The sequence below is a fragment of the Mobula hypostoma genome, chromosome 8 (genome assembly GCF_963921235.1).
Source record: "Mobula hypostoma chromosome 8, sMobHyp1.1, whole genome shotgun sequence".
Lineage (NCBI taxonomy): Eukaryota > Metazoa > Chordata > Chondrichthyes > Myliobatiformes > Myliobatidae > Mobula > Mobula hypostoma.
The window spans coordinates 3,968,960-4,113,138 of record NC_086104.1 but is presented as its reverse complement, the minus strand read 5'-3'; the positions used below and the strand labels follow the sequence as shown (position 1 = coordinate 4,113,138).

Sequence of the window (144,179 nt, the reverse complement as noted above, 5' to 3'; positions counted from 1 at the left end):
TTTTGGGAACGCTACTTTTCACATTGTGTGTTAATGATTTTGGATAATGGGATTGAAGACTTGCCGATGATACAAAGATAGGTGGAGGGGTAGGTAATGCTGAGGACACAATGCGATTGCAGCAGGACTTCGACAAGTTGGAAGAATGAACAAAAAAGTGACAGATGGCACAGTGTTGGGAAATGTTGGGAATGCATTTTGGTAAAAGGAACAATAGTGCGGAATATTATCTAAATGGGGAGAAGGTTCAAACATCAGAGGTGCAGAGGGACTTGGGAGTCCTCATGCAAGACTCCCAGAAGTTTGTGTTAAAAAAGGTAAGTGTAATGTTGGCATTTATTTCAAGGGGATAGAATATAAAAGCAAAGAAATAATGCTGAGGCTTTATAAGACACTAGTCAGGACACACTTGGAGTATTGTCAACAGTTTTGGGCCCCACATCTCAGAAAGGATGTGTTGTCACTGGCCAGAGTCCAGAGGAGGTTCATTGGAATGATTTTGGGAATGAGAGTGTTAAGAAATGAGGAGCATTTGGCAGCTTTGGACCTGTACTCACTAGAACTTATATGAATGTATGGGGATCTCATTGAAACAGACTGAACATTGAAAGGACTAGATAAGGTGGATGTGAAGAAGATGTTTCCTTTGGTGAGGGTATCCAGAACTAGAGGGCACAACCTCAAAATTGAGTGATGACCTTTCAGAACACAGATAAGGAAGAATATTTTTAGCCAGAGAGCAGTGAATCTATCACAGACTGCAGTGGAGTCCAAGTCCGTGGGTATATTTAAGACGGAAGTGTCATGGTCCAGTCCGTGAAGTCCGCATTCCGGTTCACAGTCCGGTCTGTTGTCTCAGGACTCCGGGTCTTCCAACTGTCCCTTGTTTGAATTAATCATAGGCACCTGATTCCCATCTTTGGGCTTGCAATATAAGTAGCCTTGGGAGTGAGTGTGGGCTGCTGGATTGTCTTGTCAGTCCCCCTTGGAGCAACCTGCTGATGGAAGGCTAGTGAAACCATTCATGATCTCTAGACCTGGTTGGAGAACCATTGCTTCATGGAGCCTTGTTGCCTCTCGTTGGAGTGGTCTTTGCGGTATGGATTCGGCTGTTTCCCGGGCCAGCTGAGTGTCTGCCAGCCACTCTGAGCTAGGTAGGGATCTGGCTGTTTCTGTAGCCAGCTGAGGTTGCTGGCCGAACTGAGACTTGGAGCTTCCCCGGAGCAGAAGTGGAACTGTCTGTTGTTCTTTGGTGTTTGTCGCTTGTCCTTGCCTCTGTGAGATAAGCCAGGCCATTTTTCCGTTGCCCTGCAGGGGGATCTGTCTTGTCCTCACCTCTGTGGGGTAAGCCAGGCTGTTTTGCCGTTGCCCTGTGGGAGGATCTGTCTTGTCTTGTCCTCACCTCCATGGGGTAAGCCAGGCCGTTTCTCCGTTGCCTTGTGGGGGGACATGTCGTGTCTTGTCCTTGCCTCTGTTGGGTAAGTCCGGCTGTTCTGCCGTTACCTGACGGAGAGACCTGTCCCATCTTGGTGTGGAGAAGTTGAGTCCCGGATTGTCTAAGTATAAGTCCCGGCTTGTCTAAGTATAAGTCCCGGCTTGTCTCAGTATAAGTCCCGGCTTGTCTCAGTATGAGTCCCGGCTTGTCTCAGTGTAAGTCCCGGCTTGTCTCAGTATGAGTCCCGGCTTGTCTCAGTATGAGTCCCGGCTTGTCTCAGTATGAGTCCCGGCTTGTCTCAGTGTAAGTCCCGGCTTGTCTCAGTATGAGTCCCGGCTTGTCTCAGTATGAGTCCCGGATTGTCTCAGTATGAGTCCCGGCTTGTCTCAGTATGAGTCCCGGATTGTCTCTCTACTGTTCTGTCTCATGTTGGTGTCGTGTTAACGATGAGTCCCGGCTTTTCAAAGGACAAGTCCCGGCTCCGTGTTAATGTTCAGTTCCCAGTCGGTCTCCAGCTCCAGCCTCCAACTCGCATTTCAAGACGACAATCCCACAGCCAAGCTCCAAGAGTCCAAGCCTCGACGATCCCAAGCCAATCTCAAGACCCAAGACCCCAAGCCTCGAGGATCCCAAACCAATCTCAAGACCCAGGACACCAAGCCTCAAGGATCCTAAGCCAAGCTCAAGACCCAAGACCTCAGCCTCAAGCCTCAAGAGCAAAGATCCCAGCCTGTCTCCAAGCTCAGGCCTCTAGACCCCAGCCACATCCTGTCCTGAAGCCATCTCATGTCCTTGCCTGGTTCCGGGGTCCGAGCCCAAGGCAAGACCCAGGTTTTGGGTCCTCGTCCAGTCTCGGGCTCAGAGTACAAGCCTTGTCTCCTAGTCCATGGTTCCTAGTCCTGGTCCCGCTCTCCCTAGCCCAACTCTGCGTCCTTGTCCCTGCTCTTTGCCTGAATCCTGTCCCTACTCTAGTCAAGTCCTGGTCCTTGTACTTCAGTGTCTGTGTCCCACATTTGGGTCCGTTCCCAGCACCCCATTGTGACAGGAAGTTCCGAGTGTATGCAATCTGAATTGAATTGAATTGGCTTTATTACTTACATCCTTCATATCAGTTCAGTTCAGTTTTTGTTTATTGTCATTTAGAAAAGCATGCATTAAAAAATGAGACAACGTTCCTCCAGAATGATATCACAAGAAAACAAAGGACAAACCAAGACTAAAACTGACAAAACCACATAATTATAACATATAGTTACAATAATGCGAAGCAATACCGTAATTTGATAAAGAGCAGACCATGGGCACGGTAAAAAAAAGTCTCAAAGTCCCGATAGACTCATTATCTCACACAGGCAGCAGAAGGGAGGAACTCTCCCTGCCATGAACCCCCAAGCGCCACCAACTCGCCAATACAGCACCATTGGAAGCACCCGACCGCAGCGGACAGAGTCCGTCCGAAAACTCCGAGCCTCTCCAAGCAGCATCCTCTGCCGAGCGCTTCGACCCCGCCCTGGCCGCCGAGCAACAAACAAAGCCGAGGACTCAGGGCCTTCCCCTCTGGAGATTCCAGACCACACAGTAGCAGCAGCAGCGAAACAGGCATTTCAGGAGTTTCACCAGATGTTCCTCCGTGCTCTCATGTCTGTCTCCATCAAATCAGGATTGTGCACGGCACCCTGCTTGACAGATAACAGACATCACCACCGGAGTGGCCGCTGCGAGCTGCGTCACGCCGTCATCTTTCATAGTTCATATACATGAGAAGTAAAAATCTTTGCATTACATCTCTGTCCAAATGTGAAAAGTGCATTTTATAGTAATTTGGAATAAATAGTCTGCATAACAGGACGGTCAATATGACAGAAGTACAATTGTATCAGCGTGAATTTATCAATCTGATGGCCTGGTGCGAGAAGCTGTCCCGGAGCCTGATAGTTCTGGCTGTTACGCTGTGGTACCATTTCCTGGAAGGTAGCAGCTGGAACAGTTTGTGGTTGTGGTGACTTGGGTCCCCAATGATCCTTGGCCTTTTTTACACACCTGTCTTTGTAAATATCCTGAATAGTAGGAAGTTTACAACTACAGATGTGTGGGGGTGTCCACACCACTCTCTGCAGAGTCCGGCAATTGAGGGAAGTACAGTTCCCAATCTATCCTTATGACACAGACCCCCAGGACCAGACAACATCCTGGTGGATCGTTTCTGCTCTCTTTCTAGTTTAATAATATCCTTCCTATAACAGGATGACCAGAACTGTACACAGTACCACGGCCCACAAATGGTCAATTAAACTCAAAGGCAGATGAAACCAATCTCAGACTGGGTGACCCCACTCTGGGAATTTACTTACCCACTGCACAGACGGACAGAGTCAAGGTTGTGATTATCGCTGCAAACATTTCTTCTCACTTGTTTTTTAAAAACTGAATTTCTGCTCATTCAGACCCGATGTTCCCTGTTGGTATTTCACAAGTGACTGATCCCCTTCAATTTCCCCACAAGTTTATTCCAGCACAAAGGCACGGGGTGTGAAGAGGAAGTGATGGGGGAGAGTGGACAGTCCTGCAGAAACTGCTGAAAAAATAGTAACAAACTGCAGAGTAGCTGAATGTTTCATCCACATTTACATATCTGTCACTGAAACTCACTCCTTATGTCCATACACCATGATCAGATTGAAACGTCAGAAACAAGCCAAGTACACTGTTTCCCCTTCCTGACACATTTCTTTGAGTTCATCAGATGCTTGGAGAGGGGGAGCTTGCTACATGGGCAACAGCTTGCTCTCCATATCGTACTGCCCAGGCTTGTGTATCTAGACAGCTAGGACACAATATCCATGGTTGACACTGACCAACAGAGGCCTCATAGAATAGTACAGCATAGTACAGGCCCTTCGGCCCATAGTGTTGTGCCAAATTTTTAATCTACTCCAAGTTCAATGTAACCCTTCCCTCAAACACAGACCTTAAAGCTCCATTTTCCTTTCATCCATGAGTTTATCTAACGTATCAGTTTCTAAAATGTCCCCAATGTATTAGCCTCTACCACCACCCCTGGAAGCACAGTTCAGGCACTTTCTGTGTGGGAAAGAGGTACCTCTGATACGTATCTCCCCTTACATTCCTACACCCACCTTCAGAGCATGTCTTCCCCTATTAACTATTGCTGCCCTGAGAAAAGTCTTTAGCTGTCTGCTCTGTCTGTGCTTGTTATAACCTTATACACCTCTATCAAGTCACCTCTCATCCTTCAAAGTTCAAAGTAAATTTATTATCAAAGTAAATATATTTCACAAAATCCAACCATGAGATTTGTTTCCTTGCGAGCAGACTTAGTAATTCCAAGAGACGTAATGGAATTAATGAAAGACCACGCCCAACAGGACAAACAAACAACCAATGTGCAAAAGATAACAAACTGTAAAGCAAACAGAATTGAAAAAAAAAATTAATGATAAAAAAAAATAATAAATATTGAGAACATGAGATGAAGAGACTTTGAAAGTGAGTCCATTGGTTGTGGAAACATTCCAATGACACGTTAAGGGAAGTTAGCCCCTCTGGTTCAGGAGCCTGATGGTTGAGGGGTAATAACTGTTCCTGATCCTGGTGGTGTGGGACCCAAAACTCCTGTACCTTCTCTCTGATTGCAGCAGTGAGAAGAGAGCCTGTCCTGGGTGGTGGTGGTCCCTGATGATGGATGCTGCTTTCCTGTGAAAGCGCTCTGTGCAGATGTTCTGAATGGTGGGGAGGGCTTTACCTGTGATGGACTGGGTGGAATCCATTACTTTTTGTAGAAGTTTTGCAGGTGATGCAACACCTGTCCTTTCACCCCTTTGCTTCGCACTATCCAGCACTCAGTCTTTCCGGATGAAGCAGTGAGTCACTTGTACTTCTTGAGGTACCTCCTTTTGAGGATGTTCTCGATGGAGTGACGGGTTGTGCCCATGATGGAGGAGCTTGGGACTGTAGCTCTCTGCAGCCTCTGTTGATCCTGTGCACTGGAGCCTCCATACCAGACCGTGATACAACCAGATGGAATGGTCTCCATGTACATCTGTGGAAATTTGCTGGAGTCTTTGATGACATACCGAACCTCCTCAAACTCTGGAAGAAGTAGAGCTGCAGAGGTGCCTTCTTTGTAATTGCATCAATGTGTTGCGAACAGGAAAGAACCTCTCAGATGTTAACACCCAGGGACTTAAAGTTCACCTTCCTGAAGGGTGTTCTGACATTGAGCGAGATGCTGTGGGCAGTCACACAGGTGAACTGTTATTCTCCCCGTCGAAGTGTGTAGAAAAGACGCTGAGCTCATTGACAAGTGAAACGTCACTGCCAATTGCAATGTTAGGACGTGAACCCCCTTTCTTCCTGGGTGTCTCTGGAAATGGCTCGTTAGTTGGCAGTCTCCCAATGTGGCGTCCGAGAGGCCTGCTTTTCTTCAGGTGCATATGTTTAAGGATTACACTCTCCAGTACCACCAAATCCGTGAGATTGGGATGTATCTCCCACACAAACCCCGGCTTGGGTAAATGCTGTCTGATTTGCTGCCCTGTTACAACTCTTTGCCAGAAAATAACAGACCACACACTGCATTTAATTAAAGGACGTATATTTATGAATATTAACTGAACTAAAGAGAGTAAAGAAAAGAACGAAAAAAAAAACCAGAAAGGGCTCTATTATAATTAAACAGTCAAATGTGACCAGGTTGGAGCTCAACTCTTCCAAAAGTCATTTTCACCAATACTTGGTAGACTCCTGCACCTTGTTCCATCAAATCACAGTCCCCACCAGATCGAATCCTACGACCGGTTCTCTCCAGTGTCTTCTCTCTTCATCCCCCACTGAACAATGACCTCGGTTCACACCAGTGCCAGGCGTAAAAAATACTGCTCACCCAGCCTTCTCTCCTGATCGGATGGTGCACATTGCTCAGCCTGTCATCACGAACAATAATCCAAATGCTACTTGGACAGAAAGACCGTTACGTGAATTAACTTACATTATCAGTGAAACCTTTACCAGGGCGTTCCAGAAGGAATGGCCTGCAAACTTTGTCACAGCTGTTGTGCATCTGATTGTATCTCTGATCACATGCAATTGCCTATTTTGCTCTCACAGTGATGAGTCGAACCTGGACTTGTTGTTTGGGTCCGGATTGCTGGTCATGAACACACTCAGCAGACTGTGAATCTCCTGGTTCATCCTGGGCTTCTGGTTTTGAAAGTTTCAGAATGTTCTCAAAGGCAAGCACTCATCCCACATGAGTTTTGATGGAGTCAGTGAGAGCCATGGCATATTCATTCAGATCCAAAGATAAATTCCTGAAGATGGTCAAAGCAGTCCTGTAAATGCTCCTCCATCTCCCATGACCATATCTTTGCGGTTCTCTCCACTGGTGCTGTGGTCTGTGGGAGTAAAGTACAGCCAGGAGATCGATCTTGCCAAAGTTATCCACAGGATGGCCCACGAATTTACATTTTGCCTGAGGGAATCTATACTGATTCCCGATATTGTGACGCTGTGGTCGACAGCCCACCCCTGCATTTCTAATGACCAGTACTGTTTATTGTTCTTATGTTAAAATGTTTTTGTGGGATTATGGTGGGAAATTCCAGCCCATTAATTGTTACATTTTAGCTTGGGTTACAAGACAACACTGGAGGACAGCGCCTTCAAGTGCAGTCGCTGCAGCCGAGACTGTTACTCCCGTGTGGGACTCTACAGCCACAACAGACGCTGCTCTAACGCAGACTGAAGCAAGACTTTCCAAGCGCAGATCCATGGTCTCGCGAGACTAATGGACCACCACCACTGTATACAGTTATTTATGGAAACATAGAAACATAGAAAACCTACAGCACAATACAAGCCCTTTGGCCCACAAAGTTCTGCTGAACATGTCCCTACCTTAGAAATTACTAGGCTTACCTATAGCCCTCTATTTTACTAAGCTCCATGAACCTATCGAAAAGTCTCTTAAAAGACCCTACCATATCCGCCTCCACCACCATTGCTGGCAGCCCATTCCACACACTCACCGCTCTCTGAGTAAAAAACTTACCCTTGACATCTCCTCTGTATCTCCTCCCCAGCACCTTAAACCTGTGTCCTCTTGTGGCAACCATTTCAACCCTGGGAAAAAGCCTCTGACTATCCACATGATCAAAGCCTCTCATCATCTTATACACCTCTATCAGGTCACCTCTCATCCGCCGTCGCTCCAAGGAGTAAAGGCTGAGTTCACTCAACCTATTCTCATAAGGCATGCTCCCCAATCCAGACAATATCCTTGTATATCTCCTCTGCACCCTTTCTATGGCTTCCACATCCTTCCTGTAGTGAGGCGACCAGAACTGAGCACAGTACTCTAAGTGGAGTCTGACCAGGGTCCTATATAGCTGCAACATTACCTCTCGGCTCCTGAATTCAATTCCACGATTAATGAAGGCCAATAGACCGTACGCCTTCTTAACCACAGAGTCAACCTGCGCAGCTGCTTTGAGCGTCCTGTGGACTTGGACCCCAAGATCCCTCTGATCCTCCACACTGCCAAGAGTCTTACCATTAATACTATATTCTGCCATCATATTTGACCTACCAAAATGAACCACCTCACACATACCTGGGGTAATCACCATCTTTGCATCATATCAATGTCCCGTTGTAACTTCTGACAGCCCTCCACACTATTCACAACACACCGAACCTTTGAGTCATCAGAAAATTGTCTAACCCATCCCTCCACTTCCTCATTCAGGTCATTTGTAAAAATCATAAAGAGTTGGGGACCCAAAACAGATCCCTAAGGCACACCATTGGTCACCGACCTCCAAGCAGAATATGACCTGTCTACAACGACGCTTTGCCTTCTGTGGGCAAGCCAGTTCTGGATCCACAAAGCAATGTCCCCTTGGATCTCAAGCCTCTTTACTTTCTCAGTAAGCCTTGCATGGGGTACCTTATCAAATGCTTTGTTGAAATCCATATACCCTACATCTACTGCTCTTCCTTCATCAATGTGTTAAGTCACATCCTCAAAAAATTCAGTCAGGCTCGTAAGGCATGACCTGCCCTTGACAAAGCCATGCTGACTATTCCTAATCATATTATGCCTCTCCAAATGTTCATAAATCCCACCTCTCAGGATCTTCTCCATCAACTTACCAACCACTGAGATAAGACTCACTGGACTATAATTTCCTGGGCTATCTCTACTCCTTTTCTTGATTAAAGGAACAACATTTGCAACCCTCCAATCCTCTGGAACCTCTCCCGTCCCCATTGATGATTCAAGAATCATTGCCAGAATCTCAGCAATCTCCTCCCTCACCTCCCACAGTAGCCTGGGATACATCTCAGTCGGTCCCATCAGACGGATGGGATGCGGCATGAACATTGATTTCTCAAACTTCCACTAATGCCCACCTCCCCCTCGTACCCCATCGATTATTTATTTATATACACACATTCTTTTTCTCTCTGTCCTTTTTCTCCCTCTGTCCCTCTCACTATACCCCTTGCCCATCCTCTGGGTTTCCCCCCCTTACCCCTTTTCTTTCTCCCTAGGCCTCCTGTCCCATGATCCTCTCATATCCCTTTTGCCAATCACCTGTCCAGCTCTTGGCTCCATCCCTCCCCCTCCTGTCTTCTCCTATAATTTTGGATCTCCCCCTCACCCTCCCACTTTCAAATCTCTTACTAGCTCTTTCTTCAGTTAGTCCTGACGAAGGGTCTCGGCCCGAAACTTCGACTGTACCTCTTCCTAGAGATGCTGCCTGGCCTGCTGCATTTACCAGCAACTTTTATGTGTGTTGCTTGCTTTATTTCTGTTATTTTTATACCTGTTTAGGAACACTGCTCAGCGCTCCGGGCCCTGCTGTCTACTCTGACTCAGTCGTATTAGTAAGGCTACATCTGTGGTGTTCTGTGGATTACTCGCTAATACAAAAGTAAATTTTTCTCACTAACAACCCTATGGCTTCTAAGCAAACAATGTTAACTTCTTTCTTTCACAAACAAGCTGAGCAGTGTAACAAGAATAACGTACAAGAGACTGGTAACGTGACAAAAGCTGTGTTTCATAGAACATAGAATACAGAACATAGAATAGTACAGCACAGGACAGGCCCTTCGACCCACAACGTTGTGCCAACCCTCAAACCCTGCCTCCCATATAAGCACCCACCTTAAATTCCGCCATATACCTGTCTAGTAGTCTCTTAAACTTCATTAGTGTATCTGCCTCCACCACTGACTCAGGCAGTGCATTCCACGCACCAACCACTCTCTGAGTAAAAACCCTTCCTCTAATATCCCCCTTGAACTTCCCACCCCTTACCATAAAGCCATGTCCTCTTGTATTGAGCAGTGGTGCCCTGGGGCAGAGGCGCTGGCTATCCACTCTATCTATTCCTCTTATTATCTTGTACACCTCTATCATGTCTCCTCTCATCCTCCTTCTCTCCAAAGAGTAAAGCCCTAGCTCCCTTAATCTCTGATCATAATGCATACTCTCTAAACCAGGCAGCATCCTGGTAAATCTCCTCTGTATCCTTTCCAATGCTTCCACATTCTTCCTATAGTGAGGCTACCAGAACTGGACACAGTACTCCGATTGTGGCCTAAACAGAGTTTTATAGAGCTGCATCATTACATCGCGACTCTTAAACTCTATCCCTCAACTTATGAAAGCTAATGCCCCATAAGCTTTCTTAACTACCCTATCCACCTGTGAGGCAACTTTCAGGGATCTGTGGACATGTACCCCCAGATACCTCTGCTCCTCCACACTACCAAGTATCCTGCCATTTACTTTGTACTCTGCCTTGGAGTTTGCCCTTCCAAAGTGTATCACCTCACACTTCTCCGGGTTGAACGCCATCTGCCACTTCTCAGCTCACTTCTGCATTCTTTCAATGTCCCTCTGCAATCTTTGAAAATCCTCGACACTATCTACAACACCACCAACCTTTGTGTCGTCTGCAAACTTGCCAACCCACCCTTCTACCCCCACATCCAGGTCGTTAATAAAAATTCCGAAAAGTAGAGGTCCCAGAACAAATCCTTGTGGGACACCACTAGTCACAATCCTCCAATCTGAATGTACTCCCTCCACCACCACCCTCTGCCTTCTGCAGGCAAGCCAATTCCGAATCCATCTGCCAAAGTTCCCTGGATAACATGCCTTCTGACTTTCTGAATAAGCCTACCATGTGGAACCTTGTCAAATGCCTTACTAAAATCCATATAGATCACATCCACTGCACTACCCTCATCTATATGCCTGGTCACCTCCTCAAAGAACTCTATCAGGCTTGTTAGACACGATCTGCCCTTCACAAAGCCAATGTTGACTGTCCCTGATCAGATCATGATTCTCTAAATGCCCCAAAATCCTATCTCTAAGAATCTTTTCCAAGAGCATTCCCACCACAGACGTAAGTCTCACTGGTGTATAATTACCCGGACTATCCCTACTACCTTTTTTGAATAAGGGGACAACATTTGCCTCCCTCCAATCCTCCGGTACCATTCCCGGGGACAATGAGGATATAAAGATCCTAGCCAGAGGCTCAGCAATCTCTTCCCTCGCCTCGTGGAGCAGCCAGGGGAATATTCCGTCAGGCCCCGGAGACTTATCTGTCCTAATGTATTTTAACAACTCCAACACCTCCTCTCCCTTAATATCAGCATGCTCCAGAACATCAACCTCACTCATATTGTCCTCACCATCAAGTTCCCTCTTATTGGTGAATACCGAAGAGAAGTATTCATTGAGGACCTCGCTCACTTCCACAGCCTCCAGGCACATCTTCCCACCTTTATCTCTAATCGGTCCTACCTTCACTCCTGTCATCCATTTTTTCTTCATATAATTGAAGAATGCCTTGAGGTTTTCCTTTACACTACTCGCCAAGGCCTTCTCATGCCCCCTTATTGCTCTTCTCAGCCCCTTCTTAAGCTCCTTTCTTGCTTCCCTATATTCCTCAATAGACCCATCTAATCCTTGCTTCCTAAACCTCATGTATGCTGCCTTCTTCCTCCTGACTAGATTTTCCACCTCACTTGTCACCCATGGTTCCTTCACCCTACCATTCTTTATCTTCCTCACCAGGACAAATTTATCCCTAACATCCTGCAAGAGATCCCTAAACATCGACCACATATCCATAGTACATTTCCCTGCAAAAACATCATCCCAATTCACACCCACAAGTTCTAGCCTTATAGCCTCATAATTTGCCCTTCCCCAATTTAAAATTTTCCTGTCCTCTCCAATTCTATCCTTTTCCATGATAATGCTAAAGGCCAGGGAGCGGTGGTCACTGTCCGCCAGATGCTCACCCACTGAGAGATCTGTGACCTGACCTGCTTCATTACCTAGTACTAGATCTAGTATGGCATTCCTCCTGGTTGGCCTGTCCACATACTGTGACAGGAATCCGTCCTGGACACACTTAACAAACTCTGCCCCATCTAAACCCTTGGAACTAATCAGGGGCCAATCAATTTTAGGGAAGTTAAAGTCACCCATGATAGCAACCCTGTTATTTTTGCACCTTTCCAAAATGCCTCCCAATCTGCTCCTCTGTATCTCTGCTGCTACCAGGGGGCCTTTAGAATACTCCCAATAGAGTAACTGCTCCCTTCCTGTTCCTGACTTCCACCCATAATGACTCAAAAGAATATCCTGCTACATTACCCACCCTTTCTGCAGCTGTAATAGTATCCCTGACCAGTAATGCCACCCCTCCTCCCCTTTTTCTACTCTCTCTATCCCTTTTAAAGCACTGAAATCCAGAAATATTGAGAATCCATTCCTGCCCTGGTGCCAGCCAAGTCTCTGTAATGGCCACCACATCATAATTCCATGTATGTATCAGCTCTCAGTTCATCACCTTTGTTCCTGATGCTTCTTGCATTGAGGTACACACATTTCAGCCCTTCTACCTTACTGTCTTTACACCGTTTATTCTGCTTCTCTTTCCTCAAAGCCTCTCTGTGTGTTAGATCTGGCTTTACTCCATGGACTTCTTTCGCCTGCTTCTAGTTCAAATTTTCTAACTGGGTCCAAATGCAGTTCTGATAGTAATGGTCCTTCAAAGACAGGCTTGTATCCCTGTTCAGATGTTTGGACTGAAGAAATGTGGAAGAAAAAGAAGGAAACTTATTCCTGTTTAGACTTCAAGGATGATAATAGAACATAGAACATAGAATAGTACAGCACAGTACAGGCCCTTCGGCCCACTATGTTGTGCTGACCCTTAAACCCTGCCTCCCATATAACCCCCAACTTAAGTTCCTCCATATACATAGAAACATAGAAAATAGGTGCAGGAGTAGGCCATTCAGCCCTTCGAGCCTGCACCGCCATTTATTATGATCATGGCTGATCATCCAACTCAGAACCCCGCCCCAGCCTTCCTTCCATACCCCCTGACCCCCGTAGCCACAAGGGCCATATCTAACTCCCTCTTAAATATAGCCAATGAACTGGCCTCAACTGTTTCCTGTGGCAGAGAATTCCACAGATTCACCACTCTCTGTGTGAAGAAGTTTTTCCTAATCTTGGTCCTAAAAGGCTTCCCCTCTATCCTCAAACTGTGACCCCTCGTTCTGGACTTCCCCAACATCGGGAACAATCTTCCTGCATCTAGCCTGTCCAATCCCTTTAGGATTTTATACCTTTCAATCAGATCCCCCCTCAATCTTCTAAATTCCAACGAGTACAAGCCCAGTTCATCCAGTCTTTCTTCATATGAAAGTCCTGCCATCCCAGGAATCAATCTGGTGAACCTTCTTTGTACTCCCTCTATGGCAAAGATGTCTTTCCTCAGATTAGGGGACCAAAACTGCACACAATACTCCAGGTGTGGTCTCACCAAGGCCTTGTACAATTGCAGTAGTACCACCCTGCTCCTGTACTCGAATCCTCTCGCTATAAATGCCAGCATACCATTCGCCTTTTTCACCGCCTGCTGTACCTGCATGCCCACTTTCAATGACTGGTGTATAATGACACCCAGGTCTCGTTGCACCTCCCTTTTCCTAATCGGCCACCATTCAGATAATAATCTGTTTTCCTATTTTTGCCACCAAAGTGGATAACTTCACATTTATCCACATTAAATTGCATCTGCCATGAATTTGCCCACTCACCCAACCTATCCAAGTCACCCTGCATCCTCTTAGCATCCTCTTCACTGCTAACACTGCCACCCAGCTTCGTGTCATCTGCAAACTTGGAGATGCTGCATTTAATTCCCTCATCCAAGTCATTAATATATATTGTAAACAACTGGGGTCCCAGCACTGAGCCTTGCGGTACCCCACTAGTCACCGCCTGCCATTCTGAAAAGATCCCATTTATTCCCACTCTTTGCTTCCTGTCTGCTAACCAATTCTCCACCCACACCAATACCTTACCCCCAATACCGTGTGCTTTAAGTTTGCACACTAATCTCCTGTGTGGGACCTTGTCAAAAGCCTTTTGAAAATCCAAATATACCACATCCACTGGTTCTCCCCTATCCACTCTACTAGTTACATCCTCAAAAAATTCTATGAGATTCGTCAGACATGATTTTCCTTTCACAAATCCATGCTGACTTTGTCCGATTATACCTGTTTAGTAGTCTCTTAAACTTCACGAGTGTATCTGCCTCCACCACTGACTCAGGTAGTGCATTCCACGCACCAACCACTCTCTGAGTAAAAAACCTTCCTCTAATATCCCCCTTGAACTTCCCATCCCTTACCTTAAAGCCATGTCCTCTTGTATTGAGCAGTGGTGCCCTGGGGAAGAGGTGCTGGCTATCCACTCTATCTATTCCTCTTAAAAACTTGTACACCTCTATTATGTCTCCTCTCATCCTCCTTCTCTCCAAAGAGTAAAGCCCTAGCTCCCTTAATCTCTACTCATAATCCATACTCTCTAAACCAGGAAGCATCCTGGTAAATCTCCTCTGTACCCTTTCCAATGCTTCCACATCTTTCTTATAGTGAGGTGACCAGAACTGGACACAGTACTCCAAGTACTCCAAACTTGGGTGTAAAGTATGTGCAACTGCAAACCAAAGCAATCTGACACTTTTCAGATTTAAGGGTCTCAGACTGTCAAATGAAGGGCAGATGTACCAAGTATCCTGTTATGGAGCTGATCGAAGTACACACTTGAAGTCTCTCAGAAAAAAAAAATTGTTGATCACGAACTATCAAAAGTTCACACTGCTGTTCTAAGTGTTGAAAATATAGCTAGTGAAGATGGTCTTGGAAAATTATGTGACACCATGAATGCTTCACATCTAAAGACAACTTGTTCAATTTTTCGTTCTGAATGACAGAATGACAGACTTTGACTTATTGGAACTTCAAAAAATTAATGTATTGACATTGGAATTGGAGTGCATACTTTACACTTTATAGTCGCCAAACAATTGGTACTAGAATGTACAATCATCACAACGATATTTGATTCTGTGCTTCATACTCCCTGGATTACAAATACTAAATTTTAAAAATATAAAAAATAGTAAAAATTAGTAAATATTAAAAATTTAAATTATAAATGAAAAACAGAAAATAGAAAAATGGGAAGTAAGGTAGTGCAAAAAAACCGAGAGGCAGGTCCGGATATTTGGAGGGTACGGCCCAGATCTGGGTCAGGATCCGTTCAGCAGTCTTATCAGAGTTGGAAAGAATCTGTTCCCAAATCTGGCCGTACGAGTCTTCAAGCTCCTGAACCTTCTCCCGGAGGGAAGAGGGACAAAAAGTGTGTTGGCTGGGTGGGTCGTGTCCTTGATTATCCTGGCAGCACTGCTCCGACAGCGTGCGGTGTAAAGTGAGTCCATGGACGGAAGATTGGTTTGTGTGATGTGCTGCGCCATGTTCATGATCTTCTGCAGCATCTTTCGGTCTTGGACAGGACAACCTCCATACCAGGTTGTGATGCACCCTAGAAGAATGCTTTCTACGGTGCACCTAGAAAAATTAGTGTGGGTTTTAGGGGACAGGCCAAATTTCTTTAGTTTTCTCAGGAAGTGAAGGTGCTGGTGGGCCTTCTTGGCAGTGGACTCTGCTTGGTTGGACCAAGTCAGGCCATTTGTGATATTGACCCCAAGGAACATAAAGCTTTTGACCTGTTCCACTTGCGCACCACCGATGTAAATTGGGTCGTGCGGTCCGCTACTCCTTCTGAAGTCAACAACCAATTCCCTCGTCTTGCCGACGTTGAAGGATAGGATATTGTCTTCGCACCATGCCACCAGGTTCTTAATTTCCTCTCTGTACTCAAACTCATCATTACCCGAGATACAGCCTACAATTGTTGTGTCATCAGCAAACTTATATATTGAGTTTGATGGAAACTTGGCTACACGATCATGGGTGTACAGTGAGTACAGCAGGGGGCTGAGTACACAGCCTTGTGGGGCACCGGTGCTCAGAGTGATTGTAGTGGAGAGCTTGTCCCCTATTTTTACAGCCTGGGTCCCGTCTATAAGGAAGTTGAAGATCCAGCTGCAGATCTGAGTGCTAAGGCGCAGGTTCCAGAGCTTAGGAATCAGTTTATTTGGAATGATGGTATTAAAGGCAGAGCTGTAGTCAATGAAAAGGAGCCTTACGTCTGCATCTTTATTCTCCAGATGTTCTAAGGAGGAATGTAAGGCCAGAGAGATGGCATCTGCCGTTGACCTGTTGCTCCGGTAAGCGAATTGCAAAGCGTCGAGGTTGACCAGTAGGCTGTGGTTGATGTGTGCCATAACCAATCTCTCGAAGCACTTCATAGCAATTGATGTCAGAGCCACAGGTCGATAGTCATTCAGGCATGCCACCTTGCTCTTATTCGACACTGGGATTATTGTTGCCTTCTTAAAACATGAGGGGATCTTAGACTGAAGCAAGGAGCAGTTGAAGATGTCAGCAAACACTCCAGCTAGCTCGCTTGCACAGGCCCGGAGAACCCGTTATCTGTTAGTAATACTGGACATGCTTTCTAAATGGATAGAGGCCTTTCCCATATGAAAAGATGACACTAGGACAGTAATTAAATTACTGATGAAGGAGATCATTCCCCAATTTGGGATTCCCAGTAAGGTTAATAGTGACCGAGGAGCCACTACAGGGAAATGATCTGACCTGAGGCATTGGGGTAAGCCCTGGGAGTGACATGTGATGTACCAACCACAATCATCAGGAATAGTAGAAAGAATGAATGGAGAACTGCAAGACACTCTGGCCAAGAGACAGGATTGAACTGACCTGAGGCATTGCTGATTGCTCTGTTCACTGCACCTTGAGAAATTATGTTAACAGGACTGCCAGATTGACCTCCTTTGAAATATTGATGGGAACTCCTATGCCCTTGGGTTCAAACCGTCTTTGACAAGTGCCCAAACAGTGCTGAAATGGACTGATAAGAAAACCCTCAAAATAATAAAATCTCCAGGTCAGGGTTTCTCAACCGGGATTCCACGAGAGGTCACTCAGGGTTCTACAAGAGATTTTAAAACTTTGAGCTTTGAGCGACCCACGTTGCTAGACCTTGCAGTGGTGGGCAGTGAACGAAGAGCCCCATTAGCAATCTCGCTAGAGGCCTCTCAGCCCAATAGGACTGTGTTTATTTGCTTGAATCCACTTTCCATTTTTGACGCGAGATAGGGGAGGCATTGATAATTGGTGAGTGCTGTATTGCCCGGATGGGAGGACGATAGGCTGATAATTGATGAGCACTATATCACAAGGAGGGAGAATGTTAGGCTGATAATTGATAAGCACTGTATTGCACAAAGGGGGGAGGGTATTCTGATAATTGGTGAATGCTGTATTGCACGGAGGGGGTACGGTATTCTGATCATTGATGAGTGCTGTATTACACGGAGGTGGGGATGGTAAGCTGATAATTGGAGAACGCTGTATTGCACTGAGGGAGGACGGTATTCTGATAATTGGTGAGTGCTGTATTACACAGAGGGGAAGATGGTAGGCTGATAATTGGTGAGTGATGTATTACACAGAGGGGAGGACGGTAGGCTGATAATTGGTGAGTGCTGTATTACACAGAGGGGAAGATGGTAGGCTGATAATTGGTGAGTGCTGTATTACACAGAGGGGAGGACGGTAGGCTGATAATTCGTGAGTGTTGTATTACACAGAGGGGAAGATGGTAGGCTGATAATTGGTGAGTGATGTATTACATGGAGGGGGGACAGTATTCTGATAATTGGTGACTGCTGTATTGCACAAAGGGTGTACGGTATTCTGATCATTGATGAGAGCTGTATTACGCAGAGGGGAAGATGGTAGGCTGATAATTGGTGAACGCTATATTGCACGGAGGTGGGGACAGTAGGCTGGCAGTGAGCGCCGTAATGTACGGAGGAAAGGACAGCAGGTTGATGAGCATGAAGTGCATTTTCTGTGCATTGAATGGTTTCACCCAACTTGGGCTGTGATGTCAGCCTCTCGCTCCAGAATTACCTCCCCCAACTTCCCTTACGCGCCACTGACTGAGTTATGGGAGTGAGCAAACTCTGCAGGTGCAGGAGAAAATTGGAGGGTAATGTTCACTCTATCGGAAATCTTACGCACTGAGATTCAGCAGTAGGCCTGCTGCTTTGCTGTTGTTGTAAATGTTGCAGAAGGTGGATTGCGTAGGTTAGAAGTGACTGCATCGTGAAGTTCTCGTAATTTTTAATGGAGTTTTTTATTATGCTGTTCTTTTTTTTATTTTATTAACCCCTGTGTTTTACAGACATGTCTGATGGTGCAATCTTCTGAGACACTTCACTGCACAAGTGCGACAATGGATCAAAAAGAGTCCATCTTTACAAAGAAAGCTACTTATCAATGGGTTTTACACGGGCTGGTGATCCGAGTTGTCCTACTCCGACAATCCGAGTCCGTGGCAAACAACTCACGGATGCAGCAATGGCTCCAGCAAAAATGAAAAGACACTCAACTGCAAATCACAGCCGTATGGCACTTAAAAGTCCTGATTATTTTAAATGGTCATTGGAATCTCAAAGCAAACAGAGTAAAGCTTTTGGTTGTGAAGTATAGTCAGTCAGTAGAAAGATTCATGAAGCAATTTGTTTAGTACTAGAGCTTATTACCCAGAAGAGGAAAAGTCACACAGTTGGTGATAACCTAATAATGCCAGCACGTAAAATTATAGTGAGTAAAATGCGCAGATAACATGCAACACAGGAAATTGAAAAGGTTTCACTCTCAAAGAGTATGACAAGTCGATATATTGATGATATGCCACATGATGCTGAAGAGGTTCTGTGTGATTAACTGAAAAACAACAGCTTGTCTATCCAGGTTGATGAGTCAGCAGATTTCACCAGTAAAAAGTCATGTTGTAGCATTTGTAAGATTTGTAAATGATGGTTAATTTCAAGAAAACTTTTTCTGTTGCAAAGAGCTTCCCGAATTAAGCAAAGGCCTAGATATTTTTAATGTTTTGCCTTCATACCTGGATAAAAAGGTCTGTCTTGGAGGAACTGGGCTACTTTGGCTTACAGTCTTCAGTAACTTTACGATTCAACATTGTCAATAAATTTTCATGTTGTAAATAGCATTAAAATCAATTTACAACCTTTATTTACATTACAACCAGTTATTAACAGAAAATTATTATGTCTGCTTTATGAGTTTTTAAAATTTATGAAAGAAAGATTAATTTTACGAAAGGTAAGCTAAGTTTAACTAGCTGTTGCTTTTTTCAAGACAAGTTGGCTAAAAATTCATTCTCTACTCAAAAGAGCATTGATAATTATTTTTGATGATTATATCTACAACTTACTGATCATTGAGAGCTGTAGATATAATGATTTTTGCTGAGGGACCTGAAAATAATTTCAAGGGCTCTTCCAGAGCAAAAACTGTTGAGAAAGGCTGCTCTAGGTGAAGCTAATAGAATGAATTAAGGAAACGTGACTGAGGCCTGACCCAAACCTGGGGAAGAAAATACACATCAATTTAAACCAGGTGATTATATACATATTAAGTCACTCTCCTACGTGGTAGGGGCCCTTTCAAGAGCTGCTAACCAGCTGTATGAGGGTCAAGGTACAAGGCAATGCCGACTGGGTGCATGGAACCAAGTGAAAGCTGTATTATCCCTCTCTTCCAGAGTCCGATAGTGTACTGGAAAAGATGGAAAACAGAAAAAAGAAAAGTGAAGTGGCTAACGATATATGGACTTAATTGCCTCATTACTTTAGTGTCCAGATTTGCCTGCACTTCTAATAAATGTTCAGGCTTAGCTTATGACTATGCTTCTCGGACCAATATGTCAAGTTACAGAGTATGTCCGGGGATTCCTGCAAATGCAGGTGGGTGTATGTCGCTACGGCCAATACCCTTCAACGTAATGGGACTGGAATGGTTCCAAGGTATAACCAATGCCTTAGCTGCATACTATTGGCCAGGTGAGGGGAACAATGGATATAATGAAGCAAGCAGATGAAGTACAAGTTAACAAATGGAAATGGCTATCAGTTTCTGGGAGTGATTGTTGCAAGGGATGGCATTTTCTGAACTATAGTAGCTGATAGTCACATCAGGATCGATAGGCTGACCCTTCTGAACATTGGAAAAATGGCATTTACCCACTATGTGCCACCTTTCTTACAATGGGACCCCTGCTTTCGCAATCCATAGGAGACTCGTCTCCTAGACCGCCACTACCTTGGAAGAAGTGCTGGAGGTGAGGGAGAAGGGTCGGCGTCCTGGTGAGGCTGAGATGGCCTGCTAATTGGCTGCCGCTCCTTAGCCTCCTCCTGGCTAATGTTCAGTCCCTGGACAACAAGCTGAGCGAACTGAGAGCCAGAATCTCCTGTCAGTGGGAAACAAAGGAATGTAACGTTTTGTGTTTCATGGAGACCTGGCTGATGGAGGAGATACCAGACCATGCTATCGAGCCCTCTGGGTTCTTCCTGTTCTGGGTGGACAGGTTGAAAAACCTCTCTGGGAAGAGTAAAGGAGGAGGGGTGTGCTTCATGGCCAACAATGCTTGGTACGAACCCCAGAATGTGCATGCCCTCAAATCATTTTGTTCCCCAGACCTGGAATATCTGGTGTTGCCTACTGGCTGCCTGGGGAGTTCATGGCTGTTATCATCACAGCGGTGTACATTCCGCTGCAGGCTAATACTGACTCAGCTCCCAAGGAACTGTACGAGACCAACAACATGCTAAAGACTGCACACCCAGAGGCTGCCTTCATCATTGCCGGTGGGTGACTTTAGTCGAGTGTCACTAACAAAAGTCTCTCCGAAGTTTTGTCGGCACATCCAGGTGAGCACTAGTGGAGATAAGACACTTGACCACTGCTACACTCCCTTCCGCAATGCTTACAAGACTCTCCTTTGCCCAGCTTTTGGAAAATCAGATCACTCTTCGATCCTGCTTTTGCCAACGTACAGGCAGAAGCTGAAACAAGAGGCGACCATCGTTAAAACCGTCCACTGTTGGTCCGACCAGTTGGCCTCCATGCTGCAGGACTGCTTCGATGACGTCAATTAGAATGTCTTTCATGATGAGGATGTCTCCGAGTTCACAAATGGAGTCAGGTGTTACATCTGGAGGGACATTGATGATGCTGTCCACCAGAAGTCAGTCAGGATCTTCCCAAACCAGAAACTATGGATCAATAGTTCCGTGCGAGCAGCACTTACCACGCGACATGGAGCTTACATCGCTGGATATCAACTAGAGCTCAAGAAAAGCAGCTACAATCTGCACAAAGCTATCAAGGCTGTGAAACAACAATACAGGGACAAGATTGAATCGAGATTCACAAGGAATAGCACACGTGACTGCATATCATCGCAGACTTCAAAACCAAACGTTGTGGTGCCAACATCGCGGCCTCTCTCCCAGATGAGCTCAGTCACTTTCACGCTCGGTTCGATGTCGCTAACTCTGAGTCTCCGAGGAAAGCCACTGCTACAACCTGCAACCTGGTCACCTCTGAGGCTGAGGTACGCAGATGTTTCCAACGAGTGGACAGTCGCAAGGCTGCGGGACCGACCAGTCGGCATCCCAGGACGAGTAGTCAGGATGTGCGCAGCACAACTGGCAGCTGTGTTTACAGACGTTTTTAATCCCTCCCTCTCCCAGTGTAGAGTGCCCTCCTGCTTCAAATTATCCACCATTGTCCCTGTACCAAAAAAGACCAAGGTAGCACATCTGAGCGACTGGCGTCCTGTCACACTCACCTCAATAATAAACAAATGCTTTGAGAGGCTGGTCAAGGATTACATCTGCAGCTTGTTACCACCCAGACTGGACCCCCTACAATTCACCTACCGATACAACTGATCGACAGATGACACAACAGCCCCTGCTCTACATACCGTCCTTACACATCTGGAGAAGAAGGATGCTTATATGAGGATGCAGTTCTTGGACTACAGTTCAGCATTCAACACCATAGTTCCATCCAGGCTTGACAAGAAGCTCAGAGACCTCGGATTTGACCCTGCCTTGTGCAACTGGATCCTGGACTTCATGGCAGATCACAGGTAGGTGATAAGAGTGGGCTCCACCTCCACCCCTCTGATTCTCAACACAGAAGCCCCTCAGGGCTGTGTACTAAGTCCCGTCCTTTACTCCCTGTATACCCACGACTGTGTCGCCATGCACAGCTCTAATCTTCTCATTAAATTTGCCAATGACACTACATTGATTGGCCTAATCTCATAGAACATAGAATAGTACAGCACAGAACAGGCCCTTCAGCCCACAATGTTGTGCTGACCCTCAAACCCTGCCTCCCATATAAGCCCACAACTTAAATTCCTCCATATACCTGTCTAGTAGTCTCTTAAACTTCACTAGTGTATCTGCCTCCACCACTGACTCAGGCAGTGCATTCCACACACCAACCACTCTCTGAGTAAAAAACCTTCCTCTAATATCCCCCTTGAAATTCCCACCCCTTACCTTAAAGCCATGTCCTCTTGTATTGAGCAGTGGTGCCCTGGGGAAGAGGCGCTAGCTATCCACTCTATCTATTCCTCTTATTATCTTGTACACCTCTATCATGTCTCCTCTCATCCTCCTTCTCTCCAAAGAGTAAAGCCCTAGCTCCCTTAATCTCTGATCATAATGCATACTCTCTAAACCAGGCAGCATCCTGGTAAATCTCCTCTGTACCCTTTCCAATGCTTCCACATCCTTCCTATAGTGAGGCGACCAGAACTGGACACAGTACTCCAAGTGTGGCCTAACCAGAGTTTTATGGAGCTGCATCATTACATCGCGACTCTTAAACTCTGTCCCTCAACTTATGAAAGCTAACACCCCATAAGCTTTCTTAACTACCCTATCCACCTGTGAGGCAACTTTCAGGGATCTGTGGACATGTACCCCAAGATCCCTCTGCTCATCCACACTACCAAGTATCCTGCCATTTACTTTGTACTCTGCCTTGGAGTTTGTCCTTCCAAAGTGTACCACCTCACACTTCTCCGGGTTGAACTCCATCTGCCATTTCTCAGCCCACTTCTGCATCCTATCAATGTCTCTCTGCAATCTTTGACAATCCTCTACACGATCTACAACAGCACCAACCTTTGTGTCATCTGCAAACTAGCCAACCTTCTACCCCCACATCCAGGTCGTTAATAAAAATCACGAAAAGTAGAGGTCCCAGAACAGATCCTTGTGGGACACCACTAGTCACAATCCTCCAATCTGAATGTACTCCCTCCACCACCACCCTCTGCCTTCTGCAGGCAATCCAATTCTGAATCCACCTGGCCAAACTTCCCTGGATCCCATGCCTTCTAACTTTCTGAGTAAGCCTACTGTGTGGAACCTTGTCAAATGCCTTACTAAAATCCATATAGATCACATCCACTGCACTACCCTCATCTATATGCCTGGTCACCTCCTCAAAGAACTCTATCAGGCTTGTTAGACACGATCTGCCCTTCACAAAGCCATGCTGACTGTCCCTGATCAGACCATGATTCTCTAAATGCCTATAGATCCTATCTCTAAGAATCTTTTCCAACAGCTTTCCCACCACAGATGTAAGGCTTACTGGTCTATAATTACCCGGACTATCCCTACTACCTTTTTTGAACAAGAGGACAACATTTGCTTCCCTCCAATCCTCCGGTACCATTCCCGTGGACAACGAGGACATAAAGATCCTAGCCAGAGGCTCAGCAATCTCTTCTCTCGCCTCGTGGAGCAGCCTGGGGAGTATTCCGTCAGGTCCCGGGGACTTATCTGTCCTAATGTATTCTAACAACTCCAACACCTCCTCTCCCTTAACATCAACATGCTCCAGAACATCAACCTCACTCATATTGTCCTCACCATCATCAAGTTCCCTCTCACTGGTGAATAATGAAGAAAATTATTCATTGAGAACCTCGCTCACTTCCACAGCCTCCAGGCACATCTTCCCACCTTTATCTCTAATCGGTCCTACCTTCACTCCTGTCATCCTTTTTTTCTTCACATAATTGAAGAATGCCTTGGGGTTTTCCTTTACCCTACTCACAAAGGCCTTCTCATGCCCCCTTCTTGCTCTTCTCAGCCCCTTCTTAAGCTCCTTTCTTGCTTCCCTATATTCCTGAATAGACCCATCTGATCCCTGCTTCCTAAACCTCATGTATGCTGCCTTCTTCCACCTGACTAGATTTTCCACCTCACTTGTCACCCATGGTTCCTTCACCCTACCATTCTTTATCTTCCTCACCGGGACAAATTTATCCCTAACATCCTGCAAGAGATCTCTAAACATCAACCACATGTCCATAGTACATTTCCCTGCAAAAACATCATCCCAATTCACACCCGCAAGTTCTAGCCTTATAGCCTCATAATTTGCCTTTCCCCAATTAAAAATTTTCCTGTCCTCTCTGATTCTATCCTTTTCCATGATAATGCTAAAGGCCAGGGAGCAGTGGTCACTGTCCCCCAGATGCTCACCCACTGAGAGATCTGTGATCTGACCCGGTTCATTACCTAGTACTAGATCTAGTATGGCATTCCTCCTGGTCGGCCTGTCCACATACTGTGACAGGAATCCGTCCTGGACACACTTAACAAACTCTGCCCCATCTAAACCCTTGGAACTAATCAGGTGCCAATCAATATTAGGGAAGTTAAAGTCACCCATGATAACAACCCTGTTATTTTTGCACCTTTCCAAAATCTGCCTCCCAATCTGCTCCTCTGTATCTCTGTTGCTACCAGGGGGCCTATAGAATACCCCCAATAGAGTAACTGCTCCCTTCCTGTTCCTGACTTCCACCCATATTGACTCAAAATAGGATCCTGCTACATTACCCACCCTTTCTGTAGCTGTAATAGTATCCCTGACCAGTAATGCCACCCCTCCTCCCCTTTTTCCCACTCTCTCTATCCCTTTTAAGCACTGAAATCCAGGAATATTGAGAATCCATTCCTGCCCTAGTGCCAGCCAAGTCTCTGTAATGGCCACTACATCATAATTCCATGTATGTATCCAAGCTCTCAGTGCATCACTTTCGTTCCTGATGCTTCTTGCATTGAGGTACACACAATTCAGCCCTTCTACCTTACTGTCTTTACACTGTTTATTCTGCTTCTCTTTCCTCAAAGCCTCTCTGTATGTTTGATCTGGCTTTACTCCATGCACTTCTTTCACTGCTCTATTGCTCTGGGTCCCATCCCCCTTGCAAATTAGTTTAAATCCCCCCGAACCATGCTAGCAAACCTACCTGCAAGGATATTGCTCCCCCTCGAGTTCAGGTGCAACCCATCCAATCTGTACAGGTCCCACCTTCCCCAGAAGAGATCCCGATGATCTAAAAATCTAAAACCCTGTTCCCTGCACCAACTCCTCAGCCACACATTCAACTGCCATCTCCTCCAATTCTTACCATCTCTGTCACGTAGCACTGGCAGCAATCCAGAGAACACCACCCTTGAGGTCCTGTTCTTCAGCCTTCTACCTAGTTCCCGAAACTCACACTTCAGGACCTCATCCCTCTTCCTGCTTACGTCTTTGGTCCCAACATGTATCACGACTTCTGGTTGCTTTCCCTCTTGTACCAGGATGTCGTGCACCCGGTCAGAGACATCCCGGACCCTGGCACCCGGGAGGCAACAAACCATGTGGGTGTCCTTCTCATGTCCACAAAATCTCCTGTCTGCTCTCCTGACTATAGAGTCTCCAATGACAACAGCTCTCCTCTTCTCCGTCCCACCCTTCACCACAGGGTCAGACTCAGTGCCGGAGGCCCTGCCACCGTGGCTCACACCTGGTCGGTCGTCCCCGCCAACAGTATCCAGGACGGTAAACTTATTATTCAGGGGAATGGCTACAGGGGTGCTCTCACTACCTGTCTGCTCACCTTCGCTTTCCCCCCTCTGACCGTCACCCAACGACCTGCTTCCGACAGCCTAGGTGTGACTACCTCCCTGTAGCTCTCATCTATGACTGCCTCACTCTCCCTTATCTCAAACAATAATGAGGTGGCCTACAGGGAAGAAGTCATCTCTCTGACACAGTGATGTCAAGAAAACAACCTTCCCCTCAATGTCGCAAAAACAAAGGAACTGGTTCTGGACTACAGGAGGAATGGAGGTGGGCTAACCCCTATTGACATCAATGAATCTGGGGTTGAGAGGTTAAACAGCTTTAAGTTCCTCGGCATCTACATCACTGAGGACCTCATGTGATCTGTCCACACCGGCTGTGTGGTGAAAAATGTACAACAGCTCCTCTTTCACTTCAGACAGTTGAGGAAGTTTGGTATGGGTCCCCAGATCCTAAGAACTTTCTTCAGGGGCACAATTGAGAGCATCCTGACTGGCTGCATCACTGCCTGGTATGGGAACTGTACTTTCCTCAATCTCAGGACTCTGCAGAGAGTGGTGCGGACAGCCCAGCGCATCCGTAGTTGTGAACTTCCCATGATTCAGGACATTTACAAAGACAGGTGTGTAAAAATGGGCCCATAGGATCATTGGGGACCCAAGTCATCCCAACCACAATCCATTCCAGTTGCTACCTTCCGGGAAGCAGTACCGCAGCATAAAAGCCAGGACCAACGGGCTCCGGGGCAGCTTCTTCCACCAGACCATCAGACTGATTAACTGATGCCGATCTGGATGTACTCTGCATTACATTGACTGTTCTATTTATTATAAAATATTATAAATTACTATGATTACACATTGAGGTGGAGATGTAATGTATTGATTTTTACTCCTCACGTATGTGAAAGATGTAAGTAATGAAGTCAATTCAATTCAATTTAACAGACTGTAATATGCCAAGATTGCATGGAGCTAACTGGACAGCTAAAAAGTGCTGGTGTTAGATGGCTAAGATGGGTCAATGTAAGGGAATGAGTATGTGCAGAGAAAATTCTAGTTTACAGTGTGGTGACCATATTACTTCTGAAAGATCTCTGTGGTCACATATTGGAAATGCGGGGATCGAACTTACTCCGGCTACATTTTAACTGGACAGGACACTGTCACCCTGGATTTGTGGTGCCTATGGTACATTATTCTCATGACCCAACCCCTCCTTACTCTCTCGCAGAAGAAAAAGGTGATTATGAGCACAGAGGAGTTCTGGATGATAGACTTCCCTTATTATGGGATAGGGAAAGCGGCACGGGAGCTGATTAATATGACCTCACCCTTGAAAAATTAGCTAAGGGCATTGCCTCAGCCTTGGAGGATACACAAAGGCAGATTAACTGCCTTTAACTTCTGAAGTAATAGCCATTCAGACTGTGGCCTTGCAAAACAGGATGGCTTCAGATTCTATTTTAGCTGTGAAAGGAGGAACGTGTGTCATTATAGGGCAAGAACATTGTGGCAATATTCCTGATGAAACTGAAAACAGAACCCACTGAGCCAACCAGTGCCAGAAAAGAGTGAAACAGATACATAAGATCAGATAAAACTTTATTTATCCTAAAGGCAATTATTGTTGCGAGATTGCTCAGTGAGAAACATATATATACCTTAAAATACAAAATGTAAGCATTGAAGTGTGAAAAAGAATACAAAACGTGCATTAAACAGTAATAGTGCAAAATACAGATGTGCAATGAAGCTATGTACTTATATCATATGGAGTTCAACCCGGAGAAGTGTGAGGTGGTACACTTTGGAAGGACAAACTCCAAGACAGAGTACAAAGTAAATGGCAGGATGCTTGGTAGTGTGGAGGAGCAGAGGGATCTCGGGGTACATGTCCACAGATCCCTGAAAGTTGCCTCACAGTTAGATAGGGTAGTTAAGAAAGCTTATGGGGTGTTAGCTTTCATAAGTCGAGGGATAGAGTTTAAGAGTCGCGATGTAATGATGCAGCTCTATAAAACTCTGGTTAGGCCACACCTGGAGTACTGTGTCCAGTTCTGGTCACCTCACTATAGGAAGGATGTGGAAGCTTTGGAAAGGGTACAGAGGAGATTTACCAGGATGCTGCCTGGTTTAGAGAGTATGCATTATGATCAGAGATTAAGGGAGCTAGGGCTTTACTCTTTGGAGAGAAGGAGGATGGGAGACATGATAGAGGTGTACAAGATAATAAGAGGAATAGATAGAGTGGATAGCCAGTGCCTCTTCCCCAGGGCACCACCGCTCAATACAAGAGGACATGGCTTTAAGGTAAAGGGTGGGAAGTTCATAGGAACATAGAAACATAGAAAATAGGTGCAGGAGTAGGCCATTCGGCCCTTCGAGCCTGCACCGCCATTTATTATGATCATGGCTGATCATCCAACTCAGAACCCAGCCTTCCCTCCATACCCCCTGACCCCTGTAGCCACAAGGGCCATATCTAACTTCCTTTTAAACATAGCTAATGAACTGGCCTCAACAGTTTGCTGTGGCAGAGAATTCCACAGATTCACCACTCTCTGTGTGAAGAAGTTTTTCCTAATCTCGGTCCTAAAAGGCTTCCCCTCTATCCTCAAACTGTGACCCCTCGTTCTGGACCTCCCCAACATCGGGAACAATCTTCCCGCATCTAGCCTGTCCAATCCCTTTAGGATCTTATACGTTTCAATCAGATCCCCCCTCAATCTTCTAAATTCCAACGAGTACAAGCCCAGTTCATCCAGTCTTTCTTCATATGAAAGACCTGCCATCCCAGGAATCAATCTGGTGAACCTTCTTTGTACTCCCTCTATGGCAAAGATGTCTTTCCTCAGATTAGGGGACCAAAACTGCACACAATACTCCAGGTGTGGTCTCACCAAGGCCTTGTACAACTGCAGTAGTACCTCCCTGCTCCTGTACTCGAATCCTCTCGCTATAAATGCCAGCATACCGTTCGCCTTTTTCACCGCCTGCTGTACCTGCATGCCCACTTTCAATGACTGGTGTATAATGACACCCAGGTCTCGTTGCACCTCCCCTTTTCCTAATCGGCCACCATTCAGATAATAATCTGTTTTCCTATTTTTGCCACCAAAGTGGATAAATTCACATTTATCCACATTAAATTGCATCTGCCATGAGTTTGCCCACTCACCCAACCTATCCAAGTCACCCTGCATCCTCTTAGCATCCTCCTCACTGCTAACACTGCCGCCCAGCTTCGTGTCATCCGCAAACTTGGAGATGCTGCATTTAATTCCCTCATCCAAGTCATTAATATATATTGTAAACAACTGGTCCCAGCACTGAGCCTTGCCGTACCCCACTAGTCACTAGTCAAGGGGGATATTAGAGGAAGGGTTTTTACTCAGAGAGTGGTTGGGGTGTGGAATGCACTGCCTGAGTCAGTGGTGGAGGCAGATACACTACTGAAGTTTAAGAATCTGCTAGACAGGTATATGGAGGAATCTAAGGTGGGGGGGAGGGGTTATATGGGAGGCAGGGTCTGAGGGTCGGCACAACATTGTGGGCTGAAGGGCCTGTAATGTGCTGTACTATTCTATGTTCTATCATTGTAGAGATAAGAGAATAATGCTTCTGAGGGCTGTGGGTCCCAGGGGAGCATCTTTGATAGTTGGTGCATTATGGAATTATTGTCACTATAATAATAATAATAATAATAATAATAATATGATTTGGCTATCTAATTCAATTGTGCAATCTAACCCTTTTCAACAAATCACCTCTTTTCTATGTACCGTCGAGTTAAGGGCAAAAGGTATGACCCAGAATACAATGAAGAAGACTGTTTAAAGATGTGGCGGCTACCCCCAGGTTATGAGGTCTCTTTTGCAGACACCGGTCTACGGTGGGGAGGGGGGTGTGGGAGAATTGTGGAAGAAAATTCTGAATAAAGGGTTAAAATGTCTGAGCTGTTAACCCCCTGCACCTTCCTTTAATTGGCAATATGCAGAATGCTGGCCAAAGTGCATAACACAGCACAGTAAACAAGATGGAGACAGGGAGGGTCACAGATTGTAGGAAGGACCCTGTCACCTGTTAATTTTCTGTCAATTAAAAAGTGTGCCTCGTTTTCCCTCACACAAAACAAATTACACTTTTGTATTTTAATGACTTACTGGATCTCAGGATTTCATGATCTTTCAATATATCATAAAAAATAGGGGAGGAGAAGATGGCGGCACGACGTAGCGGGCGCGGCCTCTCCGGTGAATGAAATCTGTAATCTGTCAAGTAAGGGACCGTGCACAATTCTGATTTGATGGAGACAGACGTGAGAATACGGAGGAACATCTGGAAAACTTCTGAAATACCCGCTTCGCTGTCGCTGCTACTGTGTGGTAACTGGAATCTCCAGAGCAGAAGGCCCCAAATCCTTGGCTTTGCTTGTTTTGGCGGCCGGGGATAAGTCGAAGGTGCTCGGTAGAGGATGGCGCTCAGGAGGCTGTATCGGAGGGGCTGGTCGGAGGCTCGAATTTTTCGGATGGACGGACTCCGTGTCGGCTGTGGTCGACTGCTTCCAAGGCATCGGCAGTTGTCGGTGCCTTGGAAACATAAAAACATAGAAACATAGAAAATAGGTGCAGGAGTAGGCTGTTCAGCCCTTCGAGCCTGCACCACCATTCAGTATGATCATGGCTGATCATCCAACTCAGAACCCTGTACCAGCCTTCCCTCCATACCCCCTGATCCCTTTAGCCACAAGGGCCATATCTAACTCCCTCTTAAATATAGCCAATGAACTGGCCTCAACTGTTTCCTGTGGCAGAGAATTCCACAGATTCACCACTCTCTGTGTGAAGAAGTTTTTCCTCATCTTGGTCCTAAAAGGCTTCCCCTTTATCCTCAAACTGTGACCCTTCGTTCTGGACTTCCCCAACATCGGGAACAATCTTCCTACATCCAGCCTGTCAAATCCCTTTAGGATTTTATACGTTTCACTCAGATCCCCCCTCAATCTTCTAAATTCCAGAGAGTATAAGCCTAGCCGCTCCAGTCTTTCATCATCTGAAAGTCCTGCCATCCCAGGAATCAATCTGGTGAACCTTCTTTGTACTCCCTCTTTGGCAAGAATGTCTTTCCTCAGATTAGGGGACCAAAACTTCACACAATACTCCAGGTATGGTCTCACCAAGGCCTTGTAGAACTGCAGTAGTACCTCCCTGCTCCTGTACTCGAATCCTCTTGCTATGAATGCCAGCATACCATTCGCCTTTTTCACCGCCTGCTGTACCTGCATGCCCATTTTCAATGACTGGTGTATAATGACACCCAGGTCTCGTTGCACCTCCCCTTTTCCTAATCGGCCACCATTCAGATAATAAAAACAACAGGAATTCAGCAGATGCTGGAAATTCAAGCAACATACATCAAAGTTGCTGGTGAACGCAGCAGGCCAAGCAGCATCTATAGGAAGAGGCGCAGTCGACGTTTCAGGCCGAGACCCTTCATCAGGACTAACTGAAGGAAGAGTGAGTAAGGGATTTGAAAGCTGGAGGGGGGGGAGGGGGAGATGCAAAATGATAGGAGAAGACAGGAGGGGGAGGGATAGAGCCGAGAGCTGGATAGGTGATAGGCAAAAGGGGATACGAGAGGATCATGGGACAGGAGGTCCAGGAAGAAAGACGGGGGGGGGGGTGACCCAGAGGATGGGCAAGAGGTATATTCAGAGGGACAGAGGGAGAAAAAGGAGAGTGAGAGAAAGAATCTGTGCATAAAAATGAGTAACAGATGGGGTACGAGGGGGAGGTGGGGCCTTAGCGGAAGTTAGAGAAGTCAATGTTCATGCCATCAGGTTGGAGGCTACCCAGACGGAATATAAGGTGTTGTTCCTCCAACCTGAGTGTGGCTTCATCTTTACAGTAGAGGAGGCCGTGGATAGACATGTCAGAATGGGAATGGGATGTGGAATTAAAATGTGTGGCCACTGGGAGATCCTGCTTTCTCTGGCGGACAGAGCGTAGATGTTCAGCAAAGCGGTCTCCCAGTCTGCGTCGAGTCTCACCAATATATAAAAGGCCACATCGGGAGCACCGGACGCAGTATATCACCCCAGTCGACTCACAGGTGAAGTGATGCCTCACCTGGAAGGACTGTTTGGGGCCCTGAATGGTGGTAAGGGAGGAAGTGTAAGGGCATGTGTAGCACTTGTTCCGCTTACACGGATAAGTGCCAGGAGGGAGATCAGTGGGGAGGGATGGGGGGGACGAATGGACAAGGGAGTTGCGTAGGGAGCGATCCCTGCGGAATGCAGAGGGGGGGGGAGGGAAAGATGTACTTAGTGGTGGGATCCCGTTGGAGGTGGCGGAAGTTACGGAGAATAATATGTTGGACCCGGAGGCTGGTGGGGTGGTAGGTGAGGACCAGGGGAACCCTATTCCTAGTGGGGTGGTGGGAGGATGGAGTGAGAGCAGATGTACGTGAAATGGGGGAGATGCGTTTAAGAGCAGAGTTGATAGTGGAGGAAGGGAAGCCCCTTTCTTTAAAAAATGAAGACATCTCCCTCGTCCTAGAATGAAAAGCCTCATCCTGAGAGCAGATGCGGCGGAGACGGAGGATGACAGCTTCGTGTCATCCGCAAACTTGGAGATGCTGCATTTAATTCCCTCATCCAAGTCATTAATATACATTGTAAACAACTGGGGTCCCAGTACTGAGCCTTGCGGTACCCCAGTTGTCACTGCCTGCCATTCTGAAAAGGTCCCGTTTATTCCCACTCTTTGCTTCCTGTCTGCTAACCAATTCCCTATCCACATCAATACCTTACCCCGAATACCGTGTGCTTTAAAGAGGTTTATGGCAGGGAGTTTCTCCATTTTGTCGCCTGCTATCGTGGACTCGGGAGTCGATTGGGACTTGAGATTTCTTTTTTACCGTGCCCATGGTCTGTTCTTTATCAAATTATGGTATTGTTTTGCATTGCTGTAACTGTATGTCATAATTATGTGGTTCTGTCAGTGTTAGTCTTTGCTTTGTCCTGTTTTCTGTGATATCTCTCCAGAGGAACATTGTATCATTTCTTTATGCATGTATGCATTTCTAAATGACAATAAAAGAGGACTGAGTGTTCTAATAAAGACTCATCATTTGGCCAGGGTTCTCAGCATGCTTACAATAGTCTATCTTAGTTTGAAGTATGTTCTGACAACCCATCTCTATGTGTTGTGGGCAGACAAGAGACCGTCTTTGGCATTTTCGTGGGAATGGATACAACGCACAGGAATGACTTTTTGAACTTTGATTGATGTAATTGACTTTCTGTGCGCAGATATAAAAAAGGCTGTGACTATTGTTCTTTGGAAGACTTGACAATCACACCGTTAGTGAGTCACTCTTCCTTGATTCATGAATGAGTTATTCTCTAGTCACTTCACAGTCCATGTCCAATTCATTAGTGACCAACTTTAATTGAAAATCCTCAGCAAATTAATTGCCCTAACAATCATGTTGTAGTTGATGGAAGTTGAGAAGGTGTGACGTTCTGGAGTCCCGTGTGCTGATAGTTACCAGCAAGAAGCACACACATATTTAATAACCTGCGGCTGCAGAACAATTACTTTTAGACACTAGTCACGTTTGATGACGGCATATTCGGTTGTTTCCTCGGTGACTTTTATTTTTGGAGCTGTCTTCTGCTGGAAGAACTGAATATCAGCGTAAAATATCTCTGATTCCTCTGACTGGAACAGAAAAACACAGACGTTTACAGTACTGAAACAAACCACTCACCCCCTGGTTTATATCTGACCCATCCCCACAGGACATTGACACCAGAGATACTGATGATGTAGTTAGTTTGAAGCAACACACACACACAATCCTGGAGGAATTCAGTAGATTAGGCAGCATCTAGAGAGGGGAATAAACTGGGAAGGAAGAGGGCAGAAGCCAGAATAAAAAGGGTAGAAGGGAGATGGAGGATCACAAGATGGCAGGTGACAGGTGAGTCCAGGTTAGGGGGGAGGGTGAGAGAGGTGGAGGTGGGGTTAAGGGATGATGTGAGAAGCTGGGAAGTGATAGGTGGAAGGGGAAAGGGCCTGAAGGTGAAGGAATCTGATAGGAAAGGACAGTAGACTGTGAATAAAGGCTGGGGAACCAGAGGGAGAAGGTGTAGGTGATGGGCAGATTATTATGCAATTCTACATTTCCAGGTCTCTTTGTTCTATTAGGACTTAATAAAGCAATCTCGAAGCAACAGGTTTTGGGCCTATTTCCTGGCTTCCAAAGGAACTTTGGGTTAAAACATTGGAATCCGACACCTCCCTTTCATCTCGTACAGTCGTCGAGTCGTACAGCAGGGAAATACGGCCATGCTGATCTTTTCCCGATCGACTGAATTCAATTGGTCCCCGTCTGTTCCACATCTCTCTCTACCTTATATATTTGAGTGCCTGTTTAAATGTCTCTAAAATTTATTGTATCTGACTCCAAAACTATCTCAGGCAGAGATTTATAGCTGTTAGCCAGATTTCTAAGTGTGCTAAATGCTCACATCTCATTTAAAGCCAGGTCCCAACCTGGGCAGCAGCATATCTGCGAAGAAGAAAGGCCTGGAAATCTACTTCCCTATCTTGCCACGAAAACTCTATGGACGAGTACACTATCCTTAGGGTTACCATGAGTCGTCGATGACAGCACTCAACAACGGCAACTTGCTGTAGAACATATATGTCATCATATACAACCCTGAGCTTCATTCTTTTGTGGGCATTCACAGAAAATACAAGGAAACAAAACAGAGTCAATGAAAGACCTCACCCGACAGGAGGGACAAGAACCAAGCTGCAGATTAGACCTTGAGGTGAAGAGTCCTCGAAAGTGAGTCCATAGCTTGTGGGAACAGTTCAGTGATGGGGCAAGTGAATTTATCCCCAGTGGTTCAAGTTCAGAAGTAGAAAGCCCAAAAGGTGAAGACCGAAGTCAATGACTACTGAGGTAGAGGCCCAAAGGTCGAGTCTGTGCATATGGCCCAGAGATGGGAAATTGAGAGTCCGGGACCAAGGACTGGAGGCCCACAGGCCGCCTTTCCTGGGGTTGTCAGCATGAGATTCCGGAGCCAATACTGGAGGCCCAGAGGTGGCCTATCCTGGGGTTGTTAGCCTGGGTATGTAAGGGGATGAGAGGGTGGAAAAGGGGCTTGTTTTGCTGTTGTCTTGTTGTTATTGTGTCATTCAGTGTCCTGTCTGACTGCATCACTATGTAGAACGGAAGCTGCCAGGCATCATGCCGCAAGGCCCTGCAGACGATAGTGAAAACTGCCAAGAGGATCACTGGGGTCTCCCTCCTCCCCTATTTGTGACATTTACCGGGCGTGTCGCAGACGAGGAGCCTGAAGCATTGTTGAGGATCCCCACCACCCATCCCACAATCTCTTTGACCCACTACAGTCAGGAAGGAGGGACAGGAGCATCAGGACTGGGACTGTCAGACTGGGTAACAGCTTCTTCCCTCAGGCTGTGAGACTAATGGATACCCTGTCACCACTGAGGTCTCATCACCAGGACAGTGTACTGTTTATTGTTTACCTGTGCTGTGCTCTACATGCATACAGAATGATATTTCATTAATGTATTGATGGTGATATTTGGTTTTATGTGCTGTGTGATACACGCATGTTCGAAGGAACATTGTTTCATTTGGTTGTATCCATGTACAGTCAGATGACAATGAACTTGAACTGAGTTCTGTTGAACGTTGTGGGCTGGTTGTGTTGGCGCCGAATACGTGGCGACACTTGCGAGCTGTCGCAGCACACCCTTGGGTGTGTTGGCTGTTAATGTACGTTTCGATGTATATTGATAAATAAATCTGAATGACATTTGCTGAATGTTTCCCTGCAAGGTTATACCTCAGAACAATTTACACGTGGAGTTTTTTTACAAAATTGAAATACGGTACAGAATAGGCCCCTCGACTGTGACACTCAGCAACCACCTATTTAACTCCAGCCCAATCACAGGACAATTTACAATGACCAATTAACCTATTAATTGGTACATCTTTGGACTGTGGGAGGAAACCAGAGCACCTGGGGAAACCCACAAGGTCATGGGGAGAACAGTCAAACTCCCACAGCGGTGGGAATTGAACCCAAGTCGCACGTACTGTAAAACGTTTTGCTAACCAGTACACTACCGTGCCGAGTTCAGTGTTCAAACCTGGTCTCTGTTTACAGAAGGATGGGAATAGTCCAGGAAAGGTTAACCAGGATAAAACTGGGAACGGGCATGCTGTCTCACCAGGAAAGGTGGGACTCACCAGGTGAGCTTCTGTTTTGAAGAGAGAAGGATTTTGACAGGCAAGATGTTCCTTTGAACATGACTCAAAATCTCACTGAACTGATCCCACAACATACAGACTCAAATTCAAGGACTCTCCAACTTATGTTCTGAATATTTCTTGCTTACTTATTATTAATATTATTATTATTATTTTATTTTTATCCCTCTCTTTTTGTATTTCCACTGTTTGTTGTCTTTTACACTTTGGTTGTTTGTCCAGCTTGTGAGCGGTTTGTCACTGATTCCACAGTGTTTCTTTGTATTTACTGTGAATGCCTGCAAGAAAATGAATCTCGGGATTGTTTTGGGGACTTGGATAATAAATTTACTTTAGCTTTGAAAGAGTATCCAGAATTAGCATCACTGGTTAAAAATAAGAGTCGTCCATTTTATTTGGAGAGAGGTGATTTTATTTTCTCTCTCTGATGGTTGAGTTTTTGGATCTCTCTTCCTGATAGGACACTGGAAGAAGAGCCTTTCGGTCTTTAAAAGAGAAAGAAATGGATTCCTGATAAGCAAAGGGAAGAAAAGTTACCGGAGGAGATGGGATTATGGAGCTGCAGTTACAATTGAACCACTGTGACCTTAATAAACAACAGGGCAGGTCTGAGGGTAAATTGTTAAACTGGTGTATTGTTGCCACATGTACTGAGGTAGAGTCAAGAACTTGAACACTGTTCATACAGATCAAATCATTACCACAGTGCACTGAGGTAAGACAAAATAAACCAATAACAGAGTGCAGAGTAAAGTGTGCCAGTCACAGAGAGAGTGCAGTGCAGGCTGACAATAGGGTACAAGGTCATAACGAGGTAGATTGTGGGTTAAGAGTCTATACTACAGGGGATCCTTTCAAGATTCAAAATTGTTCAATATCTTTTCCATTTCACTAGTGTGAAGCAGAACGAAATAATTGTTACTCTGGATCTGATGCAGCACGAAAACACAAGAAGATAAAGAACACACCAGTAAAAATATACAATAAATATAAATACTTATATAAATAGCTTATATACATAGATTGATTGTATGTCCATAAAGTGAGATCAGGCACAGGACTGTCTGCACATGAGGTGACTGACAGGAAATGATAAAGTAGTGGTGGTTGGGGATGTGCAGGGGTGGGTTAGTGGGTGGAGGTGTTGATCAGTCTTTCTGCTTGGGGAAAGTATCTGTTTTTGGATCTGGTGGTCTTGGTGTGGATGCTATACAGCCTCCTCCCTGACGGGTGTGGGACAAACAGTCCATGAGCAGGGTGGGTGGGATCCTTCATGATGTTACTGGCCCTGTTCCAGCACCTTTCTGTATCTATGTCCTTGATGGAGGGTAGCTGGTGCTGGTGACGTGTTGGACAGTTTGGACTGCCTGTTGTAGATTGTTCCTGTCCGCAGCAGAGCAGTTTCTGTACCGTGCAGTGATGCAGTTTGGTAGGACGCCCCTACTGTACATCTGTAGAATGACGTGAGTATGGATGTGCAAAGTCCAGCGCTCTTCAGCCCCCTCAGAAAGTAGAGGTGAAATAGGCGAGTAGAGGAGAGTAGAAATAGTCTTATAACAACGGGGTAGAAGCTAATTCAAATTAGTGTCAAAATAAAAGGTTAAAGAGGAAGTAATGGTGTTTATTTAACAGACTTTCAATACTTGATTTATTAGGAAGTAAAAGTGTTCATGGAAAACATTCCTCAATGTTATATTGAAGAACGTTACTTACCGCAGTAACATTTGTGGCTGCCTGTGTATTCACCTCGGTTTCAGCTGAAATAAAATGAGAATTTGTTTGAGAGTTGCAACACAAGAATGATAATTGAACTGAAATCACATTGTGATGAATGGTCTTCAATTCACCCTTATCAGGTGCATTCAGACAGGGACAGCAAACTGCAGAACATGCCCATGTGAAGCATTTCCCATCGGAGCCTCCACAGGGGCTTGGCAAGCAAGACTCACACGTGACTCAAAGGCCAGAGTTGATTACTTTTGTGTTATTCAGGCTGTATCAAGCCTTATTTGGGGAATTAACGCCAAAAGTGTAAACCATAAGACAGAGGAGCAGAATTAGGCCATTCAACTCATCAGGTCTACTTCACATTCCATCATGGCTGATTTATTATCCCTCTCAACCCCATTCTCTTTCCTTCTCCCCATAATCTTTAATGCCCTTACTGATCAAAATCGTCACAGCTCTGTATTAAATACACCCAATGACTTGTCCTCCACGAAGGTCTGTGGCAATAAATTCTCCAAATTCAGCACCTCAGACTTAAGAAATTCCTCCTCACGTCTGTTCTAAAGAGACATCCTCCTATCCTGAGATTATGCCTCTGGTCCAAGGCTCCCTCTGAAGTCTAGGGAGGAAGCATCGTCTCCACGTCTACTCTAGCGAGGCCTTTCAATATTTGATAGGTTTCATAAGAACATAAGAAATAGGAGCAGGAGGAGGCTATCTGGCCTGTCGAGCCTGTTCTGCAATTCAATAAGATCATGGTTGATATGACCATGGACTCATCTCCACCTACCTGCTTTGCCTTGTAACCCTTAATTCCCCCTACTATACAAAAATCTATCCACCCTTGTTTTAAATATATCTATTGAGGTAGCCTCTACTGTTTCATTGGGCAGAGAATTCCGCAGATTCACCACTGTCTGGGAAAAGCAGTTCCTCCTCATTTCTGTCCTAGATCTACTCCCCTGAATCTTGAAGCTTTTCCCCTAGTTCTAGTCTCACCTACCAGTGGAACCAACTTTCCTGCCTTTATCTTATCTAGCCCTTTCGTAAAGTTATATGTTTCTATAAGATCTCCTCTCATTCTTCTGAATTCCAGCATGTACACTCCCAGACGACTAAATCTCTCCTCATAGTCTAACACCCTCATCTCTGGAATCAACCTGTTGAACCTCCTCTGCAGCAGCACCAAAGCCAGTATCTCCTTCCTCAAGTAAGGAGACAAGAACTGCATACAGTACTCCTGGTGTGTCTCCAACAGTACCTTGTACAGTTCCAGCTTAACCTCCCTGCTCTTGAATTCAATCCCTCTAGCAATGAAGGCCAACATTGCATTTGCTTTCTTGATAGCCGGCTGCACCTGCAAACCAACGTTTTGTGAGTCATGTACGAGCACTCCCAAGTCCCTCCGCACAGCAGCGTGCTGCTATTTTTTTTACCATTTAAATAACAATCTGATCTTCCACTTTTCCTTCTCTGTAACACCTTGGAAAGGTTTCACTGCTCCGCTGTAATGTTTCACTGCTCAGGTAATGGTTTCTCTGCAGCAACAACATTTAGGTGATGACTGGAAACAATGGCACATGTTAGCCAACGAAGCAGGATGTTGTTCTTTCTTGTGTGTCTGGGAGAGGGATTTCACGGGCTTTTTGCCGGGGAGAGATGAGGAGAGAAGATGCGAATGGAGAGAGTTGGTAGACTGCCGGATGGATTGGACTTGAAGCGAGGGTCCGAAGGTCAGTGACAATCGGAGGTCGATGGTGGACGAACGGTTTATCAGTGAACTCCAACGTTAACGCAATAGACTGTTTCATGAGAATGAGCTGTTTTCTCTTTTCTGTATCTTTACTAACCATATAGTTGAATTAAGAATTATAAAACCCAACTGTTTAATCGCTTATTGTGTACCGTTTGTTATCTCGTGGTACTGATTTGTAACAGGGGACACATCACTCAGCATCCACTCAAACGAGATTTCTTAAGTTTGACTGGGCCGGGGGCTATCATCACCTAGATTAAGCCGGTAGCCGAACCGAGAGTTACAATTGTGGGATTTGAATCCAGGACCTCTCACGGTAACGGAGGCACCGATGCATGTTTTGTCTTCTCCAACTGATCCATGTCTCCCTTTCTGACGGCTGCCTGAATGGTACCAATGCCCAGATCATCTTGCTAAGCAGCTGCCTCTTCCCCAGAACTCAATTCCGGCAGCTGATTTGTCTTCAGAGCAGTCAGGTTACGGTAATCTTGGGGAATGGTGTCAACAGAAGCTCCCAATTGATCCACCGCTCGATCCTGCCTCTCCTTTCATTCTGCCTTCACGGTGATGGCAAACTGACACATGGCCTTCACCCCCGGGGCAGGAACGCTCTCCCACTCCTCATCCTGTCCAGTCCCTCGGGCGCCTGTCAGGACGAAGCATCAGCATCAATGTTCCTGCTTCCTGGCCAGTATTTCAGGCTGAAATCACAGGCAGACAACGCTGCCATCCACGCTGTCCTGTGGCATCCACTTCCACCGAAGACAAGATATAAGTTAGGGGTTGTTGTCCGTCCTCACCTCAAACTTGGCCCCGTAGAGGTAGTCACTCAGCTTATCTACCACTGGCCATTTGAACGCCAGATATTCCAGCTTGTGCTTGGGATAGTTTTTCTCAGAGGGCGACAGATTCTAGCTGATAAATGCAATGGGCCTCAACCTGGTTCCCTGGCCAACATTCCATTTGCCTTCTTGATAGCCTGCTGCACCTGCAAACCAACCTTTTACGATTCATGCACAAGCACTCCCAAGTCCCTCTGCACAACAGCATGCTGCAATTTATCACCATTTAAATAATAATCCTATCTTCCATTCTTTCTTCCAAAGTGGATGACCTCATATTTATCAACGTAGTACTCCATCTGCCAGACCCTTGCCCACTCACTTAACGTAGCTATAGCTCTCCACAGACTCTCTGTATGCTCTGCAAAATTTGCTTTTCCACTCAATTTAGTGTGATCAGAAAACCTAGATACACTACACTCGGTCCCCTCTTCCAGATTGTTAATGTATATCTTGAACAATTGCTTGCACAGCACCGAACCCTGAGGCACACCGTTCTCCACTGATTGCCAGCCAGAGTAGCATCCATGTGCCCCAACTCCCTACTTTCTATTGGTTAACCAATTCTCTATCCATGCTAATACATCACCACGACTCTATGCATTCTTATCTTATGGATAAGTCTTTTATGTGGCACCTTATTGAACACCTTCTAGAAATCCGAGTAAGTAATGTCTATCTGTTCCCCTCTATCCTCTGAACTCATTATGTCCTCAAAGAACTCCAGTAAGTTTGTCAAACAGGACCTGCCCTTGCTGAATCCATGCTGCATCTGCCTGATGGATCCATTTCATTCCAGATGCCTCGATATTTCATCTTTAATGATAGCTGCAATCATTTTCCCAACTACAGATATTAAACTAACTGGCCAATAGTTACCTGCCTTTTGCCTGCATCCGTTTTTGAAGAGTGGCATGACATTCACTGTTTTCCACTCTGCTGGGACCTGCCCATAGTCCAGAGAATTTTGGTAAATCATCACCAAAGCCTCTGCTATAACTTCTGCTATTTCTTTCAGTACCCTGGGACGCATTCCATCAGGACCAGGGGGTTTGTCTATCTTCAGGCCCACAAGTTTGCTCAGCACTACCTCTCCAGTGATAGCTATTGTGTTGAGGGCCTCACTTCCCATTGCTTCCATAACATCTTTCATTTTAGACATGTCCTCCTCCATGTAGACCAACACAAAATAGTCATTCAAAGCCTCAGCTATTTCTTAATACCCAATATTGATTCCTCCTTCTTGTCCTCCAAGGGACCTACATTCACTTTAGACACCGTTTTCCACTTTATATAATTATAAAAACTTTTACTATCTGTTTCTATATTTTGAGCGAGTTTATTTTCATAATTTAGCTTCCCTTTCTTTATTGCTCCCTTAGTGGTTCTTGGTTGCTTTTTAAAGTTTTCCCAATTGTCCAGTTTCCCACTACTCTTGGTGACTTTCTATGCACGTGCTTTTAGTCTGATGCCTTCTTTTATTTCCTCAGCTATCAAAGGCTGGCTCTTCCACCCTTACTGTGCTTGGTTTTAACTGGAATACACTTTTGCTGAGCTCCGTGTAAAACTCTGTTCCTCAGCTGTCTCACCATTTAGCCCAGTGTTCCCAGTCGACACTGGCCAAATCCCATTGTAGTCTCCATTGTTCAGGTATAATTCACTGGTTTTAGATCAAACTATTGCACCCTCCATTTGTATCAGAAACTCAGTCATACTGTGATCACTCATTCCAGGAGGGTCCCTAACTACTAGATCACTAATTTTACCTGTCTCATTGCACAGGGCCAGATCTAGGATAGCACGTTCCCCCTCAATGAGACCCCCCTTCATTTTTCTAAACTCTAGCAAGTACAAGCCCAAAGGAATCAAATGCTCCTCATTCAGTATCCCTTTCTTGTCTGGAATTGTTCTCATGAATCTCCTCTGGGCTCTCTCCCATGTCAGCACATCCTTTATTGGATAAAGGGTTCAAAACTGCTCACAGTACTCCAATTGTGATATGACCAATGCTTTATAAAGCTTCAGCATTGTATCCTTGTTTTTATATTCTGTTTCTCTTGAAATAAATTCTAACATCACATTTTCCTTCCTCACCACTGACTCAACCTGCAAATGAAGCTTTAGGGAATCCTGCACAAGGACTTCCAAGTCCTTTTGTGCCTCAGAATTCAGATTTTTCTCTCAGTTTAGAAAATAGTCTAAACTTTTATTCCATCTACCAAAGTTCATGACCATGCACTTCCTGACACTATTTCATCTGCCACTTCTTTGCCCGTTCTCCTTATCTGACTAGGTCCTTCTGCAGACTCCCTTCTTCTTCAACACTAACTGCCCCTCCACTTATCTTTGTATCGTTCTCAAAATTGGTCAGTAAGCCATCAATTCCTTCATTCAAATTGTTGACATATAATGTGGAAAGATGGGGTCCTAACACAGACCCTGCAGAACACCACTATTTACTGGCAACCAACCAGAAAAGGCTCCCTTTATTCCCACCCATTGCCTCCAGCCAGTCAGCCAATGCTCTACTCATGTCCGTATCTGTCCTGTAAGACCATGGGCTCTCATCTTGTTTGGTTCGTGTGCAACACCTTGCAGGCTAATGCTTCAATGCAAAGCTGCTTTCAGCTGGCTATTCCATAAACTTTTCAACTGGGAGTAAAGGATTAATCAAAGAACTTACTGTATGTTCTTTAGTTTACTCATGATCACAGGTCTGAGTTCAACCAAGGTCAAGTGGATGAAAATTTGAAAGTCCTTGCTCATGCGTTCTTTTAGAACGGAGATGAGGAGATATTTCTTTAGCCAGAGAGTGGTGAATCTGTGGAATCCGTTGCCACAGGTGGCTGTGGATGCCAAGTTTAATGTATATTTAAGGCAGAGGTCGAAAGATTATTGATTTCTCTTATATCTTATGATCTTATATTATTGTTCTTGGGAAATTTCTGCTATTAATTTTGCACTAATGGGAACTGACTTTAGAAAATGTGCATGAATTGAGAATTTTTTAAAAGTCAACTCAAGATTAATTGTATGCCAGTCAGTGACAGTGCCCTAGAGCAAGCTGTCCTCTGATTTGAAGCAGATATTGAGTGCTGAAGTTTGGATTGTTTCGATACAGGATCTGATTGGAATTGAAATCTTAAAAGAGTAGAGGTTTTCATTCCATTTCAATCTCTTGGTATGGTCTGACTGTCAGTAAGTTAGGATAAAGTTGCGAAGAATTTTCTTTAATGTGGCTTCTGAATCTTTATCCTTCTCTATTTCAGAGGATGAGGAATGTTTATTTGCATATATTGAAGATAAGTGAAAAGGCAGGACTGGAGTTGCCGTTGAGGATGATGAAACAATTGATTACTCCCTTGTCCTGCATTGCGCATCATTGTTGAACATAACTATCATGTGAAGTAATTCCCAATATGAGCACTGAAATTAACTTTTTACCTGTGACTGTGGCATACAATGTTTCCTGATATTCAGTAGAGCACCTGGGTAAACGGTGAAGATAATGTTAGTGAATTAGTCATATGATAGATGTTAATGTCTTAAAAACAATTTGACAACTTTACGAGAAGTTAAATTACTCAGATTATCTTTTCCAGTGTATTGAAGTTCTGTGAAAGTAGCAGTTGTCTGTTTCACGTAGGTTTTGATACTCCTGATGGAATTGGATTGGTCACTGTAAATTATCCCCTGACTAGGCTAGGATTAAATTTAGAGGTTTTGTTGGGTGGCGTGGCTCAAAGGGCTGGAAGGGCCAACTCCACACTTTATCTCAATAAATAAACACATTGATCCAAACGTGAAGTGGACATGCCAACAGTTCAACGAAAATAGGAGTTTGAGAAGATTTGGTATGTCACCAAAAGCTCTTGCAAATTTCTACAGAGGGACGGTGGAGAACATTGTGACTCGCTGTACAACAGCCTGAGAGAGAGGCTCCAACACACACATTGCAAGAGGGTTGTAGACTCAGCCAGCTGGGGATCAGAACCGTCCCCATCATCGAGGACTATTACAGAGGCAGTACCTCAAGAAGGCGGCATCCACCATTCAGGACCCTCACCACCCAGACATCCCCTTGCTTGTTACTCCCGTCAGGGAGAATCAGAATCGGGTTTAATATCACTGGCATATGTCAGCCAGACATCTTCCTGCTTGTTACTACCATCAGGGAGAATCAGCATCAGGTGTAATGTCACTGCCATATGTCATGAAATTTGTTGTTTTGTGGCAGCAATACATTGCAATGCATAATAATTATAAACTATAAATTACAATAAGAAGTATATATATAATTTTAAGTTAACTAAGTTGTGCAAAAACAGAGCAAGACAAAAATAAATAGAGGTACAATTCAAGGGTTCACTGTCCATTCAGAGATCTGAGGGCAGAGGTGAAGGTTCCTGAAATGTTGAGTGTGTGTCTTCAGGCTCTTGTCGCACCGTCTGTAATGGGTTCTTTGGCCTGTGTGGGGCACTGGAGAGCACTGGGCTCCCAGGTTTCTCAAGCACCTGAATTGGTTAATTGTTGTTTAATGAAACTTTATAATCACTTTGAGTTCCTTGTGTTTTACTTGAACGATCTGCTCTTTGTAAGACAGTCTCCTGGTGTTTCCTGTTTAAACTTGTTAAGGTTAGGGATTCAGAAATGGTTTCTAAAGTCTGCCATCAGATTTCTGAATGGTTTATTGAAAGTTTTGTTATTCATTGTTTCACACTTTTTATTTTGAATTTACAGTAATTTTACGTGTTTACGCTGCATGCCGACCAATACTGACTCTTCCATAGTAACCCCATCATCTGGCACCTTGTCCATCGCCCTCTCTGCCTAAGTGTTCATTGTTAGTGCTGTCAGTGACCCAGTTTCTGACATTCTGTCTGGCAGTGTGTTCTGGTATTCCTGCTCTGGTTGAAGAGGCCTGGCACATCCCCTCTGAATCTCCTCCCAATCACCTTAAGAGCATGTTCTCGAATTTTATCTACCCCTGATATGGGGATGAGTTTTCTGCAGTCTATACCTTACATATGTCCCTCATAACTTTGTACACCTCAATCGTCCCCCTTGAGCTCCCCTGCCCAATGGAGACCAGACCCAGCTTCTCCAGTCTCTCCTCATAACAGAACTGTTTCATCCCAGACAACATCCTGGTGGAGCTTCTGTCTTCTCCCACTGTTTCATTCAGATTCAATTCCTTTACCAACCATGTGTGATTCAATATTATTGAAAGAAGATACAAAATAAAATGTTATTTACCCTTCTGGCATCAATCTCTGTTGAAAACATGCCCATTTTTTCACATAGCATATTGTTGTTACTAAGATGCAGAATAAGAGGACGAGTACAAGGATACTGGCGAGAATACTGGCCAAGACTTTCCAAGACCAACCATAATCTGCTTCTGAAAAATAACACAGATTGAGGTAGAGTTTAACATTGGTAATGTGAATTGTCCTTTGAATGACAGGTTTAATATGTGAACACTAGAGGCCGACAGTTCTCCCTGAGACATCTCATTAACAGTCAGTAAGGGAGAGTGCCGTGTGAAGGATGGACTTACTGTGCTGCTATTGTACCGAAGGAAAGACATCGTGGTGATCAATAATAATAAAAATAATAGTAATAATTTATTTAAAGAGGACTTTTCATACAGAAAATGTTGACAATGGGATGAAGTACAAACATGAAAATAAAAAATAAATATAATCATGAAAATAGATTAGAAGCATGGTTAAGTAAATGGGTTTTGATCTGGTGTTTAAAGGCATCCGCTGAGTCTGCATTCTTATCGTTTTAGGAACTGAATTCCACAGTTTAAGAACATAGTTCAAAAAAGGTGATCTGCCAATTACCTTTTAAGGGAGATTGTTTAAATTTAAGAGACCAGCAGAAGACGACCAGAGAGCTTGAGCTGGATTACTAAACAAAAATGATTCTGTGAGGTACTCCGGTCTCAGACCATTAAGAACATTAAAAACAAGTAAGAGAACTTTAAAATCATTTCTAGTAGATACAGGAAGCCAATGCTGAGTAGCTAGGATTCAGTGATATGCTCTCCATCCTGGTTTTTGTTTAGAAGTCCAGCAGCGGTGATCTGAATGAGTCGAAGTTTGAACATCAGTAACACTGTCTAGTTTCTATCATGACCTCCTCTGCAACGTTAGTGAATTTTTCTTATTTTAACCAACAGGTGTAGGTTGTGAAACTCAAAGAAACATAGAAAACCTACAACACAATACAGGCCCTTTGGCCCACAATGCTGTGCTGAACATGTACTTACTTTAGAAATTACCTTAAGTTATCCACAGCCCTCTGTTTTTCTAAGCTCCGTGTACCTATCCAGGAACCTCTTGAAAGACCTGATTGTATCTGCTTCCACCATCGCTGCCAGCAGTGCATTCCATGCACCCTCCACTCTCTGCATAAAAACCTACCCCTGACATCTCCTCTGTACCTACTTCCAAGCACCTTAAACCTGTGCCCTCTCATGTTAGCCATCAGGAGGGATAAAAGAAGGCATGAGTTCATCCTAGTAGACAAGGTGAAGGAGAATCCTAAGGGATTCTACAGATATGTTAGGAGCAGAAGGATTGTAAGGGACAACCAGGACCTGACAAGGTGTTCCTCCAGACCTTGTGAGAGGCAAGTGCAGAAACCGCAACAGATAGCAGAGAGATTTAAATCATCCTTAGTGACCGGAGAAGTACTGGAGGATTGGAGGATAGCTAATGTTGTTCCACTGTTTCAGAAAGGCTCTGAAAATAAACCAGAAAATTATAGACAGGTGAGCCAGACATCAGAAGTGCGTAAGTTATTGGAAGGTACTCTAAGGGATCGGATATATGAATATTTGGATAGGTATGATCTGATTTGGGATAGCCAGCATGGTTTTGTGCATGTTAGGCTGTGTCTAATGAACTTTATAGAATCTTTCAAGGAAGTTACCAGGAATGTTGATGAAAGCAAGGCAGTGGATGTTGTCTACATGGACTTCAGCAAGACTTTTGAAAAGCTCCTGCATGGGTGGTTGGTCTGGAAGGTTCACTCACTCAGCATTCAAAATGAGGTAGTAAATTTGATTAGTCCAATTAGTGTAAGTTGGTCCTGATGAAGGGTCTCATCCTAAGAAGTTGACTTTCTCTTTTCCATAGATGTTGCCTGGCCTGCTGAGTTCCTCCAGCATTTTGTGTGTATTAACTTGATTTTCAGCATCTGCAGATTCTCCCTTGTTTGAAATTGGTTTAGATATTGGCTTTGTAGGAGAAGTTAGAGAGTGGTGGCAGATGGTTGCCTCTCTGACTGGAGGTCTGTGACTAATGAAGTGCCACAGAGATCGGTGCTGGGTCCATTGTCACTTTTCATCTGTATAAAAGATCTCAATGATAATGTGGTTAATTGGATCAGAAGGTTTACATATGGCACTAAGACTAGGGGTGTAGTGGACAACAGGGAAGTCTATCAAAGCTTGCAGTAGGATCTGGACCAGCTGGAAAAATGGGCTGAAAAGTGGCAGATAAAATTTAATGCAGACAAGTGCAAGGGCAGGGCACTGAGGAGTGTGGTGAAACAAAGGGATTTGGGAATACAGTTTGATAATTCATTGGAAGTGGCGTCACAGGTGTTTAGGATTATAAAGAAAGCTTTCAGCACATTGGTCTTTATAAATCAAAGTATTGAGTACAGGAGATGGGATGTTATGTTGAAGTGGTATAGGATGCCGGTGAGTACTAATTTCGAATATTGTGTGTAGTTTTCGTCAGGAAAGATATAAATAAGTTTGAAAGAGTACAGAGAAGATTTTCAAGGATGTCACCAGGACGAGAGGACCTGAACTCTGAGGAAAGATTTAATAGGTTAGGTTTTCATACCTTAGAATGTAGAAAATTGATGGGAGATTTGCTAGAGGTATACAGAATTGTGGGGTGTATAGATAGGGTAAATGCAAACAGACTTTTTCTGCTGAGGTTGGGTGGGACTACCACTGGATGACATGGATTGAGGGTAAAGATGAAACGTTTAAGGGGAACATGAGGGGAATCTTCTTCACGCAGAGGATCATGAGAGTGTGGAACGAGCTGCCAGCACAAGTGGTGCATGCAAGCTCGATTTCAATGTTCACGAGAAGTTTGAATAGGTACATGGATGATCAGGGTGCGGAAATCTCAGTGCAGGTCGATGGGAGTAAGCAGTTTAAATCGTTCAGCACAGGCTAGATGGGCTGAAGGACCTACTGTACTTTTCTATGAATTAATGACTCTAATGATGTTCCTTCTGTCATTAATTGTATTCTCTTACTTACTTTGAATTTAATGGCCGGTCTATTTCTTTTACACACATTGTGGTGACATCACGTGTCATGTGTCAGTACGTGATTGGACAGAGTCGGAGCATGTGCAGAACTGACAGAATGATCTAGAAGCTTGTATGGTTAAGACATGATTGCTGGTTGCTGTTAAATAAAAGTTTTAATTATGATCTTCTAGAATATGTGTCTTTATGAGTAACCCATGGCATGTCTAAAGAACATAACATGGTGTCAGAAGTCAGTCTGGAAAAATAACATGTTTCACGAACACGGGAGAAGCGAAGATAATTGGGGAAAAAAGTGCGCGAACATTTTCATTGTTTGCTAACAGCTTTAAAAAATGGAAGTCCTGCAACCTCCGAAATCGCCTCAGCTGACCGAAAACGTTGCTGAAAACTGGAAGAGATTTAAACAGCAATTTGAAATTTAATTATTGGTGATTGGAGCAGAAAATAAAATGGAAAAAATGAAAGCTGCGATCCTACTCCACATGATTGGGGATGACGCAGTTGAGGAATATGACCATTTTACTTTTGAAAATGGAGATAATTTGCATCTAAAAGCGATAATCAACAAATTTGACACATTTTGTATACTGAAGCATAATGTGACGTATGAACGGTACAATTTTTTCAAATGTCAGCAGAGACCTGATCAAATGATTGATCAATTTGTTAGGGAGTTGAAAAACCGCAGCAAAACATGCGAGTTTGCAGAGCTTACAGACTCTCTCACTAAAGACAGAATTGTTTGCGGAATTCGGGATAATGGTCTGGGAGAAAGACTGTTAGAACAAGATTTGAATTTGGAAAAAGCTGTGGTGCTCTGCAAAGCTTTGGCGATTGTGATTTTGCTGGCTGAAGAACTTTTTATCAAGAACGGCAGCGTAAAGGCTGTAAGGCGTGAACGTATTAGGAAAAATCATAAAATGGCAGTGGAACTGACAGTGAGCAAGGCGTCATCTGAAAGGAAAAAAATATGTGATTGCTATGTGTGGAAGCACCGACCTCAAAAAGTGCCTAGCATATCGGAAAATGTGCAACAACTGTGGTAAGAGTAATCATTTTTCACGCTGTTGCAGGAGTAGGGAGGGAACGTCGACTCAGACCATGAGAGGCCTGCGTCGGGCATTTTCGTGCCTTACGAGGTGCAGATCGGAAGTCTGTGTGGGGCGCCACTCCTCACACAGACACTAGAGCAATGTGTGGTTAAGTGCCTTTCTCAAGGGCACAAACACGCTGCCACAACTGAGGCTCGAACTAGTGACCTTCAAATCACTAGACAAACGCCTTAACCACTTGGCCACGTGCCCAACACAACATGCAGAAGTAGAAAGGAAATAAAACGCATAAATACTGTGCTTGAAAATGAACTTGAGGAGTTCTATATTGATGTGCTTTGTGAAAACAAACAAAGTAAGAATGACCGGACTATTCCATTGCAAGTGAACCAAAACATTATTCTGTTTAAACTGGATACTGGTGCACAAGTAAATGTTCTTGCAGAATCTGAGTTTAATGCATTAAAACCAAAACCAAAGTTACATCAGACAAATCTAAAAGTGACTGGGTATTCAGGTGCAGACATTCCAGTTAAAGGAACATGTGAGGCAAAAGTATGACACAAAAATATTGTGCACACGCTTTCATTTGTGGTCGTCCCTAAGAACGTACAGTCAATACTTGGTTTATCTGTCTGTGAGAGACTGAATTTGGTGAAAAGAGTATTAGTCCTGGACAGTGACATAGAATCAGAATACAGTGTCTTGATGAGAGAAAGAGAGAGAACAGATTTTTATTCCAATGCGGCAAAAGTAAAAGACGTCATAAAGAAAGCTCCCAGACCCATCCCTTTGTTACCAGCATCTGACAAAGCATTGCCACCAAAAACCAAACATTCCAGTACAGGACAATACTGATCTGAAGCCAAGGAGTGACAAGAATCAGGATCCAATTGAAGAAGTGAAAGCACAAGTGAAGGAATTGAGTTTTATTGAAATGAAGTCTCAGCATAAAAAAGAGATCACACAGTTAATAAATGAATTGCGATTTCTTCTCAAAGACCTCAAGAAAGAGCCAACTTCGGAGTTTCAGTTAACTGATGCAGACCAGACGAAACATGAAAATAACAACGAAACACAAGAACTGTGTGAGCCACTGAGAAGGTCTACTTGTGTTCATAAACCCCCAGAGAGACTGATAGAGACATGTTAAATATGCATTTGTTTTGATTAATGTTGCTAATTGTTTTTCTTTTTAAGGAAAGGAAGATGTGGTGATATCATGTGTCATGTGATAGAGTTTGGAGTTTGGAGCTTGCGCAGAAATGAGAGAATGATCTAGAAAGCATGGCTTTAAGAAACGTGTGGTTGCTGTTTACTGTGTTAAATAAAAGTTCTAGTTTTAATTCTTCCAGAATATGGTTTGTTCTTAGTAACCCACGGTATGTATAAAAAACAGAACATGGTGTCAGAAGTCAGTCTGGAAGAATAATATGTTTCGCTAACATGGGAGAAGAGAAGATAATCGAAAAAAAAGAGCACAAACTTTTTGGTTGTTTGCTAACAGCTTTAAAAATGGAAGTTTTGCAACCTCCATTGACATTTCAGCTGATTGGAAACGTAGCTGAAAACTGGAAAAGATTTAAACAGCGTTTTGAAATTTATTTATCGGCGATTGGAGCAGATAATAAAACGGAAAAAACGAAAGCTGCAATTCTACTCCACGTAATAGGGGACGATGCAATTGAGGTATATAACCATTTTGTTTTTGAAAATGGAGATAATTTGAATCTAAAAGCTACTATCGACAAATTTGATGCATTTTGTATACCAAAGCATATTGTGATGTATGAGCGCTATAAATTTTTCAAATGTCAGCAGAGACCTGGTCAAACGATTGATCAATTTGTTACGGAGTTGAGAAACCACAGTAAAAGATGTGAGTTTGCAGAGCTTACAGACTCTCTCATTAAAGACAGAATTGTTTGCGGCATTCTGGATAATGGTCTGAGATAAAGACTGTTAGAACAAGATTTGAATTTGGAAACAGCAGTGGCACTCTGCAAAGCTTATGAGACCGTGATGTCGCAGTCTAAATAGCTTTTTATCGAGAATGACTGCGTAGACACTGTAAAACACGAACATTTTAGAAAAAATAATTCAGCGACAATGAAACCGACAGAAAGCAAGACGTCATCTGAAAGAAAAAAACTTTGTGATCACTGTGGGCAGCAACATCATCTAAAAGTAGTGTCCAGCATATCGGAAATGCTTTGCGAAAACAAACAAAGTAAGAATGACTGGACTATGCCATTGCAAGTGAACCAAAACGTTATTCTGTTTAAATTGGATACTGGTGCACAAGTAAGTTTTCTTGCAGAATCTGAGTTTAATGCATTAAAGCCAAGACCAAAGTTACATCAGACAAATATAAAAGTGACTGGGCATTCAGGTGCAGACATTCCAGTTGAAGGAACATGTGTGGCAAAAAGTATCGCACAAAAATATTGAGCACACGCTTTCATTTGTCATCGTGCCAAAAAATGTACAGTCAATACTTGATTTATCTGCCTGTGAGAGACTGAATTTAGTGAAAAGAGTATTAGTCCTGGACAGTGACACAGAGTCAGAATACAGTGACTTGTTGGAAGAGCGAGAGAGAACAGAATTTGATTCTAATGCAGCAAAAGTAAAAGACGTCATAAAGAAAGCTCCCAGACCCATCCCTTTGTTACCAGCATCTGCAAAGCATTGCCACCAAAAACCAAACATTCCAGTACAGGACAATACTGATCTGAAGCCAAAGAGTGACAAGAATCAGGATCCAATTGAAGAAGTGAAAGCACAAGTGAAGGAATTGAGTTTTATTGAAATGATGAAGTCTCAATAAAAAAGAGATTATACAGTTAATGAATGAATTGTAATTTCCTCTCAAAGACCTCAAGAAAGAGCCAACTTTGGAGTTTCCATTAACTGGTACAGACCAAACGAAACATGAAAATAACAATGAAACACAGGAACTGCGTGAGCCACTTAGAAGGTCTATTTGTGTTCATAAACCCCCAGAGAGACTGATAGAGAGATGTTAAATATGCATTTGTTTTGATTAATGTTGCTAACTGTTTTTCTTTTTAAGGAGAGGAAGATGTGGTGACATCACGTGTAATGTATCAGTACGTATTTGGACAAAGTCGGACTATGGGCAGAACTCACAGAATGATCTAGAAGCTTGTATGGTTAAGACGTGGTTGCTGTTTGCTGTTAAATAAAAGTTCTAGTTATGTTCCTCCAGAATACATGTCTTTATGAGTAACCCACGGCATGCCTAAAGAATACAACCCACATCACTTTATCCTCTTCTCCCGTCCACTTGCTCTGACTGTTTTTCCGATTGGTAACATCGTCCAGTTCTGACAACTCACACCCACAGGGTGAGCTCTTAGTAAATTGGTTTATTATTGTCACACGTACTGAGGTATAGAGAAAAACTTGTTCATCCACACAATAATTTGCCAAGATTTTCTATATTATTCCAGAGTACTTGTCATTTCCCACTTTTCCATTTCCCAACTGTTCCCAGTTTACACTCCAGGGAAAACCATCCGACTCTCTGTTCTACTGGGGACATTACAGAACCCCCTGTGTCCGACAGTCATCGTGTGAGGGTTGAATACTGAGATGCTGTTATTGTCGGTGTGAACTGACGTTGACTTACCAGTTACATTGAGCTGTGTTCCTCCTCCGTAGATGTAACTCCACACACTGCAGTTGTACACTGCAGTGTCACTAATAGATGTGTTACTGATGGTCAGAATGTAACTGTTACTCACGACATTCCTGTAAGACTGAAAACGGTCAGAGATACACCCAGACCTGCTCACAGAGTCATTCACAAAGTGACTCAACGCCCACTCGCTCTTGTTCCCCGGCCGCTGGTGGTACCACTGGACATCGGTGACAGTCACACTGGCATTATACAAGGCACAGTGGAGCTGGACAGTTACACCCTCCGGCACCTTGCTGATTGGTGGATCCTGCACAAGGACGGGATCATCCGCGGGATCTGTGTGTTGGATATGTAGACATTAATGTATATTTATGGAGCTCAATACAAGGCAGTGTATTTCCCCAGCATTTAACAATTTCTAAAATTTAAAGAAATGTTAGCCACAAGAATAATTTACAGCCTCTTTACTGATATCTTGCTGGTTCTGATGGTTTGGCTGCCCTACAGTCATGGGGTCTGTTATAGTTTGGAGAGAATTCTGAAGACCATGTTCGGTTGATAATATTTCTTCCTTTATCCCTGATCGGTTCTACCCTCAGTCTATTCATTCTCCTGTTCCTCAGGTATGTGTAGAATGTCTTGGGGGTTTCCTTATTCCTACTGGACAAGGCTCCTTCCAGCTCTCCCAAGTCCCAACTGAAAACCGTTCCTGGTGACCTTATAATTCTCAAGAGCCCCGTCTGATTTTTTACTGCCTAAGCTTTAAGTACAGTTCCTTTTTCCTCTTGACCAGATGTTCCACTTCTCTTGTCAACCATGGTTCCTTCACCCTACCATCCTTTCCCTGACTCAATGGGGCAAAGTTATCCAGAACCCCATGGAAGTGGTTCCTAAACAACCTCCACATTTCTCTTCAGTGAGTGGTAGAATTATCAATGCTTGAATGAGGAGGGAGAGTTAACACAAAAACAGAAGAAAAAGGAGTAGGAGTCGGCAATCTGGCCCACCAAGCCCACTCCGCCATTCAATAAGATCATGGCTGATCTGGCCACCTGTGACGGAATTTTAAAGTTTTATTCATTATCGACTGTGCCTTTAAGAATCATGCCTGTAAGAGAGAGAGAGAGAGAGGGAGAGAGATGTACAGCGCAAGCAGCTTGCTGTGGAGAAAGAGAGAGAGGGGAGGAGCTACATGATGGACAGCTGGTGTTCAGCACAGCGGTATTTAAACAAGTGTAGCTGCTCTTTTGCGGGACATGCAGATGCCACTGAACTTTTAAGTGCCCTCAAGGGTGGGGCTGAGGATCGATTATGAGGAATTAGTGCATGTAAGGGCAACCCTGTGGAATCTACTAGCGTGTTTAACCTTTGCCTGGGTTGGTAGATTATCACTTGAAGACGGCGCTCTTAAGTTGGTCAAGTTTGGCTAACTTAGACGTTTCGGAGGACATCAAGGAAGATCGATAACACCTGTTTACTGGGATTACAAATCTCTCTCTCTCTGTCTTCAAACCCTTGGACTGAACTGAATTTCCTTATCACACCATCATAAGGCTATATCACTTACCACCCTTACTCTGAAGAAGTTTGTGGATTTATATATTTACAATTATATATGCATAACACCATTAACTCTTGATTTATCTGGTTTAAGTTACTATATGACCTAGTTACTAATAAAATAGTGTTTTGTTAACAACAAAACCAGACTTCAGGTTTGTTCTATTGCTGCTGCTACCTTTACAAGTTTGCATGTGCGTGACCTAAATTGGAGGTTCGTCCGGGATATGAACAAATTGTTTGGAGCCATTTTAAAATTGTTGGGTGCTTAATTGATTGATTAATGGTTGATCTGTTTGGGGAAAATCCCTTTTGATTTTCTTCAGTGAGAAATCAGCAGCAATGGAGGTTGAGGTTGGTAGGTTTCTGGCAGAACCAACATCTGAGGCATTAGATGATGCTAAGAGGGTTATGCTGGTGGAAATTGCTCACAAGTTAAAACTTAAGATGAACATGAGAATGAGGAAGGCTCAGATACAAATGTTAATAGTGCAGTATTATATATCCAAGGCAAAGTTTGAAGAGGATGTGTTGGAAATGTTTGCTGAAAGTAAAACTACTGAGGCTGAGCTTCAGCTTCAGTTAGAAAAATTAAAGAGGGAGGATGAGAAAGAGCGAAGACAACATCAGTTGCAACTAAAATAGCTCGAGGCTGAAGAAGTAGAAAAACGGAGACAGTTTGAGAGGGAGAGAATGCAGCAAAGAGGTCAAGTGCCAGACCTTGATGATAGGTTTAGTGTCAGCCGAGAAATTAAGCTAGTACCTCCATTTGATGAAGCAGAAGTTGATAAGTACTTACTGCATTTTGAAAAAGTAGCCCAGAATCAGCAGTGGCCGGTGGACCGGTGGGCTGTTTTGTTACAAAGTGTAATTAAAGAGAAAGCACAGCAAACGTATTCTGCTCTGACTGGCAGAGGCAACTGATTATTACACAGTGAAAGACGCTGTGCTTAAGGTTTATGAGTTTGTTCCGGAGACATACAGACAAAAGTTTAAAGGTTTGAGGAAGTCTGGGAATCAAACATATGTGGAGTTTGCCTATGAGAAATTGGTGTACCTCAAAAGGGGCGAATGAGGATATTGACAACTTGAGAGAGTTGGTTTTGACTGAAGAATTTAAAAACCACGTCTCTGTTGAAGTAAGGACGTATCTAGATGAAAAAGAGGCTGCGACCCTGTCAGATGAGTTAGCAGGTGAGTTTGCCTTAAGTCATAAGGTTAAGTTTTTCCCAAATAAGGGCGACCAAAGGAGTAGCAAGGATAACCCGCAGGCTAAATCAGAAAGTAAGCCGGGGACTAGTGACAAAAGTAGGGATGAAGGGAAGCAGTCGAAGGGAAAATTTTCCAGTATTACTTGTTACTTTTCTAAGAAGCCCGGTCATGTGGCATCTAAAGAAAGGAGGCAACCACAAATGCTTGTGTTCAGATAGTTGCGACACTGCCAGGGAAGGGAAGGCCTGACTGAGCTCAGGAGGGAGTCGATCAGTTTGTCTCAGATGGGTTTGTGTCCATAAAGGAGGGGTCAACCCCGGTCCCAGTCAGGATCTGGCGAGATATTGGGGCTGATATTGGACAGTGATTTGAAATTTGGTGATAAGACAAAAACTGACAAAGTAAATATTGTTAAAGGAATTGGAAAGGGGACTGTGCCCGTGCCTTTGAATAAGGTGTTTTTGAATTGTAGATTGTTATCAGGACCTGTTAAGATAGGGGTATAATCTGAATTTACCGATGAAGAATGTGGATGTGCTGTTGGGTAATGACTTTGCACGTGGTGATGTTTATCCAGCAGTACAGCTAACAAGCAAGCCTGCTACAGAGACAATCCACACATAGATACGGATATTTACCCTGGATGCGCAGTAGACCACAGCAAGACTAAAAGGTCTGCTGACGCAGGTAGTTCTGGGCAAGGGGATTTTGGTGCTCATAATAGCCAAAATAGGGGTTCAGATCAGGATGATTTGTCAGAAACTTTTCTGCTGACCATGTTTCAGCAGGATTTGAGTAGCCAGGCTGATGAGAAAGGTTTATCTTTATCCAGGAAAGAATTTATGGTGGAACAAAACCAAGATCCCTAGATTGTGGCTTTAAAAGAAACAGTTTTCTCCGATGATGAAGTTCAGAGGGAGTCAGTCGGCTATTTCCTAAAGGACGGGGTGTTAATGAAAGTGGAGACCACCTACTGTGCCTGTAAGTGAGGATTGGGCCATTGTGCACCAAGTTGTGGCCCCAAAAGTTTACAGGACTGAAATTTTAAACATGGCTCATGATATGCCTTTAGGTGGATATTTTGGGGTGAATAAGACCATGAAAAGGAATATGAGGGAATTTTACTGGCCTAATTTAAGGAAAGATGTTGTGACTTTTTGCAGGACCTATCACAGTTGCCAAGTTGTAGGGGTAACATGAGGGGGATCTTCTTTACTCAGAGAGTGGTAGCTGTGTGGAACGAGCTTCCAGCAGAAATGGTTGAGGCAGGTTCGATGTTGTCATTTAATGTTAAATTGGATAGATATATGGACAGGAAAGGAATGGAAGGTTATGGGCCGAGTGCAGGTCGGTGGGACTAGGTGAGAGTAAGAGTTCGGCACGGACTAGATGGGCCAAGATGGCCTGTTTCCGTGATGTAATTGGCTACAGGGGTCAGGGGGTATGGAGGGAAGGCTGGGTTCTGAGTTGGATGATCAGCCATGATCATAATAAATGGCGGTGCAGGCTCGAAGGGCCGAATGGCCTACTCCTGCACCTATTTTCTATGTTTCTATGTTTCTATATGGTTATATGGTTAAATTTCTGCGTTTATAACACCCTCTGGATTGTATGAGTACAATGTTTTACCCTTTGGAATGAAAAATGCTCCAGGGACATTCCAAAGAATAATTAGTTCTGTGATTGGAGAATTAGAAAATACAGAGGCTTATATTGATGATTTGGTTGTACGGAGTGACACGTGGGAAGAGCATATCTCGGCAGTAGAGCAGCTGTTTGACAGGCTTTCCAAGTCCAACCATACTGTTAACCTCGCTAAAAGTGACTTTGGCCATGCCACTGAAAATTATCTTGGCTACATAGTAGGCCAAGGCCAATTGGCTCCTGTTCAAGCCAAGGTTCAGGCTCCTGTTCTGACGAGCAAGAAAGCTATAAGAAGGTTTTTAGGTGTGGTTGGGTATTACTGTAAGTTTTGTAAAATCTTTGCTGATATCACTCTCCCCCTAATGACACTACTAAAAAAAGGTGAAAGGTTTGTTTGGAATGAGTCCTGTCAAGAGGCATTTGAATAACTAAAAACTATTCTATGTTATCAACCTGTGCTCAAAGCACCTGATTTTTCAAAACCATTTTCTATAGCTGTAGATGCCAGCGATGAAGCTGCTGGGGCAGTATTGTTACAAAAGGGTGACAATGATATTGAACATCCTGCAGCTTACTATTCAAAGAAATTTAATGAGTATGAGAAGAATTATTCCACTATTGAAAAAGAGTTGTTATCACTTATTTTGGCCTTACAAAATTTTGATGTCTGCATTAGTCCTGTGCAGAAACTACTTGTGATTTACACTGATCATAATCTATTAGTATTTCTGAGTAAGATGAAGGATAAGAATAGAAGGTTATTGAACTGGAGTCTGATCTTGCAGGAATATGACATGGAAATAAAACATGTTAAAGGTACTGACAACATTATAGCAGATTGTTTGTCCAGGTGTTAAGATAAGGTCTGTGTTCACTTCTGTAACGTGTTACCTGGTAATTACATATGTATTGCTTTATGCTTTGTAATCTATAGATGGAAAAAACTTTGCTTTTTGATCAAATTTTTTTCTCGAAAGGAGGGAGGTGTGACGTAATTTTAAATTTTATTCATTATGGACTGTGCCTTTAGGAATCATGCCAGTAAGAGAGAGAGAGAGACGTACAGTGCAAGCAGTTTGCTGCAGAGAGAGAGAAGGAGAGAGAGAGAGAGAGAGAGAGAGAGAGAGAGAGAGAGAGAGAGAGAGAGAGAGGAGGAGCTACATGATGGACAGCTGGTGTTCAGCACACCGGTATTTTAACAAGCATGGCTGTCTCTTTTGCAGGACACACAGACGCCACTGAACTTTTAAGTGCCCACAAGGGTGGGGCTGAGGATCAATTAAGTGGAATCGATCTGTGACTATCAGTGCATGTAAGGGAGACCCTGTGGAATCTACTGGTGTGTCTAACCCTTGCCTGGGTTGGTAGATTATCACTTGAAGACGGCGCATTTAAGTTGGTCAAGTTTGGCTAACTTGGAAGTTTAGGAGGACATCAAGGAAGATCATGACACCTGTTTATCGGGATTACAAAACTCTCTCTCTCTCTCTGTCTTCAAACCCTTGGACTGAACTGAATTTCCTTACCACACCATCATAAGGCTATATCACTTACCACCCTTACTCTGAAGAAGTTTGGGGATGTATATGTTTACAATTATATATGCATAACCCCGTTAACTCTTGATTTATCTGGTTTAAGTTACTAAATGACGTAGTAACTAATAAAATAGTGTTTTGTTAACAACAAAACCAGATTCCAGGTGTGTTCTATTGCTGCTGATACCTTTACAAGGTTGCGTATACCTGACACACCTACCTGCCTTTTCCCCATAACCCTTAATTGCCTTACTATGCAAAAATCTATTCAACCTTCTCTTAAATTGAGTTGGTTCATCTAAATCTATCACCAGCCAAGGCTTTTAGTCAGGCACCTTTGTACAGTGCTGAGCTGTAATAATAATAAGAATAACTTATTCATTGAGCACTCTTCATACAGATAGTGTATTTCAAAGAAACTTTAAAAAGAGTGAAAGGGCAAACATGAAAATAAAATGAAAAAATAAAACTAACCATGAAAGTTAAAGGCAACAAGATGCACGTAGCCCAGAAAATGTCACGGTGATTCGCCGACACCATCTTGCATCCAAGACCAAGTTAGTGTAGTCTTTCATTGATTCCACAATGGTGATTATTCTGTTGTGGATTTATGGAGTATGCCCACAAGAAAATGGATCGCAGGGTTGAATATGGTGACAAAAATGGACTTTGACAATAAATTTCCTTTGAACTTTGAAAAGATGTTCATTGTTAACTAAATAATTTTTTGAGCTGGCATTCAAAAGTGTTAACTGATGCTGCATCTCCACAGTTTCAGAACATTTGGAAGAGATGGTTTAGATTTAAGAGAGCCTGATCTATGACTCTGAACACTGAACAGCTTCTCCTTTTCTCTCCTGTGATAACACACTCCACATTGAAATTTATTTTCAAATATCCAACTGGACACACAGAGCAGACGGTCAGTCACCATGTTGGTGCTCCCCACCCATGAGTTAGGAGCCACAGTGCTCTGGAACGTGTCCCAGTGACGGGGCTCCAGTATTACACTGTGTGTTCTTCAGTACAATGTGCCCAGCCACGGAAAGTGAGTGGTGGTGGAATAACTCCCAATGCAGGAACACACTGCTGAATAAATAGAACTTGTACTCACTGGTTACGATGAGCTGGGTGCCGTTCCCGTTGATGTCTCCCCACACTCTGCAGTAATAGACGGCAGAATCACTGTGCACCACGTCTGTGACTGTCAGGGTGAAGCTGCTGTTCGACGTGTCTCTGTAGGACTGGAACCTCTCAGTGAAACCCTGTCCCCTCTCTGATCTGCCTCCTGCCCTGTGTGTTAAAACCCACTCCATGTCCTGCCCAGGTAGTTTCCGATACCAGTGGACGTCGGTGTCTTCCAGCCTGGCGTTTCTCATGGTACACCATAACCACGCCGTGTGACCCTCAGTGACACGCTGTATGCTCGGGGACTGGATAAGGACAGGAACGTCTGCACCTGTAAGGGAGAATATCGTCACTTCAACCCCAGCTTGAAGCAGACATCTTTTGTTACATGACCTCTAGTGAAAGTACAAACACTTTATTGCTTCTGATATTAATATTATGTTGCAGCTGTTCCTGAGTTTACAGAGTTCAGGCGAGACCAATGATGGGTGATAAATATGTGCTTCAAGTAATCATCACCCACTTCGAATTGAACGTGGAACAGTACAGAACTGGACAGGACATCTGGCCTTGATATTGTGCCAACCTTGATGGTCATTTATGTTAAATATCCTCCTCCTATGCATCATTCATATCCCTCCATTCCCTTTGTATTCACGTGTCTATCTAAAATCCTCTTAAAGTCAAACACACTTCCTGCTTCACTACTACCCCAGTAACCTGTTCCAGGCAGATACAGCAGATTCCGGTTCATTGGGCTGTTGGGAGCCGCTTATTTGGGACATCTCTCAAATAACAAAAACTAATTGAGAATATAGCCAGAATTCACTTTGTTTATTTGAGACACTATCTCACTTAATTGGGACAGGATGTTGTTGCTGAACAGTTTGTAAATAACGTTGGTCATGTATCTTTGCAAGGCCGTTGCAGACAACACCATGCTTCGAGCGAATAGATTTTAAATAGCCTCAGTGGCATCTGCTTGTGTTCGAAAGGGAGTGATTTTGTCGCTGATAGTTGGTGAGAAACAAGCAGTAAACTCACATCGCCTTTAAACATCGCCCTGCTCAAACCTTAAAACCATGTCTGCTGTTTGACATTTCTGCTACAACGGAGAACAACCCGAGATTGCCCACGCTTTCCTTCAATTTCATTGAATTTCTTGAATTTCATTCCCTCTAATCCAAGCAGCATCCCAGTGAACCTCGTCTGCAGTCTTTCCACAGTCTCCACATCCTTACTACAACAGGAACTCTATGAACTACATCATATGATCTAGCTAAAATTTTAAATATCTGTAACATGACTGGCCCTTCAGCCCCTCTACTTTGTGCCAACCTGTTTTTCTGCCAAGTCCCATCTATCTGCACCCAGACCACAGCCCTCCACACCTGTCATGTTGATGTACCTATCCAAACTTCTCTAAATGTTGCAATTGAACCCATATCCACCAGTTCATGGGCAGCTCATTCCACACTCACAGCATCCTCCGAGAGAAGAAGTTTCTTTTCAGTTTCCCTTTAAATACTTCACCTTTCACCTTGACCATGACCTCAAGTTCTCGTCTCACCTAACCTCAGTGGAAAAACACCTGCTTACACTTACCCTATCGATGCTCCTCATAATTTTGTGTACCTCTATCAAATCTCCCCTCAATCTTCTATGCTCCTAGCCTATTCAACGTTTCCCGATAACTCAGGTCCTGAAGTCCTGGCATGAACTATGTAAGTTTTCTCAGCACTGTTTCAAACTTTTGATCGGTGATTAGAACTGCACACCTTACTTGGTGAAGAGGTGCAATGCTGAGGCTGTACCGGACATGGATCAAACTGCTCTTGGGATATGGTGAGCAGTTTTCAACCCTCATCTTTGAAAGGATGTGTTGGAATTGGAGAGGTGGTTCAAGAGAATAATCCCAGGAGAAAAGATTAACGTATGTGGAGCATTTGATGGTTCTGGGCCTGAATTCACAGTATTATAGAAGAATGAAGGGGAATCTCATTGTAAACTACGGATACTAAAAGGCCTAGGTATGGTGGACGTTGCAATAATGTTTTCTATAATCGGGGAGTCAAGGACCAGGGTGCACAGCCTCAGAAAAGAAGGATGTTCCTTTAGAACAGAGATGAATAGGAACTTCTTTATCAAGGGAGTGATAACACTGTGGAATTCACTGCTAACTGACAGCTATGGAGCCAATTCCATAAGACCATAAGACATGGGAGCAGAATTAAGCCATTTGGTCCATCGAGTCTGTTCCACCATCTAATCATGGTTGATACTTTTTCCCCTCCTCAGCCCCATTCTCTACCTTCTCCTCATAACCTTTGATGCCGTGTCCAATCAAGAACTTATCAAGCTCTGCCCTAAATACACCCAACGACCTGGCATTCACAGCTGCTTGTGGTAATGAATTCGACAAGTATTCCACCTTCTGGTTAAAGAAATTTCTCCGCATCTCTGCTTTAAATGGATGCTCTTCAATCCTGAGTTTGTGCCCTCTTGTCCTAAAATCTCCAACCATGGGAAATATCTTATCCAAATTTACCATGTCTAGGCCTTGCAACATTCAAAATGTCTCAGTGAGCTGCCCCTTTATCTTTCTAAATTCAAGTGACTACAGACCTAGAGCTATCAAACGTTCCTCATATGATAACCCTTTCATTGCAGGTGATGCAGGTGGATGCTTCCCTGGTATCATGGATTCTTGATTACCTGACTGGCAGACCACAGTACGTGTGCTTGCAGCACTGTGTGTCTGACAGAGTGACCAGCAGCACTGGTGCTCCACAGGGGACTGTCTTGTCTCCCTTTCTCTTCACCATTTACACCTCGGACTTCAACTACCGCACAGAGTCCTGTCATCTTCAGAAGTTTTCTGATGACTCTGCCATAGTTGGATGCATCAGCAAGGGAGATGAGGCTGAGTACAGGGCTACGGTAGGAAACTTTGTCACATGGTGTGAGCAGAATTATCTGCATCTTAATGTGAAAAAGACTAAGGAGCTGGTGGTAGACCTGAGGAGAGCTAAGGTACCGGTGACCCCTGTTTCCATCCAGGGGGTCAGTATGGACATGGTGGAGGATTACAAATACCTGGGGATACGAATTGACAGTAAACTGGACTGGTCTAAGCACACTGAGGCTGTTCTCAAGAAGGGTCAGAGCCATCTCTATTTCCTGAGGAGACTGAAGTCCTTTAACATCTGCCGGATGATGCTGAGGATGTTCTACGAGTCTGTGATGGCCAGTGCTATCATGTTTGTTGTTGTGTGCTGGGGCAGCAGGCTGAGGGTAGCAGACACCAACAGAATCAACAAACTCATTCGTAAGGCTAGTGATGTTGTAGGGATGGAACTGGACTCTTTCACGGTGGTGTCTGAAAAGAGGATGCTGTCTAAGTTGCATGCCATCTTGGTCAATGTCTCCCATCCACTACATAATGTACTGGTTGGGCACAGGAGTACATTCAGCCAGAGACTCATTCCTCCAAGATGCAGCACAGAGCGTCATAGGAAGTCATTCCTGCCTGTGGCCATCAAACTTTACAACTCTTCCCTTGGAGGGTCAGACACCCTGAGCTGATAGGCTGGTCCTGGACTTATTTCATAATGTACTGGCATAATTTACACATTAATATTTAACTATTTATGGTTCTATTACTATTTATTATTTATGGTGCAACTATAATGAAAACCAGTTTCCCCCGGGATCAATAAAGTATGACTATGACTATGACTATGACTATGACTACTATTTCTGGAATCATCCTTATGAACCTCCTCTGAACTGTCTCCAATACCAGCACATCTTTTCATAGACAAGGAACCCAAAACTGTTAACAATACTCAAGGTGAGGTCTCACCATTGCCTTATAATGCCTCAGCATCACATCCTTGCTCTTGTATTCTCAACCTCTTGAAATGAATGCTAACACTGCATTTGCCTTCCTCACCACTGACTTTTAGGGTGTTCTGCACAAGGACTCCTAAGTCCCTTTGCCGTTCAGATTTTTGGATTTTCTCCCCATTTAGAAAATGGTCTGCATATATATTTCTACTATCGAAGTGCATGACCATATATTTCCAACATTGTATTTAACCTCCTACTTTCTTGTCCATTCTCCTAATCTGTCTAAGTCCTCCTGCAGTCTACCTCTTTCCTCAGCACTACCTGCCCTTCCACCAATCTTCGCATCATCTGTAAACATGACAACAAAACCATTTATTCCATCATCTAAGTCATTGATATACAGTATAAAAAGTAGCAGTCCCATCACCAACCCCTGCAGAACACTACTAGTTACTGGCAGCCAACCAGGAAAGGACCCTTTTATTCCCACTCGCTGTCTCCTACCAATCAGTCAATTCTCTAACTATGTTAGTAACTTTCCTGTAATACAATGGGCTCTTAACTTGGTAAGCAGCCTCATGTATGGCACCTTGTCAAAGGCCTTCTGACAGACCAAATATACAACAGCCACTGTATCCCCTTTATCTATCCTACTTGTAATCTCCTTCAAGAATTCCAACAGGCTTGTTGGGCAAAATTTTCCCTGAAAGAAACCATGCTGACTGAGTCCTATCTTGTCCTGTGTCACCAAGTAGTCCATAAGCTCATCCTTAAGAATTGATTCCAATATCTTCCCAACCACTGAGGTCAGGCTAACTGGTCTATAATTTCGTTTCTGCTGCTTTCCTCCTTTCTGAATGACTGGAGTGAGATTTGCAATTTTCCAGTCCTCTGAAACCATGCCAGAGTTCAATGATTTTTGAAAGATCATTATTAATGCCTCCATAATCTCCAATGCTACCGCTTTCAGTACCCTGGCCCAGGTTCAGAACCCTGGTTCATCTGGTTCAGATGACTTATGACTTTCATCTTTTTGAGCGTCTTCTCCCCTCTTATAGTAACTACACTGACTTCTCTTCTCTCACACCCTTCAGCACCTGGCACACTGCTAGTGTCTTTCACAGTGAAGACTGATGCAAAGTGAAGTGGATTCAGAATTGGCTCAACGATAGTTGGATACTGCACATGAACTGAAGCGTCCTCGGGATTGCACTGTTGCAAGAAACATAAGGTTGTTACAGTAACACACATCAAAGTTGCTGTGAACGCAGCAGGCCAGGCAGTATCTCTGGGAAGTGGTACAGTCGATGCTTCAGGCCAAGACCCTTCATCAGGACTAATTGAAGGAAGAAACTACTGACTGGTCAAGGACAGGGGAAGCAGACAAACCGGTTGTCTTTGTTTCCCCCATTTTTATGGACTCTGAACTGATCCTTGCTCTTGGATAATCTAATCAGAACAACTGAATGTGGACATGGGAAGTTTCAGGTAATGATCTTTTGAACCTGAGACTATTCTCAAACAAATAGCCATTTGTTCTGTAAAGGCTCTGAACCGATTCTTGATTCTGGACAATCTAATCAGAGCAATAAACCTGAGAACGTTCTCAGAGGAGTAGCTACTTGTTATGTAAAATGCCAGACCTACCAAAGAAGCAATCTGTAATCTCGTTAGGCTCTGCCTGGGTTGCCTCATTTAACTGGTTTGGACCAGCCAGAGTGTAAAGGCTCAAATACACAGGCTGGGATGGGCAGAACCATGAAACGACGTTGGTTGTAGCCCTGTACAATGACCGGTAAGAAAGTGACCCAGGTAGGTTATGTGACCTTGAGCCAATGGGATGGAGATCCAATGGTTCAATTGATGAGGAACAGTATAAGACTCAGGGGCGATAACTCTCGAGGAGCCAGAGACCAACCATCTCGGATAAGGAGGACGCCACGGACAAGTGGAGATCGGGACCATGAGGAACGCCTGGTCAGCGGAGACTCCTTTCCCGGGTAATACCTTTCCTCTTTATTGACTGTTCATGGAGTGTCAGGGGTACTAGTAGGGAGCACGGGTAGATAAAAGTGTGAACCCATGTGCTTTGTAGTTGAAATAATAAAAGTTACTTGTCAGTAACTACAGATTCCCTGTGCCTCACTGATCATTTTTACAAGGAGTGATTTCTGTAACAGAATTGGCATCCCTGGGTGGGTTCGAGGATAAATCTTTTTGTTCAGAGGGAGATTTGAGTCGGATCTCGTGGGTGAGTTACAGTGATCTGGGGCTGGGTATTTAGTGGTTACTAACCCAGGATGATGAATTCAGGAAATTCTGCAAGTCCAAGGGACTTGGATTGTTTTGATTGGAGGGGACACCTCCAGAAATACGTGTTGGGGAAGTGGCCACAGTACGAGGAGTTTGTGGGTTACCCTGGCTGTGAAGGGGAAACTGCTGGTGATGCTCTGTGGAGAATTGCCCAAGGGAAGCTGTCGAGCAGGAAGTTTAAACAATTACAAAAAAACAGTAGCAGTTGGGTGTTTAATTGAGGATTTGATAGAATTACAACAAAATGTTAAAGCGGAACAGCACAGATTAGACTTGGAAAATGAATGTTGGCAAAAAGCTGAAGCCGAACGAGAGAGGTTAAACGGAGAACAGAAAAGCAGACATCCCACCTCTCCCGGAAGTTCCGGGAGTCTCCCGCATATTAATAGTGGCTCCCTGATGCCCACAAATTATATACAATATCACGGAAATCAATTTTTCTGAGAGAGAGTGCTCGAGAGACAGCGAACGAGAGTAAGAGCGAGAAAGCAAGCACGAGTGAGAGAGCAAAAGTGAGAAAACAAGCCCGAGAGCGAGCGCGGGTGAGAGTGGCCACGAGCGAGAGAGAGCGAGCGCAAAAGAGAGCGAGCGAGAGCAAGACCACAAGCGAGAGAGTTCCAAAAAAAGTCAGAGTGGCGGAGTGTTCCAAAAAAAGAAAATATAAAACGTACGTCACCCCAGACTACCCTAAAGTGTACCCCTGCCTAATAGGGGTCAAAAATCATGACAGTGTTGCTCGCTGCACTGTTTGCAACAGTGACTTTTCTTTGCCCATGGTGGGTTAAAATGTAAAAGACATGTTGAGGTGAGTTTAACAGGTGTCATTCATTCATTAACATAGCTAACGTTATTTAAACTAGCTGGCTAGCTGCTAAGGAGCTACTCTAATGCACACATCCCACCTCTCCCAGAACTTCCGGGAGTCTCTCGCAAATTGATGATGCTACCTCCCTGAAATGAGTTTTTGCAGGGTGGGATGTCTGCAAAAGGCTCCAAAAGGAGGTAGAAACCTATTGAGAAAGAGTTACTGATTTACAGGGTCAGAGAGGTGTGGGCTTGATGCACATGAACCATTTCAGTTGAAGTGTGAGAAATTACTTACAGACAAAAGTAAACTAGAGGAAGCAGCTGAACAAGTGAAGGATGAAGTGGAAGGATTAAGGAAACAGTGCAGTGATTTAAAGACGGCTTTGAATGTGATTCAGAAATCAGCACAGGAAAGGAAGAGTAACAGTGGTGATCATGCAAAGTGTTTAAAGCACATTCAATAGCTGCAGGACCAACTTGCTGCACAGTGAGGAATAATATGTGCTTTTGGATCTGATAAAGGAGAGGAAGGTGAATATGGAGACACTGATTGGAATGATTTAGCAGATGAAGCTACTAGATACGGTTACAATAATTACAAAGCACCATTTCCCGAGGAACTCCCACCGACACACTACCAACGGGATATAGTGCGACCATCTGCACAATAAAACAGAATTTAGTACAACAAGGGGTACTGAGGCCAGTTGCCTCCACTAATAACTCACCCATATGGCCATTGAGGAAACCAGATGGTAGTTGGAGACTGACAATAGACTATCGAGAGCTGAATGAAGTAACTTCGTTAACAGCCCCACCTGTAGCAACTTGCCGGGAACAGCGGTCAAACAGAATGAAAGAGCACAATGAATCACAATGGGTCACAGTTTGAGGATAAAGGGGAAGCCTTTTAGGACCGAGATTAGGAAAAACTTCTTCACACAGAGAGTGGTGAATCTGTGGAATTCTCTGCTACAGGAAACAGTTGAGGCCAGTTCATTGGCTATATTTAAGAGGGAGTTAGATATGGCCCTTGTGGCTAAAAGGGATCAGGGGTTATGGAGGGAAGGCTGGTACAGGGTTCTGAGTTGGATGATCAGCCATGATCATACTGAATGGCGGTGCAGGCTGAAAGGGCTGAATGGCCTACTCCTGCACCTATTTTCTATGTTTCTATGAATCACAGTTTGTGACATGAATAATGGACTTTGGTCAATCCCACTAGAAAGAAAGTGTCAATACAAGTTTGCATTAACCTTTTGGGAACAACAGTATACATGGACTGTCCTACCACAGGGGTTCTATAATTCCCCATCTATATTTCACCAACGCTTATTTGAAGGGTTAAAATGGTTTTCAAAACCCGAGTGCCTGGTACAATATGTAGATCTACTCCTGCGTCTGAAACCAAGCAGGAACATTATCAGCTATTGACAGAACTGTTGCAATTATTATTTGCATTGGGACTAAACGTAAACCTTAAAAAGGCACACGTAATGAAACAAGAGCTAGCAACTCGGCTTCGTAAAAATAAGAAAGCCTGCTAAAAAAAAAACGCCATCATGACGGCATCCTGATGACTCCACTCGGAGTTAAGGGCTTTCTTCTTCTTCTTCTATGATTGCACATGCAACAGAATCAGCAGTGTAGCATATGTGGTTAGCCACACAGAACATTTTCCGCCAGGGTCAGTCATACACTCTGACAGTACGTACGTCTGTAACAGCCTTACAGAACATTTAGAAACATAGAAACATAGAAAATAGGTGCAGGAGTAGGCCATTCGGCCCTTCGAGCCTGCACCGCCATTTATTATGATCATGGCTGATCATCCAACTCAGAACCCCGCCCCAGCCTTCCCTCCATATCCCCTGATCCCCATAGCCACAAGGGCCATATCTAACTCCCTCTTAAATATAGCCAATGAACTGGCCTCAACTGTTTCCTGTGGCAGAGAATTCCACAGATTCACCACTCTCTGTGTGAAGAAGTTTTTCCTAATCTCGGTCCTAAAAGGCTTCCCCTCTATCCTCAAACTGTGACCCCTTGTTCTGGACTTCCCCAACATCGGGAACAATCTTCCTGCATCTAGCCTGTCTAATCCCTTTAGGATTTTATACGTTTCAATCAGATCCCCCCTCAATCTTCTAAATTCCAACGAGTACAAGCCCAGTTCATCCGGTTTTTCTTCATATGAAAGTCCTGCCATCCCAGGAATCAATCTGGTGAACCTTCTTTGTACTCCCTCTATGACAAGGATGTCTTTCCTCAGATTAGGGGACCAAAACTGCACACAATACTCCAGACAACAGGAATTCTGCAGATGCTGGAAATTCAAGCAACATACATCAAAGTTGCTGGTGAACGCAGCAGGCCAAGCAGCATCTATAGGAAGAGGCGCAGTGGACGTTTCAGGCCGAGACCCTTCGTCAGGACTAACTGAAGGAAGAGTGAGTAAGGGATTTGAAAGCTGGAGGGGGAGGGGGAGATGCAATACTCCAGGTGTGGTCTCACCAAGGCCTTGTACAACTGCAGTAGTACCTCCCTGCTCCTGTACTCGAATCCTCTTGCTATAAATGCCAGCATACCATTCACCTTTTTCACCGCCTGCTGTACCTGCATGCCCACTTTCAATGGGTCTCGTTGCACCTCCCCTTTTCCTAATCGGCCACCATTCAGATAATAATCTGTTTTCCTATTTTTGCCACCAAAGTGGATAACTTCACACATATCCACATTAAATTGCATCTGCCATGAATTTGCCCACTCACCCAACCTATCCAAGTCACTCTGCATCCTCTTAGCATCCTCCTCACAGCTAACACTGCCACCCAGCTTCGTGTCATCCGCAAACTTGGAGATGCTGCATTTAAATCCCTCATCCAAGTCATTAATATATATTGTAAACAACTGGGGTCCCAGCACTGAGCCTTGCGGTACCCCACTAGTCACCGCCTGCCATTCTGAAAAGGTCCCGTTTATTCCCACTCTTTGCTTCCTGTTTGCTAATCAATTCTCTATCCACATCAATACCTTACCCCCAATACCGTGTGCTTTAAGTTTGCACACCAATCTCCTGTGTGGGACCTTGTCAAAAGCCTTTTGAAAATCCAAATATACCACATCCACTGGTTCTCCCCATCCACTCTACTAGTTACATCCTCAAAAAATTCTATGAGATTTGTCAGACATGATTTTCCTTTCACAAATCCATGCTGACTTTGTCCGATGATTTCACCGCTTTCCAAATGTGCTGTTATCACATCTTTGATAACTGACTCCAGCAGTTTCCCCACCACCGACGTTAGGCTAACCGGTCTATAATTCCCCGGTTTCTCTCTCCCTCCTTTTTTAAAAAGTGGGGTTACATTAGCTACCCTCCAATCCTCAGGAACTAGTCCAGAATCTAACGAGTTTTGAAAAATTATCACTAATGCATCCACTATTTCTTGGGCTACTTCCTTAAGCACTCTAGGATCCAGACCATCTGGCCCTGGGGATCTATCTGCCTTCAATCCCTTCAATTTACCTAACACCACTTCCCTACTAACATGTATTTCGCTCAGTTCCTCCATCTCACTGGACCCTCTGTCCCTTACTATTTCTGGAAGATTATTTATGTCCTCCTCAGTGAAGACAGAACCAAAGTAATTATTCAATTGGTCTGCCATGTCCTTGCTCCCCATAATCAATTCAGCTGTTTCTGTCCGTAGGGGACCTACATTTGTCTTTACCAGTCTTTTCCTTTTTACGTATCTATAAAAGCTTTTACAGTCAGTTTTTATGTTCCCTGCCAGTTTTCTCTCATAATCTTTTTTCCCCTTCCAAATTAAGCCCTTTGTCCTCCTCTGCTGAATTCTGAATTTCTCCCAGTCCTCAGGTGAGCCACTTTCTCTGGCTAATTTGTATGCTTCTTCTTTGGAATTGATACTATCCCTAATTTCTTTTGTCAGCCACGGGTGCACTACCTTCCTTGATTTATTCTTTTGCCAAACTGGGATGAACCATTGTTGTAGTTCATCCATGCAACCTTTAAATGCTTGCCATTGCATATCCACCGTCAATCCTTTAAGTGTTATTTGCCAGTCTATCTTAGCTAATTCACGTCTCATACCTTCAAAGTTACCCCTCTTTAAGTTCAGAACCTTTGTTTCTGAATTAACTATGTCACTCTCCATCTTAATGAAGAATTCCACCATATTATGGTCACTCTTACCCAAGGGGCCTCTCACGACAAGATTGCTAATTAACCCTTCCTCATTGCTCAAAACCCAGTCCAAAATAGCTTGCTCTCTAGTTGGTTCCTCGACATGTTGGTTCAAAAAACCATCCCGCATACATTCCAAGAAATCCTCTTCCTCAGCAGCTTTACCAATTTGGTTCACCCAATCTACATGTAGATTGAAGTCACCCATTATAACTGCTGTTCCTTTATTGCACACATTTCTAATTTCCTGTTTAATACCATCTCTGACCTCACTACTACTGTTAGGTGGCCTGTACACAACTCCCACCAGCGTCTTCTGCCCCTTAGTGTTACGCAGCTCTACCCATATCGATTCCACATCTTCCCGGCTTATGTCCTTCCTTTCTATTGCATTAATCTCTTCTTTAACCACTGTGGGTTTGTTTCAGCTGACAGGAAGCATCTGCTGCTTTATTACAATACATATTTGAAGATGCAAAGGGAAAAGAAAGCCCACTCTAAATTATCTCTTGAGGGAAATAGAAAGGCTGACGAATTCGTGAAGCAAAGTGCTTCATTTGGGCAGGAATGGCAGCCACAGATTGGCGAGATTGGGAGGCAGAAGGAAGAATACATTAAGGTTATGGATTTATCAGCAGAAAGAACAGAAGAAAGATAAAGAATTTTAAAAATTGATTATATGTGCAGGGTCTGAAATATACAAAGAGCACAAGAATGTCAAAGATGGAGTTTTCCTACATGAAGGAAAGCTTGTGGTTCCAGAGGGAGGAAGAAACCAAATGATCCAATGGTACCATGGGGACACCACGGGTGCGAATCCACCCTGGAAAGATCAAGGAAGTGGGCTGGTGTCCAAAGATAAAGGATGACGTGGAACATTATGTCAAAAATTGTTTGATATATCTCAATAGAAATGTAAAGAAAGGAGCCTTTCAACACACCAGACAATGGAAGGGCCTGGGACTAATTTGCAGATAGATTATGTTGGTCCTTTACCACTCACCTCAGGAGGGTACAAATATATTCTGGTAGTAATAGATACCTTTACAAAGTAGGTGGAAGCTTTCCTGGTTAAGACAAACACAGCAAAGGCCACTGCAAAAATCTTATTGGAAAGGATATTCACTCACTAGGGACTACGCCAGAGTATCAAATCGGATCAAGGCACACATTTCACAGACCAGATAATGCAAGATGTCATGATACTTTAAGGGATCAATCAGAGATTTCATATACTCTATAGACCACAGTCTCATGGAATTGTGGAGAGGATGAATCAAACACTATAAAAAATTATTGCAAAAATGGTGCAGCAACATGGAACATCATAGCAACAACAGGAAGTTTTGCCCTATGTACTGATGATAATAAAGGAATACAGTGCCATCTTCTACAGGTTATGCCCCTTATAAGCTCATGACCAGAATTGAGATAAGACGAATAGAGGAGCTGATAGGATTAGATTTGTCAGATCCTGAAACCATAGACCACAAGACCATAAGACATAGGAACAGAATTAGGCCATCTGGCCCATCAGGTCTGGTCTGCCATTCAATCATAGCTGATTTTTTTTTCTATCTCCTCCTCAACCCCAGTTCCTGGCTTTCTCCCCGTAACCTTTGATGACATGTCCAATCAAGAGCCTGTCAATCTCTGCCTTAAATATAACCATTGACCTGGCCTCCACAACAAATTCCACAAATTCCACAAATTCATCACTCTTTTGCTAAAGAAATTTATCCGCATCTCTGTTTTGAAAGGGTGCCCCTCTATTCTGAGGCTATGCCCTCTTGTCTTCCCACCATGGGAAACAGCCTTTCCACATCTACTCTGTCTAGGCCTTTCAACATTCTCTCCTGAGAGAAATAGAAAGGCCGACGAATTGGTGAAGCAAGGTGCTTTATTTGGGCAGGAGTGGCAGCCACAAATTGGCAAAATTGGGTGGCAAAAGGTTCAGTGAGATCCCACCCTCCCCCCCCCCCACATCCTTCTGAATTCCGGCGAGTACTGACCCAGGGCCATCAAACGTTCCTCATATGATAATCCTTTCATTCCTGGAATCATCCTTGTGAACCTCTTCTGGACCTTCTCCAATGCCAGCACATCTTTTCTGAGATGAGGGGCCCAAAACTGTTCACAATACTCAAGGTGAGGCCTCACCATTGTCTTATAAAGCCTCAGCATCACATCCTTGCTCTTGTATTCTAGACCTCTTAAAGTGAATGCTAACATGGCATTTGCCTTCCTCACCATTCAGGGTGTTCTACACAAGGGCTCCCAAGTCCCTCTGCATCTCAGATTCCAGTATTTTCTCCCGGTTTAGAAAATAGTCCACACATTTATTTCTACTACCAAAGTGCATGACCATGCATTTTCCAACATTGTATTTCATTTGCCACTTTCTTGCCCATTTTCCTTATCTGTCTAAGTCCTTGTACATCTTACTTGTTTCCTCAACACTACCTGCGCCTCCAACAATCTTCATATCATCTGCAAACTTGGCAAAAAAGCCATCTATTCCATCATCTAGATTATTTACATACAGCATAAAAAAAGTGGTCCCAACAGCAACCCCTGAAGAACACCACTAGTCACTGGCCGCCAACCAGAAGAGGATCATTTTATTCCCACTTGCTGCCTCCTACCAATCAGCCAGCGCTTTGACCATGTTAGTAACTTTCCTGTAATACCATGGGCTCTGAGCTTGGTAAGCAACCTCATGAGTGGCATCTTGTCAAAGGCCATCTGAAAGTCCAAATATACAACATTCACTGCATCCCCTCTATCTATCATACTTGTAATCTCCTCAAAGAATTCCAACAGGTTCGTCGGGCAGGATTTTCCCTGAAGGAAACTATGCTGACTTTGTATTATCTTGTCCTGTGTCACCAAGTACTCCATCACCTCTTCCTTAACAATTGACTCCAACACCTTCCCAGCCACTGAGGTCAGGCTAACTGGTCTATAATTTATTTTCTGCTGCCTTCCTCCTTTCTTAAAAGAGGAGCAACATTTGCAATTTTCCAGTCCTCAGGCAACATGCCAGACTCCAAAGATTTTTGAAAGCTCCCTAATCACCTCCGGTTCATTACATAACACACAAACCAGTATAGCTGCTCCCCTAGTAAGCTTAACAACAAACTGCTCTAAACAGCTATCTCTTAGGCCTTCAACAAACTCACTCTCTTGAGATCTATTACTAGCCTAATTTTCCCAATCTACCTGCATGTTAAAATCTCCCATGACTACCATAACATTACCCTTTTGACTCGCCTTTTCTAATTCCTGTTGGGAAAGATGGGATTGTGTCAGTAAAATGGGTACCACAATTGGTAGATACAGTGAAGGAGGCCAATTATGTGGTAACCCACCGAATAGGAAAGAAGTAGCAACAGAGTAAAGCCTATTTTGACTCAAAAGTCAGTCCCATAGAAAGAGTGATAATTAGAATAAACCAACCCACCTTATCTTAAAATCTAACGTTCGCAGGGTCCTATGAAATTGTAGACAAAACAAGTCCATCAGTGTACAAAGTACTGACTTCTCCAGATAAAAGCTGAAGCTGGTTGATATGGGGTTAACAGGAATGTTAACACCATTGGCATGTAACAATTGATGCATATGATAGCCCTGATTTGGGAGACTTGCGGATGGAACAACTGTTCCAAGAAGATGGGGACAGGTCTTATCACGGGGGTGATTTTCAGTTCCCTCATCCTGAGAACCAGGGGAGTTTTGTCAAAAAATCAAAGAGGAAGAAAATATGCCAGTGCTTGTTCATCCTATCCCGAAACAAAATTGGGTGAGGAAAAATGGATGCCTTGAATCCAAAAATAATTGAGAGTCCAGATCAGATGGTCTAGAAAAACAAAAATGGACTTAAAATAATTTAAGATTTAAACTGGAAATAAGAGCAGATATTACCCTTGTGTGTTACAGGTTTAACTCAACATGAAGCGAATAATGTATTTTGTTGCAATGGAATTAACCATGACTGGGGCCATGGTCAGTCTTGTTCCAGAGCAAGAACAGCGGACAAACATGTCAACAGTGATATCATGGCTTGGAAAACACTCAGTGAGCAAAAAAACATATCTTCTCAATGGAAATAGAAATGGAGGAGTCAAATTTGTATTATACACAGTAATGAAGGAGAACTTCAAGATCCAATGCACTGATACAGATGAGTATCTGTGGGACTATGTTGTTACTGAGTTGCCACCAATTCCTCACTTAACTGCAGACTGGACACGTGTTGTGGAGGAGGCAAGGGAGATCATCCATCAATGGAATGAACACACTAAAGTTATTAAAACTCATGCTGGTAAGGCAAATGAAATACTGAGTGACCCAGGCTTTTGGAGTAAGGTTTGGAATTGGGGGCCAAATGTTCAATTACATCCATGGGTAAGAATAGTACCATATGATGCTGTAATACTAATTTAATGTACCCTGATAATTGTGTTGCTCAATGAATATCAACTGAAAAGATGGAAGGCTGAAATGCTGGCAAAAATTGAGGATAATACTCTCATGAAACAGCAGACATGATTGTCAGTATAAAGTGGTGAATTTAATTAGTAAATGTTAATATTATTTCTACAATGTAAGTGTTGCACACCTACTGGGGTTCCATGGCTGTCCTATGGAGCGTCAACTGAAGCAGAGGAGGATGATGATCCTAAGATAAATATCTTTGGATCAAAAGGAGGGAGATGTTGGCCAGAAGTAACGGACAAGCCAATTGTTTTGTTTCCCCGCAATTTGTGGACACCGAACTGATTCTTGTTGTTGGATAATCTAATCAGAGCAACTGAACGTGGACACAGGAACCTTCAGGTAATGATCTGCTAAAACTGAGACCATTATAAGAGGAGTAGCTACTTGTTATGTAAGCTGTCAGACCTACCAAAGAAATAATCTGTAATCTCAGATGCTGCCTGGGTTGCCTCATTTAACTGGTGTGGACCAGCCAGAGTGTAAAGGATCAAATACACAAGTCCGGGGTGGGCAGAACCATGAAATGATGTTGGCTGTAGCTCCTGTACAGTGACCAGTAAGAAGGTGACCCAGGTAGGTCATGTGACCTTGAGCTAATGGGATGGAGATCCAATGGTTCAAATGGTGAGGAACGGTGTAAGACTCAGGAGATCCATACACACAGGGGCGATAACTCTCCAGCAGCCAGAGAGCAACCATTGCAGATACGGAGGACCCCATGGACAGGAGGAGATTGGGACCACGAGGAACTCCTGGCCACCCCAGATTCCTTTCCCAGGTAATACCATTCCTCTTCATTGACTGTGCATGGAATATCAGTGGTTCTAGTGGGGAGCACACAGGTAGATAAGAGTGTGAACCCACCTGCTTTTTACTTGAAATAATAAAAGTTATTTGTCGGTAACTGCAGATTTTCTACGAGTCACTGAGCATTATTATAAGGGGGTGATTCTTGTAACAATTGTCACGTGTACTGAGCTACAGAGAAAAACTTGTTCATCCACAAAAGATTTGCCAAAATTTTCTATATTATTCCAGACTACTTGTCCTTTCCCACTTTTCCATTTCCCAACTGTTCCCAGTTTACACTCCAGGGAAAACCATCCGACTCTCTGTTCTACTGGGGACATTACAGAACCCCCTGTGTCTGACAGTCATCGTGTGAAGGTTGAATACTGAGATGCTGTTATTGTCGGTGTGAACTGACGTTGACTTACCAGTTACATTGAGCTGTGTTCCTCCTCCGTAGATGTAACTCCACACACTGCAGTTGTACACTGCAGTGTCACTAATAGATGTGTTACTGATGGTCAGAATGTAACTGTTACTCACGACATTCCTGTAAGACTGAAAACGGTCAGAGATACACCCAGACCTGCTCACAGAGTCATTCACAAAGTGACTCAACGCCCACTCGCTCTTGTTCCCCGGCCGCTGGTGGTACCACTGGACATCGGTGACAGTCACACTGGCATTATACAAGGCACAGTGGAGCTGGACAGTTACACCCTCCGGCACCTTGCTGATTGGTGGATCCTGCACAAGGACGGGATCATCCGCGGGATCTGTGTGTTGGATATGTAGACATTAATGTATATTTATGGAGCTCAATAAAAGGCAGTATATTTCCCTAGCATTTAACAATTCCTAAAATTTAAATAAATGTTAACCACAAGAATAATTTACAGCCTCTTTACTGAAGTCAGTGATATCTGGCTGGTTTTGATGGTTTGGCTGCCCTACAGTCATGGGGTCTGTTATAGTTTGGAGAGGGTTCTGAAGACCATGTTGCATCGGTTGATAATATTTCTCCCTTTATCCCTGATCAGTCCACCTCTCAGTCTAGTCATTCTCCTGTTCCTCAGGTATGTGTAGAATGTCTTGAGGGTTTCCTTATTCCTACTCGCCAAGGCTTCTTCCAGCTCTCCCAAGTCCCAACTGAAGATTGTTTCTGGCAGCGTTATAACTCTCAAGAGCCCCATCTGATGTTTTATTTCATAAATTTTAAGTGTACTTCCTTCTTCCTCTTGACCAGATGTTCCACTTCTCTTGTCAACTGTGGTTCCTTCACCCTCCCTTCCTTTCCCTGACTCAATGGGACAAAGCTATCCAGAACCCCATGGAAGTGGTCTCTGACAACTTCCAGATTTCTGTTCAGTGAGTGGTAGAATTATCAATAAGTTTGAATGAAGAGGGAGAGTTGGTTCATTTAAATCCATCATCACCCAGAGTTCTCTTCTCCAGGGCTTTTAGTCAGGCACCTTTGCACAGTGTCATCTGTAATAAGAATAATAACATTTGTAGAGCACTTTTCATACAGATGATGTAGTTCAAAGGGCTTTAAAATGAGATAAATAGGAAACATCAAAATAAAATTAAAGAAATAAACATGAACATGAAAATTAAAGACAGAAAGATGCGCACAGCCCGGAGAAGGTCGCCATGATTCTCTGACACCATCTTGCATCCAACACCAAGTTTGTGCAGTCTTTCATTGTCTCTATAATTGTTATTGTTAGAGTGATTTTTGGCTTTAGGTCATTTATATTTAGCAAATGGCTTTGGCTACCAGTCTTCTGTTCCTTGACAATGTATTGTAGATTTAATTTGGAATGGTGCATTCCAAAAAACTCCGGACCCCAGTCTAGATGATGCTGGCGTCTGTGGGAAGGACACGAATCAAAAGGTGTGAAGTTTGTATGTAGTTTCAAAAAAAGCATTGTCTATACTTTGTAAAATGGAATTGTCCTTTGTGTTTTGCAAACAAATATCAATCCACACATTGGGCCGGCAGACTTTCCCACCGGAAGCATCTCCATATGATGCCTTCTGTACCTTGTTTTGTCGAATAAAGAAGCTGCTTTGAATCTACCAGTAATTTACTTCTGCGATGTCATTCACGCAACAAGAGTTGCTATTGCAATCTGGATTTATTGGGTATGCCCACAAGAAAATGAACTTCAGGGTTGAATATTGCGACATATTCAAGGAGTGGGAGAAATTCAGAGTTCAGCAGAGGAGGACAAAGGGCTTAATTAGGAAGGGGAAAAAAGATTATGAGAGAAAACTGGCAGGGAACATAAAAACGGACTGTAAAAGCTTTTATAGATGTGTAAAAAGGAAAAGACTGGTAAAGACAAATGTAGGTCCCCTGCAGACAGAAACAGGTGAATTGATTATGGGGAGCAAGGACATGGCAGACCAATTGAATAATTACTTTGGTTCTGTCTTCACTAAGGAGGACATAAATAATCTTCCAGAAATAGTAAGGGACAGAGGGTACAGTGAGATGGAGGAACTGAGCGAAATACATGTTAGTAGGGAAGTGGTGTTAGGTAAATTGAAGGGATTGAAGGCAGATAAATCCCCAGGGCCAGATGGTCTGCATCCTAGAGTGCTTAAGGAACTAGCCCAAATAGTGGATGCATTAGTGATAATTTTTCAAAACTCGTTAGATTCTGGGCTAGTTCCTGAGGATTGGAGGGTGGCTAATGTAACCCCACTTTTTAAAAAAGCAGGGAGAGAGAAACTGGGGAATTATAGACCGGTTAGCCTAACGTCGGTGGTGGGGAAACTGCTGGAGTCAGTTATCAAGGATGTGATAACAGCACATTTGGAAAGCGGTGAAATCATCGGATAAAGTCAGCATGGATTTGTGAAAGGAAAATCATGTCTGACGAATCTCACAGAATTTTTTGAGGATGTAACTAGTAGAGTGGATAGGGGAGAACCAGTGGATGTGGTATATTTGGATTTTCAAAAGGCTTTTGACAAGGTCCCACACAGGAGATTAGTGTGCAAACTTAAAGCACATGGTATTGGGGGTAAGGTATTGGTGTGGGTGGAGAATTGGTTAGCAGACAGGAAGCAAAGAGTGGGAATAAACGGGAGCTTTTCAGAATGGCAGGCGGTGACTAGTGGGGTACCGCAAGGCTCAGTGCTGGGACCCCAGTTGTTTTCAATATATATTAATGACTTGGATGAGGGAATTAAATGCAGCATCTCCAAGTTTGCGGATGACACGAAGCTGGGTGGCAGTGTTAGCAGTGAGGAGGATGCTAAGAGGATGCAGGGTGACTTGGATAGGTTGGGTGAGTGGGCAAATTCATGGCAGATGCAATTTAATGTGCATAAATGTGAAGTTATCCACTTTGGTGGCAAAAATAGGAAAACAGATTATTATCTGAATGGTGGCCGATTAGAAAAAGGGGAGGTGCAACGAGACCTGGGTGTCATTATACACCAGTCATTGAAAGTGGGCATGCAGGTACAGCAGGCAGTGAAAAAGGCGAATGGTATGCTGGCATTTATAGCGAGAGGATTCGAGTACAGGAGCAGGGAGGTACTACTGCAGTTGTACAAGGCCTTGGTGAGACCACACCTGGAGTATTGTGTGCAGTTTTGGTCCCCTAATCTGAGGAAAGACATCCTTGCCATAGAGGGAGTACAAAGAAGGTTCACCAGATTGATTCCTGGGATGGCAGGACTTTCATATGAAGAAAAACTGGATGAACTGGGCTTGTACTCGTTGGAATTTAGAAGATTGAGGGGGGATCTGATTGAAACGTATAAAATCCTAAAGGGATTAGACAGGCTAGATGTGGGAAGATTGTTCCCGATGTTGGGGAAGTCCAGAACAAGGGGTCACAGTTTGAGGATAGAGGGGAAGCCTTTTAGGACCGAGATTAGGAAAAACTTCTTCACACAGAGAGTGGTGAATCTGTGGAATTCTCTGCCACAGGAAACAGTTGAGGCCAGTTCATTGGCTATATTTAAGAGGGAGTTAGATATGGCCCTTGTGGCTAGGTGGATCAGAGGGTATGGAGGGAAGGCTGGGGCGGGGTTCTGAGTTGGATGATCAGCCATGATCATAATAAATGGCGGTGCAGGCTCGAAGGGCCGAATGGCCTACTCCTGCACCTATTTTCTATGTTTCTATGTTTCTATGTTTCTATATATGGTCTTTGATAATAAATTTACTTTGAACTTTGAAAGATCTTTATTAAATGCAAGTTAAATAAATAGTTTTTTGAGATGCTGTTTAAGAGTGTTAACTGATTCTGCATCACTTATCGTTTTATCGTCTTATCACGAGAACCAGGGGACATTGCCTCAAGATTCAGGGGAGAAGATTTAGGACGGAGATGAGGAGAAATTGTTTTCCCAGAGAGTGGTGAATCTGTAGAATTCTCTGCCCAGGGAAGCAGTTGAGGCCTCCTCACTAAATATAGTTAAGGCACAGTTAGATAGGTTTTTACATAGTAAGGGAATTAAGGGTTATGGGGAAAAGGCAGGTAGATGGAGCTGAGCTTACAGACAGATCAGCCATGATCTTTTTGCATGGCGGGGCAGGCTCGATGGGCCAGATGGCCTCCTCCTACTCCTACTCCTATTTCTTATGTTCTTATGTCTTATTTTCAGAGCATTTAGGAGAGATGGTTGAGATTTAAGAGACCTTGATCTATGACTCTGAACACTGAACAGTTTCTCCTTTTCTCTCCTGTGATAACACACTTCACATTGAAATTTATTTTCAAATATCCAACTGGACACACAGAGCAGACGGTCAGTCACCACGTCGGTGCTCCCCACCCATGAGTTAGGGGCCACAGTGCTCTGGATCGTGTCCCAGTGATGGGGCTCCAGTATTACACTGAGTGTTCTTCAGTACAATGTGCCCAGCCACGGGAAGTGAGTGGTGTTGGAATAACTCCCAATGCAGGAACACACTGCTGAATAAATAGAACTTGTACTCACTGGTTACGATGAGCTGGGCGCCATTCCCATCGATGTTTTCCCACACTCTGCAGTAATAGACAGCAGAATCACTGTGCACCACGTCTGTGACTGTCAGGGTGAAGCTGCTGTTGGACGTGTCTCTGTAGGACTGGAACCTCTCAGTGAAACCCCGTCCCCTCTCTGATCTGCCTCCTGCCCTGTGTGTTAAAACCCACTCCATGTCCTGCCCAGGTAGTTTCCGATACCAGTGGACGTCGGTGTCTTCCACCCTGGCTTTGCTCATGGTACACCATAACCACGCCGTGTGACCCTCAGTGACACGCTGTACGCTCGGGGACTGGATAAGGACAGGAACGTCTGCACCTGTAAGGGAGAATATCGTCACTTCAACCCCAGCTTGAAGCAGACATCTTTTGTTACATGACCTCTTGTGAAAGTACAAACACTTTATTGCTTCTGATATTAATATTATGTTGCGGCTGTTCCTGAGTTTACAGAGTTCAGGCGAGACCAATGCTGGGTGATAAATATGTGCTTCAGGTAATCACCACCCACTTCGAATTGAACGTGGAACAGTACAGAACTGGACAGAACATCTGGCCTTGATGTTGTGAAAACCTTGATGCTCATTTATGTTAAATATCCTCCTCCTATGTATCATTCATATCCCTCCATTCCCATTGTATTCACATACCTATTGAAAATCCTCTTAAAGTCAAACAAACTACCTGCTCCACTACTACCCCAGTAACCTGTTCCAGGCAGATACAGTAGATTCCGGTTCATTGGGACATCAGTTAATCAGAGGTAAGGAGGAGTTATTACAACCAGAGAGTAGTGAATCTGTAAAACTCTCCGCTACAGACTGTGGTGGAGGCCAAGTCCGTGGGTATATCGGTCAGGACATCAAAGTATATGGTGAGAAGGCAGGTGTTTGGGGTTGAGTAGGATCCAGGATCAGCCATGATGGAATGGCGGAGCAGATTCGCTGAACTGAATGGCCAAATCCTGCTCCTATATCTTTTGGTCTTATTTCTGGTCCCTGATTAGCAGTGCAACTCCCCCATGCCCAGTTTTTACCTCAAGGGGAATACAATATGAAACAAAGGAGATAATGCTGAGGCTTTGTAAGACACTAGTCATGCAGTACTTGGAGTATTGTCAACAGTTTGGGGCCCCATATGTCAGAAAGGATGTGTTGTCTTTGTGGTCTTGTGGTCTTATCTATACCCCTCATAATTTTGAATACCTCTATAAAACCTTCCCTCAATGTTCTACACTCCTGACCTATTCAACGTTTCCCTGTAACTCAGGTCCTGAAGTCCTGGCAAGATCTATGTAACTTTTCTCAGCACTGTTTCAAACTTTTGATCGGTGATTAGAACTGCACACCTTACTTGGTGAAGAGGTGCAATGCTGAGGCTGTACCGGACATGGATCAAACTGCTCTTGGGATATGGTGAGCAGTTTTCAACCCTCATCTTTGAAAGGATGTGCTGGAATTGGAGAGGTGGTACAGGAGAATAACCCCAGGAATGAAAGGGTTAACATATGTGGAGCATTTGATGGTTCTGGGCCTGTATTCACACAAAAGATAGCAGAGCCAAGGGATATGGGTAGAAGGCAGGAACAGGGTACTGATTGTGGATAATCAGCCATGATCACAGTGAATGGCGGTGCTGGCTCGAAGGGCCAAATGGCCTACTCTTGCACCTATTGTCTAATTATAGAAGAATGAAGGGGAATCTCATTGTAAACTACGAATACTAAAAGGCCTAGACAGGGTGGACATTGCAATGATGTGGGGGAGTCAAGGAGCAGAGGGCACAGCCTCAGCAAAGAAGGATGTCCCTTTAGAACAGAGATAGAAATATAGAAAGCCTATAGTACAATACAGGCCCTTCAGCCCACAAAGCTGTGCCAAACATGTCTTTACTTTAGAAACTACCTAGGGTTACCTATAGCCCTCTATTTTTCTAAGCTCCATGTACCTATCCAGGAGTCTCTTAAAAGACTTTAAAAGGTGAGGAGGAACTTCTTTAGCAAGAGAGTGATAACGCTGTAGCATTCACTGCTCCTGACAGCTGGGGAGCCAAGTCCATAGGACCATAAGACATAAGAGCAAAATTGGGCCATTCAGCCCATTGAGTCTGCTCCACTGTTCAATCATGGTTGATCCTTTTTTCCCCTCCTCAGGCCCACTGTCTGGCCTTCTCCCCCTAATTTTTGATGCCTTATCCAATCAAGAACCTATCAATCTCTGCCTTAAATACACCCAATGACCTGGCCTCCACAGCTGCTTGTGGTAATAAATTATGCAAATTTACCACTCTGGTTCAAGAAATTTTTCTGTATCTCTGTTTTGAATGGCCGCCTCTCTATCCAGAGCCTGTGCCCTCTTGTCCTAGACTCCCCCACCATGGGAAGCATCCTTTCCACATCTAATCTGTATAGGCCTTTCAACATTTGAAAGGTTTCAATGAGGTTTCCCCTCACCCTTCTAAATTCAAGCGAGTACAAACCCAAAGCTATCAAGCGTTCCTTGTATGATAACCCTTTCATTCCTGGAATCATCCTCATGAACCTTCTCTGATCCCTCTCCAATGCCAGCACATCTTTTCTTAGATGAGGGGCCCAAAACTGTTCACAACACTCAAGGTGAGGCCTCACCAGTGCCTTTAAAGCCTCAGCATCTCACCCCTGCTCTTCTCACAACATGCTGGAGGAACTCAGCAGGTCAGGCAGCATCCATGGAAACGATCAGTCGACGTTTCGGGCCGGACCCCTTCATCAGGACTGTAGGGGGAAGGGGCAGAGGCCTTATAAAGAAGGTGGGGGAGGGTGGGAAGGAGAAGGCTGGTAGGTTCCAGGTGAAAAACCAGTAAGGGGAAAGATAAAGGGGTAGGGTAGGGGAGGCAGGGAGGTGATAGGCAGGAAAGGTGAAGAAAGAATAGGGGAAAACACAATGGGTAGTAGAAGGAAGCGGAATCATGAGGGAGGTGGTAGGCAGCTGGGGGGAGGGGGCAGAGTGACATAGGAATAGGGGAAGGGAGGGGGAGGGAATTACCAGAAGTTGGAGAATTCTATGTTCATACCAAGGGGCTGGAGACTACCTAGACGGTATATGAGATATCATTATACACCAGTCATTGAAAGTGGGCATGCAGGTACAGCAGGCGGTGAAAAAGGCGAATGGTATGCTGGCATTTATAGCGAGAGGATTCGAGTACAGGAGCAGGGAGGTACTACTGCAGTTGTACAAGGCCTTGGTGAGACCACACCTGGAGTATTGTGTGCAGTTTTGGTCCCCTAATCTGAGGAAAGACATCTTTGCCATAGAGGGAGTACAAAGAAGGTTCACCAGATTGATTCCTGGGATGGCAGGACTTTCGTATGAAGAAAGACTGGATGAACTGGGCTTGTACTCGTTGGAATTTAGAAGATTGAGGGGGGATCTTATTGAAACGTATAAAATCCTGAAGGGATTGGACAGGCTAGATGCAGGAAGATTGTTCCCGATGTTGGGGAAGTCCAGAACGAGGGGTCACAGTTTGAGGATAGAGGGGAAGCCTTTTAGGACCAAGATTAGGAAAAACTTCTTCACACAGAGAGTGGTGAATCTGTGGAATTCTCTGCCACAGGAAACAGTTGAGGCCAGTTCATTGGCTATGTTTAAGAGGGAGTTGGATATGGCCCTTGTGGCTACAGGGGTCAGGGGGTATGGAGGGAAGGCTGGGGCGGGGTTCTGAGTTGGATGATCAGCCATGATCATAATAAATGGCGGTGCAGGCTCGAAGGGCCGAATGGCCTATTCCTGCACCTATTTTCTATGTTTCTATGTTTCTATGTTTCTAAACATTGTCACTCCCTCTGAACGCACTGCCCTCCACTCTCTCCGCACTAATCCCAACCTCACCATCGCGAAGTCTCATCTCTGCTCTTGTATTCTAGATCTTTTGAAATGAATGCTAACCTGGCATTTACCTTCCTCAGCACCAAGGGCTAAGTGGCCTAATTCTGCTCCAATGTCTTATAGTCTTATGGTCTGATCAGGAATAGTCAGCATGGCTTTTGTGCATGGGAGGTCATGTATTGACAAAACATTGGATGTTTTTCAAAGGAGTAACCAAAGGACTAGTTGACAGTAAGACAGTGGATGTTGTCTCCATCATCTTTAATAAGGCCTTTGACAAGGTCCCCCAAGGCAGGATAATCTTCAAGGTTGGATAAGATAGAGGCAGGAATGTTGTTTCCACTGATAGGTGAGACTAGAACTTGGGGACATAGCCTCAAGATTCAGGGAAGTGATTTTAGACAGAGATGAGGAGGAACTGCTATTCCCAGAGAGTGGTGAACCCGTGGATTTCTCTGCCCAATAAAGCAGTGGAGACTACCTCAGTATATATATTTAAGACTAGGTTAGATAGATTTCTTCATAGTAGGGGAATTAAGGGTTATGGAGAAAGGGCAGGTAGGTGGAGATGCGTCCATGGCCAGATCAGCCATGATCTTATTGAATGGTGGAGCAGGCTCGACGGGCCAGATGGCCTACTCCTGCTCCTATTTATTACATTCTTGTGTCCTTATTACATGGGATTCAGGGAAGCTAAAGAGGTGGATTCAGAATTGGCTCAATGATGGGAGCAGAGTGCGATGGTTGCAGGTCGATTCTCCGACTGAATTCTGATTAACATTCTTTTCTGATGATATGCAGAATGTACATCTGGTAAATGCAAGGAAGCGTTTCCCATTGAGGTTGTGTAATTTGAAGTTGAAGGGTGAAAAGTTTAAGGGGAACACGAGGAGAAACTTCTTCACTCAGAGGATCATGAGATTGTGGAACGAGCTTCCAGCACAGGAGGTGTATGCAAGCTCAATTTCAATGTTTAAGAGACGTTTGGAGAGGTACATTGATGGTTGGTGTATGCAGGGCTATGTTCTCAGGCAGGTCGATGGGAATAGGCACCAGCTAGATGGACCAAAGGGTCTGTTTCTGTGCTGTACTTTTCTACCACTAAATTAAGGGAAATTGTTGACGGTGAAACAGGTGACAATAAATTACAAAGAGATCTGGATCTGTTAGGGAGATGGGATGAGGAATGGCAAATTGATTTCAACCTGGATAAGGCTGAGGTGATGCATTTTGCAAAGTAACACGAACAGAGGGCACCAGATAGAACAGCCAGAACTTGGAGTACAAATGCATAGTTTGTTGAAAGTGGCATCACAGGTAGACATGTTGGTGAAGATAGTATTTAGCTGTCAGTCAGGATATTGAGTGTAAGATTTGAGAGAGTATGTTGTACTTGTTTGAATTATTAGTGAGACTTGGAGTATTGTGTACAGTTTTGGTCACTCTGTTAGCAAAAGGACATGTCGAGCTGGAGACAGTGCTAAAGAGATTTATGAGAATGCTTCCTGGACTAGAGGGCCTGAGTTATAGGGAGCGGTTGGCCACACTCGATCTTTATTCCCTGGAAAACCAGAGAATGAGAGGCGACCTCAGAGAAGTTTATAAAATCATGAGGAGTATGCACATTATGGACAGTTACAGTTTTTTATTTTTAACATACTCAAAAAATACTCTGGTGGCTTTGTTGCCAAGTTTGCTGATGGTACGAAGACTGGTCTCTATTGTTGAGGAAACAGATAGTCTGCAGAAGGACTTAGACAGATTAGAAGAATTGGCAAGAGAGTTCCAAATGAAATACAATGTTGGAAAATGCATGGTCATGCATTTTGGTAGTAGAAATAAATATGCAGACTATTTTCCAAACTGGGAGAAGATTCAAAATTCTGAGATGCAAAGTCCGGGAATCCTTGTGCAGAGCACCCGAAAGGTTAACTTGCAGGTTGAGCCAGTGCTGAGGAAGGCAAATGCAATGTTAGCTTTCATTTCAAGAGGTCTAGAATACAAGAGTAAGGATGTGATGCTGAGGCTTTATAAGGCACTGGTGAGGCCTCACCTTGAGTATTGTGAACAGTTTTGGGCTCCTCATCTGAGAAAAGACGTGCTGGCATTGGAGAGGTTTCAGAGGAGGTTTACAACAATAATTCTTGGAATTAAAGGGTTATCATATGAGGCTCTGGGTCTGTATTCACTAGAATTTTGATAGATGAGGGGGCACCCCACTGAAACCTTTAAAATGTTGATAGGCCTAGAAAGAGTATATGTGAAAAGGACATTTCCCATGCAGAGAAATTTCTTTAGGCAGAGTGGTGAATTTGTGTAATTTATTACCAGAGACAGTGCTGGATACCAGGTCGTTGGGTATATTTAAGGCTGAGCTTGATCTTTTCTTGATCGGACACGGCATCACAGGTTACAGGGAGAAGGTTGGGGAGTAGGGTCGAGGAGAGGAAAAGGGGATCCGACATGATTGAATGATGGAGCAAATAGCTAATTTCTGCTCCTATATATTATGGTCTTAGGTCTCTCCAATACCAGCACATATTTTCTGAGGTAAGTGGCCAAAATCTCATTATTATCCTCATTGTTTTAATCATGCCTGCAGTCCAGTCGATGTCCTGTTTTATTCAGATGGCATCTGCTCTTCCTCTGGGTGCTTTTGTTTTTCAACACCTGAGTCCGTGCAATGGTCATCCCCCACCTTGCATTCGTCTATTCACAGGACACGGACGTCACTGGCAATACCAGCATTTATCCTCTTTCCCTGATTACCCCTGAACTCAGGAGCCAGTGAAGAGTCATCGACGTTGTTCAGTAAAAAAATCAGTTTGTCCCACTCATTATTCTGCAGCAGAAACTAATAATAGCAGGCATTTCTATAAAACTGGGACCATGGTGTCATCGTTATTTGTAGATGTTGATACAGGGACGTGACAAGAAATACAACCAACATGAAGTACTCACTGGTCACATTCAGCTGGGTTCCCTTTCCAAAGACCTTCCCCCAAATGCCACAGATGTAAAGTTTAGAGTCGGTGAGCTTCACGTTGCTGATGGTCAGTGAGTAGCTGTTAGTGGTGACATTCCTGGAAAGCTGAAATCGATCGGAGAAGCCCTGTGACCTGTAAACTCGGCCATAACTGTAAAGACTTAATACTAATCCTTCAGCTGTCAGTTTATTGTGTGAGTTGTACCAGTGTACATCATATTTATCCACAGTGTATTCCACATTGTCACTCTCCAGGACACACTGTATCAGCACCGTTCCACCTTCACGCACCTTCACAACTCCTGGTGATTGGATCAGGACTGTCCCTGCATTTACACCTGTGGGTAGTAAACAACTGAAGGTCAGGGCAGATGAAGAACCACAAACACAATCATAATAATTTGAAATTTACAAAAATATTTATGAATATTTTGCGCATTAAATATCAACTTGCAGTGTAACTGTTTCCATCCTGAGCTCAGTTCTTTCACTTTGTTCTGAACCGACCTACAATCTCCTGGTTGCTGCAACCAGAACAAAAGTAGAAATATTGAATGTGAATGCACAAATCTTGGCCAATATAAGATTTTATACACTGCACTAAGAATTGCAAATGTCACTCCACTCTTCAAGAAGGGAGAGAAGCAGAAAAAAGGAAAATACCTCCACTTTCTGCTTTCTGCAAGAATCGCTCCCTACATGGCTCCCTTGTCCATTCATCCCTCCCTACTGACATCCCTCCTGGCACTTATCCTTGTAAATGGAGCATGTGCTTCATCTACCCCTACACTTCCACCCTCACTACCATTCAGGGCTGCAACGGTCTTTGTGGGTGAAGTCCCACTTCACCAGTGTGTCTGTTGGCGTCATCAACTGTGTCTGGTGCTCCCAGTGAGGCCTTTTGTATGTTGGTGTCGTATACTGGGAGACTGCTTCAGCGAGCACCTAATCTCCATCTGCCAGAAGAAGCAGGATCTCCCAGTGGCCATCCAATTTACTTCCACTTCCCGTTCCCCATTCTGGTATATCAATCCCTGGCCTCCCCTACTGTTGTGCTAAGACTTCACTCAGGTTAGACCATAAGACCTTAAGATATAGGAACAGAAGTAGGCCATTCAGCCCATCGAGTCTGCTCTGTCATTCAATCATGGGCTGATCCAATTCTTCCAGTCATCCCAACTCCCCTGCTTTCAACCCATACCCTTTCATGCCCTGGCTAATCAAAAACCTATCTATCTCTGCATAAAATACACCCAATGACTTGGCCTCCACAGCGGCTCATGGCAACAAATTCCACAGATTTCTCCGCATCTCAGTTCTAAAACGATATCCTTCAATCCTGAAATCATGTCCTCTTGTCCTAGAATCCCCTACCATGGGAAATAACTTTGTCATATCTGATCTGTTCAGACCTTTTAACATTCGAAATGTTTCTATGAGATCCCCCCTCATTCTCCTGAACTCCAGGGAATACGGCCCAAGAGCTGCCAAACAATTCTCATATGGTAACCCTTTCATTCCTGGAATCATTCTCGTGATTCTCTGAACCCTCTCTACTATAGACCTGTCAGTATATCCTTTCTAAAATAAGGAGCCCAAAACTGCACACAATACTCCAAGTGTGGTCTCACGAGTACCTTATAGATTCTCAACATTACATCCATGCTTTTATATTCTACACCTCTAGAAATTAATGTCAACATTGCATTCGCCTTCTTCACAACTGACTCAGCTTGGAGGTAAACCTTCAGGGTATCCTGCATAATGACTCCAAGTCCCTTTGCATCTCTGCATTTTGAATTCTCTCCCCATCTAAATAATAGTCTGCCTGTTTATTTCTTCCACCAAAGTGCATGACCATACACTTTCCAACATTGTATTTCATTTGTCACTTCTTTGCCCATTTCCCTAAACTATCTAAGTCTCTCTGCAGGCTCTCTGTTTCCTCAAAACTACCCGCTCCTCCACCTATCTTTGTATTATCGACAAATTTAGCCACAAATACATTAATATCATAGTCCAAATCATTGACTTACATTGTAAAAAGCAGCTGTCCCAACACCGACCCCTGTGGAACTCCACTGGTAACCAGCAGCCAGCCAGAATAGGATCCCTTTATTCCCACTCTCTGTTTTCTGCTGACTTGCCAATGCTCCACTCACACTAGTAACTTCCCTGTAATTCCATCAGCTCTTATCTTGCTAAACAGCCTCATGTGCTGCACCTTGTCAAAGGCTTTCTAAAAATCCAAATACACCACGTCTACTGCATCTCCTTTCTCTACTCTGCTTGTAATTTCCTCAAAGAATTGCAGTAGGTTTGTCACTTAGAATTTTCCTTTCAGGAAACCATGCTGGCTTTGGCCTATCTTGTCATGTGCCTCCAGGTACTCTGTAATCTCATCCCTAACAATTGTTTCCAACAACTTCCCAACCACTGATGTCAGGCTAACAGGTCTAAAGTTTCCTTTCTGCTGCCTCCCACCCTTCTTAAATAGCAGAGTAACATTTGCAATTTTCCAGTCATCCAGTACAATGCCAGAATCTATCGATTCTTGAAAGATCATCGTTAATGCCTCTGTAATCCCTCCAGCTACTTCCTTCAGAACCTGAGGGTGCATTCCATCAGGTCCAGGAGATTTATCCATCCTCAGACCATTAAGCTTCCTGAGCACCTTCTCAGCTGTAATTTTCACTGCACATACTTCATAGAACCATAGAAACTACAGCACATAAACAGGCCTTTTGGCCCTTCTTGGCTGTGCCGAACCATTTTCTGCCTAGTCCCACTGACCTGCACACGGACCATATCCCTCCATACACCTCCCATCCATGTACCTGTCCAACTTATTCTTAAATGTTAAAAAAGAATCCGCATTTACCACCTCATCTGGCAGCTCATTCCATACAAGTGTTCCTTAACCTCAAGCTCTCTTATCACCTCGGGATCATTGCACAACACCCAATCCAGCACAGCCGATCCACTAGTGGGCTCAACAATTAAATAGCCATCCCTTAGACATTCTACAAATTCTCTCTCCTGAGGTCCAGTACTGAACTGGTTTTCCCAATCCACTTTCATGTTAAAATCCCCAATGATTATCATGACATTGCCTTTCTGATGTGCCTTTTCTACCTCCTGCTGTAATTTGTAATCCACATCCCGGCTGCTGATTGGAGGCCTGTATACAACTGCCATTAGGGTCCTTTTACCCTTGACATTTCTTCAGTCAACCCATAGAGACTCTACACCTCTCGATCCTCTGTCATCCCTTTCTAATGATTTAATATTATTTCTAATCCACAGGGCCACACCACCCCTTCTGCCTACTAACCTATCCTTCCGATACACCGAATATCCTTGGACGTTCAACTCCCAATGGCAGCCATCCTTTAGCCAAGTTTCAGAGATGGCCACAACGTCATATTTGGCAATCTGTAGCTGAATTTCAAGATCATCCACTTTATTCCTTATGCTACGTGCATTCAAATACAACACTTTCAGTCCAGTATTTGTTGCTTTCTGTTTTAACTGCACCACACCTCTATTGCCCTGTAACTCATGCCACTGGCTGTGATTAAGCCTCATCTCCTGCCTGTTCTTTCTATCATCTCTGTTGCAAGCTATCTTTGATTTATTTCTGTTTTCCCCTTCCTCAGCCCTATCACTCCGGTTCACATCCCCCTGCCCAATTAGCTTAAACCCTCCCTGACAGCTCTATTAACTGTGCCCACTAGGATATTGGACCCCTTTGGGTTCAGGTATAACCCGTCCTTTTTGTACAGGTCATTCCTCCCCCAGTAGAGGCCCCAATGATCTGCATCCTGCCCCCTACTCCAGTCTCTCAGCCACACATTAATATGCCTGATCATGCTCTCCTTGCACTCGTTAACACGTGGCACAGGCAGCAATCCTGAGATTACTACCCTAGAGGTACTGCCTTTCGGCTTCCTACCCAACTCCCTGAATTCTCTCTTTAGGACCTCCTCCCTTTTTCTACCTATATCGTTGATACCAATTGGTACTGACATTACAGGAAACTCGAGAAATCAATGCTCGTGCCATCACGTTGGAGGAACAATGCCTTATATTCTGTCTGGGTTATCTCCACCTGATGGCATGAGCATTGATTTCTCGAGCTTCCTGTAATGTCTGCAGCCCCCTTGCCTCTCCTTCACCATTCACTATCCCCTCTCCCCTCTCTCACCTCATCTCCTGGCCTGCCCATCGCTTCCCTCTGGTGCTCCTCCACACTTTTCTTTCTTCCATGGCCTTCTGTCCACTCAAATCAGCCTTCCCCTTCTCCCGCTGTATCACTTTCATCAATCAGCTTCCCAGCTCCTTGCCTTATACCCCCCTCCCAGTTTCACCTGTCACCTTGTGTTTCTCTCTCCCCTCCTCAACATTTAAATCTACTCCTTGTCTTCTTTTCCCAGTCCTGCTGAAGGGTCTTGGCCCGAAACGTCGACTGTAGTTTTTTCCGTAGGTGCTGCCCAGCCTTCTCAGTTCGACCACCATTTTATGTGTGTTGCCGGAAATTATAGGCGAGTTACCCTGACCTCAATGGTCGTGAAGGTGCTGTAACCAATTGTTTTGTATGTGGTTTAGGGGTACTTGGAGGCACATGACAAAATGGGCCTCAAAGGAAAATCTTGCCTGACAAATCCAATGGAATTCTTTGAAGAAATAACAAGCAGGTTAGACAAAGGAGAATCGGTGGATGTTGTCTACTTGGATTTGCAGAAGGCTTTTGACAAGGTGCAACACATGAGGCTGCTTAACAAGTTAAGAGCCCATGGTATTACAAAAAAAGATGGATAAAGGATTAGTTGATTGGCAGGAGGCGGAGACTGGGAAGAAAGGGAGCCTTTCCTGGTTGGCTGTTGGTGTGACTACTGGTATTCTGCAGGGGTTGGTGTTGAAGCTGCTTTGTTTTCAGGTTCAAGGTATATTTATTATCAATGTAGGTATGCACTATGCATCTCTGAGATTTGTCTTCTCCAGACAGTCACGAAACAAAGAAAACCATGGAGCCATTCAAAGAAAAACATCATACCTCCATGCTCAAAATAAAACAAATGATGCAAGTGGAAAGAGGAAGACTATCCCTGCACACACAGGCGACAAATCATGCAAACGTCAAAAGAACATCAAAACCGCACATGCAAAAAACAAATTGCACAAATGACAGGATAAGCAACCCCCCACATGCAAAATCAAACAAATCGTGTAAACAACTACAAGATCGCAGGCTCTCACAATACCAGAAACATGTTTAAAATAGAAAGAAAATATAAAAGAAGTGAAAGAGATAGCTTAGTGCACTGCTATCTTGACCGGTGAACAAGAGAAATTCTGCAGATGCCGGAAATCCAAGCAACACACACAAAATGCTGGAGGAACTCAGCAGGCCAGGCAGCATCTCTGGAATAAAGTATAGTCAACGTTTTGGGCCGAAACCCTTTGATGGAGTCCTGTAACTGTAAACAGGATCGATGAACAACAAACTGTGCAAATGCAGATATAAATAAATAGCAATAACTAACAAGAACATGAAATAAAAGAGCATAAAATAACAAGATAAAGAGTCCTCAAAGTGAGACCATCGGTTGTGGGAACACCAGAAATAGATTGAGTGGAGTTATCCTTTTTTGTACAACAGCCTGATGGTTGAGGGGTAGGAATTGTTTCTGAACTTGATGGTGCAAGTCCTGAGGCTCCTGTACCTTCCACTTGATGGCAGCAGTGAGAAAAGAGCATGGCCTAGGTGGTGAGAATGCCTGATGATGAATGCCACTTTTCTACAGCAAATTTTTATGTAGATTGCAATACACAACAACAAAAATTGAAAATTACAGTAAGAAGTATATACATTAGAAAATTAAATTGAGTAAGTAGTGCTAAAAGAGGAAAAAAAGTAGTGAGGTTTTGTTCACGGGTTCAATGTCCGTACAGAAATCTGATGGCAGAGGGGAAAGAGCTATTCCTGAACTGTCGACTGTGTGCCTTCTGGCTCTTATACCTCCTCCCTGATGGTAGCAATGAGAAAAGAGCATGTCCTGGGTGATGGGGTTCCAATGACGGATGCCACCTTTTAGAGGCATCACTCCTTGAAGATGTCCTAGATGGTACAAAGGCTAGTGCCCATCTTCCAGGACAAAACATTGCTTTGTATGTCCTCCGGACAGATCATTTGTAAGACCAGCATACCTAAATGGTACAGAGGAAAATGCAACAACTGATTGCACAGAACAGCATGAAAGTTACAGAAAAAGTGCATTGTAGGTTTGCAATCACGTGGCAAGTGTGTCCCTCTGCAATTGGATCCTCGACTTTCTAAATGGAAGACCGCAATTTGTGCAGATTGGTGATAACATCTCCGCTCGCTGACGATCAACACTGGCACACCTCAGGGGTGTGTGCTTAGTCCACTGCTCTACTCTCTATATACACATCATTGTGTGGCTAGGCATAGCTCAAATACCATCTATAAATTTGCTGATGATAGAACCATTGTTGGTAGAATCTCCGATGCTGACGGGAGGGCATACAGGAGTGAGATATGCCAACTAGCGGAGTGGTGCTGCAGCAACAACCTGGCACTCAACGTCAGTAGGATGAAAGAGCTGATTGTGCACTTCAGGAAGGGTAAGATGAAGGACCACATACATCATAGAGGGATCAGAAGTGGACAGAGTGAGCAGTTTCAAGTTCCTGGGTGTCAAGATCTCTGGGGACCTAACCTGGTCCCAACTTATCGATGCAGTTATAAAGAAGACAGGATAGTGACGATACTTCTTAAAGCCTGCAGGGACAGTGGACTGTTTCAGAGAGACATTGAAGATGGCTATTAAGACCACTGTTATCTAGGCTCGCACAGTCCCTCGGCACCTGACCAAGTATGTTCTCTGACCCTGCAGCTTTGCACAGATTGACCCTGGTTAGGGTGTTTCCACACCCCCCGCCCAACACAGGTTGTTGCCTGTTCCTCAGGGAGAGAGGAGGCTTTCCTCCATGTCACACTATTCAACTGGTCACACCTTGTTTAGAAAAGACTCGGCTGATCAGGATGGGAGGTGTCGTTGTCACTGATGTGCAACTGGTTATGGTTTGTATATCTTGCCACATACGCCACATGTCCCTGGTGACACAAAGGTGTCTGTGGATTTTCTGTGCCTTCCTTATGGCATGTCAGAATCTGATGCTAAACTACTTCTGTAACAATGCATGAAACCCAGGAACGGGAGGGAGCCATTCAATCTGTTGGATCTGCTCTGCCATTTAGAAAAGTCAAGGCTGATCACCCAAATTAAGTAACTGTTCCATCTTTAAGTCCGGATGCAGGGTTTCAACCTGAAATGTAGACAATTTCCCCACGGATGCTGCTTGATCACTGAGTTCCTCCAGAAAATTGTTCTGTCACTGCAGATTACCAGCACCTGGTGTCTGTCCTTTCCTAATGAATCCGACAGTGGGGAAGTCTCGGACCAGAGGGCACAGCCTCAGAAGAGTCAGACGTGAATTTAGAACAGACATGAGGAGGGATTTCTTTGGCCAGAGGGTGGTGAATCTGTCAAATTCATTGCCACAGATGGCTGTAGAGTTCAAAGCAGAGGTTCAAAGGCTCTTTGATAAGGGCATCAAAGGTTACGGTGAGAAGGCAGGAGAATGGGGTCGAGAGGGATAATAAATGGACCAGAATGGAATGACAGTGCAGACTCACTGACTGAATGGCCTAATCAGTTCCTTTGTCTTATGCTCTTCTTAAGAGCCAGATGACAAATGTCATTGGTCAATTGTACATTAAAAGCTGAGGGTGATAGGTTCTTGATTAGTCAGGGTGTCAAAGGTCACGGTGAGAAGCAGGGATAAGCAATGGCAGAGACCGATACTGCTTAACACCAGCAGCATGGCAAGAGTTGCCAGTCAGCATTAAACTCAGTGTAGGACTACCTTCAGGTCTCCAGCGACAGATTTTTCTTTTGCCGCTTACTCCCAAAGCCTTCCCCATGAGTTCAAGGCAGTGGAGTTTCAAGGTAAGAGTCTTCCTTCACCTTGATGAGCTGCCAACCATGGCTGACGAGCCCCATGAGCCTGAAGTGACTGGGTTTAGGAAGCTAGTAACCTGCTTTTGCCCTTTCGCCTGTCACTAGGAACGGTTCCACATGGCTTTGTAGCGAAGCCACAGGTGATGACTAGGAGCTAGATCTGGTTGTCAGAGGTTATTTGAGGCTCACACCATTGAGAGCATTTAACAGGTAGTGGGAGTTTGTTCCTAATATCAACCTCAGCTTTCACAACCTTGAGGAAATACAGATTGTAAAAGTAAACTTCCTATAACAGGGTAACTGGGCAATGTACTCCTCTGTGTTTTTGGAGAAATAGAAGAAACATTGGAAAATAGCAACCATCAGATACCAAATGCAGCAGGAATTCAGCAAATCAGGAAATATCTATGGAGGGGAATAAACAGTTAATATTTCATGCAGACATCCTTCATCAGGCCTGTAAAAATGCTAGAATAAGGAGGTGGGGAGGGAGGAAGGAGTACCATAGACCATAAGACCATAAGACATAGGAGCAGAAATAAGCCATTTGGCCCATCGAGTCTGCTCACCATTCCATCATGGCTGATCCTTTCTCCACCTGCTCAGCCCCACACCCTGGCCTTCTTCCTGTATCCTTTGAAGCCGTATCCAATCAAGAGCCTATCAAATGCCACCTTAAATGACCTGGCCTCCACAGCTGCCTGAGGTAACAAATTCCAGAATTTCACCACCCTCTGGCAATAGAAATTTCTATGCATCTCCGTTTTAAAAGGATGTTCCTCTTTCCTGAGGCTGTGTACTTTTGTCCTAGACACCCCACCAGGGAGACATCCTTTGCTCATCTACTCTGTCCAGGCCTTTCAATTTTCAAAAGGTTTCAATGAGGTTCCCCCTTGTACTTCAAAATTTCCAGTGAGTACAGGCCCAGAGAGTCATCAAACGTTTCTCATATTTCTGGAATTATCCTTGTAAACCTCCTCTGAACCCTTGTCAGGGCCAGCACATCTTTTCTGAGATGAGGAGCCTAAAACTATTCACAATACTCAAGGTGAGGCCTTGCCATTGCCTATAAATCCTTAGCATCACATTTCTGCTCTTGTATTTTAGAACTTGAAGTGAATGCTGTTGCATTTGCCTTTTTCACTGCTGACTCCACCTGCAGGTTAACCTTCAGGGTGTTCTGCACAATGACTCCAAAGTCCCTTTGTATCTCAGATTTTTGGATTTTCTCCCAGTTTAGAAAATAGACTGCACATTTATTTCTACTACCAAAGTGCTAGTCCATGCATTTTCCAACATTGCATTTCATTTGCCAACCTCTTGCCCATTCTCCTAATCTGTCTAAGTCCTTCTGCAGCCTACCTGTTTCCTCAAAACCACCTGCCCCTCCAACAATCCTCGTATCATTTGCAAACTTGGCAATAAAGCTATCTATTCCATCATCTAAACCACTGATATACTGCATAAAAAGAAGTGGTCCCAACACCAACTGCTGCAGCACACCACTAGTCGCTGACAGCCAACCAGAAAAGGATTCTTTCATTCCCACTCGATGCCTTCTACCAGTCAGCCAATGCTCCAACCATGCCAGTAGCTTTCCTGTAATACCATGGGCTCTTAACTTGGTAAGCAGCCTCATGTGTGGCACCTTGTCAACGGCCTTCTGGAAGTACAAATATACAACATCCACTGCATCCCTTTTATCCATCATATGTAATCTCCTCAATGAAGTCCAATTGGTTTGTCAGGCAACTTTTTCCCTTAAGGACACCATGCTGACTTTGTCCTATCTCATTCTGCATCACCAAGTACTCAATCACCTCTTCCTTAACAATTGACTCCAACATCTTCCCAATAACTGAGGTCAGGCTAACTGGTCTATAATCTCCTTTCTGTTGTCTTCTTCCTTTCTTAAAGAGTGGAGGGACATTTTCAATTTTCCAGTCCTCTGCACCATGCCAGAGACTAATGATTTTTGAAAGATTATTATTAATGCCTCCAAAATCTTTACCACTACCTCTCTGAGAATGCTTGGGTACAGTTCATCTGGCCCAGGCTCCGGGACAGCTTCTCCCACCAGGCCATTAGACTGCTTAATTCATGCTGATGCAACTGTATTTCTATCTTATATTGACTGTCCTGTTGTACATACTATTTATTAGAAATTACTGTAAATTGCAAATTGCACTTAGTCGGAGACGTAACGTAAAGATTCTTACTCCTCGTGTATGTGAAGAATGTAAGAAATGAAGTCAATTCAATCAATTCAACCAATCAAATACTCATTTAGTTCAGCAGACATCTGCTTGTTCCCTTTCAAGTAACACACATAAAAGTTGCTGGTTAATGCAGCATCTGCAGATTTCCTCGTGTTTGCTTGTTCCCTTTATTATTTCTCCGGCCTCGTTTTCTAGTGTTCCTATATTCACTCTCTTTTCACTTTTATTTTTTCCATAGTTGAAAAAGTTTTTGCTATCTTCTTTGATATTTTTTACTAGGTGGATTTCATATTTCATCGTTTCCCTCCTCATGATTATTTTAGTTGCTCTCTGTAGGGGTTTAAAAGCTTCCCAATCCTCTATCTTCCCGCTAATTTTTGCTTTGTCGTATACCCTCTCTTTTGCTTTTACATTAGCTTTGACTTTTCTTACCAGCCATGGTTGTACTTTTGTGTATTTCATTGTTTTTGGAATATTTCTATCCTGAACCTTCCTCATTTTTCCCAGAAACTTAGGCTGTTGCTGCTCTGCTGTCATCCCTACCAGCATCTCCTTCCAATTTACTTTGGCCAACTCCTCTCTCACACCACTATAATTTCCTTAACACGACTGAAATACTGCTACGTTAAACTTTACCTTCTCCCCATCAAATTTCAAGTTGAATTCAGTCATGTTTTGATCTCTGCCTCCTCAGCATTGTTTTTCTTTAATCACCTCCGGTTCATCACATAACACCCAATCTAGCACAGCTGATCCCCTAGTAGGCTCAGTGACAACCTACTCTAAAAAGACATTGGCATTCAACAAACTCACTTTCTTCAGATCCATTACCAACCTGATTTTGCCAATCGACATGCATATTGAAATCTCCCATGATGATCATAACACTGCCCTGTTGACTCGCCTTTTCTATTTTTCTTTGTTCCACATCCCGGCTACTGTTTGGAGACCTGTACGTAACTGCCATCAGGGTCCTTTTACCCTTGCAGTTTCTGAACTCAACCCACAAGGATTCAACATCTTCTGATCCTATGTCACATCTTTCTACTGATTTGATCCCATTCTTTACCAGAAGAGCCACACCACCCCCTCTGCCTACCTTCCAATCCCTCCGATACAACGTGTAACCTTGGACATTCAGCTCCCAACTACAACCATCCTTCAGTGATGTCCACAATATTGTACCCTACAATCTGTAAAAGTGCAACAAGATCATCCACCCTATTCCTTATACTCTGTGCATTGAGATCTATCACTCTGAGTGCTGCGTTTGCTACTCCTTTTCATTCTGCATCTCTAATACACTAATACTCGCCCTGCTGTCTGCAATTTTGTCCTGTCATCTGTTTGCCCTTCCTGACAATAAGACTGCATGCAATCTTTGCTTTTTTACCACCGTTCTACCCTGTAACTCTGATCAATTATCTCCTCACTCTCCATCTGCTGCTCCAGATCCTAAACACAGTCTTCAGGGAGTTGCAGCCAGATACACTTCATGCAGATGTAGTTCCCTGGGGGACTCTGGGTCTCCCAGGACTCCAACGTCCAGCACACCACGGCCATCTACTACACCTGGTACAGTAAGAGAAGAGAAAAAAAGGAACCTTAACAGAAAGGTTCTTAATTTCTTAAATAAAAATTAAGAAATTCTTAATTCTTACCGAGAGCCAACGCCACATACAAGCCGAAACTTGACACTCCTACTCTTCCCACTAGCCTACTCCCAGCAATAGCTACCCCTCATGTGCCTCCTTGTACTCTTAGACAAGCGTCACCGATCTGTAAGAGACTTCTGCTCCTGCCGCTGGTTCGGCCATCGGTGTACAAGCTGGCAGATGATAGGTGTGACCAGGAGAAGGGGAAGGTAGGTGAGTGGAGAAAGGGTGTGAGGTAAGAAGCTGGGAAGGGATAGGTGATAGAAGTAAAGGGTTGACAGGGGATTGTGGAAGAAAGGAAATGAGGAAGGGCATCAGTGGGAGGTGAGGGGCAAGGAAGGAGAAGAGGAGGAAGAGGAGGAAAGAGGAGAATGGAGAATGAAAAAAAGGAAAGAAAGGAAAGGGATGAAAAATTACCAGTAGATGGAGAAATCAATGTTCATGCCATCAGTTCATACCTGAGTTTGGCCTCATTTTGACAGCCGAGGAAGGCATGGCCTCACATTTCAGAATGGGGACTTGAATTGAAATGAGTGGCCTCTGAGAGATCCTGCCTCTTGACCTTCTGATGGACTCTTGCAGCAACTACAGGGACCCTGGCAGAGTATTTAGCTATTGGAGGATTGAAGAATACTAAATATTGTTCCATTGTTCAAGAAAGGCTCTATAAATTAGCCATGGAATTCTCTGAAGAAAGCTGGTGGCCATCCTCTACATGACTCCAGCAAGGTGTTTGGCAAAGTCCTGCATCAAAGGCTGGTCTAGAATGTTAACTGGATTGGCGTTAAACATTGGCTAAGCAGGAGAAGCCAGTGTTTGTCTCTCTGAACAGAGGTCTGTAACTTGTTGTGTGCCACAGGGATTGGTGCTGGGTCCATCGCTGTTATCATCCACATTAATAACTTTGATCATGATATGATAGCGTGAATGATCAAATTTGTGCATGACACCAAGACTGGGAAGTGCAGTAGACAGCAAAGAAGACTATCAAACAGGATCTGGAAAAATGGGCCATAAAACGGCAGATGGAATTTGATGCAGACAAGTGTGTGATGTTGCACTGTGAGAGGACAGACCAGGGTAGGGCTTATAAAGTGAACAGCAGAGCTCAAAAAGATGCAGTACAACAGAGGGATCTGGAATACAGGTCCATAATTCCTTGAAAGTGGCTTCTCAGATAGTATCATAAAGAGAGCTTTTGTAACATTGGCCTTCATAAATCAGAGTATAGAGAATGATAGCTGGGATGTTGCATTGAAATTTTGTTAGACATTGTGGAGACTGAATTTAGAGCATTGGATGCAGTGCCTATCTACTCTGGTTTCCTACCTGCAGGAAAGATATCAATACGATTGAAAAGCTACAGGAAAAATTTAGAACATAAGACATAGAGCATAGAAAACCTACAGAACAATCCAGGCTCTTTGGCCCCCAATGCTGTGCTGAACATGCATTTACTTTAAAAATTACTTAGGGTTACCCATAGCCCTCTCTTTTTCTAAGCTCCATGTACCTCTCCAGGAGTCTCTTAAAAGAACCTATCATTTCCACCTCCACCACCGTCGCTGGCAGCCCATTCCACACACTCACCACACTCTGCGTAAAATACTTACCCCTGACATCTCCTCTGTACCTACTTCCAAGCACTTTAAAACTGTGCCTGAAACGCTACTTCTCTCTCCACACGGTGCTCTGACTTGTTGAGAATTTCCAGCTTTTGGGATCTTTTCCTTTCTGCCTCTCTGGTACTTTGTCTCTGTTTCTTCACTCTGCCCACATTGCCCGGATCCATTTTCTTTCTGTAAATTCTTTTGTCATTAGTGTTAGCTCTCCTTACACTAATTTTTAAATTTCTTTCACCTCATTTCTTTTCTTCCCTCCATTGCTTCTGCCTGTCTTAATCAGTAACTTTTTGTGCATTTGTATCAGTCACTTCTTTTAGATTTGTGTTGTGAATGCCCTGGTGCTTCCTATTTTCAGAAAGTTCACCCAATTAACTTGTACAGAATGTCTCAAGTCACTTCTGAACCTTGTTCAGCAAAGAGTAAAACTTTTGGTTTTCACGCTGAATAGGAACTGTAGAAGATTATACTTCAGTGTCTCAGCTCAGTGTAAACCCAGAAAAACCCAACATCTCTCAATATTTAAATCACAACTCAGATTCACATGACTCAAAAAATCATTCAGCACAGAAGCAAGACCTTTGGCTCAACTTGTTCACACAGACTGTGTTTACCAGCATGCATTTGGCCCACAGACCGCTCACCCCCTCTCCTATCCACATACTTCTCTAGATGGCTCTTACATGTTGCTAATGTGACACCACACCACTACTTCCAGCAGCTCATTCCAAACACACACCGCCCTTTGTGTGAAGAAGCTGCCCCAATGTCCCATTTCAATCTCTCGACTCTGATCTTTAACTTGTCCTCTTGTTTTTATCACGCCCTTCCTGGGGAATAGACTGTGTGCTTTCACCCTGTCCATGCCCCTCATAATCTAATACCCCTCTGTCAGGTCTCTCTCCCCCCAGTCTCCTCAATTCCAGGGAATAAAGTCCTAGTGTAACACAATCTGTCCTTGTAACACAGACCACTAGGACCTGGTGGTTCGTTTCTGCACTCTTTCTAGTTTAATAACTTCCTTCCTATAACAGGATGACCAGAACTGTACACAGTACCACGGCCCACAACTGGTCAATTAAACTCAAAGGCAGATGAAACCAGTCTCAGACTGGGTGACCCCACTCTGGGAATTTACTTACCCGTTGCACAGATGGACAGAGTCAAGGTTGTGATTATCGCTGCAAACATTTCTTCTCACTTGTTTTTTTAAAAAGTGAATTTCTGCTCATTCAGACCCGATGTTCCGCGTTGGTATTTCACAAGTGACTGAATCTCCTTTGACTTCCCCACATGCTTATTTCAACACAAAGGCACGGGGTGTGAAGAGGAAGTGATGGGGGAGAGTGGGCAGCCCTGTGGAAACTGCTGAAGAAATAGTAACAAACTGCAGAGTAGCTGAATGTTTTCATCTATATTTACATATCTGTCACTAAAACTCACTCCTTATAGAAACATAAAATTATGAAAGGGATAGATATGATAGAGGCAGAAAAGTTGCTTCCACTGGTGGGTGAGACTAGAACTAAGGGGCACAGCCTCAAGTTTCGGGGGAGTAGATTTAGGACAGAGATGAGGAGAAACTGCTTTTCCCAGAGAGTGGTGAATCTGTGGAATTCTCTGCCCAATGAAGCAGTGGAGGCTACCTCAGTAAATATATTTAAGACAAGATTGGATAGATTTTTGCATTCTGGAGGAATTAAGGGTTATGGGGAAAAGGCAGGCAGGTGGAGAGGAGTCCATGGCCAGATCAGCCATGATCTTATTGAATGGCGGAGCAGACTCTACGGGCCAGATGGCCGACTCCTGCTCCTATTTCTTATGATCTTATGTCCATACAGCATTATCTGATTCAAATGTGAGCAACAAGTCAAGTACACTGTATCCCCTCCCTGACAGTAGGCTCCTCGTGGTAAGGCTGCAAACACTGGCCCAACACCAGGCAAAGCAGACATTCAGGTGTTTTTTTTCACAAAACTATAAAAGTTTATTTACATCGTAATTACACAAGCTGCAAGTACTCAGTATTGACTAGACAGTGAGTATATTCAAATTAAAATATGGTTACTCACAACTATTGGACAAACTATACCCTGGGGAGACATTGGCTCCCAGAAATCCCCCCCCCCCATATGCCCATTGCTATCCAAAGGCAGCTGAGCACAGACACCCCCTTGGAAAAGGAGCAGGCTTCAGCCCGGGCAGCGCCCTCCACCCTCTGCTGCCTAGACCCGTGAGTGTATGACAGCATGACACTTACTGTAAAGTTCAAAGTTCAAAGTAAATTTATTATCAAAGTATATGTGTGTCTGGTGCTCCTTCCCTTCACTAGGCTGCAGGTCGCCCTTGGGCAAAGTGTAGCACCTGCTTAGTCCCCCCACCCCCACCGATCAGAGTGACGTGAATCCATGGGAGCAGGAGGTGGATGGTCATATGAGCAACTGATGTATATCACAAGTCCTGGTTATGTGACCACTGACATCAGACACACAATCTTTGAAAGAGTGGTGGTCATGGTTGGGCTCACAAAGACATTGCCCAGAAGAAGGCAATGGCATACTGCTTCTCTGGAAAAATGTGCCAAGAACAATCATGGTCATGAGACCATGATCACCCGCGTCATAAAACACGGCACATAACGAACGAACAAGTGATACATTTGTCACCATGTACCACCCAGAGTTCCATTTGCTTGTGGGCATTCATTATAAATAGACAGAAACACAACAGAGTCAGTGAAAAACTGCACACAACAGAGAATCAGAACACAGAGCTCACAATGGTGTGCCAAACCAATTAAATTAGTAATCAAGTATCCAATGAAACCAATCTCTAACGGTATTTATTATTATGATTTTAGTTATTTATTATAGACAATAGACAATAGGTGCAGGAGTAGGCCATTCGGCCCTTTGAGCGAGCACCACCATTCACTGTGATCATGCCTGATCATCCACTATCAGTACCCTGTTCCTGCCTTCTCCCCATATCCCTTGACTCCACTATCAGTAAGAGATCTATCTAACTCTTTCTTGAAAGCATCCAGAGAATTAAAGGGACAGAAAGCTCAAGAAGGGATTGGAGAGTATGGCCAAGTGCAATCGGAATCAATGTGATAGGTGAGGGGAGTAAAAGTATTACTTTAAAAGGATTAAAAGTATTATATATGAATGCACAGAGTATAAGAAATAAAGTGGATGAGCTTGAGACTCAGTTGGAAATTGGCAAGTATGAAGTTGTGGGAATAACAGAGACATGGCTGCAAGAGGACCAGGGCTGGCAAATGAATATTCAGGGGTATAGATCCTATCGAAAGGACAGACAGGTTGGCAGAGGGGATGGGGTGGCTCTGTTGGTGAGGAATGAAATTCAGTCACTTGCGAGGGGGGACATAGAATCAGGAGATGTAGAGTCAGTATGGATAGAACTGAGAAACTGTAAGGGCAAAAAGACCCTAATGGGAGTTATCTACAGGCCCCCAAACAGTAGCCTGGATATAGGGTGTAAGTTGAATCAAGAGTTAAAATTGGCATGTCGCAAAGGTAATTCTACCGTTGTTATGGGGGAGTTCAACATGCAGGTAGACTGGGAAAATCAGGCTGGTACTGGACCTCAAGAAAGGGAGTTTGTGGAGTGCCTCCGAGATGGATTCTTAGAGCAGCTTGTACTGGAACCTACCAGGGAGAAGGCAATTCTGGATTTAGTGTTGTGTAATGAACCAGATTTGATAAGGGAACTCGAGGTAAAGGAGCCATTAGCAGGTAGTGACCATAATATGATAAGTTTTAATCTACAATTTGAGAGGTAGAAGGGAAAATTGGAAATGTCGGTATTGCAATTGAACAAAGGAGACTATGGAGCCATGAGGGAGGAGCTGGCCAAAGTTGACTGGAAAGATACCCTAGCAGGGATGACAGTGGAACAACAATGGCGGGTATTTCTGGGAATAATACAGAAGGTGCAGGAACAGTTCATTCCAAAGAGAAAGAAAGATTCTAAGGGGAGTAAGGGGCAAGGGAAGTCAAGAAGAGTACAAAAATAAAAGAGAGGAAGTATAACATAGCAAGGATGAGCGGGAACCCAGAGGATTGGGAGACTTTTAAGGAGCAACAGAAGATAACTAAAAAGGCAATACAGGGGGAAAAGATGAGGTACGAAGGTAAGCTAGCCAAGAATATGAAGGAGGATAGTAAAAGCTTCTTAAGGTATGTGAAGAGGAAAAAATTAGTTAAGACCAAAGTTGGGCCCTTGAAGACAGAAACAGGTGAAATTATTATGGGGAACAAGACGAACTGAACGGGTACTGTGGATCTGTCTTCAGTAGGGAAGACACAAACAATCTCCCAGATGTAATAGTGGCCAGAGGACCTAGGGTAACGGAGGAACTGAAGGAAATTTGCATTAGGCAGAAAATGGTGTTGGGTAGACTGATGGGACTGAAGGCTGATAAATCCCCAGGGCTTGATGGTCTGCATCCCGGGGTACTAAAGGAGGTGGCTCTAGAAATTGTGGACACATTGGTAAAAATTTTCCAATGTTCTATAGATTCAGGATCAGTTCCTGTGGATTGGAGGGTAGCTGATGTTATCCCACTTTTTAAGAAAGGAGGGAGAGAGAAAACAGGCAATTATAGACCAGTTAGTCTGACATCAGTGGTGGAGACGATGCTGGAGTCAATTATAAAAGATGAAATAGTGGCATATTTGGATAGCAGTAGCAGGATAGGTCCGAGTCAGCATGGATTTACGAAGGGGAAATCATGCTTGACTATTCTTCTGGAATTTTTTGAGAATGTAAATATGAAAATGGACATGGGAAAGCCAGTGGATGTAGTGTACCTGGACTTTCAGAAAGCCTTTGATAAGGTCCCACATAGGAGGTTAGTGGGCAAAATTAGAGCAAATGCTATTGGGGGTAGGGTACTGCCATGGATAGAAAATTGGTTGGCAGACAGGAAACAAAGAGTAGGGATTAATGGGTCCTTTTCAGAATGGCAGGCAGTGACTAGTGGGGTACCACAAGGCTTGGTGATGGGACCGCAGCTATTTACAATATACATTAATGATTTAGATGAAGGGATTAAAAGTAACATTAGCAAATTTGCCGATGACACAAAGCTGGGTGGCAGTGTGAATTGTGAGGAGGATGTTATGAAAATGCAGGGTGACTTGGACAGGTTGGGTGAGTGGGCAGATGCAGTTTAATGTGGATAAATGTGAGGTTATCCACTTTGGTGGCAAAAACAGGAAGGCAGATTACTATCTGAATGGTGTCAAGTTAGAAGAAGGGGAAGTACAACGAGATCTAGGTGTCCTTGTTCATCAGTCATTGAAAGTAAACATACAGGTACAGCAGGCGGTGAAGAAGGCTAATGGCATGTTGGCCTTCATAACAAGGGGAGTTGAGTATAGGAGCAAAGAGGTCCTTCTGCAGTGGTACGGGGCCCTGGTGAGACCACTCCTGGAGTATTGTGTATACAGTTTTGGTCTCCAAATTTCAGGAAGGGCATTCTAACTATTGAGGGAGTGCAGCGTAGGTTCACAAGGTTAGTTCCTGGTTTGGCGGGACTGTCATATGTTGAAAGATTGGAGTGACTGGGGTTGTATACTCTGGAATTTAGAAGGATGAGAGGGGATCTGATTGAAACATATAAGATTATTAAGGGATTGGACACACTAGAGGCAGGAAACATGTTCCCGATGTTGGGGGAAGTCCAGAACCAGAGGCCACAGTTTAAGAATAAGGGGTAGACCATTTAGAACGGAGTTGAGGAAAAACTTTTTCACACAGAGGGTTGTGGATCTGTGGAACGCTCTGCCTCAGAAGGCAGTGGAGGCCAATTCTCTGGATGCTTTCAAGAAAGAGTTAGATAGAGCTCTTAAAGATAACAGAGCGAAGGGATATGGGGAGAAGGCAGGAACGTGGTACTGATTGTGAATGATCAGCCATGATCACAGTGAATGGTGGTGCTGGCTCGAAGGGCTGAATGGCCTACTCCTGCACCCATTGTCCATTGTCTATTATTATCTATTAATTGGCCTCTGATGCCTTTTGAGGCGGAGCATTCCACAGATCCGCAACTCTCTGGGTGAAAAAGTTTTTTTTATGGTTTATTATTGTCACAAGTATTAAGGTACACTGAAAATCTTGTCTTGCATACTGCTCATACAGATCAATTCATTACACAATGCACTGAGGTACAGAGAATCCAGAACTGGAGTCCCTAAGGCAGTCCTACATTGAGTTCAACGCTGACTGGTAATTCCTGCGATGCTGCTGGTGTCAAACTGTATTAGTCTCTGCCGTTCCTTTGCGTTTATCAGATGCTTGGAGTGGAGAGGCTTGTTACAAGGTCAACAGCTTGCTCTCCATATCGTACTGTCCAGGCTCATGTGTCTACAAAGCTCGGACGCTACATCCATGGTCGACCCTGACAGACGGAGGCCTCGCGGAATATAATGCATAACTCCCAAAGTGTAGTGCTGACCTTTTAATCTACTCCAAGATCAATGAAACCCTTCCGTCAAACACAGACCTTAAAGTTTCATTTTCCTTTCATCCACGAGTTTATCTAACGTATCTGTTTCTAAAATGTCCCCAATGTATTAGCCTCTACCACCACCCCTGGGAGCACAGTCCAGGCACTTTCTGTGTGGGAAAGAGGTACCTCTGATACGTATCTCCCCTTACATTCCTACACCCACCTTCAGAGCATGTTTTCCCCTATTAACTATTGCTGCCCTGAGAAAAGCTGTCTATTCTGTCTATGCATGTTATAACCTTATACATCTCACTAACAGCCACTGGACTGAGTAATGAGAAAAACACCTTTCACAGACTCTGTATGTCTATGGGTCCCACCAAAACTGGGAAGTTGGGATGTCTCCCCCACACGAACCCTGATCTGTGTGAATTCCGTGTGACTACTGCCCCATGCAATGTGCTGTTGTCAAGAAATAACAGATGGTATACCGCATACAATTATAGAGAAAGTATATTTATGAGTGTTAATTTAACCAAACCACTACTAAAGAAGAAAGAAAAAAGGAAAAACACAAGAAGGGCCCATTATAATTCAAACAGTGAAATCTGCACAAGGTTGGAGCTCAACTCTTCTAAAAGCTGATGTGTCTAGTGTACTCACGGTGTCAACCCCTATTCACCGATCATCAGTAGAATTTCCTCTCTTGGACTCCATCGTATCGCTCATTCCTGTTGAAACGAATCCTATGGCCAGTTCTGTTGAGATTCTTCTCTCTCCACCTACTGCCGAAAAAGACCTTGGCTCACCCCAGTGTACATCACAAAAACTTCTCCACCCAGTGTTCTCCAGAACCTTCTCCCAATTCCACTACCCTGATTGGATGACACCACATTCCTAAGGTGAACATCACAACCCCTTATCTTTAACAACAACCCAAACACAGTGCTTCTACAGAAAACCATTAAATGAAATGCCCTGCAACTTTGGCAGTAAAAGTTTAACTAGAGTGTTACACAACCAAGAGATCTGTGTTCTTGCAGGCATACTTAGTGAATCTAAGACACATAACAGAATCAATGAAAAACCACACCCAACAGGACAAACAATCAATGCGCAATAGACAACAAACAATGCAAATACAAAAAAAATCAAAATAATACTAATAAATAAATAAGCAATAAATATCAAGAACATGAAATTAAGCATCCTTATTGTTGTGCTGGATTCATCGCTTTTTGTACTGATTATCCTTACAACTATCTGGACACTCTCCAATGCCAACACATTCTTTATTAAACAAGGGGCCCAAATCTGCTCACAATATTCCAAGTGCAGTATGGTCAATGTCCAATAAAGTCTCAGCATTACATTCTTTCTTTTTGTATTCCAGTCCTATAAGACCATAAGACCATAAGATACAGGAGCAGAAGTAGGCCATTCAGTCCATAGAGTCTGCTCTGCCATTCAATAATGGGCTGATCCAATTCTTCCAGTCATCCCCACTCCCATGCCTTCTCCCCATATGATTTGATGCCCTGGCTAATCAAGAACCTATCTATCTCTGCTTTAAACACACTCAATGACTTGGCCTCCACAGCCGCTCATGGCAACAAATTTCACATGTTTACCACCCTCTGACTAAAGTAATTTCTACACATCTCTGTTCTAAATGGACGTCCTTCAATCCTGAAGTTGTGCCCTTTTGTCCTAAACTCCCCTACCATGGGATATAATTTTACCATATCTAATTTGTGCAAGTCTTTTAACATTCGGAATGCTTCTATGAGATCCCCCCTCATTCTCCTGAACTCTAGGGAATACAGCCCAAGAGCTGCCAGACGTTCCTCATGCATTAACCCTCTCATTCCTGGAATCATCCTTGTGAATCTTGTCTGAACCTTCTCTAATGCCAGTATATCTTTTCTAAAATAAGGAGCCCAAAACTATACACAATACTCAAAGTGTGGTCTCACGTGTGCCTTATAGAGCCTCAACATCACATCCCTGTTCTTATATTCTATACCTCTAGAAATGAATGCCAACATTGCATTCGCCTTCTTCACAACTGACTCAACCTGGTGGTTAACCTTTAGGGTATCTTGCACAAGGACTCCCAAGTCCTTTCGTATCTCTGCATTTTGAATTCTCTCTCCATCTAAATAATAGTCTGCCCATTTATTTCTTCCACAAAAGTGCACGACCATACACTTTCCAACATTGTATTCCATTTGCCATTTCTTTACCCATTCCCCTAAACTACATAAGTCTCTCTGCAGGCTCTCTCTTTCCTCAACACTACCTGCTCCTCCACCTATCTTTGTATCATCAGCAAATTTAGCCACAAATCCATTAATTCCATAGCCCAAATCATTGACATACATCGTAAAAAGCAGCTGTCCCAACACCGACCCCTGTGGAACTCCACTGGTAACTGACAACCGGCCAGAATAGAATCCCTTTATTCCCACTTTCTGCTTTCTGCCGATCAGCCAATGCTCCACATATGAGCGGTGATTAATAAGTTCGTGGCCTAAGGTAGAAGGAGTTAATTTTAGAAAACCTAGGACATTTATTTTCCAACATAGTCCCCTCCTACATTTACGCACCTAGTCCAGCGGTCGTGGAGCATATGGATCCCTTCTTTGTAGAAGACGGCATATTGGACCTGCAGAACGTGGTCCACAGCAGGGGTGATTGATAAGTTCGTGGCCTAAGGTAGAAGGAGATGAGTTATACAACTCTTGTTACAAGCACCTGCAGTTCAATTCTTTCAGTGATTATGCAGAAAGTTTGAAGTTAATAACTCATCTCCTTCTACCTTAGGCCCGAACCTATCAATCACCCCTACTGTAGACCACTTTCTGGAGGTCCAAGATGCTGACTTCTACAAAGAAGAGATCCGTATGCTCCACGACCACTGGACTAAGTGTGTACATGTAGGAGGGGACTATGTTGAAAAACAAAAGTGCTAGGTTTTCTAAAATTGACTCCTTCTACCATAGGCCCCAAACTTATCAATCACCCCTCATATGGTACTAACTTCCCTGAAATTCCATGGGCTTTTATCTCGCTAAGCAGCCTCATGTGCAACACCTTGTCAAAGGCCTTCTGAAAATCCAAGTACACCACATCCACTGCATCCCCTTTGCCTACCCTGCTTGTAATTTCCTCAAAAAATTGCAGTAGGTTAATTAGGCAGGATTGTCCTTTCAGGAAATCATGCTGGCTTTGGCGTATCTTGTCATGTGCCTCCAGGTGCCCCGTAATCTCATCCCTAACAGTCGATTCCAACAAATTCCCAACTACTGATGTCAGGCTAACAGGTCTATAGTTTCCTTTCTACTGCCTCCCATCCTTCTTAAATAGCGGAGTAACATTTGCAATTTTCCAGTCATCCTTTACATAGAACATAGAATAGTACAGCACAGTTCAGGCCCTTCGGCCCACAATGTTGTACCAACCCTCAAACCCTGCCTCCCATATAAGTCCCCACCTTAAATTCCTCCATATACCTGTCTAGTAATCTCTTAAATTTCACTAGTGTATCTGCCTCCACCATTGACTCAGGCAGTGCATTCCATGCACCAACCACTCTCTGAGTAAAAAACCTTCCTCTAATATCCCCCTTGAACTTCCCACCCCTTACCTTAAAGCCATGTCCTCTTGTATTGAGCAGTGGTGCCCTGGGGAAGAGCCGCTGCCTATCTACTCCATCTATTCCTCTTATTATCTTGTACACCTTCATCATGTCTCCTCTCATCCTCCTTCTCTCCAAAGAGTAAAGCCCTAGTTCCCTTAATCTCTGATCATAATGCATACTTTCTAAACCAGGCAGCATCCTGGTAAATCTCCTCTGTACCCTTCCCAATGATTCCACATCCTTCCTATAGTGAGGTGCAATGCCAGAATCTACTGATTCTTGAAAGATCATTGTTAATGCCTTCGTAATCACTCCAGCTACTTCCTTCAGAACGCAAGTGTGCATTCCATCAGGTCCAGGAGATTTACCCATCCTCAGACCATTAAGCTTCCTGAGCACCTTCTCAGTCGTAATTTTCACTGCACAAACTTCACTTCCCTGACACTCTTGAATGTCTGGTATACTGCAGATGTCTTCCACTGTGAAGCCTGATGCAAAATATGCATTCAATTTTTCTGCCACCTCTGTGTCTCTCATTACAATATCTCCAGCTTCATTTACTATTGGTCCTATATCTACCCTCAACTCTCTTTTACCCTTTATATACCTAAAAAAGCTTTCAGTATCTTCTTTAATATTAGCCGCCAGCTTCCTTTCATAGTTCATCTTTTTCTTCCTAATGACATTCTTAGTTTCCTTCCGCAAGTTTTTATAAATTTCTCAATTCTCCATCTTCCCACTAGCTTTGGCTTCCTTGTAGGCCCTCTCTTTTGATTTTACTTTGGCTCTGACTTCGCTTGTCAGCCATGGTAGTGTCCTTCTTACATTTGAAAATTTCCTCTTATTTGGAATATATCTGTTTTGCACTACCCTCATTTTTGGGAAAAAAACTCCAGCCATTGTTGCTCTGCTGTCCTTTCTGCATGTGTCCCTTTCCAGTCAACTTTGGCTATTTTCCCTCTCATGCTATTGCAATTTCCTTTATTCCACTGAAATACTGACACATCGAAATTTAGTTTCTCCTTCTCCAATTTCTATGTGACCTTGATCATATTGTTCCCTAAGGATTCCATTCCTTAGACATTCTACAAATTCTCTCTCTGAGGTCCAGTGATGGCCTGGTTTGTCCAATCTAGAAGCGATATCCAGTAGGACCCGACCAGCTCGGCCTGTGGTGATATTACCGAGCCACTCTCAGTGACGTCCCCCACCCAGAGCACATTCTGTGCCCTTGCCATCCTCAATGCCTCCTCCAAGTGAGGCTCAATATGGAGAAGTACTGATTCATCAGCGGATCGTACATGGTAATCAGCAGGAGGTTCCCTTGCCCATGTTTAACCTGGTGTTATGAGACTTCATGGGGTCCAGAGTCAATGTTGAGAGTTGCCAGGGCAACTTCCTCTCTACTGTACTCCATTGTGCCACCACCGCTGCTAGGCCTGTCCTGCTGGTGAGACAGTACGTACCCAGTAGATGCCAACTCTGGTTAGGCACATTTGGAGAATTGCATACAGTTCTGGTCGCCTCGCTATGGAAAGATGTTGAGGATTTGGTGAGGGTACAGAAGCCGTTTCCAGGATGGTGCTTGCCATTTGCTGTCACAAGAGACTGTATAAACAAGTTGTTTGCTGTGGAGTACTGGAAGCTGAGGGGAGATCTGATCGAGGTTTATAAGAATATTTGAGGCATAGATAGAGTAGACAGAAACTAGACCATAAGACACAAGAGCAAAATTATGCCACACAACCCCATACACCTGCCTTTTTGCCATATCCTTTGATGTCCTGACTGACCAGGAAACAATTAACTTCCACATTAAATATACCCACAGACTTGGCCTCCACCTCAGTCTGTGGCAGAGCATTCCACAGATTCACTACTCTCTGGCTAAAAAAATTCCTCCTTACCTCTGTTTTGAGACTTTGCCCTTTAGTTCTAGATATCCCCACCATCGGAAGCATTCTTTCCACATCCACCCTATCTAGTCCTTTCAACATTTGGTAGGTTTCAATGAGATCCCACTCTTCCTACCCCCAGCATTCTTCTAAATTCCAGTGAGTACTGGAAAGTGCTCCTCATATGTTAACCCCTTCATTCCCAGATTCATCCCCATGAATATCCTCAGTATTATCTCCTTTCTTTTGTATTCTATTCCCCTTGAAATAAATGCCAATATTACATTAACCTTCTTTACCACAGACTCAACCTGTAAAATAACCTTCTGGGAGTCTTGCGCAAGGATTCCTAAGTCCCTTTGCATCTCGAATGTTCCAACCTTCTCCCCATTTCGATAATAGTTTGCACTATTGTTCCTTTTACCAAAATGAATTATCACACATTTCCCAGTTTTTTGTCCATTCTTCCAGTTCGTCTAAGTCCATTAGCAAATGCTTCGCTTCTTCAGCGCAACCTACCCCTCCACCTACTTTCATATCACTGGCAAACTTTGCCACAAAGCCATCAATTCCATTATCTAAATCACTAACAAACAATATAAGAAGTACTGGTCACAACACTGAACCCTGAGGAGCATCGCTAGTCACTGGCAGCCAACCAGAAAAGGCCCCTTTTATCCCCACTCACTGCCTCCTGCCTGTCAGCCGTTCCTCTATCCATGCCAGTGTCTTTCCTGTGATGAATGAGGCAACATATATTTACATGGACAGTGGTAGATGCTTGGAATGTGTTACTATGAGTACTGATGGATGCAAATATGACGGCAACATTGAGGAGTCATTCAGATAGGCACATAAACAGAAAGGGAATTGAGGGATAAGCCTCACTTGAAAGTGACAGATCTAAGAATTAGGTGGAAAACTGGATTGACAATGAAGCTAAGACATAGGAGAGGATTTAGGCCATTCATCCCATCAAATCTGCTGTGTCATTCCATCATGGACGATTTATTATCCATCTTAACACTATTCGCCTGTTTTCTCATCATAACCTTTAACACCCAGACTAATCAAGAAACTATCAACTTCTGCTTTAAATGTACTAAATGACTCTGTGGAAATTAATTCTACAACTTCACTACCCTCTTGCTAAAGAAGTTCCTCCTTATCTTTGTTCTAAATTGTTTTCCTCCTTATTCTGAGGCTGTGCCCTCTGTTAGACTCTCCTGCCATAAGTAGCATCCTATTCACATCCATTCTATCAAGACCTTTCAACATTAGATAGGTTTCTTTCAAATGTTCTAAATTCCAGGCAGTACAGGCCCAGAGCCATAAGATGTTTTCGCTCTCTCCCAGAATCATTCTCATACACCACCTCTGGGCCGTCTCCAGAGGAAACGACACTTGTCGGAGAAGCTTATTTAAAAGGAGAGTTTTGCGGGTGTTCAGGTTCATTCTGACAGTCCAGTCAGCGGCAGGAGCAGGCCAGAGCGATGAGGTTTCTTGCAGAACAGCAGCACTAATTTAAAAGTACTGAAGGGACAAACAGAGCTTCCATTGTTGGGAGCAGGCCAGTGGTGAGAATAGGAGTGTCAGGTTTCAGCTAGGAAGAGGTGTTGGCTTCCTAAAGGTTCCTTTTTCCCTCTTACTGTAGAGTAGTAAATGACTGTTGTGAGTTCTTCATGCTGGATGTTGGAGTCCTGGGAGACCCGAATTATCCCAAGGAACTACATCTGTGTGAAGTGCTAGGGCTCTGGAGCAGCAGCTGGATGACCTTTGACGTCCATGGAAGAGTGAGGATATAATCGATCAGCGTTACAGGGAAGTAGTCACCCCCGAAATTGCAAGAAGCTAGTAGCTGGGTGACTGTCAGGAGAAATGGAAATGTGAATAGGCAGTTAGCACAGAGCACCCCTGTGGCCATTCCCCTCAAAAATAAGAATACTGCTTTGGATATTGTTGTGGGGAATGACCTTCTAGGGAAATGCCACAGAGACAGGGTACTGGTGCTGAGCATGAGTCTGTGGTGCAGAAAGGAAAGAGGGAGAAGAGGGGAGCAGTAGTGATAGAGGAGATTCTGTGTACGCGAAAGGAACCCATGGATGGTATGTTGCCTTCCAGATGCCAGGGTCAGGGACATCTTGCATTGCGTACACTTAAATGCCAACATTGCATTTGCCTTCTTTAACACAGACACAGCCTGTAAATTAACCTTTTGGGAGTCTTGTACAAGGACTCCGAAGTCTCTCTGTTACTCTGATGTTTGACCATCATTCTCCTCATTCTGCACTGTTGCTCCTTTTGTGACGGGGTCCTGAATTACCCCTATGAACTGTGCTCGATTACCCCTATGAACTGCCCTTTTGAAAAGAGAGAGAGAAACATAGAAACATAGAAAATAGGTGCAGGAGTAGGCCATTCGGCCCTTCGAGCCTGCACCGCCATTTATTATGATCATGGCTGATCATCCAACTCAGAACCCCGCCCTAGCCTTCACTCCATACCCCCCAATCCCCGTAGCCACAAGGGCCATATCTAACTCCCTCTTAAATATAGCCAATGAACTAGCCTCAGCTGTTTCCTGTGGCAGAGAATTCCACAGATTCACCACTCTCTGTGTGAAGAAGTTTTTCCTAATCTCGGTCCTAAAAGGCTTCCCCTTTATCCTCAAACTGTGACTCCCTGTTCTGGACTTCCCCAACATCGGGAACAATCTTCCTGCATCTAGCCTGTCCAATCCCTTTAGGATTTTATATGTTTCAATCAGATCCCCCCTCAATCTTCTAAATTCCAACGAGTACAAGCCCAGTTCATCCAGTCTTTCTTCATATGAAAGTCCTGCCATCCCAGGAATTAATCTGGTGAACCTTCTTTGTACTCCCTCTATGGCAAGGATGTCTTTCCTCAGATTAGGGGACCAAAACTGCACACAATACTCCAGGTGTGGTCTCACCAACGCCTTGTACAACTGCAGTAGTACCTCCCTGCTCCTGTACTCGAATCCTCTTGCTATAAATGCCAGCATACCATTCGCCTTTTTCACTGCCTGCTGTACCTGCATACCCACTTTCAATGACTGGTGTATAATGACACCCAGGTCTCGTTGCACCTCCCCTTTTCCTAATCGGCCACCATTCAGATAATAATCTGTTTTCCTATTTTTGCCACCAAAGTGGATAATTTCACATTTATCCACATTAAATTGCATCTGCCATGAATTTGCCCACTCACCCAACCTATCCAAGTCACCCTGCATCCTCTTAGCATCCTCCTCACAGCTAACACTGCCGTCCAGCTTCGTGTCATCCGCAAACTTGGAGATGCTGCATTTAATTCCATCATCCAAGTCATTAATATATATTGTAAACAACTGGGGTCCCAGCACTGAGCCTTGCGGTACCCCACTAGTCACTGCCTGCCATTCTGAAAAGGTCCCATTTATTCCCACTCTTTGCTTCCTGTCTGCTAACCAATTCTCTGTCCACATCAATACCTTAGCCCCAATACCGTGTGCTTTAAGTTTGCACAATAATCTCCTGTGTGGGACTTTGTCAAAAGTCTTTTGAAAATCCAAATATACCACATCCACTGGTTCTCCCCTATCCACTCTACTAGTTACATCATCAAAAAATCCTATGAGATTCGTCAGACATGATTTTCCTTTCACAAATCCATGCTGACTTTGTCCGATGATTTCACCGCTTTCCAAATGTGCTGTTATCACATCTTTGATAACTGACTCCAGCAGTTTCCCCACCACCGACGTTAGGCTAACCGGTCTATAATTCCCCGGTTTCTCTCTCCCTCCTTTTTTAAAAAATGGGGTTACATTAGCCACCCTCCAATCCTCAGGAACTAGTCCAGAATCTAACGAGTTTTGAAAAATTATCACTAATGCATCCACTATTTCTTGGGCTACCTCCTTAAGCACTCTGGGATGCAGATCATCTGGCCCTGGGGATTTATCTGCCTTTAATCCCTTCAATTTACCTAACACCATTTCCCTACTAACATGTATTTCGCTCAGTTCCTCCATCTCACTGGACCCTCTGTCCCCTACTATTTCTGGAAGATTATTTATGTCCTCCTTAGTGAAGAGCATTTAAAGGTTGCATGGATGAACTACAACAATTGTTCATCCCAGTTTGGCAAAAGAATAAATCAAGGAAGGTAGTGCACCCGTGGCTGACAAGAGAAATTAGGGATAGTATCAATTCCAAGTAGCATACATATTAGCCAGAGAAAGTGGCTCACCTGAGGAGTGGGAGAAATTCAGAGTTCAGCAGAGGAGGACAAAGGGCTTAATTAGGAAGGGGAAAAAAGATTATGAGAGAAAACTGGCAGGGAACATAAAAATGGACTGTAAAAGCTTTTATAGATATGTAAAAAGGAAAAGACTGGTAAAGACAAATGTAGGTCCCCTGCAGACAGAAACAGGTGAATTGATTATGGGGAGCAAGGACATGGCAGACCAATTGAATAATTACTTTGGTTCTGTCTTCACTAAGGAGGACATAAATAATCTTCCAGAAATAGTAAGGGACAGAGGGTCCAGTGAGATAGAGGAACTGAGTGAAATACATGTTAGTAGGGAAGTGGTGTTAGGTAAATTGAAGGGATTGAAGGCAGATAAATCCCCAGGGCCAGATGGTCTGCATCCCAGAGTGCTTAAGGAAGTAGCCCAAGAAATAGTGGATGCATTAGTGATAATTTTTCAAAACTCGTTAGATTCTGGACTAGTTCCTGAGGATTGGAGGGTGGCTAATGTAACCCCACTATTTAAAAAAGGAGGGAGAGAGAAACCGGGGAATTATAGGCCGGTTAGCCTAACGTCGGTGGTGGGGAAACTGCTGGAGTCAGTTATCAAGGATGTGATAACAGCACATTTGGAAAGCGGTGAAATGATCGGACAAAGTCAGCATGGATTTGTGAAAGGAAAATCATGTCTGACGAATCTCATAGAATTTTTTGAGGATGTGACTAGTAGAGTGGATAGGGGAGAACCAGTGGATGTGGTATATTTGGATTTTCAAAAGGCTTTTGACAAGGTCCCACACAGGAGATTAGTGTGCAAACTTAAAGCACACGGTATTGGGGGTAAGGTATTGGTGTGGGTGGAGAATTGGTTAGCAGACAGGAAGCAAAGAGTGGGAATAAACGGGACCTTTTCAGAATGGCAGGTGGTGACTAGTGGGGTACCGCAAGGCTCAGTGCTGGGACCCCAGTTGTTTACAATATATATTAATGACTTGGATGAGGGAATTAAATGCAGCATCTCCAAGTTTGCGGATGACACGAAGCTGGGTGGCAGTGTTAGCAGTGAGGAGGATGCTAAGAGGATGCAGGGTGACTTGGATAGGTTGGGTGAGTGGGCAAACTCATGGCAGATGCAATTTAATGTGGATAAATGTGAAGTTATCCACTTTGGTGGCAAAAATAGGAAAACAGATTATTATCTGAATGGTGGCCGATTAGGAAAAGGGGAGGTGCAACGAGACCTGGGTGTCATTATACACCAGTCATTGAAAGTGGGCATGCAGGTACAGCAGGCGGTGAAAAAGGCGAACAGTATGCTGGCATTTATAGCGAGAGGATTCGAGTACAGGAGCAGGGAGGTACTACTGCAGTTGTACAAGGCGTTGGTGAGACCACACCTGGAGTATTGTGTGCAGTTTAGGTCCCCTAATCTGAGGAAAGACATCTTTGCCATAGAGGGAGTACAAAGAAGGTTACCCAGATTGATTCCTGGGATGGCAGGTCTTTCATATGAAGAAAGACTGGATGAACTGGGCTTGTACTCGTTGGAATTTAGAAGATTGAGGGGGGATCTGATTGAAACGTATAAGATCCTAAAGGGATTGGACAGGCTAGATGCGGGAAGATTGTTCCCGATGTTGGGGAAGTCCAGAACGAGCGGTCACAGTTTGAGGATAGAGGGGAAGCCTTTTAGGACCGAGATTAGGAAAAACTTCTTCACACAGAGAGTGGTGAATCTGTGGAATTCTCTGCCACAGGAAACTGTTGAGGCCAGTTCATTGGCTATGTTTAAGAGGGAGTTAGATATGGCCCTTGTGGCTACAGGGGTCAGGGGGTATGGAGGGAAGGCTGGGTTCTGAGTTGGATGATCGGCCATGATCATAATAAATGGCGGTGCAGGCTCAAAGGGCCGAATGGCCTACTCCTGCACCTATTTTCTATGTTTCTATGTTTCTAAGACAGAACCAAAGTAATTATTCAATTGGTCTGCCCTGTTCTTGCTCCCCATAATCAATTCACCTGTTTCTGTCTGCAGGGGACCTACATTTGTCTTTACCAGTCTTTTCCTTTTTACATATCTATAAAAGCTTTTACAGTCAGTTTTTATGTTCCCTGCCAGTTTTCTCTCATAATCTTTTTCCCCCTTCCTAATTAAGCCCTTTGTCCTCCTCTGCTGAACTCTGAATTTCTCCCAGTCCTCAGGTGAGCCACTTTTTCTGGCTAATTTGTATGCTTCTTCTTTGGAATTGATACTATCCCTAATTTCTTTTGTCAGCCACGGGTGCACTACCTTCCTTGATTTATTCTTTTGCCAAACTGGGATGAACAATTTTTGTAGTTCATCCATGTAACCTTTAAATGCTTGCCATTGCATATCCACCGTCAATCCTTTAAGTGTTATTTGCCAGTCTATTTTAGCTAATTCACATCTCATACCTTCAAAGTTACCCCTCTTTAAGTTCAGAACCTTTGTTTCTGAATTAGCTATGTCACTCTCCATCTTAATGAAGAATTCCACCATATTATGGTCACTCTTACCCAAGGGGCCTCTCAGGACAAGATTGCTAATTAACCCTTCCTCATTGCTCAAAACCCAGTCCAGAATAGCCTGCTCTCTAGTTGGTTCCTCGACACGTTGGTTCAAAAAACCATCCCGCATACATTCCAAGAAATCCTCTACCTCAGCACCTTTACCAATTTGGTTCAGCCAATCTACATGTAGATTGAAGATGAGATGAAGACTAACTTTTGGACTGTCACTTTAAGGCATGAGAATAACTTTTGGATTTCTGCTGAGTTAGAGAGAGAGAGAGACAGCACTGATCAGCTCATAAGTCGCTATGGTGACTGAGGGCGACGTTATTTGATGGACAATCAATGTTATAGTTTCTCTGGAGTATGTTTATACTTTCTCCAAGGGCATTTGCCTGCTTGTACATTTCTTACACAGTCAAACGAAGGAGGAGTTATTTGACTGACAGTTGGTACTCAGTACGGTGAGATAAATAGGAGGTCAGATGATAGAACTCAGGGACATGTTTTGGACACTGAATGAGCTTTTTTGTGCCCACAGAAAAAGTGGGTTTTTGGAGGATCGATCAGTGGCTCTTGCAGTAAAAAGAAAAGGCTGTGACCAGTGGGGAGTTGTCCATGTGTCCACCCTTGCCTGGGTTGATACTTCCACCACAGAAAACTGGTGCCCTTTGTTGAAGTCACAGTCGGTGTCTTTTAAAGGATTTTGGAGGAAAACGGGAAGGTTGATGGCATCAGCCCATCTGAAGAATCAACTCTCTCCCTCTCTCTCTCTCTCCATCACTACTCAACTAAATACCACGAACTGAACTGAACTTTACTCATCATCGTAAGACTATCTATTTACCCCCAGACTTGAAGAAGCTTGGTTTTTCATATATATTTCCACACTTACTGAGGAACTCAGCAGTATCTACGGATGGTAGTTTTTGATGGACTCTGGGACTTTGGTGGGCGGAGGGGGTTGATGCTTTTGCTGATGCTTGTGTGTGAGAGGGGGGCTTTGGGGTTCTTAACGTTTTTCTGTCATTCAGTGTTTTCTGAGGTTTTTTGTTCTGTTTCATGGATGTCAGCAAAGAGTAAGCACTTCAGTTGGGATACATTTGCTGAAATTAAGCTGAACAATTAAACCATTGAAATCTTGAGCAACACATACAAAACGCTGGAGGAATTCAGCAGGTCAGGCAACACTAATGGAGAGTTCAAAGTAAATTTATTATCAAAGTGCAAAAATGTCACCATATACAATCCTGAGATTCATTTTCTTGCAGGCATACTCAATAAATCTGAACAATAATAACCACAGCAGAATCAACGAAAGACCACACCAGCTTGGGCATTCAACCAGTGTGGAAAAGACATCAAAATGTACAAATACAAAAAGAACAAAATAATAATAATAAATAAATAAATAAATAAATAAATAAATAGATAGATAGATAGATAGATAGATAGATAGATAGATAGATAGATAGATAGATAAGCAATATTGATCAAGGACATGAGATGAAGAGACCCTGAAAGTCAGTGCATAGATTGTGGGTCTGTGTTACTCACCCCAATATAGTCAAGTTTACAGTTATGAAATTGTTACTCTGAATGTGCCATTCACTATTGATAAAGATGTGTTTATTAAGAACACAGAGAAAGTGAACTGTAAGCTTGCAGTGGCTGCATATGGTTGTGGGAAGGAATGTTTGACACACGATGTTCAAAGTTAAAATATATTTATTATTAAAGTATGTACGCTGTGCACAACCTTGAGATTTGTCTCCTTACGGACAGCCACAAAACAAAGGAATCCAACAGAACCCATTAAATAAAAAACAAACATCCAATGTGCAGAAAAGCAAATCGTACAAACAAAAGCAAGCAAACAACTGAAACTCACAAAAGTGAGTTTGTAGCCATGAAGCCAGTCATCACTGCAGCCGATCCAGGAGCCTATTAGTTGCCGGCCACAGGCTCAGTTCAATTCAGAGACGAATAAACCTCACAGAGCAGTGAGCTGAACGAGACCTTCACTCGCCTCTGGCTCTGACACACCGACCTTTTCAATCTGGCTCGGCGCTTCAGTCGTCCAAACCCTAGGTCGTTCAGTGCTATCTTCATAATCAATATTAAATCAATGTGTGAGCCTGGCTGGCGAAATTGGAGTGAAAGAATTGAATGTGAGCCAGGTACTGGAAGCTTATGGGTGGCAGGGTGGAGATGTGTCTCTACCAAAGGACGTGTAAGGAGCTCCTTCCCTCCGCTAGCCTGCACGTCACCCTTGGGCAAGGTGTAGTACCTGCTTAGCACCCCCCTCCCCGATCAGGGTCACCCAAAGCCGTGGGAGCAGGTGATGGACGGTTGTTTGAGCAACTGGTATATATCACAAGTCCTGGTTATGTGACCACCGACGCCGGGCAGACAATCTCTGAAGAGTATTGATAATGGCTGGGGTCACCCATTTTGTAAACACACTGCCCCGAAGAAGGCAATGGCAAACCACTTGTGTAGAATTTTCCCAGAACTATCATGATCATGGACCGCGATGGCCTATGTCATACGACACGGCACATAACGATGAATAACTGGAATTCTGACATTATTTCCCAACTGTAGAGACATGTGATGATCATTTTACTTTCACTCACAAATCAGTACAGGGCACAATTCAATTCAATATAAACAGAGCAAAGGGGAATAGTGAGGCCGGCTGCGTTCACCAGCAACTTTGATGTGTGTTGGGGAATAGTGAGGTTTTGTTCATGGACCATTCAGAAATCTGATGACGGGGTGAACATAAACACTCCACATGAAGACGGTTTCCAGATTCCAGTTGGATTCAGATCGCTGGAGCTGTGAGCAGCCGAGGGATCTCCTCTGTCACTCAGACAACCTCTTCCATCAGCATATTACAGATCTTCCGTAGAGGCGCCGATAATGATGTTGACATCAATTTGGAGAAGCTGTGTGAGTTAGCGCAGTAAAAGAGGAAGTACTCACGGGTTTAGCAATGTCTGAACTGAATACATTGTCAGCCAAGATTTCAAAGTTCCAAGTAGATTAATTATCAAAGTACAATATGTGTCACCACATAACCACATTTAGATTCGTTTTCCTGTGGGCATACTCAATAAATCTATAGAATTATTTATGGTTATAACTATAACAGAATCAATGAAAGACTGTCCAACTGGACGTTCATAGAACATAGAAAACCTACAGCACAATACAGGCCCCTCGGCCCACAAAATTGTGCCGAACATGTCCCTACCTTAGAAATTAATAGGCTTATCCAAAGCCCTCAATTTTTCTAAGCTCCACCAAAGTGCAGAAGAGAACAAACTGTGCAAATACAAAAAGAAAGAAATAATACATAATAAATAAATAATGAATAAATATCGAGAACATGAGATAAAGCCTCCTTGAAAATGGGAACATCAGTTGTGGGAATATTTTATTGATTGGTCAAGTGAAGCTGAGTGAAATTATCCCCTCTAGTTTAAGAGCCTTATGGTTGAGGGGTAATAATCATTCCTGAATCAGATGGTGAAGGTGCTGAGGCTCCTGTACCTCCTTCCTGATGGCAACAACATGAAGGGAGCATGACCTGGGTGGTGGGGAGTCCCTGATGATAGATGCTGCTTTCCTGCAACAGCGTTTTATCTAGATGTTCTCAATGGTTGGGAGGGCTTTATCATGATGGACTGGGCCGCATCCACAACTTTTTTGTAGGATTTTCTGTTCAAGGGTATTGGTGTTTGCACACCAGATTGTGATGCAACCAGTCAATATACTCTCTACTACACATCAACAGATTCAGCGTGACATCAAAGTTTTAGATGTCATGCTGAATCTCCACAAACTCCTAGGGAAGTAGAGACGCTGTTCTGCTTTCTTTGCAATTGCACTTACATGTTGGGCCCAGGTCCTCTAAAATGAATTGAATTGACTTTATTACTTACATCCTTCATATACATGAGGAGTAAAAATCTTTACATTATGCTTCCGTCTCAATGTGCAATATGCAACTTATAGTAATTTATAATAAATACTATGTTCAGTAAAATATACAACAGAACAGTCAATATAGCTTAGAAATACAATTGTGTGAGAATGAATTAATCAGTCTGATGGCCTGGTGGAAGAAGCTGTCCAGGAGCCTGTTGGTCCTACCATTTCCCAGATGGTAGTAGCTGGCACAGTTTGTGGCTGGGGTGACTCGGGTCCCCAGTGATCCTTCGGGCCCTTTTTATGTGCCTGTCATTGTAAATGTCCTGAACAGTGGGAAGTTCACATCTACAGATGCGCTGGGCTGTCCGCACCACTCTCTGCAGAGACTTGTGATTGAGGAAAGTACAGTTCCCATACCAGTCGGTGATGCAGCCAGTCAGGATGCTCTCAATTGGGCCCCTGTAGAAAGTCCTTAGGATTTGGGGACTCGTGCCAAACCTCTTCAACCGTCTGAGGTGAAAGAAGCGTTGTTGTGCTTTTTTCACCTCACAGCCGGTATGTAGAGACCAAGTGAGGTCCTCCGTGATGTGTATGCTGAGGAACTGTTCACCCTCTCAACCTTTGATCCATTGATGTCAATCCGGGTTAGCCCATCTCCATTCCTCCTGTAGTCCACAACCAACTGCTTCATTTCTGCAACATTGATGGAGAGATTGTCTTCTTGACACCACAGTGTCAGGGTGATGACATATTTTCTGCAGGCTGCCTCGTTATTATTTGAAATAAGGCCAATGAATCTAGTATCATCTGTAAAATTTAATTAGCAGACTGTAGCTGTGGGTGACAACACAGTCATGGGTATACAGAGAGTAAAGGAGGGGGCTTAGGACACATCCCGGGGGGGGGGCTCCTGTGTTAAGGGTCCGAGGGGCAGAGGTGAGGGAGCCCACTCTTACCACATGCTGGCGATCTGACAGGAAGTCCTGGATCAGGTTGCACAAGGTGGGATGAAGCTCGAGGTGTCTGAGCTTCCTGCCAAGCCTGGTAACACAGAGAAATTTAAAGTTGCTCAACCTGTCCATCTCTGATCGTCTGAGGACTGGCAGATAGATCTGTGCTTTTGATTTTAAAAGCTGTAGAAGATAAGGCCCAGACCAGTATTTTACAAAGCTCCATTGCTGTAGGACTGATATACTCATTAGCTGGATGGAGAAGTGGGAAAAACAACTGGCAAGTCTGAAAGGGTGAAGACAAAGAGAATCCAAGTGCAGAGGAATTCAGCAGGTCAGGCAGCATCTGAATGGGAAATAAGCAGTCAATGTTAGGGGCTGAGAGTTCTTTATCAGGACTGGAAAGGAAGGGAGCAGAAATCAGAATAAGAAGCTGGCAGGTGATAGAAACATAGAAACATAGAAAACCTAAATCACAATACAGGCCCTTTGGCCCACAAAGCTGTGCCGAACATGTCCTTACCTTAGAACTACTTAGGCATACACATAGCCATCTATTTATCTAAGCTCCATGTAGCCATCCAGGAGACTCTTAAAAGACCTTATCGTTTCTGCCTCCATCACCGCCGCCAGAAGCCCATTCCACGCACTCACCACTCTCTGCATAAAAAACTTACCCTTGACATCTCCTCTGTACCTGCTTCCAAGCACCTTAAAATTATGGCCTCTTGTGCTAGCCATATCAACCCTGGGAAAAAGCCTCTGACTACCCACACAATCAATGCTTCTCATTATCTCGTACACCTCTATCAGATCACCTCTCATCCTCCGTCGCTCCAAGGAGAAAAGGCTGAGTTCACTCAACCCATTCTCATAAGGCATGCTCCCCAATCCAGGCAACATCCTTGTAAATCTCCTATGCACCCACTTTCCACATCCTTCCTGTAATGAGGAGACCAGGACTGAGCACAGTACTCCAAGTGGGGCCTGACCAGGGTTCTATATACAAACATAGAAACATAGAAAATAGGTGCAGGAGTAGGCCATTTGGCCCTTCGAGCCTGCATCGCCATTTATTATGATCATGGCTGATCATCCAACTCAGAACCCCGCCCCAGCCTTCCCTCCATACCCCCTGACCCCCATAGCCACAAGGGCCATATCTAACTCCCTCTTAAATATAGCCAATGAACTGGCCTCAACTGTTTCCTGTGGCAGAGAATTCCACAGATTCACCACTCTCTGTGTGAAGAAGTTTTTCCTAATCTCGGTCCTAAAAGGCTTCCCCTCTATCCTCAAACTGTGGCCCCTCGTTCTGGACTTCCCCAACATCGGGAACAATCTTCCTGCATCTAGCCTGTCCAATTCCTTTAGGATCTTATACTTTTCAATCAGATCCCCCCTCAATCTTCTAAATTCCAACGAGTACAAGCCCAGTTCATCCAGTCTTTCTTCATATGAAAGTCCTGCCATCCCAGGAATCAATCTGGAACATTACCTCTCGGCTCTTAAACTCAGTCCCACGATTGATGAAGGCCAATGCACCGTACGCCACCTTAACCACAGAGTCAACCTGCACAGCAGCTTTGAGTGTCCTATGGACCTGGACCCCAAGATTCTTCTGATCCTCCACATTGCCTAGAGTCTAGCCATTAATGCTATATTCTGCCATCATATTTGGCCTACCAAAATGAACTACTTCACACTTAATTGGGTTAAACTCCATCTACCACTTCTCAGCCCAGGTTTGTATCCTATCAATATCCTGCTGTAACCTCAGACAGCCCTCCAGACTATCCACAACACCCCCAGAAAATTTACCAACCCATCCCTCCACTTCCTCATTCAGGTCATTTATAAAAATCACAAAGAGTAGGGGTCCCAGACAGATTCCTTAGGCACACCACTGGTCACTGGCCCCATGCAGAATTTGACCTGTCTACAACCACTCTTTGCCTTCTGTGGGCAAGCCAGTTCTGGATCCACAAAGCAATGTCCCCTTGGATCTCGTGCCTCCTTACTTTCTCAATAAGCCTTGCATGGGGTACCTTATCAAATGCCTTGCTGAAATCCATATGCACTACATCTACTGCTCTTCCTTCATCAATGTGTTTAGTCACATCTTCAGAGAATTCAATCATGCTTGTAAGGTACGACCTACCTTTAACAAAGCCATGCTGTCTATTCCTAATCATATTATGCCTCTCCAAATGCTCATAAATCCTGCCTGCCAGGAATTTCTCCATCAACTTACCGACCACTGAATTAAGACACACTGGTCTATTCACTTTCTTGAATAATGGAACAACATCCGCAACCCTCCAATCCTTTGGAATCTCACCTGTCCTCATTAATGATGCAAAGATCATCACCAGAGTCTCAGCAATTTCCTAACCTCACCTCCCACAGTAGACTGGGGTACATACCGTCCGGTCCCAGGTGACACCAAATGAGATGGAAGGTAGGTAGGAGAGATTGGTGGAAGAAGTAAAGAGGAGGAGGATAGAAGAAGAGGGAAGTGCTGAGCATGTGAGGAGAAGATAAAGGGTGAGAGAAGAACCAGAATGAGAAATGGAAAGGAGAGAATTGAGGAGGGGTGTGAAATTCCCAAAAGCTGGAGAAATTGCTGTTTTTGCTATCAAATTGGAGGAAACGAAGGCTTAATATTAGGTGTTTCTCCTCTACCCTGATTGTGATCACCTCATGTCAGTAGTAGTGGACATGGATTGACATGTCAGAATGGGATTGGGAAGGAGAATTGAATGGTGGCCACAGGAAATCACTCCTGTTGTGATGGATGGAGCGAAGGTGCTCAAGAAAGTGGTCCTCCAATCTGCCTTGGGTCTCACTGATGTACAGGCCACACCAGGAGCACCAATTACAGCAGATAACTCTGACAGTCGCACAGGTAAAATATCGCATCACCTGGAAGGACTGTTTGGGGCCCTGAATGGTGGCAAGGGAGGAGGTGTAGGAGCAGGTGACGTACTTGTCTTGCTTTCAGAGATACAGTAGTGCCAGGAGAGAGATCAGTGGGGAAGGTCGAGTGGACAATGGAGTCACATAGAGAGCAATCCCTATTGAAAATGGGGATTGTGTGGGGTTTGGAAGGAAAGATGTGTTTAGGTAGGATCCTATTGTAAATGATAGAAGTTATTGGGAATGATGAGCTGGATACCGAGGTTTGCGAGCTGGTGGATAAGGACAAGAGGAATCCTATCCCTGCTATGGCAGTGGGAGAATGGGGTGGGGGCAGATATGCAGGAAATGGAGGAGATGCAGGTGAGGACAGCATCGACGGTAGAGGAAGATAAACAGCGTTCTTTGTAGAAGGAGTAAATCTGAGATGTTCTGCAATGAGAAATCTCATTCTGAGAACAGATCCAGTGGAGGTGGAGGAACTGAGAGAAGAGAATTGTAATTCTACAAATGACAGGGTAGGTGGTCGCGAAGTCAAGATAACTGTGAGAGTCAGTAGGTTTATAAAAGATATCAGCCGATGATCTGTTTCCAGAGATGGAGACAGAGAAATGAAGAACTCCACATACAGCCTCACTAGAATTATATAAAGCTGCAACATAAATTCCTGACCCTTGACCTCAGATCCTGGACTAGTAAAGGCAAACATGTCATCATGTGCCTTCCATTCCCAGTCGATAGCTTCCTGACATTGGGGACACAGGTTATGGCAAAGAAAGTATTGTCCAGCATTATCCTGGTTTCCTTCTTGAACAAAGGAACTACATTAGCAACTTGCCAATCGTCCAGGGCCTCACCAGTGGCTGGAGAGGATAGACAAATTTGGTTAATGTCCCAACAATTTTATCTCTTGCCTCCCTCAGTAATCTGTGCTATATCCCATCATGTCCTGGGGGGTATTGTTTTTCAAGAGACCTTTTTGTTACCTCAGAATGCCCCACACTAATCTTGTTCTCCTCCACATTTTTTCTTGGTAAAAACTCATGTAACTCACCAATGTCCTCCAACTCCCTGCATGTGTTTTTTAAACACCCTCTGCGTGTCAGATACGGACTTGCCCAAAAACAGCTGTTCCTGCTTAATGCCTTCATAATTTGCCAGTCTCCAATCTAATACCTTCCCATAAGTTCCAGACTTATCCTTATCTGTGGCTCTATTAAAACTTAAGGAGTTTTGATCAGTGGTCCCTGAGAGCAGATATGCAGGAAATGGAGGAGATGCTGGTAGGGGATATTCAGGTGGTCTCCTACTGAAAGGTCAGTTATATGGGCAAACTCATTACACAACACCATGTCCAATATCACAAGATCACAAGACAAAGGAGCAGAAGTAGTCCATTCGGCCCATCGAGTCTGCTCCGCCACTCCACCATGAGCTAATTCTATTCTCCCATCTAGTTCCAATTTCTGGCTTTTTCCTCATATCCCTTGATACCCTGACTAATTAGATACCTATCAACCTCCTCCTTAAAAACCCTCAATGATCAGGCCTCCACAGCTGTATGTGGCAATGAATTCCATAAATCCCACAGCCCTCTAGCTAAAAAAAATTCTCCTCACCTCTGTTTTAAATGGGTACCCTCTAATTCTAAGACTGTGGCCACTTGCCCTGGACTTACCCACCAAGGGAAACAATGTCTCCACATCTACTCTGTCCAACCTTTTCAACATTCGAAATGTTTCTGTGAGATCCCCTCTCATTCTTCTATACTCTAATAAATACAGTCCAAGAGCTGACAAACGCTCTTCATATGTTAGCCGCTGCTTTCGAGGAATCATTGTCGTAAATCTTCTCTGAACTCTCTCCAACATCAGTATATTCCTTCTAAGATAGGGGGCCCAAAATTGCACACAGTATTCCAAATGAGGTCTCACTAATGCCCCGTAGAGCCTCATCAACACCTCCTTACTCTTAAACACTATTCCTCTTGAAATGGATGCCAACATAGCATCCATTTTCCTTACTGCCAATCCAACTTGGTGGTTAACCTTTAGGGTATCCTGCACGAGGACCCCCAAGTCCCTTTGCACTTCCGATTTTCGAATTTTCTTCCCATCTAAGTAATAACTTGCCTGATTATTTCTTCTTCCAAAATGTACAAGCGTACATTTCTCAACATTGTATCTCAGCTGCCATTTCTTTGCCCACTCTCCTAAACTGATCAAGTCTCTCTGAACCCTTTCCGTTTCTTCAACACTTACTGCTCCTCCACCTATCTTGGTGTCATCCGCAAACTTAGCTACAAAACCATTTAATCCATAATCTAAATCATTGATATACATTGTAAAAAGAGGCGGCCCCAACACCAACCCCTGCAGAACACCACTAGTAACCGGCAACCAATCAGAATAGGATCCCTTTATTCCCACCCTTTGCTTTCTGCCTATCAGCCAATGCTCCACCAATTTCAATATCTTTCCTGTAATTCCATGGGCTCTCGTCTTGTTAAGCAGCCTCTTATGCAACACCTTATCGAAGGCCTTTTGAAAAGCCAAATACACAACATCCACAGCCTCTCCCTTGTCAATCTTATTTGAGATTACCTCAAAAAATTCCAATAGGTTGGTGAGGCAGGATCTTCCCTTCATGAAACCATGCTGGCTTGGGCCTATCTTGTCATGCACCTCGAGGTATTTCATAACCTCATCCTTGAGGATCGACTCCAATAACTTTCCAACTACCGATGTCAGACTAATCGGCCTGTAATTTTCTTTTTGCTGCCTCCCTCCTTTCTTAAACAGCGGAACTACATTTGTGATCTTCCCGTCCTCCGGAACCATGCCATAGTCTATTGATTCCTGGAAGATCATTTCCAATGCCTCCACAATTTCCAAAGCCACCTCCTTCAGAACCCATGTGTGCACCTCATTCGGTCCGGGAGACTTATCTATTCTTAGTCCATTTAGCTTCCCAAGCACTTTCTCTCCAGTAATCTTGACTGTACCTAATTCTATTCCTTGAGACCTCTGGCTATCAGGTATGTTGCTAATGTCTTCCACTGTGAAGACTGATTCAAAATACTCATTTAGTTCCTCTGCCATCTCTTTGTTACCCATTATAATTTCTCCAGCATCATTTTCAATCGGTCCTCTATCTACCCGTGTCACTATTTTACTCTTCATATATTTTAAAAAACTCTTAGTATCCTTTTTTATGTTAATTGCCAATTTCCTTTCATAATTCATCTTTTCTTTCCTAATGACTTTCTTAGTTTCCTTCCGTAAGTTTTTAAAAGTTGCCCAGTCCTCAGTTTTCCCACTAATTTTTGCTTCCTTGTATGCCGTCTCTTTTGCTTTTATTTTAGCTTTAACCTCTCTCTTTAGCCACATTTGTGCCATTTTTCCATTCATGATTTTCTTTTTTCTTGAAGTAATGTATGAAGTTTTGATCTCCTACCAAAAGGAAAGGTCTAAATAAGATTGTAGGAGTATTAGAGAATATGGCCCCTCCTCTAGCATTTACCATCAACACATCTTAGGGTCCCAACTAAGGTGCAGTAATCTCACCTGCTCCAGTGATTCCTGGGGCTTTCAATTTCTCCAATATCCTCTCCTTCTTGCCTATACTTCACAACTTAAAAATCCTGTTTCCTTACTATGACTTTCAAATATTCTACACCTCTTCCTTTTGACTACCTTGTTCATTCTGAGGGGAGAAGTCAGGAGTTGATGTGAGGTGTCATTTGTTTCAAAACCAGTCTGTCTGTCCACTGAGACTCAGTGCTCCAATGACTTTAGCAGTTATTTCACTCTCCCAGTCTCTTTCCCTCTTGCTACAATAACTTTGTCACTATGCTATTGTTATGTAGATCTGCATGTCCAGGTCACAATGCCTTTCCACTCTCTTGTTAGTCTTATGTACGTTCTCAAAGTCAAAAAGGAGTTTTTTGTCATATGCACAAGTCCATGTTGCTCAGGTGAAATGAAAACATTTCAAACAGAATCATATCACCAGCATTCACAAGAAAAACATAAATTGTGCAACGTTTCCAAGAAAGAACACAGTTAGAAAAAAACACCAAACAATGTTCATCTTTGCACAAAGCAATCAAAGTTATGATTGGTGTTTTACCAGTTGGTTCAACAATCGAATGATCAAAGGAAGTAGCTGGTCATGAATATGGTGATGTGAGACTTCAACCTTCTATCGTGCTGCCCAATGACAGCTGCAAGAAGATGGTATGGCCCTAAAAGTGGGGATCTTTGATGATGGATGTTACCTCTGGAGGCAGTACCCGTGCAGTTACTACTGATGGTGGAGAGGGATGCACCCATGATGTTTTAGGCTGGTCCACACCTCTCTGCTCTTTTAGAGTCAGAGCACAGTACCAGGCTCTTCAACCAATCTGGTCAGTGCCAACTAACTTAAACACCCATCAACCTGCACCACGACCATAATCCTCCATACCTCCCCATCCACGTACCTATCCAAACTTCCCTTGAACATACCTAAATTGCATCCACCACTTTATCTGACAGCTTGTTCCACATTCTCACCACTCTCTGAGTGAAGAAGACTCCCCTCATGTTCCTTTTAAACCTTTCATCTTTCACCTTTAACCCATGACTTCTAGTACTAGATTTACCCCGCCTCAGTGGAAATAGCTTTACCCTATCTATACCCCTCATAATTTTTTATACTTCTATCTAATCTCTTCTCAACCTTCTAGAGAATAAAGTTCTAACCTATTCAATCTTTACTTATAACTCAGGTCCTGGCAACATCCTTGTAAATTTTCTCTAATACTCTTACAATCTTATTTAAACCTTTCCTTTTGGTAGGAGATCAAAACTTCATACATTACTCCAGATTTGGCCTCACCAATGTCTTATACAACTTCAACAACATCCGAACTGTTGTACTCAATACTTTGATCTACGAAGGCCAATGTGGCAAAAGTTTTCATTATGACCCTATCTACCCATGACACCACTTTCAATGAATTTTGGACCTGTATTTCTAGATTGCTTTGTTCTTCTGCTCTCCTCAGTACCCTACCACCCACTGTGTGAGACCTACCCTGGTTTGTCCTCCCAAAGTGTAACACCTCATATTTGTCTGCATTAAATTCCATCTGCCATTTTCAGCCCATTTTCCCAGCTGGTCCAGATCCCGCTGCATGATTTGATAGTCTTCCTCGCTGTCCACGACACCCCTAGTTTTGGTGTCATTCGCAAATTTACCGATCCATTTCACCACATTATCATGCAGATCATTGATGTGCTGTAGATGACAAATGACAAAGGAACCAGCGCCGATCGCTGCAGCACAGTGGTCACTGCCTCCATTCAGAGAGGCAGCCTTCTACTACCACCCTCTGGCTTTTCCCACAAAGCCAATTTCTAATCCAATTTACTACCTCATCCTGAATGCTGAGTGACTGAACTTTCTCGACCAACCTCCCTTAGGGGACCTTGTCAAATGCCTTGTTGAAGTCCATGTACATAACATGAGAACGTAAGAATTAGGAGCAGGAGTTGACTAACTGGCCCAATGAGACTGCTCAGCCATTCAATAAGATCATGGCTGATCTGGCCATGGACTCATCTCCACCTCCCTGCCTTTTCTCCATAACCCTTTATTCCCCTACTATGCAAATCTATCCAACCTTGCTTTAAATATATTTACTGAAATAGTCTCCACTGCTTCATTGGGCAGAGAATTCCACAGATTCACCACTCTCTGGGAAAAGCAGTTCCTCCTCATCTCCATCCTAAATCTACTCCCCTGGATCTTGAGGCTATGTCCCCTAGTTCTAGTCTCACGTACCAGTGCAGCAACTTTCCTGTCTCTATCTTATCTATCCCTTTCATAAATTTATTTTTCTATAAGATCTCGTCACATTCTTCTGAATTCCCGTGAGTACAGTCCTAGGTGACTCAATCTCCTCATAATCTAACCCCTTCATCAGTGAAATCAACCTGGTGAACCTCCTCTGGACTGCCTCCAAAGCCACAGAACACCACACAGTATTCCAAGCGTGGCCTCACCAGTACCCTGTACAGTTACACCATGACCTCCCTGCTCTAAAGTTCAATCCCTCGAGCAATGAAGGCCAACATTCCATTTGCCTTCTCAACAGCCTGCTACACCTGCAAATCCACCTCTTGCGATTCATGTACAAGACCTCCCAAGTCCCAAACATGCTTTCTAACGCTTTCATTTTCCTTTCCAAATCTGATGACCTCACATGACCAACATCTGCCAGACCCTTGCCCACTCACTTAACCTATCTATATCTCTCTGCACACTCTCCATATCTTCTACACAACTGCTTTTTCACTCATAGAAACCATAGAAACTACAGCACAGAAACAGGCCTTTTGGCCCTTCTTGGCTGTGCCGAACCATTTTCTGCCTAGATCCACTGCCATATCCCTCCATACACCTCCTATCCATGTATCTGTCCAATTTATTCTTAAATGTTAAAAAAGAACCCGCATTTACCACCTCGTCTGGCAGCTCATTCCATACTCCCACCACTCTCTGTGTGAAGAAGCCCCCCCTAATGTTCCCTTTAAACTTTTCCCCCCTCACCCTTAACCCATGTCCTCTGGTTTTTATCTCCCCTTGCCTCAGTGGAAAAAGCCTGCTTGCATTCACTCTATCTATACCCATCATAATTTTATATACCTCTATCAAATCTCCCCTCATTCTTCTACACTCCAGGGAATAAAGTCCTAACCTATTCAACCTTTCTCTGTAACTGAGTTTCTCAAGTCCCAGCAACATCCTTGTAAACCTTCTCTGCACTCTGTCAACCTTATTTATATCCTTCCTGTAATTTGGTGACCAAAACTGAACACAATACTCCAGATTCGGCCTCACCAATGCCTTATACAACCCCATCATAACATTCCAGCTGTTATACTCAATACTTTGATTATTAAAGGCCAATGTACCAAAAGCTCTCTTTACGACCCTATCTACCTGTGACGCTACTTTTAGGGAATTTTGTATCTGTATTCCCAGATCCCTCTGTTCTACTGCACTCCTCAGTGCCTTACCATTAACCCTGTATGTTCTACCTTGGTTTGTCCTTCCAACGTGCAATACCTCACACTTGTCTGTATTAAACTCCATCTGCCATTTTTCAGCCCATTTTTCCAGCTGGTCTATGTCCCTCTGCAGGCTCTGAAAACCTTACTCACTGTCTACTACACCTCCAATCTTTGTATCATCAGAAAATTTGCTGATCCAATTTACCACATTATCATCCAGATCATTGATATAGATGACAAATAACAATGGACCCAGCAGTGATCCCTGTGGCACACCACTAGTCACAGGCCTCCACTCTGAGAAGCAATTCTCTACCACCACTCTTTGGCTTCTTCCATCGAGCCAATGCCTAATCCAATTTACCACCTTTCCATGTATACCCAGCGACTGAATTTTCCTAACTAACCTCCCATGCGGGACCTTGTCAAAGGCATTACTGAAGTCCATGTAGACAATATCCACTGCCTTCCCTTCATCCACTTTCCTGGTAACCTCCTCAAAAAACTCCAATAGATTGGTCAAACATGACCTAACACGCACAAAGCCATGTTGACTCTCCCTAATAAGTCCCTGTCTATCCAAATGCTTGTAGATTCTGTCTCTTAGTACTCCCTCCAATAACTTACCTACTACCGACGTTAAACTTACTGGCCTATAATTTCCCGAATTACTTTTCAATACTGTTTTAAACAACGGAACAACATGAGCCACTCTCCAATCCTCCGGCACCTCACCTGTGGACAGTGACATTTTAAATATTTCTGCCAGGGCCCCTGCAATTTCAACACTAGTTTCCTTCAAGGTCCAAGGGAACACCCTGTCAGGTCCCGGGGATTTATCCACTTTAATTTTCCTCAAGACAGCAAGGACCTCCTCCTTTTCGATCTGTACGGTTTCCATGATCTCATTACTTGTTTCCCTTAATTCCATAGACTTCATGCCAGTTTCCTTAGTAAATACAGACGCAAAAAAACCAATTTAGTATCATCAGCAAACTTAGATACACTACGCGTGGAGCCCTCTTCCAGATCGTTAATGTTTATCGTGAACAGTTGCGGGCCCAGCACCAACATCTGCTGCACCCCAATTACCACTGATTGCCAACCAGAGTAACACCCGTGTATCCAACTCTCTGCTCTCTATTAAGTTAATCAATCCTCTATCCATGCCAATACATCACCCAGAACTCTATGCATCCTCTTCTTATGGATAAGTCTTTTATATGGCACCTTATCAAATGCCTTCTGGAAATCCAAGTAAATAACATCCATCTCTTCCCCTCTATCCACTGCGCTCATTATATCCTCAAATAACTCCAGTAGGTTTGTCTAACAGAACCTGCCTTTGCTGAATTCATGTTGCATCGCCTGATGGATCCATTTCTTCCAGATGCCTCGTTATCCGAGATGCCTCGGATGTAGAAAACATCCACTTTCTTGCTTTCATCAACATTCCCGGTAACTTCCTCAAAAAATTCTATAAACGTTACCTAGCACGCAAAGCCATGTTGACTATCCCTAATCAGTCCCTGTCTATCCAAATACTCATATATCCCGTCCCTCAGAAGAAACTAGTTTTACAGGGGGCTGGGAACTGGAGCACCACGTCAGTAAGGAAAGGATTGGACTGGAAGGTAGATGTCAGAGAAAGTCTTGAAAGACAAAATCGAAACAACAGGTATGATGAGTCGGACAGTTTGAAGTGTGTATATTTTATTGCTAGGAGGAAGGGTGATGAACTGAGAGCATGGATCAGTACATGGAATGACAATGTTGTGGCCATTACTGAAACCTGTTTGGGAGGAGCAGAAATGGATGATTAATGTCACAGGTTTTCAAAGTTAGAGAAGAGATTGACGGGGAGGTAAAAAGTGAGCAGGGTTGGGGGGGGTAGTTGCACTACTAATCAAGGAGCAGAAATAAGCCATTCAGCCCATCGAGTCTGCTCTGCCATCCCACCATGGCCGACCCTGGATCTCAAAACCCCATAAACGTCCCTTCTCGCCATATCCTTTGATGACCTGACTAATCAGGAAAATATCAACTTCTGCTTTAAATATACCCACAGACCTGGTCTCCACCACTGTCTGTGGAAGAGCATTCCACAGATTCACCATGCTCCAGCTAAAAAAATTCCTCCTTACCTCTTTTCTAAAAGATCACCCCTCAATTTTGAGGCTGTGCCCTCTAGTTCTGGATATCCCCACCATAGAAAACATTCTCTCTGCGTCCACCGTATCTAGTTCTTCAACATTCGGAAGCTTTCAGTAAGATCGCCCCCACCCCCACATTCTACTAAATTCCTGTAAATACAGGTCCAAAGCTGCCAAATGTTCCTCATATGTTAACCCCTTCATTCCTGGAATCATCCTCATGAACCTCCACTGGACTCTCTCCAATGACAACACATCGTTTCTGAGATATGAGGCTCAAAACTGTTGACAATACTCTAAGTGTGGCCTGACTAGTGTCTTATAAAGCCTCAGCAGTATCTCCTTGCTTTTATATTCTATTCCACTAGAGATAAATGCCAACATTGCATTTGCCTTCTTTACCAGAGACTCAACTTGTGAATTAACCTTCTGGGAGTCTTGCATGATGTCTTCTAAATTCCTCCGCAACTCTGATGTTTGAACCTTCTCCCCATTTAGATAATAGTCCGCACTATTGTTCCTTTTACCAAAATGCATTTTCATACATTTTCCAACTCTAGATTCCATTTACTTCTTTTTTGCCCATTCTTCCAATTTGTCTAAGTCCTGCTGCAATCGCATTTCTTCCTCAGCACCACCCACCCCTCCAACTATCTTCGTATCATCCACAAACTTTCCACGAAGCCATCAATTCCATTATCTAAATCACTGACAAACAACATGAGCTGTGGCGGTCCCAATACAGACCTCTGAGGAGCACTGTCAGCCAACCAGAAAAGGACGTGCCTTTCCCCTCGCAGGCTCGAGCACAAGCCACTCTAAAAAGCCATCTCGTAGGCTTTCAACAAATTCCCACCTGACACCAACCTGATTTTCCCAATACCCTTGCACATTGAAGTACCTGATTGCAATTGTGTCAATACCCTTATTACATGCCTTTTCCAGCTCCCTTTGCAATCTTAATCTTGGCTACTATTTGGAGGTCTATATTTAATTTCCATAATGGTTTTTTTACCCTTGCAATTTCTTAACTCCATGCTCAAAGATTCAGTGTTCTCTGACCGTATGTCACCTCTTCCTAAAGATGTAATTCCATTTCTTACCAACAGAACCACATCACTGCCTATGCCTTCCTGCCTGTCCTTACGATACAAAGTACATCCCTTGATGTTAAGCTCCCAACAAATGGCCTTCTTTCAGCCATGACACAGTGATGCCCAGAACGTCATACCGACCAGTGGCTAATTGTTCCATGAGTTTGTCCACCTTATTCTGAATGCTAGGCTCACTTAATTACAGCATCTTCAGTCTTGCATTCCTTGCCCTTTTGAACTTTGCCTCTGTGGTACAATTCAACTCTTTGCTCTGTCTATATTTGTACCCAATCATTGGCTTGTCCTTCCTTACATTCATGTTACACTCATCATCGACTTGTAAACCTGCTGGCTTGTCCTCAGCTCTATCATACTGGATCTCATCCCCCTGACATATTCGTTTAAACCACTCCCAACAGCTCTAGTAAATCTGCCCACAAGAATCCCCCTCGGATTCAAATCCCCCTCAGACTCATCCGTTTTGTACAGGTCCCACCTGCCCCAGAAGAGGTCCAAATTATCCAGAATCTGAATCCCTGCCCCCTGCTCCAGGTCTTCAGCCTTGCATTTGTCTGCCACCTCATTCTATTCTGATCCGCACTGTCTTGTGGCACAGGCAGCAATCCCGAGATTACTAAAGTTAAGGTCCTATTTCTCAGCTTCCTTCCTATATTTTTTCTCACAAGACCTGCTCCCTTTTCCTTCCTATGTTGATGATAGCAATATACACCACGACTCCTGGTCACACACCCTTCCTTTTCAGGATATTGTGGATGCATCCTGAAACATCTCAGACTCTGGCACCTGGGAGGCAAACTACTATCTGTGTTTCTTTCCTGCATCCACAGAATCGTCTGTCTGCCCCTCTGACTATAGAACTCCCTATTACTGCTGCCATCCTCTTCAGTTTCCTACCCTTCTGAGCTACAGGGCCAGGCTCAGTGCCAGAGGCACGGCTGCAGTTGCTTTCCCCAGGTAGGTCGTTACCTCCCTCCCTCCGCCTCCCCAGCAGCACTCACAATGGAGTATATATGTTGAGGGGGAAGGCCACAGGGTTGCTCTTTACTATCTGATGTTTTCCCTTTCCGCTCCTAACAGTCCCCCATTTATCTGTCTCCTGCAGCCTTGGGGTGACTACCTCCCTGTGTACCCAATGACTTGGAGTCCACAGCCATCTATAGCAATGAATTCCACAGAATCACCATCCCTACATTAAAGAAATTTCTTCTCCTCTCTGCCTAAATGGGACAAACCTCTAATCTGAGGTTGTGCTCTCTTGTCCTGGAGTCGCCCACTATTGGAAACATCCTCTCCATGTCCACTCTAGGCCTTTTAATATTCAATCAGTTTCAATGAGATGTCCCTTTATTCTTCTAAACTCCAGCAGGTACAGACCCAGAGGCACCAAACGTACATTCCACGTACATTCATTCCCAGAATCATTCTCGTGAAACCTCCTCCAGACCCCTTGAACACCAGCACATCTCTTCTTCGATAAGGGACCCAGAACAGAGCCAGACTCCAAGTGCATTCTGACCAAAGCCTCAATTACTCAGTCTCTTTCCCAGAGTAGTGGAATTATGAACTGATGGGTTAAGGTGAAAGGGGAGAGATTTAATTAAAATTTGTGGTGCAACCTACTTACAAAATAAGCTGGTATCCTTATGGAAAGGGCTGCTCAAGAAGGTGTTTGAGACAGGTACAATAACAATGATTGGAAAGGTTTAAAAAGGTTATGGGCTAACACTGGCAAATGGGACTAGCTTGGATGAGGCATCTTGGTAAACATGTACCAGCTGGGCCATTTTGAAAATAGTCTGCCCATTTATTTCTTCTCTGCATTTTCCAAAATTGTATTTCATTTGCCACTCTCTTGCCCATTCTTCTAATCTGGCTTAGTCCTTGCTGTTTCCTTAACACTACCTCCCCCTTCCACCGATCTTCGTATCATCTGCAAACTTGGCAACAAAGCCATCTATTCACTTCGCCCTCACAGAAGGCAAAGGCAGAAACTGCAGGGGTCCCAGCAAAGATACTTAAATCATCCTTAGCGGCAGTTGAGGTACCAGAGGATTGGAGGATTGGAGCATAGCTAATGTTGTCCTGCTGTTTAAGAAAGGCTCTAAAAATAAACCAGGAAATTATAGACAGGTGAGCCTGACATCTGTAATGGGAAAGTTATTAGATGGGGCGGGATACATGAGCACTTGAGTAGACATGGACTGATATTGTCTACCTAGACTTTAGCAAGGTTTTTGACAAGGTCCCACATGGGAGGTTGGTCAGGAAAGTTCAATCACTCGGCATTCAGGATGAGGTAGTAAATTGGATTAGACATTGGCTGTGTGAAAGGAGCCAGAGTGTGGTAGTAGAGGGTTGCATCTCTGGCTGGAGACCAGTAGCTGGTGGAGTGCCGTACAGACTGGTCTTAGGTGTGTTGTCGTTTGTCATCCATATCAATGGTCTGGGTAATAATGTGGTGACTGGGTCAACAGATCCGTGGATGATACCAGGACTGGCGATGCGAGGAAGACTACCAGAACTTGCAGCAGGATCTGGACCAGCTGGAAAAATGGCTGAAAAATGGCAGATGGAATTTAACGCAGACAAGTGTGAGCTGTTGCAGTTCGGTAGGCCCAGCCTGGGACAGCCTGTACAGGATAGTAACCAGCTCTTTTGGCCCAGATAGTCCATGCTGAACCATTTATGCTGCCTCGTCCCATCCACCTGACCGGGACCACAGCCCTCCATACCCCTACCATCCATGTACCTATCCAAACTTCTCATAAATGTTTAAATCAAACTCCCATACACCACTTGTACTGGAAGCTCATTCTACGCTCTCACAACCCTCTGTAAAGATGTTTTTCCTCATGCTCCCCCTAAATTTTTCAATTTTCACCCTTAGCCCATGACCTCTCATTGTAGTCTCACCCAACCTTAGTGGAAAAAGCCTGCTTGCGTTTACCCTATCCATATCCCTCATAATTTTGTATATCTCTATCAAATCTCTCCTCAGTCTTCTACATTCTAAAGAGTACTGTCCTAACTTATTCATTTTTTCATTATAAGCAAGAGGAAAGCAAATGAGAACGTGATGACTCTACACATTGCTTTGTGGTAAAATTGGGAAGTTGAAAGAAAGGCAAGAGAACTTTGCAGATATACAATAAGGAACATAGTGATGACTTTCTGTGTGAGTAATGGACTCGCAGTAAAGCACAGTGTTACAGAACTGGCCGTTCGGCCCATCTTGTACATCCTGACCACGTTGCCAATCTACGCCAATCACATTTCCATGCATTGGACCTCTATCCCTTGGTGTCTTTCCCTTCCAAGCATCTGGAATATTGCAATTGTACCTGCCCTGACCACCTGCTTGGTCAAGTTGAAGTTTATTGTCATCTGACTGCACATATATACAACCAAATGGAACAACATTCTGCCTGATTATGGTGCATATTCACAAAACATACAGCATAACACACGCAGCACATAAACTAAAATATTACCATAAATAAGTTAAAAAATATAATTCAATATGTATGTAGAGCATAGCGCAAGTAAACAATAAACAGCTCACTGTCCTGGTGACGAGACCTCAGTGGTGACAGGGTATTCATTAGTCTCACAGCCTGAGGGAAGAAGATGTTACCCATCTGATAGTCCTGGTTCTGACACTTCTGTCCCTCCCTCCTGACGGTCGTGGATTAAGGAGGTTGTGGGATGGGTGGTTGGGATCCTCAACAATGCTTCAGGACCCTTCATCTACAATATGGTTAGAGATCCTGCAACCCGCCTGGGTGATGGGGCGCTATTCAGCTGAGCACTGTACCAGTTGCCTCCATCTCTCACTGGGGTGGCCGAGTGCCTGGGTTGTAGCAAAGCTTTCTCCGGTCCGCTCTGTAATGTTTGTATATTCCTTCCTCTGTCTGCCCCTTTTTCTTTACCCCTGCACTCTTTCCTGAAGAGTGATCTTTGTGGGCCCACTTGCTCTTGTTTTGTGGCCACAGCATCTCAGTTCCTCTTTACTGCGGATCTTTGTAGTGTCTCACGTGCTGGGTGGTGGTTCTTTGTACTTGGTCATTTGAGACCTGGTCTGTATAGGAGATGCCGAGGAGCTTTCTAAAGCATCTCATTTCTACTGCCTGGATCTTCTTTTCCAGTTCTGCTGTCAAAGTCCATGATTCACATTCATACAAGAAGACGGAGAGCACAAGTACATGCAGGAGTTTCAGCTTGGATCTGAGAGTGATGTTGTTGTCTCTCCAGACTGGTTTTGGTTTGGCCAGTGTCGCTTTGTTTGAGCTGTCCTTGCAAGGACTTCAGGCTTTGATCTTCTTGGTTGATGATGGCACCAAAATACTGAACCCTTTGACAGTCTTTGGTCCTTGTCCACGGACTGTGATTTTTATTGTGATTGGCTTTTCTCATCAGCTTGGTTTCTTCTGTGCTGATCTCTGTGAAAATGTTGAACAGTGTGGGTGAAAGGAGGCAGCCCTGTCGCACTCCAGCTGATGTGTGGGACCACTCTCCGACTGTGCCTTGAACAAGTACCGCACTGCGAGCTTTTGTGTGAAGCTACAAGATGGTTGGAATCAGCTTCTGGCCCATGTGGTACCTCTTCATCATGGCCCAGAGTGCATCATGCCACACCCTATGGAATGCTCCCAGCAAATGTCACAAAGAGTTGGGAGAGAAACGTCAGTGAGTCTCATCATGCTCACAACACACTAACCCGAACTTCAGCATGTGGGGGGAAAGCCACGCGGTCGCGGGGCGAATGTACAAACTCCTTACAGACAGTGGTGGAAATTGTTCCCCAATCTCACAGCCGGCACTGTAAAACACT

At 44.0% G+C, this 144,179-nt stretch overlaps 1 protein-coding gene across 2 annotated transcripts; it reads right to left on the bottom strand.

The window, feature by feature from the left end:
• Positions 1-32,199: 32,199 nt before the first annotated feature.
• LOC134350035 (uncharacterized) lies at positions 32,200-103,654 on the bottom strand. Of its 2 annotated transcripts, XM_063054944.1 has the most exons (10): positions 103,543-103,654; positions 88,832-89,194; positions 81,976-82,320; positions 77,436-77,783; positions 60,526-60,870; positions 53,446-53,793; positions 45,682-45,826; positions 43,870-43,913; positions 37,813-37,856; positions 32,200-33,500 (listed from the first exon to the last, which is right to left on the bottom strand). In XM_063054944.1, exons 1-10 carry the CDS (start codon positions 103,589-103,591, stop codon positions 33,387-33,389), a joined length of 2,145 nt encoding a protein of 714 aa, XP_062911014.1. In that variant the 5' UTR covers positions 103,592-103,654; the 3' UTR covers positions 32,200-33,386. The 2 variants fall into 2 exon arrangements, with proteins under 2 accessions (XP_062911014.1, XP_062911015.1); XM_063054945.1 differs by lacking the exons at positions 32,200-33,500; positions 43,870-43,913 and having other exon boundaries at positions 37,834-37,856.
• Positions 103,655-144,179: the final 40,525 nt, after the last annotated feature.

Excerpts from the sequence above, each read along its gene's own strand:
- LOC134350035 (XM_063054944.1), bottom strand. The coding sequence starts at position 103,591 with ATGTTTGCAGCGATAATCACAACCTTGACTCTGTCCATCTGTGCAACG. Across the intron at positions 60,871-77,435 it reads AACACAGCTCAATGTAACTG|GTGCAGACGTTCCTGTCCTT; the intron begins GTAAGTCAACGT and ends TCTCCCTTACAG. Across the intron at positions 33,501-37,812 it reads CAGCCACAAATGTTACTGCG|TCAGAGGAATCAGAGATATT; the intron begins GTAAGTAACGTT and ends TTTCTGTTCCAG.